The sequence below is a fragment of the Gymnodraco acuticeps genome, unplaced genomic scaffold (assembly GCF_902827175.1).
Source record: "Gymnodraco acuticeps unplaced genomic scaffold, fGymAcu1.1, whole genome shotgun sequence".
NCBI lineage: Eukaryota > Metazoa > Chordata > Actinopteri > Perciformes > Bathydraconidae > Gymnodraco > Gymnodraco acuticeps.
The window spans coordinates 295,493-403,739 of record NW_022989747.1 but is presented as its reverse complement, the minus strand read 5'-3'; the positions used below and the strand labels follow the sequence as shown (position 1 = coordinate 403,739).

The window sequence follows — 108,247 nt, the reverse complement described above, 5'->3', positions numbered from 1 at the left end:
GTGAGACATGTTCACTCTTTTGGGACTGTATTTGCAAGTTGTGTAAAGGGCCCACTTCTGAGAAACATGACAAACATTTGTAACTACTCCCTTTCTGTGCACAAAGATAACTCCAAAGCTAACCCAAAACACGACCTCAGATAAAAGATAACTGTAACAAAGTCATCTTTTATCTGAGGTTGTGTTTTGGGTCAGAGAGCATACATTTTAGGGGACAATGAATGATAGATTAAATGTATATATTTCCTTAAATGTACACATAAAGCAAATTGACTTGAGGTCATTTAGGTGCTTTTACTTAGAAAGTTAACCTGTTTAGCCCTGGGCCTGTTTTTCACGTCTCAGGCTCGAAAATGACATTCCCAGAACAAATGACCATATCTTCACTTCTAAAAGGGTTAAATTAATAATCTTTTTTCTCAAAGCAAGGTTACATCTGTGAGTTGGATGTAGAAGTGTCAGAATCAATATAGATGTTTTAAAGTAAATTCAGGTTGAACATAGTAAAAAAAATGTAAATGATAGTGTCTGTCCAAAAGAAAAATGACTTATAGTGAAAACCACCCTTGAATGATGGGATAGTAGACTAAAAGCTTTAGGAATCCAAACTATAACATATAATAAGTACCCTGTATCAAGATTGATGCAAAACAAGTGAAATTTGATATTTTTAGAGAGTTTTAGGCTTAGCCAGAATGCCCCGGAACCGGAAGCTGCAATACACTGGTGGCTACTGTCACTACCCGATCCGCATGCCTACCCGATCCGCACTGCGCATGTGCGAGATGGTCCGCCATATTGGACAACTCCATACGGCAACTCAAATAGGACATTTATATAGAGATATATATAGAGATTTCAAAGGTATTTTATTTTGAAACTGTACATCAGAATGTCCTGATTTTTTCTGAGTGACTAGATGGGGTGTCCTGCTATCACCCTGAAGTGATATTAGTATTTGATACTGGACAGTTTTGGTTTTATTATCATCTAAAAACAGAGGGATGATAGCTCATATATGAGACTTCAAAGGTATTTTATTTTGAAACTGTACATCAGATTGTCCTGATTTTCTCTGAGTGACTATATGGGGTGTCCTGCTATCACCCTGAAGTGAAATAAGTATTTGATACTGGAGGGGTTTTGTTTTATTCTTATCTAAAAACAGAGGGATGATAGCTCATATATGAGACTTCAAAGGTCTTTTATTTTAAAACTCTCTACATTTTACATTCACTCAGTTATAATGTGGTAGTTATACGTAGTTTGTCTTACATTATTATTGACCACATTAGGCCTATATAGTACATATTTTAATATGTTTGGTATAATTGTTATTGACCGAGTAAGCACTTTTATTTTGAAGGCAGTTTTTGCAGGCCGCTACCGTAATGCATAGGATATTCGCGCACCGCAAAACAACGCGGATGCTGGCTTGACTGTGTTTTCCGAAGTGGAGGCTGGCTTGACCGCAGTCTCTCTGGGGCTGTGACGTGAGGTTCCGCCGTCATTAAACATTGATTTTAATTTCTTACAACATGAAGCTAGAAGCTACCTTATAGTAGGCTACACAGTTTATCCTGAGTCCTGTCAGTTAAAGTGTTTCATAGTTAGCTTAGCTAAGCATCAACCTAGCATTAAAATATATGGATGTTATGTGACAGTATTTCTGAGAAAAAGTCAGCTGAAATGGTGGCATAGTTGCCACTGCTTTACGTGTTGACATTAGGCTTGTTTGAGACAAGCAAGACCTGCGCAGACCTGCGCAGACCTGCGCAGTTGCGATCAACGTCTTGCTAGTGCGTTGCATGATGGTTAGTCATTTTGTCCGACTTGCTCTGGAGGCCCGCCCACATGAGACGTTGAAATCTCGCGGGACAAAGACGCCCGCAGCCTTGAGAGCGAGGCGAGGCGAGTTGGCGCAGTTGCTCTCCACGGGCTGCGGAAGCGAAATGCTTGATGGGAAACGGCTCGCTGGTATCTCGAGCTGAGCGCTCATTTGTGGTTTTTACCACGTGCTGCTGATGAAACTCTCCAATTGGCTGGCAAAAGTTTGTGTCAGTTTTACGTCGCCACATCCATTCCCATTTTTCATCATTGTTCCACAATGTTTATCATCATGAAATTAATATCTATATATTTTATACTATACTTGCACTGCTTACCGTTTTCATACTTTATATATCTTAGCATATTCATACACACTGTTCATACTGCTCTCAGGCTGCTGTGTATATCTAGTGTATTCATACCCCTCACTGTTTATTCATCATTCAATTCATTCTATATTTTATTCTGTAGATTGTGTACATTACTTTTCACTTTACTGCTTGTTGCACCTGGTTAGAAGCTAAACTGCATTTCGTTGTCTCAGTACCTGTAATATGTGCAATAACAATAAAGTTGAATCTAATCTTGAGCAGGAACAAATGTATTTACTTAGTACATATCTGACATTAACGATTAAACACATGTGTGCATTCTTTATAAATGCAAACCGAGTCAAGCCGACTCCGGAGGTGGCGGTATGCACCTTAAAGTTGTTTGCAATCCGCCAAAAAACCGAGAGAAGAAGAAGAAGAAGACGAAGCCGACTCCGAGCTGTCCGACTTCAGGCGAGCTTTTTGAGACCTCCCCCGGCTGCGATCGGCTACTCTCGTCTACTTTCGAGGCGAGCCGCAACGCGTCTCAAACAAGCCTAGCATGTTTGAACATATTTGCAGCAGTAAATGTGGCTGTTTGGCCACTGACGTTGCCATAACTATGGAAGCAAACAAGAGACAGAAGTATTTGAATTGTATTAGACACCGAATTTATAGCATTGAAAATAATTACTTTGAAAATCATGTATCTGAATGTTTTTGCTCCGAATTTACCTATGTGAAATAAAAATGTAAAAATTCAAGTGAAAAAAATTCGAATGTTCAAATTCAGATCCCAAAAATTCAAGTGAAAAAAAATTCGACGTCAAAAAATTCGGTGTATAAAATTCGATGTCCAAAATTGCGATGCAGCATCATCCGGGCTACTCAGACAGGATAAGCAATCGAGCCCTAATGCAATCAAACCGACTTCTGGCCTATCAGAGCACGGCTTTGTCCGTCATGTGATCACAACAACCCGGGAGAAAAATGACGGAGAACAGCGGGGCTCGCCGCTCGGGTAAGTTTGTGCTCTTTATTTTACAAGCAGTGAGGGCTCTACAGCATTTGTATCTTACATTAGCTAGCTAAATGAGTGAAGTAGCCTTGTGCCTTGCTGTTAGCAAGCTCCGTAGTTATCATTAATTGAAGTGAATCACAACGTTACCCTGTCCTTTGTGTGTGTGTGTGTGTGGTGGTGGGGGGTGACGGTTTGCAAAGTAACGTAACGATCACTTCGGTTAGATAAGTCAAGTAGACCATGCTACACTATACGGAATACTCTCTTACAAAAGCCCTGCATTTAAACATGTTAATGTTACTTTAGTAAAAGTATGCTAGTATAATTAGGAAAGTGTTGTTAAAGTATTTAAAGTAGACACAAGTTATACTATTATATATCATTTGATTTATTGTTATTACCGATGCACGAGTTGACTTAACTGTTGTAGTTGGAGCTCATTTTGAACAATGAGCTAACTAATTATTACTTTCATAATGGTGTAATGTGCTGACTATTTTCTACATTAATAGATGAAGGTCTGGTTTGTTCAAAGTCTCAAACTAGTAGGACCAGAGCCCGAGAGACTCTAGGGCTCTGAGTAGGACATGCTGTCATAATTACCCAGAGTCCGAAGTGACACCTTTACAATGTTAAAGCTGTTGGATAAATGTAGTGACGTAAAAACTAAAGTATTCAAGATAGTGTAGTGGAAAAGAGATAATGTTTTTTTTTTTTAAAGTTACCAAAACAAAATCTCTTGTTTTGGGCTGACAGTAATGATTCAAGAAATAGTAGATAAATAAATACACACACACATCAATTTGTTGTGGATGGAACACAACAAATGGTGCTCTTACCTGTGATGCCTCCTCCAAACATTATAACCAGACTGTATCATTCAAACTATAAGTAACAGTTCTAGCTACTTGACTTTAGACAAACAATTCAAAAGACAAAATCAACACAATTTATTGAAAGACCAATCTTTATTTCTCTCCTTTTGTTTGCATTATTAAACCCTGTCAATCTAAAAAAACTGAGCAACTCAACAGTTAACTTTATATTTCTTATTGTCCAAAGCATCTATTACACTATTTGTTCCCCTCTCATATTCACAGGATGGATGATTAGAGACTTTGGGGGAGACCTCAGATTTATGAACGTCCTGTCTGTTGGTTTGGCCAGAGAGGGCTGAGGGTCTTTCCCTGTGAGGAGTCCTCCTCGCAGGGAAAGACTCTGCAGGCCTGAGGGAGGAGGACCAGACCTGATGGAGGAGGACTTGCACCAGCTGCACCTACAGAACTTAGCCCATGCTGGGCATAGCTGTTACCACCTGCACAGGCCTAGCCTGTCAATTAACAGATTAACATTGAGTGTAACTTATGTATATTATTTCGTTTTTATTTTTAAAAAAAATGGTGATGGTTCATGCTTGATAACTTTTAGTTCACATTTCAATAAATTGTATTTGCACTCCTTTTGTCCGTTATTCTTACTGAAAATGTTAAATTACACATTCACATCTGACTGAAGATTGGCACCATTTATTTGTGACGTTGCCAACTCTGCGGTACAAGACACAAGTATTGTGAAGCTCATAAAGTGAGGCAAATGCATTTGATCAGCTGACTTTTATCACATTAGCTTCTCCTTTCCCTCTTGGATGTTCTTCTGGACCCTCAGAGAAAGAGAACATGGTGAAGCAGTCCTGTCTCTCAGGCCTGTCCTTTCCTAACAGAAATATCAAGAAACATATTATTGCAGAGCAAGTGTGTTATTTAAGAAAGAGGTGTGTTTGTTTGTTCATAAATATAATGATTTTCTTATTTGAATGTGTTTTTTAAATCCAACAGTGTACTACAAAGATAATCAGGTTATGAATAAACCGTTCTAAATTCATCAACATTGAAATAAATGTATTATTCAAATAATATTTAACTGTTATCAAAACTTAGTGCAACTGTAGAAGCTTGCTCTGTTCGGTAGTCTCACTGAAAGAATCACTTTTAACATGTTGTTTTACAGTCAGTATGCAGAGACAAAGGGTCGCAGTTCTCACTATGTTCAATAATATTTGCCTTAAATACATTGAAATGTGAAAGTTGAACAAAAAAGTGATGTTGCTTGGTAAAATGTAAATGTAACCTTTTTCTAAGAAAGTGCACTCAACATCACTGATGTGTAGGAGATCTAGTATTCACTCAGTCATGTTTAATGGCATGTATATCAGTGTATTAGAGTCATTACTTTATGCATTCTTTGTAATGTATGAAAAAGGTGTACCTTGGAATCCGTGCTGAAGTTCTCTGCTGTTAGGAGTCCAGATCTGTCTCTCCTCCTCTGGTCCAGCCTGTCTGGATCACCTTAAGGACACTTTGAACAAACAGATGTAAAGTTACATGCGTGGGTTACAGACTTCTTTACATGCAAACTACTTTTTATCTTCTTTTAAAAACAGGTCATAATCTTATTGTTATACTTAAGAAATGGCTGGATATCACAGTCCTTATACTGTATCAGTTTGATTGAGTATTATTGTGTAGGTCCTTTTTATTTTACTGTTACTTTGGATGAGGTTTTCATGAGTCAGTCAAATTAATTTGTTTTCATATGCCATATTCATATGTATCACACACGTAAGGTTAAGACACAAACCTATTGAACAAATGCAATGCAATGGATAAGCTTCATTTCCACTGAAGTCACAGATAACGTCATATCTAATATTTAAACAAATCATTTCCTTGTCACTAAAGCATTGACTACGCTATTCATCGTCCTTAAATGCAGGAATTAAGTTACATGTTCTGTTCTACAGCCACGATAAGGCTGTTTCTCAAGTGTGATGATAATACAATTAAAAGAGGCATTGGTAATAATATTAAAAACAACAATGTTTGGGTCGTTCGTCGGATAGGCGGTTAGCTGCAATAAATAACTCCAGTTCAACAAACCATATTACAATATCTAAGGGAGCGTTATTTCTGGACCATCTTGAAATGTGACGTTCATATTTTAAAGTTACACACATTTCATTGTGAGGTTGATTTAATATACACTAAGCCTCTCTTCAACAATACGTTGACGTTAGCTAGTCTATTTTATGCTATAGTAGAGCATAGCGAATTTAAATGAACCTTAACAATGCATACAGTAACCTAACTAGCAAACTAACTATCTAACGTACAAGGATGACCTTATTTTACCAACCTCGCACAGAAGCCTTTTGGTATACAGTAGCATCCCACTTAATGTTATACACTCTTGGATGCTACGCATAGCATCGTTAGCACAAATGGAGCTACGATTGCTCAAATGCTAACCCAACTCTAAACATTAATTAACGTTAGCTTAATAAAAACACCAGTAACATAACATAAAGTACGCAGGGTTGACTTACCGAAGAAACTGCATTCATGGACGGTCTGTTTCAACCGCAGATAAATCCTATATTTGCAGGACGAATAGTCCACCAGGAACCAACACAACAAACACTGCCGAGTTCAAGTAGTGTTCTCCTCATGCGCTGAGCCCCTGTAGCATCACGGAGCTAACCGTGAGACAGAGGAGCTAGGAGCAGCAGTCCCGTTGTCATGAAGGGGGAATCTAACTATATACAGAATATGTTTTTGTGGATCCAGGCTAGAAACATGTTCATTTTCTGATGTTAAGTTGGACATTTTAACATAGGGTCTACGGGAATTGCTCCCATCTGCATCCATCGCCTATAGTTTGCAGCATTGGGCTTCACCGCACTGTCCCGGGGTTTGCCGCTTGGCTCTGATAGGCCAGAAGTCGGTTTGATTGCATTCGGACTCGATTGCTTATCCTGTCTGAGTAGCCCGGATGAGGCTGCATCGCAATTTTTGACGTCGAATTTTATACACCGAATTTTTTGACATCGAATTTTAAACACCGAAATATTTGACGTCGAATTTTTTTCACTTGAATTTTTGGGATCTGAATTTGAACATTCCAATTTTTTTAACTTGAATTTTTACATTTTTATTTCACATAGGTAAATTCGGAGCAAAAAAAAATTCAGATACATGATTTTCAAAGTAATTATTTTCAATGCTATAAATTCGGTGTCTGATACAAATTCAAATACTTCTGTCTCTTGTTTGCTTCCATACATAACAACACCTGAATTTAAATGTGCAACCTCTTTTTGTGACAGATATTTGCATGAAATTATAATTCTTCTGAATGATATTCCTATTGACAGCTAGTTTCTATGTGAACATTATGAGATGGACAGCCAGAGAGAATAAATGAAAAATAGTTATGAAATACTATATGATAAAACAAGAATCACACACACACAAACCCTGTCCACGGACCACTATTGCGGTAAGCATGTTGTAACTTCCGGTTGTTGTCATCTCCGGGTATCCCGTGTGCCTGTTCTGTTGCTGATAGCTTATTATCTTAACTTAATCGATCGTTTTAAAATTATTGATCACGGCAACTGCCTGACGTTGTAATCACACGTTACTATTGCTTAAGCACTCACAACTCTCCTTCTCTTAGCGACTGTAACTCCACAGTTGCCTACACTCTTTTCGGGTTTGCTAACGGTAGCTACTTTAGCTTGATAGCTAGCCATGGCTCTTTCCCCACCCTCGGGTGCTATTTCCTGCTCCAACTGTCTCATGTTTGGTTACTTCCCTGCCTCCTTTACTGGTACCGGTACATGTGTTAAATGTAGTATAGTTGTTAGGTTGGAGGCGGGAATCATAGCCATAGAAGCCCGGCTCCGCATCTTAGAAAGTAACTCAGCTACAGTAAAGCCCATGTTAGCCGGTGCGGACCGGCAAAAGGTAGCTCCTATTAGCCGTCCCCCGGCAACTCCCGAGCAGCAGGGAGACTGGGTGACTGTTCAGAAGGGGCATAACGCGAAACCCGCAGGTCCCCACCAACCCGTTCACGTATCTAACAGATATTCCCCACTCAGCGAGACACCCGCTGAGAAGCCAACTCTGGTTATTGGTAGCTCTATTATGAGACACGTGAAATTAGAGACCGAAGCCTCCACAGTCACATGCATTCCGGGGGCCAGAGCGGGCGACGTTGAGGCGCATCTTAAACTGCTGGCTAAAAATAAACGTAAATACAGTAGGATTGTTATTCACGTCGGTGGTAATGATGTTCGTATACGCCAATCAGAATGCACCAAACTTAATGTGGAGTCGGTGTGTAGTTATGCTAAAACAATGTCGGACACCGTAATCTTCTCTGGTCCCCTCCCCAATCTGATCAATGATGACATGTATAGTGTTAACTGTGATGGTTATTCTCGTGTCCAGGAAAGAGAAGCTTAAAAAGGAGACTAAATGGACTCTCTGAGATGTTTTCAAATTGGTACTTTAATTAATAAAAAGCGTGGTAAAGTCACAAACAGGATATTGTCCGACAGAAAACCAGCTGTCTCTGGCCCTCGCTAGCAGAGAAAAGAGGCCGAACCCCTCAGGTTTCGTTGTTTATATAGCCTCTCCTGGCTCCTCCCTGGGGGCCGGCTCTCCGACTATTTAATGTCCGTTGTTACACATATCACAGTATACAGACATTGTACATTCAATATATATCTAAACACTCCTTTCCTCCTCCTTAACTCTTTCATAACTTTCCATTCAACACATTCCAAACGCTGTAATCAACACTCCAAAAAATACAGGAAATCCTTCACAGCAATTCGATTTCCGGTCGCTCCGAATGTTGTGACATGCTACCCACATCTGTAAACGATAACGTACTCAAATAAACTGTACCTTCATTTAATATCCAACAATAATAATATCTCGACGTCTATAGTTGTAGTGTTGAAATCAGTAGGTTTCGGTGTGCAACATCATATCATATCGCTGCTAAATTCACCTCTATAGGAAATGGTATATTAGCCTCATGCTAAATGCTAACCGGAGGTGAAGGATTTTCAGAATAAAAGTCTAACTGGTTGTGCACAAGAACTTCTGGTTTTTCAGTATAAAACAGCATTTAAACTAAAGGTACATTTAAGGTACATTATGCCATCAAAACATTGATTTTAATTTCTAACAATAGCCGCATGTCATCATTTCAGCGCTGGTTGTCTTGGTGGTGCCCAGCAAACAATGTGGGCTTCGTAAATAATTGGACAGCCTTCTGGGGAAAACCTGGTCTGATTAAGAGAGACGGCATTCATCCTACTTTGGAAGGTGCAAATCTCATTTCGGCAAACATTTCAGGGCTTTGTGGACTTAATCCATGACAAACTGGAGTTGAGACCAGGAGGCGGAGTCACAGTCTTACACCCTTCTCTGCGCTCTCTCCTAGGCAGTCATCCATAGGAATCCCGAACCCAATAAAATACCCAATATTAGCGGTGTGTGTGTCTGCCCAAGGACAAGTTAAGGTAAAACCTAATAGAGGTGTCATACATAATAACCTAATAAAAGTAAATGTAACAACTACTACAGTGCAACAAAACAGGAATATTAAATGTGGTCTCTTAAACATAAGATCTCTAGCATCTAAAGCAATATTGGTAAATTATTTAATATCAGATTATAATATTGATATATGCTGTCTCACTGAAACTTGGTTGAGACATGAAGAATATGTCAGCATAAATGAGGCCAATCCACCCAGCCATATCAATACTCATATTGCCCGAGGCACGGGCCGAGGAGGTGGAGTTGCAGCAATCTTTGACTCAAGTTTACTTATCAATACTAAACCAAAATTAAATTATACCTCCTTTGAAAGTCTCGTTTTTAGTCTTACGCATCCGACCTGGAAAAGTTTGCAGCCAATCTTATTTGTTACAGTGTACCGTGCACCAGGTCCTTATTCAGAATTATTATCTGAATTCTCTGAGTTTTTATCAACTTTGGTACTTAAAACAGATAAAGTAATTATCGTAGGTGACTTTAATATTCATGTTGACGACGATAAAAATAGCCTTACTGTTGCATTTAACTCTATATTAGATTCTGTTGGTTTTTGTCAGAGTGTAAATAAACCAACCCACTGCTATAATCACACTCTCGACCTTGTTCTGACTTATGGTATTGAAATTGAGCAACTATTAGTCGAACCGCATAATCCTGCTTTATCCGACCATTTCTTAGTAACTTTTGAAGTACTGTTACGAGACTACAAAGCATTAGTCAAAAGCTCCTGCAGCAGAAACCTATCTGTTAGTGCTATAGCCAAATTTAAGGAAGAGATTCCACCAATACTTAACTCGATAGCATGTCTGCATGTAAGGGAGGAAACTTATACAAAATGTACACCACCCCAAATTGATCATGTTGTTGATAGTGCTACAGATGCGCTGCGAATAAAATTAGACTCTGTTGCTCCTTTGAAAAAGAAGAAAATAAAACAACATAGATTAGCTCCATGGCATAATGCCGAAACCCGCAAAATAAAGCAAAAGTCGAGACAACTTGAAAGGATATGGCGTTCCACTAAACTTGAAGAATCTCGTTTAATTTGGCATATTACTCTCAATGAATATAAGAAAGCACTGCGTAAAGCGAGAGCAGCCTACTACTCTTCATTAATAGATGAGAATAAGAATAATGCAAGATTTCTTTTCAGCACTGTAGCCAGGCTGACAGAGAGCCATAGCTCGATTGAGCCTTCTATTCCCATAGCACTCAGTAGTAATGATTTTATGTGCTTTTTTAATGATAAAATTGTTACTCTTAGAAACAAAATTAATGACCTCTTGCCTTTGACCAGTATAGTGTTATCAACAGCTCCCGGAAACGTAAGTTCTAATATTACACTAGATAGTAAACTAGAATGCTTTTCAGCCATAAACCTTGAACAATTAAATTCAATGATTCTCTCTTCTAAACCATCAACGTGTATGTTAGACCCAATTCCAACTAAGCTGTTGAAGGAAGATTTTCCATTAATTAGCACTTATTTATTAAATATTATGAATATGTCTTTATTATCAGGCTATGTTCCACAATCATTCAAAGTAGCAGTGATAAAACCGCTTCTTAAAAAGCACAACCTCGATCCAGAGGTTTTAGCCAATTATAGACCTATTTCCAATCTTCCGTTCCTCTCAAAAATTCTTGAGAAAGCGGTCGCAAAACAGCTGTGTGATTACTTAAAAAACAATGATTTATTTGAAAATTTTCAGTCTGGCTTTAGAACACATCATAGCACAGAGACAGCTCTGGTTAAAGTCACAAATGACATTCTAATAGCCTCTGACAAGGGACGTGTTCTTGTTTTGCTCGATCTCAGTGCTGCATTTGATACTATCGACCATGATATCCTATTGCAAAGACTAGAGCACTTAGTTGGCATACAGGGAACTGCTTTAGGCTGGTTTAGGTCCTATCTATCTGAACGCTCTCAGTTTGTACGTGTCAATGATGAATCTTCCACGCAAACCAAAGTTAGCCATGGAGTGCCACAGGGCTCAGTGCTCGGACCTATTTTGTTCACATTATATATGCTTCCGTTAGGCAATATTATAAGGAATCATTCTGTACATTTTCATTGTTATGCGGATGATACTCAACTATATTTATCAATCAAGCCTGATGAAATTAATCATCTAAATAAAATTCAAGACTGCCTTAAGGACTTAAAAACGTGGATGACCTTAAACTTTTTGATGTTAAACACGACCAAAACTGAAGTTATTGTACTTGGCCCGAAGAATCTACGAAACAAATTATCTAAGGATATATTAACTATGGATGGCATTAATTTGGCCTCCAGTGAGACTGTAAGGAATCTTGGTGTTATATTTGATCAGGATTTATCCTTTAACGCCCACATAAAATCAATTTCAAGGACCGCCTACTTCCATCTACGCAGACCCGGCGGCAGACATACGTCTCTGGGCGGGCATTTGATTTACCAGGGCGGGCCCACCCCGAAACTCACATTTCCCGGGAAATCTCGAGATTTGTCAAGGGGGGGGGTTTAGGTTGCCATAAGGCTGTTGACGGTCTTATTATAGGCTACATCCATTGGTTGGTTTTGTGGCACATTTGTAACGCTGTGCCAACTTGGGCAAGCATGCAGGCAAACTTGAGCACACACAGGGTGGAGAGGTGGAGTAAGGTTGAGCGATTGAGAGAAAGGGAGAGAGAGAGAGATTGAGCGAGGCAGAGAGCATGTGCAGCGGTCTGCTTGCGCACAGAGCAGGAGTTTGTGAGAGAGCCGGCTTGAGAGTCAATTTCTCTTCAAAATATAATTGATTGCCAGCCTCCCTTGTCCCTGGCTGGCTTGCTAGCTCGTTGGTAACTGATGTCTTCTAATGTGCCTGCATCTGGCGCTGAGTTGCCATATTCCTTTCAAGTGTATAAGTGTGAACCACTTCCTGATATCCATTGTTGCAGATAAATATAAATGATAATAGCCAAACTAACCTAGCAAGCGTAAACTGACAGGCTGCTGTGCCGCATCTCACTCAAAAACCCACACGACTCAACCCAGCGAAAAACCAGTCTCGCGCGCAGTCTTTCATTCAGAATTTCATTCAGAATTTCATTCAGAATTTCATAGCATAATAAAAAAAATGATATTAAACTAATCTTTCAACATAGTTTAAAACAAAAATAAATATTAGGACAAAGCCCTACAAATAACAACAATAAACATAATCAGTGGCGGCTCCAGAGTGTTTTTGTTGGGTAATCTATGGTAGGGCTAACCTATACAGTGGTGGGGCTCAAGTCAGTATTTGCAATGTAATTACATACACGCTCCCCTTGACAGTGAAACGCCAAGCGTGAGGTTTAGATTATTTCCCTGTCTCAATCCAAATTGAACTGTATGAAATAAAAAGGCACATTTGTGTTGTAGTAAATAAAAAGGACGACCAGCTGGAGTTGACATGCTGAAAACCCAACCCCTGCAAGGGAGTCTGGGGGGATTCTCCCCCAGGAAATACTAACATAAAATACACTAGTACTCTCTTGAGAAGAATAATAAATAAATCTATTACTACACGACATATTTAAAAAATGAATGCCATTTTAGTTTTCTGTTACTTTGTTCTGAAAGCTGAACCTGCTGCACCTCACAGAGAGAAGAGGCTGTGTGAATGACTTTACATTGTGGATAAGGGTGGATAGCCCCCATTGTTCTGTGTGTCAAAATGAAAGACAACCCACACACCTATCAATCATCAAACCGTGGGGTCTTATTTCATTACGTGTTGATTTCTATCAACACGTAATGTTGTTTCGATGTATATAGAGATCAGCGACGTGCAGTCAGGGGAGGCAGAGCTTCACCTGTCCTACTCCAATGTAACGGAAAAACAACTAAAGAAAAACGAAATAGTAATAATAATAAAATGTCTCCACTGATCTGTGTTGTGATTTCTGTATGATTCCAATCGCTTTTTATAGTGAAAATCAGCAAATTGGCCGAGCTCCGCTACAACTACATGGGAGCGAAGAGGAGTGAGACAGGGACGAGCTCTGCCTAACCCACAGTAAATGGCTGGAGCGCGGGCACTAATGTAGCGCGGGCACTTATTTTGTGAGCGCGCTCAAGCCAGTTACTGTGGGGTCAGGTCACCTCAGAATGCGTCACCCCACAGAAACTGGCTGGAAAGCGGGCCCTAAGTGCATGCCTGTTACCATCTCACTGTATGTCACCAATGTAATGTTTGTAGATCCCTTTATTACATTTATCCTCGCCATCCATAGTCTCTAAATAACTTATTTCACGTATATATGATATTTAGGCTCGCTGGTCTCACCATACAACGGCAATGAAAAAAGCACCTGGAGAGGCAGCCATAACCTCTGGCGCACGTGAGCCCACATGTTCTTGTTGCTACTGTTATTCTACGCAGAGACGGTAACAACAAACTAGACTTTTGTTTTGAAACTAGAGGGAGATAAGGAGGACTTTTACAAAAATGTAATGGAGATTGTTGTCCAGAAGGATAGCATGGACTTCATATTCAAGTCAAGGTAAGACCACAATTGTAAAATGAACATGGGATCTTACTAAGAAAGAACAATCCAATATTTAGATTTGGGGTATCCTTTTGTTGAACAGTCTGTTTAAAATGAATCGACGCATCAGACTAAAAAAGCTTTTGAAAATAACCGAACATTTCGATTAAGGTCAAAATATAATATTTGTAAATCTGACTCTGAAAGAATCAGTGCCTCACCAGCCATGAACGTCACCGCACGTCACTGGTAGAGATGTACTACAGCAAAAATATACTCTCCGTCGGGACTTCCTGCAACAACACCACGCAGTTATCGTGATTCTGATTGGCCAGAAGACATTATCAAAGATGTTCTATTGAGAAGACGATCACTACGTGACAAAAGTTTTCAAACCGTTTCTAGTCTTCGGTATTTACTGCTGTCTGTGCAATTTACTCCGCGCGAGTTGGTGGACTTTATGCCGCCCATGACGCCGGGTCTGCATCTACGTAACATTGCAAAAATCAGGCATATCTTGCCTCAAAACGATGCAGAGAAACTAGTCCATGCATTTGTTACTTCAAGGCTGGATTATTGTAACTCTTTATTATCAGGGTGTACCAAGAAGTCAGTCAAGTCGCTTCAGCTGATTCAAAATGCCGCAGCTCGTGTACTAACCAGAGTTAGGAAAAGGGACCACATTACTCCTGTTCTGGCTGCCTTACACTGGCTCCCTATAGAACACAGGATAGAATTTAAAATTCTTCTTCTCGCCTACAAAGCCCTTAATGGGCATGCGCCATCTTACCTTAAAGAACTCATTATACCCTACTGTCCTACTAGGGCATTGCGTTCCAAGAATGCAGGGTTGTTGGTTGTTCCTAGAGTCTCTAAAAGTACAATGGGAGCCAGAGCCTTTTCTTATCAAGCTCCACATTTGTGGAATCAGCTTCCAGTTTGTGTTCGGGCGGCAGACACCCTATCCGTTTTTAAGAGTGCGCTTAAGACCTTCCTTTTTGATAAAGCTTATAGTTAGGGCTGATTAGATTCAGCCCCTAGTTTTGCTGATATAGGCTTAGTTTGTCGGGGGACATCTTACTTCTTCCTTCTCTCTGTCTATACTTGTGTACTCTCATGTTCCGATTAACCCAGCTTCCCCAAATGTCTTTCTTTTTGGTGTCTATATACGCCAGGATCCGTAGTCATGGATGATCCTGCGCTCCTCTGTCCTGGATCGCGAGCCCTGGATCGCGAGTCGTGGCTGTGGTCCTGGATCATAGGTCCTGGATGGATATCCTCGTGGATTCATCTTCCTATTATACACACATGCATTTCCAAACATTTGGACTACCTATGTTGCAAATGTATTATCTTTTCAATTTACACACGGCATCTATTGCACGTCTGTCCGTCCTGGGAGAGGGATCCCTCCTCTGTTGCTCTCCCTGAGGTTTCTCCCATTTTTCCCTTTAAACTGTGGGTTTTCTTCGGAAGTTTTTCCTTGTACGATGTGAGGGTCTAAGGACAGAGGGTGTCGTATTGTCATACTGATATTTTGTACAAACTGTAAAGTTCACTGAGACAAATGTAACATTTGTGATATTGGGCTATACTGTATAAATAAACATTGATTGATTGATTGAAGAATACAGTTTAAAAGGGGAGTGATTTGTAAAATATCCATAAAAAAAAATCTGTTTACAGTTCTGTTTCAAATGGGTGTTGAGAGATGTATCCATAGATCTCTTAATTTTGCTCTCAAAATGCACCAGATTGATGCTTTTAACTTCAATATATGCCCCCGGGCCCCCCTAGAGGAGGTTAGGTCCACGGTGTTTACATGCTTATTTATACAATATGTGTGCTTATGCGAACATCATAAGACAAAAGTTGGTTCCGTGTTATTTGTAGTGAGAACGCGCTAGAGTGAGGGGAGCCCCCAAGCCAAAGCTCGCTTAGGACCCCCAAAAGTCTAGAGCCAGCCCTGGTCTGGTGTCTTGCCTCTGTTGAATTCACTGAACACGGGAAATTACAATCCTGCCGTCCTCTCTAGTGTCACAATGAGGTTCAGGTAAAGCATGGTTAATGTATTATATGCTAGGAAGGATTCTTGCCTCGCTTCTGAAGCAAGTGACTCGGAAGACATGTGCTACCAAGCAAGCGTCCTCGACATTGAGAAACACCCTATGGCTGCCACCGAGCTGGAAGTTCCAGAGCTAACTGAGGCTACCAAGCTAAGCTCAGCAGTGCTGTTCTGTGATGCTAGCCGGCTAACCTACATCTGTTGCTCCCGGTCTGCATATTTTACGTTTGCCTAAGGTAAGTGAACATGAAACTATTCAGCAAAACGTTCATTAATAATCTAAGGTATTGAGTTTTTGGGATAATACTTGCATACAACTTAAACTACTTAAAATGCCTTCAGGTTTCTAAAATATATATGTTATGGTAAATGCAACAGTGGATCCAGCAAAGATTCAAATATGTGCATGATTTTAGTTATTGATTTTTTTGCTGTTACTTAAAGGTCCCATTTCATGGCCATTTCTACTGATCATAATTCCATTGTTGAGGTATACTAAAATAAATGTATATTGTGCAATTTTCCAAACTCACATTGGTTTCTCATACAGCATCTCTGTAAAGCATGTGTATTCACTCTCTGTCCTAAACAGCTTGTTGGAGCTCCTGCCCCCCCCTAAAATAAACCCAAACCTAGACATACAAAACAAAAAACGTGACATAGCATAAGAATCGTGACAGAACCCGTCCCCCCCCCCCTCAAGGGACGGATTCCAGACGTCCATAATAAGTCCAACATTTCCAAAAGGGTGGGTGGAGGGGGTCTGGAGGACGGGTTTGGGCCCGGGGGCACGGCAGAGGACCAGGAAGGGGTCTCGGGCAGACGGCCCGGGGGCAAGGCAGAGTTCGAGGAGGGGCGAAGGCCACAGCGGGCGAACTCAGGGGGCCGGGCATGAGGGCGAAGGCAGCAGCTGGAAGAGTCAGGGGGCCGGGCTCGAGGGACGAATACCACAGCTGGGGAACTTAGGGGGCTGGGCTCAAGGGCAAAGGCCGCGGCTGGGGAACTCAGGGGGCCGGGCACAAGGACAGGCAAGAAGGCGGCGACGGGACAGCTCCGGAGGACGGGCAGGAAGGCAGCGCCGGGACAGTTCCGGAGGATGGGCAGGAAGACGGCGTAGGCCGCGATGGGACCCCTCCAATCTGGGATTGAGAGCAGGAGCTGGTGGAACCCCTGACGGGTCAGGTGTAGACGGGACCCTGGACGGAACATGGGCTGGTGTCAGTGGGACCTCGGACGGAGCAAGAGCTGGTGTCGACGGGACCTCCAACATGACATGATGTTGGCAGGAAATCCAGCGGAGCAGGTGTCGGCGGAACCCCCAACAGGACAGGATATGGTGTTGGCAGGAAACCTGGCGGAGCAGGTGTCGGCGGGACCCCCAACAGGACAGAATCTGGTGTTGGCAGGAAATCCGGTGGAACCCCCAACGAAACAGGACATGGAGTTGGCAGGACCCTCGGCAGAAGAGTAGTCGGAGGGACCTCCAACGGCACAGGACATAGGGTTGGCAGGACCCCCGGCAGAAGAGTAGTCGGCGGGACCCCCAACGGGACAGGACATGGAGTTGGCAGGACCTCCGAAGAAACAGGTGTCGGCTGGACCCCCAACGGTACCGGACATAGGGCTGGCAGGACCCCTGGCAGAAGAATAGTCAGCGGGACCCCCAACGGGACAGGACATGGCGTTGGCAGGACCCCCAGCGGAACCTCCTACGGCACAAGACATAGGGTTGGCAGGACCCCCGGCAGAAGAGTAGTCGGCGGGACCCCCAACGGGACAGGACATGGCGTTGGCAGGACCCCCAGCGGAACCTCCAACGGCACAAGACATAGGGTTGGCAGGACCCCCGGCAGAAGAGTAGTCGGCGGGACCCCCAACGGGACAGGACATGGAGTTGGCAGGACCCCCGGCAGAAGAGTAGTCAGCGGGGCCTCCAACGGACCAGGACATTGGGTAGGGACTTGAGAGGGGACTCCAGAGGTGACTTGAAAGGGGACTTGAGAGGGAACTTGAGAGGAGACTCGAGAGGGAACTCGAGAGGAGACTCGAGAGGTGACTTGAGAGATGACTTGAGAGGGAACTCGAGAGATGACTTGAAAGAGGACTCGAGAGGGAACTTGAGAGGGAACTTCAGAGGGAACTTGAGAGGGAACTTGAGAGGGAACTTGAGAGGAGACTCGAGAGGGGACTTGAGAGGGGACTCGAGAAGAGACTCGAGAGGGGAACTGAGAAGGAACTTGAGAGGGGACTCAAGAAGAGACTCGAGAGGGGACTTGAGAAGTGACTTGAAAGGGGACTCGAGAGGGGACTCGAGAGGTGACTTGAGAGGGAAGTCAAGAGGAGACTTGAGAGGTGACTTGAGAGGGGACTTGAGAGGGGACTTGAGAGGGGACTTGAGAGGGAACTCAAGAGGAGACTTGAGAGGTGACTTGAGAGGGGACTTGAGAAGAGACACGAGAGGGGACTTGAGAAGTGACTTGAAAGGAGACTCGAGAGGAGACTTGAGAGGTGACTTGAGAGGGGACTCGAGAGGGGACTTGAGAGGGGACTCGAGAGGGGACTTGAGTCGGTCGGTACACCGACAGGAGACGAGGTGCTGGAGTCGGCCGGTACGCCGACAGGACACGGGGAGCTGGTGTCGGCCGGAGAGCCAACAGGCGACGAGGAGCCGGAGTCGGGACCATGGCTGCTGGGCCCGGTACTTGAGCCGGAACCATGGCTGGAACTGGAGCCGGAACCATGGCTGTATGGGCCGGTTCTGGAGCAGGGACCATGGCTGCATGGGCCGGTTCTGGAGCCGGAACCATGGCTGTGGGAACCGGAACTGAAGCCTGGATCATGGCTGTGTGGGCCGGTTCTGGAGCAGGGACCATGGCTGCTGGGGACGGCACTGTAGCCGGAACCATGGCTGCTGGGCAAGGAACCGGAACACGGAACAATGGCTGTGTAGCATGGTACTGGAGCACGGTACCATGGCTGTGTGGGCCGGTTCTGGAGCACGGAACCATGGCTGTGTGGACCGGTACTGGAGCAGGGACCATGGCGGCTGGGCACGGAACAGAAGCCTGGACCCTGGCTGCGTGAGCCAGATAATGGAGCACGGAAACATGGCTGTGTGGGCCGGTATTGGTGCATGGATCCATGGCTGTGTGGGCCGGTACTGGAGTACGAGCTGGCTTCCTAACCTTGCGTTTTTTAGAGGTCCTTTGGAGGCTCCGTGGACCTCCAAACGCCAGGCCAGACCCCAAGAAAGGGTCAGAGGCTCGAGACAAGCTTTCAGGGCTGCTTGTAAAAGTTTTAAGCCACTCAGGCAAAGAGCTCCTGAGCCAGGGCTTGCGAGCAACCTCCTGGCATGCCTCCTTCAAAGCATCCTCTTTAGCCCGTCTGGATGAGGCTGCCAACCAAGTATACAAAATGTACTCTGGGGCGTACTTGAGGTGATCCGCCTGTTGAGCCAATGAAAAATAAACTGCTGAGTCCATTACTGGTCGGTTCATTCTGTCAGGGTGCGTGGAAAAGGTAGGACCCAAATGCAGTATTAACAAAAAGCGAGCTTTAATTTACAAAAGAAAGCCGATGACAAAAGAAAACAAGAGAAAAACTTAGCATTACCAAAACAGGGGAGCACGAGTAAATAATCCAGGACCAAAACTTCAAGGACAAACATGGAGCGTGACATGAAGGGAAAGACAAACAATGAACCATCAAGGGAACACAGGAAGGGACAAGACTAAATACAGGGAGGGGTGATCAAGGAACAAGAAACAGCTGGGTAAAGGAGGGAGAAACACAAGGGCAACAGGTGAACACAATCAGACACACCAGGGAAACTAACGACAGGGAGGAAAACACAGGGAGAAGGACCAGACAAGACACAAGGAGGAAAACATGAAACGGGGAGAACAGAACAGCAAAATAAACCCAAACCTAGACATACAAAAACAAAAACTAAAAACGTGACATAACATAAGAATCGTGACAGTCTCGCTGTCTCGCCGCCAGCTCACAGTGTCCCGCTCCTCGCAGCAGCGAGCCTCGCAACGTCCCGCCGAGTGTGTGTGGGGAAGTCTGCGGATTGGTCCAAACGTAGCGGCTCCGTGGACGTAACGGCTCCGCAGATTGGTCCATTTCGACCAATCTGCGGAGCTGTTACGTTATGTCACTATACCCGAAATACGTCACTATACCCAAGAAGTAAACAATGGAAAAAGAGAAATCTCCAACGAGGCGTTCTGGGGCAGCAGATAGGTATTTTCTGTGTTAGAGTTTTACTCGCTATAGCACGCATGGGCAAACTAAGGCCCGCGGGCCACATACGGCCCGTTGGACTTTTAAACCGGCCCGCCGAATATTGGTACAAAATTGTCCAAATTATAGTAATGACCCCATTCATTTTTGCCTTTTTCCTGCAACCCCGTAATTTCAGTTTATTCCACTAGATGGCGCAATTGACCACTCGGCAACCCGGCAGGATCTAAGAACCGCATACGTCACCCTTACAATGGAGGAAGTTGAGATTAACCTGAGCAATCATGGCGAGAACAGCGAATACAAGTTGTAACAAGTAGTAGCGCTGAGCAAAGCGACTAAAACGAGACCACACACTTGTAAAAAACACTTATATAAAGTCAGGCAACACTAACCAGGTTAGTGTGATTCTGTTTATTTTACCTTACTTTAATGACCTTACTTTAATGACCACCGTTATTGACAATTCTGAAGAGGCAGATGTTTTCCTGTTTTGTATTATTGCAGCTATCGGATGGAATCAATACATGGGCTACATGTGGCCATCACAAGTAAAATCATAACGAAAACTACGCCGGTAAAATGTGCCGATTTATGCCACAATATGATATCAACAAGTAGTCAATATAGGCTAGTCTGATTAGCTTCGGTTGCTATGCTAACATCACCTGTAGAATGCCAGAGAAACAGCGTTGTGATGCCAAACAGCATCAATTCAGACTGACACACATTCACTGATGGGGATGGGGAATATTTCTCAGCTGCTTGTGTGACAGTCGGACAGTGAATACTTTCCAGCGGCCGCTGCTGTGAGTTAACGGGAGAATAATCTCCGGTGGACGAGCCGCGCTCCAGCGTGCGGTAATGCCACTGAAACACATTAATAAACAATGCACCATGGCACTCTGGAGAAAGGTATAAGGCTGAAGAAGTAGTTATTTAATTTAATCTGGCTTTGTATGATTAAAAACTACCCGACGCAGTCCTCTATTGATGTTGTGAGCGGTGTTGCGGAGAAAATCAGCGACGTAAAACGCAGTTTGGGTCTTAAGAACTGTATGTCATCGAGAGGCTGAAGCTACCTTGGAGTAAACTTGCCAATGTCACCACAGATGGATCGCCAAACTTAACAAGAAAAAAAGTCGGGCTGCTAAAAAGAATCCAGGATAAAGTGAAAGAGGAAAATCCTGAGCTGGATGTCATTTTCCTGCACTGCATAATCCATCAGGAAACCCTGTGTAAATCTGTATTGCAACTTGATCATGCTGTGGAGCCAGTCATAAAACTCGTTAACTGTATACGAGCGAGGGAACTTCAGCATCGTCAATTTATTAAGTTCCTTGAGGAAACGAATGCTGATCACCAGGACTTGCTTTATCATTCTCATGTCCGCTGGTTAAGTTTGGGGAAAGTATGTTGACGAGTGTGGGAGCTTAAAGGGGAGATTAGCTCATTTTTGGAGTTAATCGGGAAAGCTGACGATTTTCCAGAGCTAAAAAAAATCGAAAAGTCACTTCAGCTGGTTTCATGTCCCCTGTCACAAGACTGTGAAACAGCGCCGCAGGAGTTGCAATTGGAACTGATTGATCTTCAATGTGACTCCGTCTTAAAGGAGAAGTTCAACTCCCTCAAACTGGAGGAGTTTTATGCTTCACTAAGCGAAGCCAAGTTTCCAAACATTAGGAGGATGGCACAGAGGATGCTGGTGTTGTTTGGTTCTACCTACGTGTGTGAGCAGACGTTCAGCGTGATGAACATCAACAAATCACGTCACAGATCCCAGTTAACTGATGAACACCTCAGATATGTCCTGAGAATTGCCACAACCAAACTGACACCAAACTTTGATGCACTGGCAAAAAAGGGTGACCAACAACACTGTTCCCACTGAAATGAAATGTAAGTTTTCTTAACTTTTTCAGGTAATGGCTTTTACTTGTAATTTGTATTTGTTCACACAAACACTCTCCATCCATCTGCTACTGGCCCGGCCCGCCTGTCAAATTTTAAAACTCATAGTGCAGGGGTGGCCAACCAGTCAGAGGTTAAGAGCCACATCAAACACACAGTCACTGATACCGCTTGTTTCCGTTTTTTAGTTTTCTGGAGACAAGATTTCAACCACGTCACTGATGCATTTTTGTGGCATTGGGATATTTTTTAAATCCTCTGGAGCAGAGAGAGGAGCTGTGGATTATTGTTATTGATGAATGCATCAGTGTTTCTTAGGGTCAAAAACACTAAACTCACAACTTGAAATGAAAGCGTTTAGTTTATTTAATAAAAGAGCACATGTTCAATGTGAAAAGTGACAGTAGTTATAGATTATTTGCAATTTGGTGCTATATATATTTTAAAAAAAAAATTATATATATTTTTTAAACACCTTGAATTTCAGGGGGGGGGCGGGGCTCCGTTGGCGGGGCGCAGCGCCCCTCCAAAACAATGGTAGGGGAAACACTGGATAGTGTTTAATCAACGACAGGTTTCCCCCCCTCAAAGGTGATTGGTTCACTGCATCGCAGGTATTATTGTGATTGGCTCTTGGGCCACATCAAAATTAGACTTGCTGTCATCCTCTCATACTGACACCTGACACCACACATACACACGTAGGGAGAGCCGGGACGAAAGTAACGGAGCGATTTTATCCGAGCCCAAACAACTTTGACCGGCCAAATTACGTTAATACTTAACAGACCTACTAGATATCAGGTTTAACTGTCAGGAGTAGCTAGTGTTGTCACGATACCAACATTTTGGTTTCGATACCAAGTCAAGAATTGCGATTCCGATTCTTTTTCGATACTTTTCTTAAAAAACAGTCTTAAATGTAATTATTGTGCTTTATTTCACACCAGAACCATAACCATAACACAAACTTTTAAACAATGAGAACAATAAATTAAATAAATGACAAGATTTCCTATTAAATAAAATTAATACATTTCTTACAGACAGGCCTTGTGGTGTCCGTAGGCTTGCCCTCACTGTCAGAGATATAGCTCAAATACTTCCAAATTTAGCTTCTGGCGTCTTTTTGTCAACAAGCCGAGGCGCAGCGGCAGTTGCACTCCCACTTTTGCAGCCATGCTTCTCGTTTTCTCACATGCTCTGGCAGCTAGCGCGTGCACGAGAGAGGGGAGGCACTTATGGCGTATTTCCACTGCAGCGGGTAGCCCCGTTTAAGCGTCCTTAACCGTCCTCAAGCGGCCAGGCCAGTTTTTGGTGGCCTTTCCATATAGCCTAGTACCGGCTAGCGGGTACTTTTTCCCTCTTTTTCCGGCCCCATAAAATCGTGGTTCCCTCAGACCAGGGCCAGGGCTGAACTAGTGACGTCAACACTCTCAACTGCTGATTGGTCAGAGAGAATCGTCACAAGATCGTGCGCGAGTTCATCCCTAGCGTCGCATATATATATCTAGAAGCAAGTTTGCAGCATTTTTATACACAGCATTTTGTAAACTGAGGAGCTACAAAAATGGCTACGTCTAATAAGAAAAGCACACCGTGGTCGACCGAGGAGGTGACGACGTTCCTACATCTCATTGGGGATGATCAAATCCAGCGGGAGCTCGACGGAACAACTCGAAATGTGAACAAAAACAAAGCCGATCGCCCCGCCTACACTGCGTTGCTACCCCAGGTCCTAAACTGTAATGGAAATGCGCCACGGCCTCGGACGGCCAGCGAGGCAGCCCGAGGCCTGAGCGAGGACGCTTAGGGATGCTTAAACGGGGCTACCCCGTTGCAGTGGAAATGCGCCATTAGAGCGTGCTTGAGAGGGGCGGGACTGCAGGCACGGCTGCAGTGCAGGGAGTGGAAGCAGAGCGCTGAACACACACGGCTCTTATTAAAACAGCGCTTTCTCACCGGAGTACTTTCCCCCGTCATTCTTAAAGTACCGATACTAATGAAACGGAGGAATCGTAACATTTTTAACGGCAGGGTATCGCGGTACCTTTCAAGTATCGGTACACCGTGCAACACTAGTCAGGAGTCAGTGTCTCTCCCCCAAACTCACACATATACAATTCGATATGAACTGAAGAGCCGCATGAAACTAGGCAAAGAGCCGCATGTGGCTCGAGAGCCGCGGGTTGGCCACCCCTGTCATAGTGGCCCCCGAGCCTAAAAGTTTGCCCACCCCTGCGCTATAGGGTGTACTTTGAGGGTTTGTGACTCTGCATACCGTTTACAGGCATAAAAAGCTACATAACACAAAAGGGGGTGGGTAATAACCAGAAAAGCATGACATGGGACCTTTAATTATACTTTTAATAAAATCAAGTCAAGCTTAGTTACATGCAGGGGCGTCGCCTGGGGTAGGCATCCGGGGCTTTAGCCCCGGATGTTTTTTCTTTAGCCCCGGACAAATTCTCCCTCAATAATATAATACATTAACCTACTTTACCTATAGGACGGACGGCAGAAATGTAATTTCCCATGTTCAGTGAATGCAACACAGAGGCAAAGACGACGCCACCGGACCAATCAGAGAGTTGCATGGAAATAAACGTGTTTTATTGGCAGACCTCTCCTCTGTGACAATGTTTAAATTTTAAACTGTCAGCCCCGGACGCGGAGATTCTGAAGATGGACATTAGACATTTCAGATATATTAAATAAACACTTTGTCATACAATCTAAATGTTGTGTTTTTTAGCGTTACCTGGTGATTTCAAAGAAAGCTGTCTGGGAAATGTTGACTTACTGTCTGTGTTCGACATGAAGCTAGAAGCTACCTTACAGAAAGAAGTACACAGTTGATCCTCATTCCTGAGTCCTATCAGTTAAAGTGTTTCATAGTTAGCTTAGCTAAGCATCAACCTAGCACTGAAATATATATATGGATGTTATGTGACAGTATTTCTGAGAAAAGGTCAGCTGAAATGGTGGCATGCCACTGCTTTACGTGTGGACAGCATGTTTGAACGTATTTGCAGCAGTAAATGTGGCTGTCTGGCCACTGACGTTGCCATAACAACACCTGCATTTAAATGTGCAACCTCTTTTTGTGACAGATTTTGCATGAAAATATAATTCTTCTGATTTATATTTCCTATTGACAGCTAGTTTCTATGTGAACATTATGAGATGGACAGCCAGCTAACAAGCTTTGTATACAAATATTTCAGATCAAAGCTAATCCAGTGGGGCTCCTGAAAGGGAGCAAGGGACACTATGCTCCCAAATATTAAGCCTTGACCCGCATCTTAAAATTGATATGATCAAAAAATGATCTGCATTGTTGGAGGCCTTTTTTCCTCATTATCATGTCAAATTGTACAGCTTTCCTTAGTGTTGAATGCAGAAATATGACTATATTAGAGTATTAAGTGAAAATGACTATATTAAAGTTTTAAGTAAATATATTAAGTGAATTACTTAAACTGCATTTGTATAGGAATGATTCTGTCCTATTGGCAGATAACTACTCTAACAGTGATATCTACAAGAGATGTAAATTTAACTATTTTCAATTGGTTAGTATTACATTGTGTGACAGTGTGGTGACACTCATTTTAATGAAGACAAATTTGTGTATCTTGAAATTCATTTATTTGACAGAGCTGGAAACTGATTGACTTACATACTTGTTTGTGTTTACCCACAGTCATCACAGATGAGCCAAACAGAGTAGAGGATGAAGAAAGGAGAACAGGAGAAAGGGACACACAAGAAGGAGATGCAACAGACAAGAACGACAATGGAGACAACAATGAACAGGAACACCAGAACAGACAAGAGTCAATGAGTAACATGACTGATTTAGGGACTGCAGATACAGGGCCAAGGCAAGTGAGACATCACTGCTTTCCATCCAGCATGTTTGGCCAGCAAAAGAGATCATTTCAACCGCAAACAGCAAGAGATGAGGGATTATTATTTCCTCCTTCCATCCCTTTTTTCTGTTTAATCTGATTACTAACAACTTCTAATAATTTGACATAGTTTATGATTTAATTGGAAAATGAAGTGTTTTTAAATAATAAACCCGTTTCTGATTCTTTGATTTCTTTTTGACATATGGGTGTTGAGAGATGTATCCATATCTCTTAATGTTGCTCTCAAAGTGCACAAGATTGATGCTTTTAACTTCAGTATTTAAAAAAAGTCTTCCTGGGGAACCCCAGAGGAGGTGAGTTCCCCCCAAAATAGCACTATCTCTGCTTAGGTAACTCCGGTGTAGTGTCCCCTCAGCAACAGATCACTCAGAGCTGATTACTTTCCTGCATTTCAATGGACAGCATATAAAAAGGACACGTGAGCTGCATTGCTTAAGAGATCCTCTCATGCCATCTCTTTTACAAAATAAGTGTCCAGTCAACAACAAAAGTATATTTTTCACAAGCAATGTGAAACATTAAACTTATACAAACTGGTGTACAAAACTCACATACCTGCGTTGATCTCCTGGAGTGTCTCGACTCTTTCTTCTCCACATCTCTTGTCCACCATCAGAGATTGCAAACATTTCAGAAACAGCTAGAGGTAGGGGACAAACAACTTGTTCGCTGGGCATGTCAAAAACCTCCCTGCTTTGATCAAGACTTTAGGGAGCCTTTCAGCCCCTCTAGTAAAGGGACTGGAAAGCAAGCTTTGGAAATGCAGTACCATCTACATGCTGTCATGTTCCAGACACTGCTCTCAACCACTCAGGGCCTGCACAAATACCTGCAGAAAGAAACAATTGACTTGGTGCAGGCAGTGGATTACAAAACAGCAGTTGAGAACACACTGAAAAGTTACCGAAGTAACGAGAAAGCACATGAGGTCTATGACAAGACCAAGGCCCTGTGCAATGATCTTGATATTCCCGAAACTGTGACGCAGAGGAAGAAGCGTAGAAACATGGAAGACTTTGTAGTCGAGGCATCATGTGGAGCAATGTGAAACATTAAACATAAATAAACTGGTGTATAAAACTCGCATACCTGCATTTCAATGGACAGCATAAAGGACTCGTGAGCTGGGTTCTGGTGCTCAGATTAACTCTTGATGATCACGTTGATAAATCATATAAAACAAATAGCCAATCACACTAAAAACATGTTGCTGTGACTGTGAGCATTAAACAATTAACATTAAACTAAACAAACACAACAGTACGTTATTGTCCTTATAAAATAAAAACATACATTTTTGTCCACCGAGATAATACAGGCACCTTACCCTCAAGAGATCCTCACGTGCTATGAGAATCTCCCACAATCCATTGCCGTAACAAAGCTTTTTGTTTTGTGACACCAGATGGCGCAATTGTGTATGTGCGTGTGGGGAGTCTTGCAGTAGAAAATGTGACTGTAGCGCCACCACTGTGGGCTAAGCCCCGAATGTTTCCAGGTCCAGGCGACGCCCCTGGTTACATGTGATGGTAGCTAGTTAGTTATGAAGGTAGATATGGTGCAAAATGCGAGAGCGTGTAAAACCTGATGTGAGCACTTGCAGAAAAAAATCTGAGCTTGTGTGCCTACATTTACACTTGTATAAAATATCCACGTAATAGTGAACCAAATGTACACTTGTATAAAATATCCACGTAACTGTGAACCAAATGTCCACTTGTATAAAATATCCACATAACTGTGAACCAAATTTGAAGTCACAGAAGAAAAAAAAAGTTTTACAACTTGACGAATCTGCTCTGTGGCAGTATAAATCGACCAATCTGCGGTCTTGATTTTTGCTACACTTCTTGCAATAAATGTGTCGCAAAAGTAATTTTCACCTGTAGATGTGGGGGAGGGAGGGGGGTTGGAGCGAAGGGGCGGAGCTATCAGAACAACGAGGCTTGCTTGGGTCAGTCACACACACAGTCAGGTCGAACCAGATGACTGCGGGGCTAACGGTTCGCGTCGCTACCGCTGACATGGCGCGTCAATCAACGGTAAGTTTTGCCCATTACTTGCCCAGTATTACTTTGAATATTATTATTGTGATTGAGGATTAAATCCGCTTTGAAGACTACCGTTTTATATCGTGCAGTTTAGCGGCAAAATAACGTCAGTTAGCCAGCTAACGCTAGCTTTGTTGAGTTTATGCTAGCTAAACAAGTAGTGGTTGTAGTCTACAGCAGTAATTAATATAGTATTGCCTACTGCTTTGGCACTAACGGTTGATAACCGTTTATGAAAAATAAAACCAATTGAACTGTACTGAAATAATGACAAGTTTTATAATTGTCTTGGGCTCCTGCTGTGTTTTTAAAGCCTTTGTAAATTATCCATGCTATTTTCTATTTAGAACGAAGACTTCAGAATCTTAAAATCCCTTCACGTTTGTATGCAATTGTGCTAAATTCAACTCTGGAATCAAGCAAATATTAATATGTTTGCATGACATTAGTTATTTATATTTTGATATCACTTAATTATACGTTTAATACATTTAAGTCAAGCTAAGGTACATGTGATGGTAGCTAGTTAGTGCTCTTACCTGTGAGGCCTCCTCCAAACAGCATAATAACCAGACTGTATCATTAAATCTAAGTACCAGTTCTAGATCCTTGACTTTAGACAAACAATTCAAAAGACAAAATGTATTTAAAGACCAATCTTTATTTGAATGTGCCTCTTAACCTGAGATATTAGTTATACAGTAATAGTATTGATAATCTAAAAAAACGGAGTAACTCAACAGTTAACTTTATATTTCTTATTGTCTAAAGCATTTATTATTTTCATTTTCCCCCTCTCATATTCAGTGTGGACGGATTGAGACAGCGTGGTGTCCAGAAGGCTGCAGAGACTTCAGGGAGAAACCTCCGTGTGATGGACGTCCTGTCTGTTGGTTTGGAGAGGACTGAGGGTCTTTCCTCAGCGAGGAGGACCAGGCCTGATGGAGGAGCCCATGCTGGGCATAGCTGATACCAACTGCACAGGCCTATTCTGTCACGTTATTTGACTAAATGTGTTTACTTATACATTTAATAGGTTTACACCTTCTGTCCATATGTGCTTTTTATTTAAAACATGTTTGATTAACTTTTGGTTCACATTTCAATAAATTGTATTTGCATTCCTTTTGTCCATTATTCTTACTGAAAATGTTAGATTACACATTCACATCTGACTGAAGATTGGCCCCATTTATTTGTGACGTTGCAAACTCTGCGGTACAAGGCACAAGTGATGTGAAGCTCATAAAGTGAGGCAAATAGAAATAATCAGCTGATGGAGTGTAGATGTGGAAATAGATGCATCCCATCAGCTAGCTGACTGTGTTTTTCGCCACACTTTATAAGCCTGACTATAACCACCCCTTCTCTGAGGTGCAGGCAGCGTCACAAATAAATGATGGTCCTGATAGACTACAAAAATATTCGGTGTGCAGATCTTTGTTTTCACAATATAAGTAGTTTCTTAGTGAATGTCCTGTACTGGTCTTAAAATCTCATAACATCAGCCTTTAATGTTCCTCTTGGATGTTCTTCTTGACCCTCAGAGAAAGAGGAGATGCTGAGTCGTATCTTTCGGGCATGTCCTTTATTGCAGAACAAGTGTGTTATTTATGAAAGAGGTGTGTTTAGGGGCTGTTCATATAATTATTTTTTAATTGTAATCAGATTATGAATGAACAGTATGAAATTCATCAACATTGAAATATATGTTATTATCAAAATAATATTTAACTGTTATCAAAACGTAGTGGAACTGTAGAAGCTTGCTCTGTTGTCTCACTGAAAGAATAACTTTTACCACGTTTTTTACAGACAATATTGAGAGATAAATAGTAGCAATTCTCACGATGTGTTAAATAGCTTTGCCTTCAATACATTACATTAGAAAGCTGACAAAGTCATATTGCTTGTTAACATCTAAATGTAACCTTTTGCATGGAAAAAACCCTCAACTTCACTGATGTGTAGGTGATCTAGTATTTAGTATTGTTTAATGGAATGTATATCAGTGTATTCAAGTCAATACTTCATTCATTTAAACCAATATCTTTCTTGATTCTTTGTACAGTATGAACAAATAGTCTTTGTACCTGTGCTGAAGTTCACTGCTGTGAGGAGTCCAGTTCTGTCTCTCACTCTCTGGTCCAGCCTGTCTGCATCACCTGGACACCTTAAACAAACAGATATATATGTAAAGTACCATGTGTACAAACAATATAACTGATTCTCTTCTGCTGAACATGTTGGATTGTTTATTGGCCGAGTCAGGGTCCTTTTTATTTTACTGTAACTTTGGAAGTTGGGTTACCAATGCTTACTGTTTATTTGATACCCATTTGGTAATACAATTAATACAAACAACAAGGTTTGGGTTTGTTCTTCAGATGACTGTGACGTTAACGTGTAAGCTCAATAATGAACTCCAGCTCAACGAACCATATTGTAATATCTAAGTAATCATCTTGAAATATGACATTAATACTTGTAATATACACACATCTTATTGTGAGGTTGATTTCACATACACTACTTCGACGTTAGCTAAATAGCATGGATCATTTACAAAGGCTTTAAAAACACAGCAGGAGCCCAAGACAATTATAAAACTTGTCATTATTTCAGTACAGTTCAATTGGTTTTATTTTCATAAACGGTTATCAACCGTTAGTGCCAAAGCAGTAGGCTATAATATATTAATTACTGCTGTAGACTACAACCACTACTTGTTTAGCTAGCATAAACTCAACAAAGCTAGCGTTAGCTGGCTAACTGACGTTATTTTTGCTGCTAAACTGCACGATTAAAACGGTAATCTTCAAAGCGGATTTAATCCTCAATCACAATAATAATATTCAAAGTAATACTGTTAGAAATTAAAATCAATGTTTTGATGGCATAATGTACCTTAAATGTACCTTTAGTTTAAATGCTGTTTTATCCTGAAAAACCAGAAGTTCTTGTGCACAACCAGTTAGACTTTTATTCTGAAAATCCTTCACCTCCGGTTAGCATTTAGCATGAGGCTAATATACCATTTCCTATAGAGGTGAATTTAGCAGCGATATGATATGATGTTGCACACCGAAACCTACTGATTTCAACACTACAACTATAGACGTCGAGATATTATTATTGTTGGATATTAAATGAAGGTACAGTTTATTTGAGTACGTTATCGTTTACAGATGTGGGTAGCATGTCACAACATTCGGAGCGACCGGAAATCGAATTGCTGTGAAGGATTTCCTGTATTTTTTGGAGTGTTGATTACAGCGTTTGGAATGTGTTGAATGGAAAGTCATGAAAGAGTTAAGGAGGAGAAAAGGAGTGTTTAGATATATATTGAATGTACAATGTCTGTATACTGTGATATGTGTAACAACGGACATTAAATAGTCGGAGAGCCGGCCCCCAGGGAGGAGCCAGGAGAGGCTATATAAACAACGAAACCTGAGGGGTTCGGCCTCTTTTCTCTGCTAGCGAGGGCCAGAGACAGCTGGTTTTCTGTCGGACAATATCCTGTTTGTGACTTTACCATGCTTTTTATTAATTAAAGTACCAATTTGAAAACATCTCAGAGAGTCCATTTAGTCTCCTTTTTAAGCTTCTCTTTCCTGGACACGAGAATAACCATCACAGTTAACAATACTTGGCAAGTAATGGGCAAAACTTACCGTTGATTGACGCGCCATGTCAGCGGTAGCGACACGAACCGTTAGCCCTGCAGTCATCCGGTTCGACCTGACTGTGACTGTGACTGACCCAAGCCTCGTTGTTCTGATAGCTCCGCCCATTCGCTCCCTCCCCCACATCTACAGGTGAAAATTACTTTTGCGACACATTTATCGCAAGAAGTGTAGCAAAAGTCAAGACCGCAGATTCGTCGATTTATACTGCCACAGAGCAGATTCGTCAAGTTTTTAAAAAGAAAATGTCTTCTGTGACTTCAAATTTGGTTCACAGTTACGTGGATATTTTATACAAGTGTACATTTGGTTCACAGTTACGTGGATATTTTATACAAGTGTAAATGTATGCACACAAGCTCAGATTTTTTTTCTGCAAGTGCTCACATCAGGTTTTACACGCTCTCGCATTTTTCACCATATCTACCTTCATAGTTAGTGCTCTTACCTGTGTGCCTCCTCCACAACCAGACTGTATTAAAACTCTTAAGTACCAGTTCTATCTACTTTACTTTAAACAATTAAAAAGACAAAATCAATTAAATGTATTGCAATAACAATCTTCATTTTAGGTGCCTCTTCTTTTAAATTAAACTTTCAGACATGAGATATTGAAATACAGTAATAGTATTGTTTATTTAAAAAAAACTGAGCCACTCCTTACAGTTCATACTTCATATTTCTTCTTAGCCGCTTTCACACCGCAGGACTTGCCGTACTTTAGTGCCGGCACTAAAGTACCACGGCACTGAATCCGCCAGGGGGCTAGTGCCAATCGCATTCACACCGCAGTACTTTCCCTGAGGCAAGATTACGCTGACGTCACTTCGTCTTCTTCTTCTCTGGGTTTACTGGCAGGCCGCAAAACCACTTCACGGAGAGTACAAAAAAAAACGAGAGAAGAAGAACTACACGGGAGAGGGGGTATAAAGCCCACCCGCTGTATGAGGCATTTGTTTACTTTCCGACCTCAGACATGATGGAGTTCATAAGGGTAATTTACAAATAAAATACCCCATTATAACAATGGACTTTATCTTTATGTATTTATTATATATTACCCCCTCAGGCTGATTTTGGAAAAGGACATTAACCCTTGTTTGGTGTTTTTCCCTTATTTATCTAAAACAAATGACATGATAAATGACTTGTGTTTATGTATGTAATACTTGTGTTTCTGCCCGTGCCATTGCTGCACAAGGTTGCAACATTGTAGATACATTCAACCACCGACACCTGTCTGCTCTCACATTCTTCTATTCTGCACATTTGTGGTGGGACACAATAAATAAAGCTTCGCCAGTTTATTTGTTTTATTGCACAGTCAAGACATAACAATAACGGCATCACGCTGTTCCAGGTGTGTCGTATGCATGTAAATTGAAGTTAGGCCTAAATAAAAGTGTGAAATGTAAAATAAAGTGTAAGTAGTTTAAAAACAATGTAACAGTGGCAATATATATAGCAGCAGACACACCTTAGTGCAAGTTAGGTGTCAGTATTAAAAAACAGTGGCAATATATATATATAATAATAGAAAATCGTTACCACTCTTATTATTGTGGTCTTTAATTTTTGTATAGTCCTGCCTGAGTTTCTTTATTTTTACCTGGCATCCGTGTGCACTGTGCACGATTCCCAGCTCAAGTAGCTTTTGCGAACATCGCTCAAAACATTTGGAGTTGGGAACTGCTTTCTGTAGAAGCTGCTGCATCCCGTCCTCAGAGTAAATTGCCAGAAGGGCCGACACTTCCTCATCATTCCACCGCTCCGGTGTTGTAGTACGTGTGGTCATAACTGCTTTAAAGTACAAAAAAACGACTCGCTCAGGTGTGGATGTGGTTTTGTAGCGAGGAAAAAAATGGCTGCCTAACAAAAAAAAGTCAGAGTCTAACGGGGCGTGGTTTGCAATTCGCCCAGCCAATAGAAATAGAATAGAAATTGGCACTCTTTATCACCAGGTTCGTACCACCTCTCTAGCAGGGACTGAAAATGGCCAAAAGAGTTCCCGGCACTGAGTAGTCCCGGCTGTGTGAACGCGACATTATTGGTACTAACGGAACTAAAGAACCAAAGTACCAGGGAAAGTCCTGCGGTGTGAATGCGGCTCTTGTCTAAAGCAGGGGTGGGGAACCTTTTTCCTCTCAAGGGCCATTTCAATTTTTTCAACATCCTCCGAGGGCCATACAAATGATTGACCTCTGCTTAAAAATACTAAAATCACAGCCCATTAATTTCGCCTTTCTTTCATGCTGTGCAAAGAAAAAGCAACCTCTTAATCCAGATATCTTGCCATGACTCACGCATGCATTAACGTGCACGGTTGTGGCATGACCACCAAAACAGAAAGATATGGACATAAGATGTGTGCAAATGTATTTAGTTTAGAAGATTTTTTTTTTTAAATGTTGAAGTTAAAAGCATCAATCTGGTGCACTTTGAGAGCAACATTAGGAGATCTATGGATACATCTCTCAACACCCATATGAAACAGAACTGTAAACAGATTTATTTTTCTTTATGGATATTTTACAAACCACTCCCCTTTTAAACTGTATTCTTGTTTATTAATAACAACTTTTTTTTACTGTCATATAGTATTTTATACCTGTTTACTTTATTCTCTTATTTTTTTATAACTATAATGATCATATAAAGATGTGCCTTTACCTCACTGGTTGGAGAAAAAGCTTCTTATATTCGTTAGCATAGCTAGCTAACCAGATGCTAATAACAACAAAGTTATTGACTGTATGATCAGTATGACAGATGAACAGATCGCCATGGGTAGGCCTACTGCAATTTTTGGAAGTGTAGGAGCGACGTTCTGGTGCTTTCCGTGAGAACTGCACCCCTGTCAGACGAGACATATACCACGTGATGACACGTTTGTGTTGCTCGTGTTGTGTTCAAGGACCCTGACCTTGGCCAGGAAAAATAAGCACTCGCTTGTTTAAGTTTTTTGCGGTCTAGATTTCTTTAATTGCAACGCACCGGGGCCCCGAGCCGGCAAGGGGCCCATGCAAACAAAAAAATATACATATATATTTTTTAATATTCTTTTTTAATATTCTTTTTTTGGGGCCCCAATGGCATTGACCAGTTCACACAGTCTTCAAAGTAACCAAGCAACCTAAATTAATTTGTCATTTTCTGTCCAATGACCTTGCTCCCTTTCATGTCATGTGATACCTTGCGTGACGAGCGAACTGTTTAATCAACCTGTACTGTTTTGTAGCTAGCAGCAGCAAGTTCGGCAGCATTGTACAAAATGTAATAGCTTGTAATTATAATGTACAGCAAACCAAAGCACAAGAGCGGTGCTCAAAAGAGAAAGGACAAGAGAGAACAAGGAGATGTAACAGCTAAACTGACAAAATGAGACCGTTTTTTGGTCATACATCGTCCTCGAAATCGAGCGCTAACGTTAGGAATGTTGATGTGCTGTGCAACCTTCTTCTCCAGCCAGCCAGGAGGAGAGGCTGGATTTGGCTGTGCCAGGCGGTGGTCCAACAGTTCCCCCAAGGGCCCCAACCGATAGGGGACTCTATGGCGCTATTGAAACCCCCGACGCCAAGATCAAAAGCTATATTATAGCAACCGGTCTATGTAGGCCTCCCGGCCCATTCCCCAGAGACAAACATCAAGGAAACAGGTGTAATCCTCTTCTTAGTTCGCTGTGTCGTTGTCAGGCTGTGGTGGTCTGAGGCCAAGGCAGGCTGTTGTTGATAGCCTATACATGTGGCACTTCTGAGTGGTTGTGTATGTCCGTGTGTGTGTGAGCGCATCAGCGTGCGCTTATGTTTGGGGCGATGGGGGGCGGGGGCAAAACAATATGTGCACCGGGGCCAATCACAACCTTGTTACGCCACTGGTCGTACCAAATGGTCTCGCGGGCCGTGTACGGCCCGGGGGCCGGAGATTCCCCACCCCTGATCTAAAGCATTTATTACACACATTTTCCCTCTCATATTCACAGTGTGGATCAATTGAGACAGCGTGGTGTCTAGGGAGCTGCAGAGACTTTGGGAGAAACCTCAACGTGACGGATGTCCTGTCTGTGGGTTTGGCTGGAGAGGACTGAGGTGGAGCGGTCTTTCTCTGGGAGGAGGACCAGGCCTGATGAAGAAACCACCAAACTGCATCTGTGAGCCCATACTGGGCACAGCTGTCACAACACTATTCAGTGTGCAGATCTGTGTGTTCACAATAAAAGTGTAGTTTCTTAGTGAATGTCTTGTATTGGTCTTTAATCTCATATCAACTTTTCATTTTCTTCTTGCCCCTCGGAGAAAACGGTGAGGCAGTTGTGTCCTTCAGGTATGTGCTTTCCGAAAATGAAAGAGAAATGACAAGAAACATAACATATATGACATTATTGCAGAGCAAGTGTGTTATTTATAAAAGAGGTGCGTTAGAGGGCTGTAGAAATAAATGTGTTTTTGAAATTCATCACTTTGCACTACAAAGATAATCAGATTATGAATGAACATTCTGAGGTTAATCAACATTAAAATATATGTTATTATTAAAATTATATTCAACCGTTATCAGAACTTAGTGCAACTGTAGTGTCATGCTGTTCTGTTGTCTCACTGCAAGAACCACTTTTACCACGTTTTTACAGACAATATGTAGAGACAAATGGTAGTAATTTTCACAAAGTAAAATAATAATTGCCAATAAACTATGAATGTTTTATATCCATGTAACGGGAAGAAACTCATCTAACTGATCATTTAAAAAAAAAAAATCAAAAAAAACCCCACAATGCTAACGCTGAGCCTCTGAATTAGCAACGAGCGAAAAATGCTAACAGATTTACTGCACCAAAACTCACTCATAAAACCTTATTATTTATCCATTCTGCACATCCAACCCATCGATCTGATCGTGAGATAACACAGAATCGATGGGTACAGACATTATCACTCAATGATACGAACTCGTGACTTTATAAACAAAAACAGAGATCAAAACATGTGGCGCTTGGTAGCTAAAAACGCTAACATGGTTTACCTGTGTCGTAGTCTAGTCAAAAGTGGTCTTCAATGGCATTACAACGATAAAAACGCTGCTGAAGTTAATCCATAGGTTAATCCAATGTGTCTGTGTCCCTTTGAAATGATTTCTGATAATCCATAAGCAATAAATCTGCTTTTCGGTTTCCAGATGTCAGAGCTAGTTTTACATCACTCTGATGTAAAACTGTGTCCACGAAGCCCCCACCTTTTTGTTTTACCATGTGTGTTTGTGGGGAAATCCCCCTTCGATTTTATTGGCTCTAACGGTCAGAAAGAGATGTCTATCAGCAAAATCGACAAAGGGGGGCCAGAGATATGGAAAATCCACCCAAATGACCCCAGAAGTGTTTTTTGTTTCTAAATCTCTCTAAAAAGGTAATATTTCACTTGTTTTGCATCAATCTTGATACAGGGTACTTATTATATGTTGTACTTTGGATTCCTAAAGCTTTTAGTCTACTAACCCATCATCCAAGGGTAGTTTTCACTTTAAGTACAAAATATCTTTAGGACGGACACTATAATTTACAGTTTTTTACCATGTTCAATCTGAATTTTCTTTAAAATAAAAAACATCTATTGATTCTGACTTTTCTCCATCCAACTCACAGGTTTATCATTACTTTGAGAAAAAAGATTATTAATTTAACCCTTTTAGAAGGGAAGATATGGTCATTTGTTCTGGGAATGTCATTTTCGAGCCTGAGACCTGAAAAACAGGCTCAGGGCTAAACATGTGAAAGCTGACAAAAAAATCATGTTGCTTGGTCAAATCTAAATGTAACTTTTTGCAAGGAAGGAACAGTCAACTTCCCTGATGTCAGTATTTATTTAGTCATGTTTAATGGAATGTATATCAGTGTATTATAGTTGTTACTTTATCTATTTAAACCAGAAGATTTCTCGATTCTTTGTACAGTATCAGCCAACACGATTTTACAATTTCTCTATTATTTTATTTGTTATTTCACACATGTGGGTCTTTATTATCTTTGTATAACCCAGGGGATGTGCATTCACGTGCACGTGTGCAAATTCATGTGCTCAACGTATACAGCTGGTGTCAAAATATTCGATTGTAGTCAATAATATAGCAAACAGCTAAATACAAAGGAACACAGATTTATTTTTAAATCATTAAAACGCTCACGAGGGAAACATTCAGGAACACGTTGTTTATTATTATGACATCAGCCGTCAACTTTGTCCGTGGTGCTGATCCAGAGACTGCATATAATGTAAAGCTGTTCTCCCGTGTCAGAGCTGCCTGTGTGGGGTGCCATTGCGTAGATCGGTTCCTGGAAAATAATGTTTCATCCTGCCGACCCGCCTCCGGCCAACAGCACTGACACAAAACCGGAAGCCCCCACCATGCCTTCACATTAAAGGAATAACATGTATCATTGTTGAGCGAAAGGATCTTTAATGGGGAGATTACAACACTACTAACCTGAAACACTTAATTGAACAACACAATGTAATAACATGTGAGTATGTAGAACCAAAATGCAAATCCAATGTAGCCTATGTTTGGTTGGTAGCTGTGTGGAAGCTTTATTTTGAAATGTGCAGCTGGATGTGTATCTATGATAGCTAGCTTCACATTGAGGGGCTGTAGGAAGCACCCTGTCGAGAGCGACCAGCTCAACTGCTTTAAAGACGTCTAAAACATGGAGGGTTGTTCTAAGTAAGGGATTACACGCTGGATACTTTCTGCCTCTCTCCACCTCTGGACCTCCGGACACTCCTTCAGTGTGTGTGCTGCATGTGGACCGAGAGGACCGGGATCCCAGCAGACATCCCCTGGTGGTTTAGTAAGTTAGGACTTGTGTTTTTCCACGCTATTGATCCGTTCTGTTAGTTCCTGTTTAAAACACTTACTGTAGGACCGTGAGTTGGATCGTTAACGTTGGCTCGGTCACAGTCGGGGGGGGGGGGGGGGCGGTTATACTATCTTAATAACCCTCTTTTACACCAGATCAACACAACAAGACCAGCAGACCAATCTGGTTACAGTTTAAAATTGAATGAAACATATTGGTTTGATAATTACATGATCGTCAGTGGACAAAAACGTTCCCGAGGGAAGACAATAGAAAGCATTTAGGAAGGGGACACTGTCTTGTCAAGGACCAGAAACACACGCACTAAAGTATGGAGGACACATCGTTTTCACATTTAAAAAAAGTTTTGGTTTCGTATACGCCGCTGGACTGTAGGTGAAAGAGAGTATCCGTCGGAACAGTCCTACCAGCACATTCTATAACCAGGAACATCTGGAGAGAAACAGAAAGACCCCAGTGAGGGCGCTGGGGCGGGGTCTCAGCACTGATGTTAATGGTGCCTGGGGGTTACTTTTGTTAACGCACTAAAACATATAAAGCTATTTTTCCTTTCATGTAAAAGTTGAATAATTCTGTCTAAAAAACTATTGACAATAATACTCACACAGAACAAAACAGTCAAAGAGTGACTGGATAGGAACAACTGTATCTGATGTATAAGTTGAAAAAAGGGAACTGTCTCTTATCATCATTGTTTGGCTCAGTGTTTAGGACATGGCAACTGCTCTCAGTGGACGAAACCCTGGGGGGAGAGGACCCAACCGAAGCAAGGGCCGGATTTTAGGAATCATTGATGCTATCCAGGATGCAGTGGGGCCACCGAAGCAAGCAGCTGCTGACCGGAGGACTGTGGAGAAGACCTGGAAACTCATGGATAAAGTTGTAAGTTGGGAGTGATGAAGCTTGTCTGCTGCATGCTGGGAGGCACTTTGTTATAGATGCACATGGAAGGTAGAGCAAATGCTAATATGTAATTACAGTATGTGTTCTTTGATCATGTTTTTATGGTGTATTCAATACATGCAAATATATGTTTCATATCCTCTAATTTTCTAAATCAAGGAGAGTCGTTAATTGTCTCTGACACTATGATAACTAATTGTTGATGTGAAAAAGAACAGCAGAACACTGATTTGTTTAACCGCATTCCACCGGATACTAAAGAGAGAAGTGTGTCTTTGCAATAAAGATAATAAATAGTCCAGCAGCAAGTCCTCAAAAAAGGCTTTTAGTTTTCGAGATACCCCTACCCGAGGTAGAACAAATGACAACAATGATTTTCTTATCTTTAGGGTTTCCTATTAATTAAATTGATTGTTGTCAAATTGTATTTTGGGGCAAAAAAATGTTTTTTTTGGTTATTCTTTAGAACTACCCCAATCCCTGAAAAAGAGCCAAATTAGACCAGGCCGAATGTGGGAAAGGTGACAAAAAAGCCCATAACTTGAGAGTGACCTCTCTTTTCCTCTTCAAATTTGCTGAGGTATGAACCAGGTGGCTGTCCTACATCACCAAATAGTCAGACAATTATTTAACTAAGACAATACTGAATTATAGTCCTGTAAACTTAGCTTTAGTTTAGACGGAAATTGTACTTTTTGGTGATAGGAACATAGGACTCAATCATTTTTCTCTCATTTATCAGAAAATCAGAAATCCCTAAAAAATATACCATTCCTGAATTGTCTAGGGTGCTATTGAACACTAACCAGTAGGTGCTATTGAACACTAACCAGTAGGTGCTATTGAACACTAACCAGTAGTTGTATGGACATATCTGGTACAGTTCTATTGCAAATGAGATTTCTTTAGACATAGGCCTACCTCTTCTCTGATACAGTCACATTCTGAATGGAGGAGAAGTGGCACAATAGCCTATAAGTTAAGAATGCTCACTCTGATGGTCATTATATTTGGAGAGGGAAATACCAGGTGGCTGAACTACATCACCAAATAGTCAGAATAGAGTAACCCAATACAATAAAGTGTATTAGTTCTAAATTGCAAGCCTCTAAAACATAGGTGTAAATAGTACAGGTTTTATTGAAACTGGAAACTTAATTCAAAGTACAGTATACAAGTCATCAAATAATTCTGTGAGAGGTCAAGTATATAGATACTAGAATATAATGTTAAACGTCAGGTTCCTCAGAAACGTTAGGGGACACATGTTGACATTGTGCACAGCAGGTGCAGAGCTCCGTACAGGGAAGGCCAACAGAGAGGCACTGGCACTTTCCACTCTCTTCACACTTTGCATCTTTGCAATACAAGTGAGTAATGTCTCTCACTTCTGTAGGTGCTGTTTTTTTTTGTAAATAGCACTGGTTGAATGGCCCCATCTCTGACAATCCACCCCTTGCCAATAGGACTCCATAACAAGGGTTTGGGTTCGGCCTGTGACACCATATTGCTGTCTGAAACATTGCTCTTTACATGTTGTTGAAATGCATCTTCTGTTGGCGGTAGATCTTCAGAGGCTGCATCTGTTCTTGATGCAATTATGAACCTCAGTTCATCCAAGTTTGTGCATCAGTCCAATTTCCTTTTTTCCATATAGCAGAAGCGCAAATTCTCTTGCGACTGGCAAAGACTCTTCCAAGCTGGCAGAGAGTCCAAAATGGGCCAGATCTTTGAGCTCGCTCAGATGGGTCTTGAGTTTGGTGAATGCTGTTGTCTTTCCTATTCTGTACAAACTACTTGTTGTGCCACAGCCAGTGAGTGCATGACATGCTGGTAGACATCATTGTAGTTGCCGCCCAGCTTCAGGACCATCTCCAACTAAACGGCCACAGCACTGAAACAGCTCTGGTCAGGGTCACAAACGACCTGCTGATGGCGGCTGACACTGGTTCCCCATCTCTCCTCATCCTCCTGGATCTGACTGCAGAATTCAACACTGTCAGCCATAACATCCTCCTTCAGCGCCTCCAATACACCATCGGACTCTCTGACTCCGCCCTGAGCTGGTTCCAGTCCTACCTGTCTGGAAGAACAGAGTACGTCTTCTTGGGAGGTGCGAGGTCCCAGACACACCCTGTCACCTGTGGTGTCCCTCAAGGATCGGTCCTCAGGCCCACTCTGTTCACCCTGTACACTCTGCCCCTTGGCCGTGTCATCAGCCAGCATGGAATATCATTCCATTGCTACGCTGATGACACGCAGCTATATATAAAGACAGATTCTATCCCACATGGTTCCTCACTGTCACCATCATCATCACCGTTCCCATCAACATCCTTTAACACCTGCATTGAGGAGATAAAGGCTTGGATGCAACAAAACTTCCTGCAGCTAAATAGCTCCAAAACAGAAGCTATTTTAGTTGGTGCACCAAACCAGGTCCAGTCATCCCCCATAACTCACATCACCTTTTATGGCCAAAACATACCCCTCTCCACAGCAGTTACCAACCTGGGTGTAAGATTTGACCGACATCTGACCTTTGACACCCACATCAAACACCTGTGCAAATCCTCCTACTACCACCTCAGGAACATTGCAAAAATCCTGTCAGATGCTGAACAACTGGTCCATGCCTTCGTTTCCTCAAGGCTTGACTATTGTAACGCTCTCCTCATCGGGACTCCTAGCGGGAGCCTTCAGAAGCTCCAATATGTACAGAACAGTGCCGCTAGGATCCTGATGAGGGTGAGAAAGTACAACCACATCACACCCGTCCTTCATTCCCTCCACTGGCTTCCTGTCTCATTCAGGATTGAATACAATATCTCACTGCTCGCCCATCAGTGCATCCACGGGAACGCTCCTTCATACCACATCACAAACCTCCACACGCAACCTCCGCTCCACAACAAACCATCTGCTTCGCCCCCCCAGGACCAAACTCTGCACAATGGGGGATCGGGCTTTCTGTGCAGCTGCTCCTCACCTGTGGAATTCCCTCCCAGACCACCTGAGGACTCCACAGACCACTGAAGCCTTTAAGAAAGGCCTAAAAACTATTTTTTAGGCAAAAGTGGAGATCTGTAATGAGGACCCAGCTCTGAAGAATAACACAAACGTGTTATAACCTAAAGCAAAACAAATGTAACAAACTACAGGAAGTACTTGAGGAGTAGTGGAAACAAGACTGCACTGTGCATGTTTGTGAGCAACTACATTGTCACTGCTGCCCCACAGAGACTACACTCAGGATTTGACGAAGGGGAGGAGGTGAAGAGCATCTGCACAGCAGGAGTCAGCAGTTTGACATCACAGTGATCAGGAGGAGGCAGTCACAAGGATGGTGCTCCATGCCATACATCTTGCAGAGTCATATTCCCGCATCATTGTGAGGTCTGATGACACAGGTGTGGAAGTACTGCTCATATATTATGCAAGCAAATACATGTTTGGTTAATCTCTAGTGTACATGCATGCAGGCCATGGAATGAGAGAGAGATATGTCCCCATCAACACCATATGTGAGAACATTGGAAAATACATGTCTAACTGTCTACCAGCATGTCGTGCACTCACTGGCTGTGGCACAACAAGTAGTACAGAATAGGAAAGACAATCAGCATCAGCAGGTCGTTTGTGACTCTGACCTGAGCTGTTTCAGTGCTGTGGGCGAAACGGAAACCGGACTGGAATTTCTCAGAGGCCGTTTAGTTGGAGATGGTCCTGAAGCTGGGCGGCAACTACATGTCTAACTGTCTACCAGCATGTCATACACTCACTGGCTGTGGCACAACAAGTAGTTTGTACAGAATAGGAAAGACAACAGCATTCACCAAACTCAAGACCCATCTGAGCGAGCTCAAAGATCTGGCCCATTTTGGACTCTCTGCCAGCTTGGAAGAGTCTTTGCCAGTCGCAAGAGAATTTGCGCTTCTGCTATATGGAAAAAATGAAATTGGACTGGAAGATCTGCCGCCAACAGAGGATGCATTTCAACAACATGTAAAGAGCAATGTTTCAGACAGCGATATGGTGTCACAGCCGAACCCAAACCCTTGTTATGGAGTCCTTTTGGCAAGGGGTGGATTGTCGGAGATGGGGACATTCAACCAGGGGACACATTGACAGAATGTCAACATGTGTCCCCTAACGTTTCTGAGGAACCTGACATTTAACATTATATTCTAGTATCTATATACTTGACCTCTCACAGAATGATTTGATGACTTGTATACTGTACTTTGAATTAAGTTTCCAGTTTCAATAAAACCTGTACTATTTACACCTATGTTTTAGAGGCTTGCAATTTAGAACTAATACACTTTCTTGTATTGGGTTACTCTATTCTGACTATTTGGTGATGTAGTTCAGCCACCTGGTATTTCCCTCTCCAAATATAATGACCATCAGAGTGAGCATTCTTAACTTATAGGCTATTGTGCCACTTCTCCTCCATTCAGAATGTGACTGTATCAGAGAAGAGGTAGGCCTATGTCTAAAGAAATCTCATTTGCAATATAACTGTACCAGATATTTCCATACAACTACTGGTTAGTGTTCAATAGCACCTAATGGTTAGTGTTCAATAGCACCTACTGGTTAGTGTTCAATAGCACCTGCTGGTTAGTGTTCAATAGCACCCTAGACAATTCAGGAATGGTATATTTTTTAGGGATTTCTGTTTTTCTGATAAATGAGAGAAAAGTGATTGAGTCCTATGTTCCTATCTCCAAAAAGTACAATTTCCGTCTAAACTAAAGCTAAGTTTACAGGACTATAATTCAGTATTTTGTTAGTTGAAATAATTGTCTGACTATTTGGTGATGTAGGACAGCCACCTGGTTCATACCTCAGCAAATCTAAAGAGGATAAGAGAGGTCACTCTCAAGTTATGGGCTTTTTGGTCACCTTTCCCATATTCGGCCTGGTCTAATTTGGCTCTTTTTCAGGGATTGGGGTAGTTCTAAAGAATAACCAAAAAAACATTTTTTTCCCCAAAATAAAATGTGACAACAATCAATTTCATTAATGGGAAACCCTAAAGATAAGAAAAATCCTTGTTGTCATTTGTTCTACCTCGGGTAGGGGTATCTCAAAATCTGAGGGCCCTTCCTGCTGGACTAAAAGTAATACGATACATTATGGTATACTTTATTGTCCTTGTAAGGCAATCTGTTCCGGACCCTCTCTTGCAGTTCTACACACATTAAAAAAATCATACATACTACATGGTACCATGGGCGTAGGAAGCATCCTGAATGTGGGGGGGGACATTTTTAACGAAAACAAAAATTGATTTCCGGTATTCTGGATACTAAACCTTGAGTTTATGTTCTAAAACATAATATTTGCATTGTGTATCATATGTTGACGCCGGGCTGTGTTTCAAAGCACTTGACTACACTCTCTGCCATTGTGTGTAAATAAATTACAATGATTTGAGGGTGCATTCAAACAATCAATCAATCAATGTTTATTTATATAGCCCAATATCACAAATGTTACATTTGTCTCAGTGGTCTTCACAGTACAGAATATCAGTATGACAATACGACACCCTCTGTCCTTAGACCCTCACATCGTACAAGGAAACACTTCCTGAGAAAACCCACAGTTTAAGGGGAAAATGGGAGAAACCTCAGGGAGAGCAACAGAGGAGGGATCCCTCTCCCAGGACGGACAGACGTGCAATAGATGCCGTGTGTAAATCGAAAAGATAATACATTTACAACATAGGTAGTCCAAATGTTTGGAAATGCATGTGTGTATAATAGGAAGATGAATCCACGAGGATGTCAGCAATCTTGTGGGAGCCATCAGTGAAGTAGTATGGTGAGAGTCTGGCAGGACCGCAGAGACAGGTTCAGCTACGACTCGAAGTCCAGGACTCAGATCCAGTGCTCAGGATAGAGGATCCAGGACACACGACCACAGCAACAGGATTAGCCTCGACTCAGGATCCCGGCGTATATATGGACACAAAAAAGAGATTTGGGGGAAACTGGGTTAATCGGAACATGAGAGTACACAGGTACAAACAGCCAGAAAGACGGAGTAAGGTGCCTCCCTCAACAGTCCAAGCCTATAGCAGCTAAACTAACGTGTCTACATACATGCACTCCCTTATGATAGGTTGAGGGAAAAGGATAGCAAGTAAGAAGTAGGAAACAGAGGTGGAGAGGCACACACAGGGAAAAAGGTCCCCATTGGAACCTGAATTTGTCAGAGGTAGGAGTGGGTCAGTGACTACGTTCCACACTCCCCGGCCGGGCTAGGCGTTCTCTGCAACCTGTTACCCTCTAATAAACCTCGAGAGGTCATAGAGGGGAAAGGTTTTGGATAAAGTTTTAAATATAAGATCTACGTTTTTAGGATTTAAGTGAAAGAGTAAGAACTAAAATGTATAGGTGAAGAGGCACAACGTATCTACGTCAATGCACTCTTATTACATTATTTTATTGTATCACTATAAGCTTTATCAAAAAGGAAGGTCTTAAGCGTACTCTTAAAAACGGATAGGCTGTCTGCTGCCCGAACACAAACTGGAAGCTGATTCCACAAATGTGGAGCTTGATAAGAAAAGGCTCTGGCTCCCATTGTACTTTTAGAGACTCTAGGAACAACCAACAACCCTGCATTCTTGGAACGCAATGCCCTAGTAGGACAATAGGGTAGGGCTGTGCAATTAATCGTATTTTAATCGCGATTACGATTATGGCTTGCAACGATTATGAAAACAGCATAATTGACAAAATACGATTATTTTGCTGGGTGCGCTTTCGCCCCTCCCTAAAAGCCCACTCGGCCACGTGGGAGTGACATGTGTTGTGAGTGTTCAGCGCGAGCGAAGATGTCAGAACAAGAGCAGCAACTCGTTAAAAAGAAGGGTAAAACTATTTCCACTATTTGCAAGTACTTTGCCATTACATTTCACATCGCTAAAGATATGTGCCCAGTTAGCACTGTTAGCAACCAGGGCTTTAAGCAACTTGTCAACACGTTCGACAAGCGTTACGTGATGCCGTCTCGGTATTATTTCAGCAGGTCTGCGCTGCCTGCGCTATATGACAAATGCCGTGGGGAAGTTGAGAGAGATGTGGCTTCAGCTGACTACTTTGTTACCACAACAGACCTATGGTCTATCCTAGAGGTGCCCAACCAGCCGATCGCGAGATGTGTCTAAAAATAGAACAACAATATTCTGTTTTATCGTTAATGTCCTGTAACATAATCTTCCTGTGCCAGAATAATGTACTTGAACGCATCAAAGCTTTGTGATTGGCCGGCGTCACCCCATGTGTCGGGGCGTGGCTGAGGGTCTTCAGTACAGGTGGCAATATTGTCACCTGCCTGCGCTCATCTCTGAAACCAGACCATGTAAACAGGCTGTTGTTTCTTGCAAAAAATCTTTAAGAGATGACACGAGCAGCCCTACCAGCATTTGCCATGGTGGCCAACACATTTTTATTTGGTCTTAAATTGTAGTTCAACATTTATTTTCTGTTACTTCTGGACCATGACGGTTGGCCAGCCTTCAACGTTTAACTGAGTGGAATATGTTGAATATGTTTTACCAACATGTTGGCTATATGTTAAGGAGTTTTCAGGTTGTGACAGTGCACTGCATCATATTTGATTTAATTTATTTTGGTCTAATTTATTTTTATTTATCATATTAATAATATATGTTTAGTATGGTTTTGGAAGTGCGCTCCAACATATTTGTTGATCTTGTTTATTGGTAAAATATTATTTGTTTTAAAGTTCAATAAATGGTCAATGAATAATTGTCAAAATAATCGTGATATCAATTATTGACCCAAATAATTGTGATTATGATTTTTGCCATAATCGCACAGCCCTACAGTAGGGTATAATGAGTTCTTTAAGGTAAGATGGCGCCTGCCCATTAAGGGCTTTGTAGGCGAGAAGAAGAATTTTAAATTATATCCTGTGTTCTATAGGGAGCCAGTGTAAGGCAGCCAGAACAGGAGTAATGTGGTCCCTTTTCCTAACTCTGGTTAGTACACGAGCTGCAGCATTTTGAATCAGCTGAAGCGACTTGACTGACTTCTTGGTACACCCTGATAATAAAGAGTTACAATAATCCAGCCTAGAAGTAACAAATGCATGGACTAGTTTCTCTGCATCGTTTTGAGGCAAGATATGCCTAATTTTGGCAATGTTGCGTAGATGGAAGTAGGCGGTCCTTGAGATTGATTTTATGTGGGCGTTAAAGGATAAATCCTGATCAAATATAACACCAAGATTCCTTACAGTCTCACTGGAGACCAAATTAATGCCATCCATAACTAGTATATCTTTAAATAGTTTGTTTCGTAGATTCTTTGGGCCGAGTACAATAACTTCAGTTTTGGTCGTGTTTAACAGCAAAAATGTTAAGGTCATCCACGTTTTTAAGTCCTTGAGGCAGTCTTGAATTTTATTTAGGTGATTGGTTTCATCAGGCTTGATGGATAAATATAGTTGAGTATCATCCGCATAACAGTGGGAATTTACAGAATGATTCCTTATAATATTGCCTAGCGGAAGCATATATAGTGTGAACAAAATAGGTCCAAGTACTGAGCCCTGTGGCACTCCATGGCTAACTTTGGTTTGCATGGAAGATTCATCGTTGACACGTACAAACTGAGAGTGTTCAGATAGATAGGACCTAAACCAGCCTAAAGCAGTTCCCTGTATGCCAACTAATGGCGCGTTTCCACTGCAGCTCGCTTTAAGCGTGCCGAGCCGTGCTTGGCCCGTTTTTGGTTGCGTTTCCACTTGGCCTAGTTTTGGCCCGGGGCGACTGTGGCTGCGAGGGAGTGCGGTCGTCTTTCAACCAGAAGGTTGTGGGTTCGATCCCAGCCCATGCAGTCAACATGTCGATGTATCCTTGGGCAAGATACTTAACCCTGAGTTGCTCCCGATGGCATGGCCAACGGTGTGTGAATGTTAGGTCCTAGAGCAAGTGGTACTGCTCTGTATGAATGGGTGTGAATGGGTGAATGACATGTAGTATGTAAAGCGCTTTGAGGGGTCGTAAAGACTGGATAAAGCACTATATAAGTACAGTCCATTTACCATTTCACCTTTTTTCTGGCCCGACTAAATCGTGGTTCTAGGGCCAGGAACAACCAGGCTGAGTATGCTAAACTAGAGAGAGAATCGCTGGCAAGGGGGCTACAACTACAACAAGATGAACATATTTGACCATGATTTAATTGTAATATACGTTTCAAAATGATGCCGAAGTAACAACATACAGATACCGGTTAGTAAAAACCATGAAATAATGCTTTGACAAGTCTGCAGACAGACGGCAGGCGAAAAACCCTTTTAAAATGCGTGTTTTCTAAATGTAGTTTGGCTAAGCTAACGTTATATTTGCTCCGACCGTCCACACTCACAACAACGGCCTATACAGACATAAATAAACCAGCGACTGTATTCTCCATGACACAGGCAGTCTGTGGTTTGTACTTGTTTAACTTTTGTCTAGTTTCTGAACAGATATGAGGAGCTGTGAGCTCTGAGTGCTAAGAGCTAACGGCTGTGTTGTTTTTCTGGGGCTCTCATTGAAGATGACGTCACGGCTCCGCCTACACTGCGTTACTATAGTAACTACCCCAGTTCCTAAACTGTAATGGAAGCGCAGCATTAAAGTGAGCCGGGCCTAATCAGGCCTAACCAAACCGAGCGAGGCCGAGCGAGGCCTGCAGTGGAAACGCGCCATAAGTGCTCTAGTCTTTGCAATAGGATATCATGGTCGATAGTATCAAATGCAGCACTGAGATCGAGCAAAACAAGAATAGAGACAAGTCCCTTGTCTGAGGCTATTAGAATGTCATTTGTGACTTTAACCAGAGCTGTCTCTGTGCTATGATGTGTTCTAAAGCCAGACTGAAAATCTTCAAATAAATCATTGTTTTTTAAGTAATCACACAACTGTTTTGCGACCGCTTTCTCAAGAATGTTTGAGAGGAACGGAAGATTAGAAATAGGTCTATAGTTGGCTAAAACCTCTGGATTGAGGTTGTGCTTTTTAAGAAGAGGTTTTATTTCTGCAACTTTAAATGATTGTGGAACATAGCCTGATAATAAAGACATATTCATAATATTTAATAAAGAAGAAGAATTAATGGAAAAACTTCTTTTAACAGCTTAGTTGGAATCGGGTCTAAGATACACGTTGATGGTTTAGAAGAAAAATCATTGAATTTAATTGTTCAAGGTTTATGGCTGAAAAGCATTCTAGTTTACTATCTAGTGTATTAGAACTTAGGTTTGGGAGCTGTTGATAACACTATACTGGTCAAAGGCAAGAGGTCATTAATTTTGTTTCTAAGAGTAACAATTTTATCGTTAAAAAAGCACATCAAATCATTGCTACTGAGTGCTATGGGAATAGAAGGCTCAATCGAGCTGTGGCTTTCTGTCAGCCTGGCTACAGTGCTGAAAAGAAATCTTGCATTATTCTTATTCTCATCTATTAATGAAGAGTAGTAGGCTGCTCTCGCTTTACGCAATGCTTTCTTATATTCATTGAGAGTAATATGCCAAATTAAACGAGATTCTTCAAGTTTAGTGGAACGCCATATCCTTTCAAGTTGTCTCGACTTTTGCTTTATTTTGCGGGTTTCGGCATTATGCCATGGAGCTAATCTATGTTGTTTTATTTTCTTGTTTTTCAAAGGAGCAACAGAGTCTAATTTTATTCGCAGCGCATCTGTAGCACTATCAACAACATGATCAATTTGGGGTGGTGTACATTTTGTATAAGTTTCCTTCCTTACATGCAGACATGCTATCGAGTTAAGTATTGGTGGAATCTCTTCCTTAAATTTGGTTATAGCACTAACAGATAGGTTTCTGCTGCAGGAGCTTTTGACTAGCATTGTGGATTTACAGTTTGAAAGTGAGCATAGCCTAGGATGTATGGAGTCAGATCAGTCTCAATATTAATAAATGCACACAAGGATTCACAAATGTATTTCGGGATTTATATATAAATGACTCTCTCCACAAAAATATTTTTCAATGCACACAAAAATATTTATTGTTGCATATAAATGTAAAAAAATCCACAGATAAAAAAAGTTTCACAAATATAGGCATATTTCTGACATATAAATGTTTCTTGTTTTAAGTAATGTAAAAGAAAACCACAATTAGTTATAATTTCCATAGTTTCCTGTTAAAAAAATATGCATTTGTCATTTCCGTCAGGGAAGTCTCAAAAAAACAAAACACAAATGCAGAGGTTCACAAGAAAAGCAGTTTAAATGCCCATTTTTTGTACATTTATATTCAACAATAAATATGTGTGAGTGCGTTGAGAGATATTGTTGTGGAGAGTCATTTATATATAAATCGCAAAATACTTTTGTGAATCCTTCTGTGAGCATTTATTAATATTGAGACTGATCTGACTCCATACAGATGTTAAGTTCACCTAGGAATGGTATCATTGACTTAAATGTTGCTCTTCTGTCTATATTGGTCATATGATGCCCCTTGACTGAAATGCTTCCTGTTCAATATCCCCACTGATTTCCTTAACATTCTGGGATGAGAGTCCACATCACAATTGACTCTAAACTGTAATTTCCCTTTCATCACTCACTTCAGCAATAGACCTCTCTCCACTGTCCCTGTGTTCTGCCTCTGACTCACTCTCAAGCGCCTAGATGTCAAGAGAGGTGGTGAAGTGATCATTATTTATTGAGCAGTATACTCTTTCACATTGAATCATAACAAGTCATACTGAATGTAAATACAACTGACTCTAAAGTAAGTCCCAGTCTGTGACATTGGACATTTTGAAGACTCAAAGTCCCAAGCAGTAGGTAGAATATTAGCTATCTATGTAATGTGCACAGAAAATAAACAGTTAACTGAATACTGGGATGGAAATGGCCTATAAGTACTCAGTAAAACATAAACACACACAAAAAGCTTCTGAATGATAAGAAGTATAATTAAAACATAATGCACATTACCATTTTGAGAGAGAGTACATTACATTACATTACATTTAAATGACACTTTTATCCAAAGCGACTTACAATAAGTGCGTTCGACCAACAAAATACAAACTTGAAGAAAACAGAATCATATAAGTACATCAGGTTTCACAGAGCAAAAACATTTCAAGTGCTACTCAACTGGCTTTAGATAAGCCAGTCCTTTATTAGTATATAAGTGCTTTGTTAATAGTTATATCGCTCGAAGTGGAGTCGAAAGAGATGAGTTTTCAGTTTGCGCCGGAAGGTGTGTAAGCTATCTGCTGTCCTGATGTCAATGGGGAGCTCATTCCACCATCCTGGAGCCAGGACAGCAAACCCACGTGTTTTTGCTGATGGGAACTTGGGTCCCCTTCGCAGCGAGGGTGCAGCGAGCCGTTTGGTTGATGCAGAGCGGAGTGCACGTGCTGGGGTGTACGGTTTAACCATGTCCTGGATGAAGGAAGGGCCAGATCCATTCGCAGCATGGTACGCAAGTACCATTGTCTTGAAGTGGATTCTAGCAGTTACCGGAAGCCAGTGAAGGGAGCGGAGGAGCGGAGTGGTGTGGGAACATTTAGGAAGGTTGAAGACCAGACGAGCCGCTGCATTCTGGATGAGCTGCAGAGGTCGAGTACCTTAAAGAACTCAGAAAATAATCTCTTATCGAACTGAGGCTCCAGTAAAACACACTGACTGCGTCTACATGGACATCGTGGTGTTTACATGAGCACAGAGAGATGGGGTTATTCATGTTCCCTGTGTACATGATAAATACTAGTAACCTGGCATTTCAATGCCTTTTCTCATCTAAACTATTCAGTATTTGTATCTCTCTATCATGACATAAAGACGAAACTCCTCTCCAGAAGTGAGACGCCGCCGCCATCACTGTTAACTGATCAACTTACTTTCCTCTTCTTTGAATTTTTTTTTCTTATGTCCATGGTGTCTGGGGGAGAAAACATATCAAACCAAGAGATCGTCAGCTTTGATTTTTGCTGTATTAACCATTTCCTGAACACTTGGTGTGTGTGCCTTACCTCCGCTACCGGCATCGCTTCATACAACAGATCTGAGCTGTCCAACTATGACAACACTCCTTGAACATGTGCGCTATGTGAGAATCTGCCTTGGTACAAAGTAGCAGTGAAAACATGGTACGGAGTTTCATTGATTTGGGCATTCTCTCAATAAGCAAGTGGAATGGATTTGATAGTGAAGCACTGACACAGCGCTCTACAAAGTGCGGCGAGTGGATAGACCGATTCACGGACTTTCCGCATAGTAAAAGTGGGGGGGTCTAAACTAATCATTTGAAAAAGTGGGGGGCACTTGTCCCACCCTCATATAATGGCTGCGACGCCCATGCATGGTACATAATAATATAATTTGACATCATAACACATGTCGTACAAATTAGTAAATCATTTCCATAATAGCTAGGGATGCTCCGATCGCCAATTTTGGGGCTGATCGCCGGAATCAGTATCGGCCGATACCGATCGCCGATCCGATCGAGTGGGCGGGGCCTAAATGGAAGATTTAAACATCACTTTAAATCTTGCATTTAAAGTGATGTTTAAAACTCAGTTAATGGGGCTCATTCACTAGAGCTTCCACAAACAACAATCAACTTAATTATTACATTCAAATGATGTACATTATTCAAGTTTACATTCACGGATAATAACACGGGAGAAATGAGTGGAAGCGCTCTCTTTTCCTCTCTCTCTCTCTCTCTCTCTCTCTCTCTCTCTCTCTCTCTCTCTCTCTCTCTCTCTCTCTCTCTCTCTCTCTCTCCTGACAGCCTGTCAGCATCTCATGCAGCTCACTGATCCAGTAATGAGTGACCCGACAGTGAAGAATAAATATATTTATAACTAGTTTAGCTTGTTCCAGAGGTAGATAAAATAGCTAAGTGTGTTAGGTCTAACTCTTGTGTGTTTCGCTCCGCTCACCGGTCCGGCGGGCGGAGCTGCAGGATTTCTGCTTCACACACGTTGCATACCGCTATTTTACTGTCTTTTTCGGACACCTTAAAATAATGCCAGACCGGTGAAGCCATTTTGGCGAGCTTGTTTTGCCGCACACAGAGAAAAGTGTCATGTATTTTACGTCATGCGATCGTCTCTCGCAATCGGCATGTTTAGAGAGCACCGATCGATCGGTAGAGAGTGAGTATCGGCCGATCTCGATCGGTGACCGATCGATCGAAGCATCCCTAATAATAGCTTACTCTTTACATATTTTACCATAGTTACATTTTAGAGTTTCCCTTTGAGCAGAGTAAGAGTTTGTTCAGTTAATAAGATTCAATCAATAAACATGTGATGCACCTTGATGGCAGTGCCCTCTCAAATGTGTCATGTGTTAAACAAAACATGTAAGAACATAAAACAAGCAGTAATTCATGTTTATTTTTTACCACAGGTCCGCCTCTGCCAAAATCCCAGACTCCAGCTGAAAAACAGTCCACCGTACATCCTGGATATCTTACCTGATGCCTACCAGCACCTGCGGCTCACTCTGGGAAAATATGAAGAGAACCAGAGACTCACACAGCTCAGTGAAAATGAGTTCTTCAAAGTCTACATTGATAGCCTTATGAGGAAATCTAAACGGGCCATCCGGCTTTTTAAAGAGGGAAAGGAGAGGATGTATGAGGATCAATCACAGGACAGGTAAGAGATTTTTTTTTATCTCTGTTAGTTTTTATTCTTCCCTTTTTCACTTTCTGACAATATTCATGCTATGTGGGTCACTGACTTGACCTAATTTGACCTCACAATGGAAAACCACTTTCAAATATTACAGATGAATTTACTACACAAGTTCTTAATTCAATTCAACGGACCAAGGTGCAGTCTGAACAGACCTGATTGAGCCGAAAGCAAACAGACTTGACTTTATAGAGCGGAAGCCCCTCGTAGTAAAGGGCACAAGAGTTAAAAGGGAGTTAAATAGACGGTCTGAAAGTAGTTTGAAATATTAGGCTATAGATCTGTTTATTCTGATACTGATGGTGATGATGATAGAATCTGAGGGATGAAACCCTCTTTAATGGTCACACATGCCGAGCACACAGCACACGCAGTGACTAGGGGTGTAACGGTATACGTACCCGTACCGAAATTATTCGGTACGGGCCCTTCGGTTCGGTACACGTGTGTACCGAAGATTTAACATTTTGGTTTCGCAGTTACGTACAAGGATGACGGACAAAGACAGGTGGACCGAACCAAAGCTGTTTGTCGGCATTGTTCAACTAACATTGGTTACGCGGCTGGCAATACATCAAACTTGCACACTCATTTGAAAAGGCATCACCCGAACGTGAATATCACCGGTACCAAAAGAAAAAAGACTGAAGTGCAAACCCAACTCCCACTAGCATGTAAGCCTCCACCACTCGCAGAGAGTTCAGATCGAGCCAACGCTATTACAAACGCCATATATCCTTATGTTGCCATGTTAGCAAAGCGCTACCTGGCTGTATCTGCTACCTCTGTCCCTAGAGAGGGTGTTCTCCACAGCAGGAGACATTGTTAGTGCCAGCAGATCTGCCCTTTCAGCAAGCAATGTGGACAAGTTCATCTTTCTTTAAAAAAAACATGAAAATACAATGACAAGCAAGTCCTAATGTCAAGCCGGCTGCTTAGGAACTAGTACAGTTCAAATACAGATTATTTCAGTTCATCGAAATGCTGCACCTTAATGTTTATTTTATTATATTTTGTATTTATTTGAGTGAATACATTATTCACAGTTTAATAATAATAAAACAATATATATATATATATTTTATGTTTTGTGATAATTGTTTCTGCTGTACCGAAAACGTACCGAACCGAACCGTGACCTAAAAACCGAGGTACGTACCGAACCGAAATGTTTGTGAACCGTTACACCCCTAGCAGTGACATGTGGCCTCTACATTTGACCCATCCTTGTAGTAGGAGCAGTGGGCAGCTATTGTACAGCGGCCGGGGAGCATTGAGAGTGCGGGGGGGAAGGGGGATGTTGATGATGATCCTAGGTGAGTGGTTTCACCAGGGTTACAGGAAGGAAACCACAGTAATTTGCACGCTACAACATAATACACAGATTTGGGTTTGTGGCATGTCTTCTTTTGTTCCATCCTCCCACTATGATGGAGATGTGTTAGACATGACCCTGAGTGACTCAGATTAAATAGAGAGTGGGAGGTGGAGATGGAAAAGAAGAAGAGAGGAGAGTCAGAGGGAGATTAGAGAGCAGGGGCATATTTAGCAGACAGTAAATGTTACATTCAATTTTGGTTATCTGTGTAAAGCAGCCTCAGCTGCAGCACTTGCTTTTATTGTATGCTTTATCATAGCATTTAAAAAATGGCATGTTACTGTATCACTGGGATAGTCAATTATCTATGGGCTCAGAACAGTCTCATAATACACACATGCACACAGAAGGATTCACACTTGTATTTCATGATCCTCAAAAGGATTCACACTTGTATTTCCGGATCCACACTTGTGTTTTTCAATGCACACAAATGTCCAAAATCCAAATACAGAAAAAAGTTGTACATATGTGTTTTTGATCCTCACATATTTGTTTTCCGTTTAAAACCTCTGCACCTGCAAACACAAACCGCTTTCTGTGCTTGGATCGCTGTGCATTCGTGTGTGGGTTTTTTGAGACTCTCCTGACGGTCAGCCGATTCGTACTTGTAATTTGTTCTATCTATAGCCAATCAGATGTCTCCTTCATTCTAAGCCAATCACATGAGCGCGCCCCCACGAGGGTACATTTCTTGCGTTCATGACGTAGCACTTCATATACAAATTTTGCGCTGTCCGGAGCTGACATGTCCATGTAGCCTGCCTGCAGGCGCTAATCTCAGGACCGTAGTATATTCGTCTTTATTTTTACGGTATTATTATTCAAAGATAAATAAGGAAGTGTGTGTTATATTAGATGGCAGAGAGGTTTCAGCTCCGATTATTAAATCAAAGAGGCTTAAAGGTGGGGTAGGTAATTTTGGAGAAACCAGCTCGAGTGCGCTAGAATTTGAAAATACACAACCGGAACAAATCTGCCACTTCCTTACAGAGCCCCTCCTCCAACACACACGAACGTGCACATGACCAATGAGGGCACGAGATAAGTTTGTGCACAGATGGAAGGCTGACAGGCAGGTAGGCCATCCAGTTACTTTAGCCGGGCCGGCTAAAATGATTGGTCGTGCTTTTTACAGTACTATGGCTTCCACAGATACATTTTTTTAATGGATTTTTGGTCAAAGTACTTAAGATATTCACTGGGATGTTAAGAGCAATCCATGGAATATAACAAAAAATGTATCTCGAGCCGGTTTCTCAAACTTACCTACCCAACCTTTAATGTTTTCGATTATATTATTTCACTATAGCTATGTGGATGTATCAAGGTCCAATGTTGTCAAAATTAATCAATAGCGGGTGTAACTAAAATATGTTTTTATTTATATATATATGTTATTATTAATAATAATATAAAATATTGTATTTGCGTGCATTACCTGTTCGGAAAGTGGCGCTGTACTGAGAGTGGCGATTTTATTTTGTAATTATATAATACTTGTAATAATGGTGCATTCACACCGGACGCGATGCGAATAATCGCTCGAGTTTCACGCCGGCTGTCAGCTGTGTTTACTCGCCTCATGCATCTGAGTCAGCTACTCGAGCCGTATCTGGCCGTGCAACACTTATACTGTATGCCAAAGCAGTGGCGGACTGGCCATCGGGACGTACCGAAGTGGGCTGGTCGGGCCACTCCGATCGGCCCGCTTCGGTACCGGCAGGGGCGGACTGGCCATCTGAAGTTGCTTTGACAGGCGACAGAGGTCCACCGTTTCCCCACAGCGAGGCTCCCCCCGTTGACAGTGCACTGTCTAGCACCCACGGAAAGTGGCGCTGTACCCATAGACTGTATATATAAATGAACGTAGTGTCCGTGACGTCACCCATAGGATTCTGCAGAGTTGCAGAGAAGCCATTAGTAGGCAGAGTCGGCCACTAACGGCTCGACAGTGACGTCAGAGTCTAACTCCCGCCTGCTCCAAATAAGGGCAAAGAGGTGGAGCCGAGGCGGGACCTGCTGCCTCCGAGCTGGAAGTAAACAGAGCTAGCTCAGGCTAAGAAGCTAAGCTAACATGAAATACATGCATACCAAGTTACTGCGTGGCACTTTGGTTTTGATAAAACAGTGTAGTTCCACTATATAAACTTTACATTCATAATCAAACGAGACAATCTGCAAGATAATTAGCTATTTGTTGTTATTCTTAATGCTTGTCATTCACACGTTAATAAAATAAAAATAAGTACCGATACATAGCAGAACAATTGTGGCGATGTTCAGTTTAATAAGCCTTGTTCAACATCATTCCTTTAGCTAATACTACAGCGGGCTGCAGGCGAACCAAGTCCGTGTTTCACTGCATTCCTTGATCTCCAGTTATAACGCCGGACTCCTCCGCCGGCCGAAGCTAACGGAGCCGCAGGGGGCTAGCTACGGCCGCCGGGACGCACTAGCGAGCTAGCCCCCTGCGGCTCCGTTGTGGACTCCGGCGGCCACCACTGGGATAATTGGGTACCCTTTTAACATTTGCTCCCGTTTAGCATTATGGGTGTCATAGCCATAGACTATAAAAGTCTTGAATCATAAACTAAACTGTATATGTATATATATATATATAAATCTACCCTCGTGGGGGCGCGCTCATGTGATTGGCTTAGAATTGAGGAGACATCTGATTGGCTATAAATAGAAAAAATTACAAGTACGAATCGGGTGACCATCAGGGGAGTCTCAAAAAACCCACACACGAATGCACAGCGATCCGTGCACAGGAAGCGGTTTGTGTTTGCAGGTTCAGAGGATTTAAACGGAAAATTAATATGTGAGGATCAAAAATACTCATGTAAAACTTGTTTCTGTATTTGGATTTTATTTACATGTATATGAAACGGAACACATTTGTGTGTGCATTGAAAAACACAAGTGTGCATCCTTTTGAGGATCATGAAATAGTGTGACTCCTTCTGTGTGCATGTGTGTATTATGAGACTGTTCTGAGCCCATAATTATCTGACAACTTTAAGTCAAAATATAACTTCCCTTTCCCCAATCACTTTTTTACGATTATCACAACATTTTCTTTGTGCCACTGCTTGCATAATTTTTTCTTTAACAATGTTCTGAATGCATAATGAACTTTTTTGTGAACACATGGAGCAGTGAGTTGTATGAGAGATGTTGAAGTGCTGTATAGTAATGAGAAAGTATATGTGAATCCTGTTCTTTAAAGCTTTCATCCATTAAAGTTGGTTCTCAAACTTTTTCTGTCAGGCAGGGAAAAAAAAGTCGGGCCCCCCAACACAAATAATCACATAATGGGCCAAGTTAACATTTATTAAAATACATCAATATGAACATGAGCAAAAAAATAAAATAAATTACTTTGCTAGAACAGTGATAATAAAACAATGCTCTGTGTGCTCATAAATAATACAATTGTGCAATCCCTTTGCTAGAACAATAACTTATAATACTTTGCCACTTTGCAATCTCTGCAAAAAAATGAAAAGAAAGAAAATGCTGATATTTGGCAAAAAAGTGTGTCTTATCATTAGTGGCTGCAATGACCCTGTTTTGCACTGCACATTTCTTCAAAACGGGTTTGCAGGCTTGACCTTCCATCCTCATCATGTACATTACACACCTGTGTCCTACAGCGCCCTCATAGGTATATAAGTGTAACTACACGACACAACAGTTAAGTGTTCCGCCGGTCATGCCGACATCATCATTTTTTTCTTTATTTATTTTTTCATAAAAATGTTTCCTCCTGGTCTCTCGCGCCCCCCCTGATATGCCTCTGTGCCCCCCAGGTGGGGCGCGCCCCCCACTTTGAGAAACACTGGGGTAAAGTAAGATAAGTAAATGTTGTGCAGAGCTCAATCCCCATGCACATTACGTCCTGTCCATATATTTGTTCTCTGGTTGAAATAGTGGCCCAGTTGATTGTTTGATCTGTCTTTGTGTTCATGGTGTTCACAGTAAACACTACATATTGGTGCTGTACTTACAGTGAAGAGGGTAAAACATAAATGTTGCGAATTTAAGGTTTTCTAAACTTAATGTCAAAGTTGAATCACTTCAGTTACGTTGCAATTTAGCACTTTTAGGTAGTTGCACGATATTTCGAGATTCAAAATCTACTCAAAACAACCCTTCTGTCTCTTACAGTTTTTTTCAATTGCTAAAAAACACATTTTTTAACAACAGGGCTCATTTTCTCAAAACACTTAACACAATTCTCCAAACCACACACCCAAAGTGCAAAACACCTAATTTTTCTTGCAAAATGAAGTGCTGCACCCAAAACGACATAAACACTTACCAAAACCTAACTTTTGCACCAAATGGCACACACTTCATTTATAGTACAATACACTTTGTCCACCCAACTAAACACTGTGGTGCTCTATCTAAAGGGTTTGTATGTGTTTTGGGGTTTGTATGTGTTTTTGTATTTGCAGCGTTTTTCTGTTGCGTTTGTTTTCAGGATTTGTTTGTTTTTCATTTCATTATTTGCAGCTGTTCCCTGCTTATGTATGCCTTTTTGGCCGTTGTTCCGCGTTTGCACCTACCGGCCACCGTACCTTCAGCAGGTTCAACTCACCAGCCATTGTTTTAACTTATTAAATATCATAACATTACAAACACAACACTCTTTATTGTTGCTAATACTTGAATGTAAAAACATAACCTTAACTAGAGAATAAAGTATCAACTGTGTGGCGCCAGGAGATGCTTAATATTATATAAAATCTCCCCTGGAATATAAGAACTCCACACATTGCAGCAGATATAAACCAAGAGACATAAAGAACATGTAGAGTAGTAATAATGTTATGAGATCATGTGTCATTTACTACACATTTTAGGGTTATAACAGTCACCACAAGACAGTTTTCTATGTGGTCATGTTGCATGTGACTGATGTGATATCAGTGTTTCCCACAGATCTGAAATATACTTGGGGGGGGTGGTGGTAGCGGGTTGAGGTGACGTGCAACAACATTACATGAATAATGTAATGTAAGGTTAATGAATTAACATTAACCTTTCTGTTGGTCGCTTGTTAGCAGACCATGGCCGTGAACATGACCATGACCACGCCATGGCAGAGCGAACAGGTACAGGCAGGGCCCATAGTGATAGCCCTATAGTTTAAATCTACTACCCACAAATAAACATATGGACATGGGTTACTATTTAAAAAAAATGGTAAATTTATTTAGGAACCTATCAATGTGATTCTAAGTGGGGGTGGACCTTAAATCCTCTAGGGGGGTCTAGGGGCATGCTCCCCTGGTCAGAATTTTTTTTTACATTTTGGAGTTAAATGCATCAATCTGGTGCACTTTGAGGGGGCAATAAAGAGACTAGATCTATGGAAACACCCATATGAAACAGAACTGTTACATTTAAATAATCATACAAATTACAAGAACATTGCCATAACCAATATGAAAAAACACTAAAACTTGTTTATTTATTTATTTTTGGTTCATTTAGACTTGTGAGTGTGTCTGTGGTCCTGAATCAGCCTCACCTGTCTCCCTCCTCTCCCTCCTCTCCCTCCCTCCTCTCCCCTCCTCTTTCCCCCTCCTCCCCCTGCCTCCCCTCCTCTCCCCTCCTCGTCCCCCTAACTTTCTTCCCTTCCCCTCTCCCCTTCTCCTCTCCATCCCTCTCCCCTCTCCTCTCCCTCCTCTCTCCCCTTCTCCTCTCCATGCCTCCTCCCCCTGTCCCCCTTCTCCTCTCCCTCCTCTCCCCCTGCTCCTCTCCTCCTCCTCTCCCCCTTCTCCTACCCTCCTCTCGGTCCCACTTTCTCCTCTCCATCCTCATTCCCCCTTCTCCTCATCCGCTCCTCTCCCCCTGCTCTCTCCCATTCCTTCGTCTCCCTGCTCCTCATCCATCCTCGAGGCCGCCACTCTCCTCGTCCATCCTCATCGGCACCCTTGCTCCTCTCCCCTCCTCTCCCTCCTCTCCCCTCCTCCTCTCCATCCTCTCGCCCCTCTCCCTCCTCCTCTCCACTCCACTCCTCTCCCCTGCTCCTCTTCCCTTCCTCTTCCACCCCTGCTCCCCCCTTCTCTGCCATCCTCTCCCTCTACCTCCTGCTCCTCTCTCCCCCTGCTGCTCTCCCTCCATCGCTCTCCCCTGCCCTCTTCCCTCCACCTTACCCCCCTTCTCTCTCCATCCTCTCCCCCCTGCTCCTCTCCCTCTCCTCTCCCTCCCTCTCTTCCCCTGCTCCCCTCCCTCCTTTCCCCCTCCCCCCCTGCTCCTCTCCCTCCTCTCCCCCCTGCTCCTCTTTGAGGGAGCAGCAAAGACTAGTTTTAGCTCTCAACAAGTTTTAAAAGTGTATCTTACCTTTTTTCACCTAGTTAACTTTTTATTTTTTATTCATGCATATTTTACGAATCACTTCCCCCTCAAATGGAAATATGTGTTTACATAAATGGTGACCAAACCGTTTGAGACTCACTGAGAACTTAGACTAAATTAACTATCTAAACACTCAGAGTCCTTTACCTCACCTGAGCTGAGGTTATCCCGAGCTTGAATGACACACAGAGACCAATCAAGGGCTTTGATGTATGATCTGTATGACAGTGGCCATGTCGGCAGGCCACATCATGTAGACAGCCAGTCACCCTGTGTGAGGCAGACCACATCATGTAGACAGCCAGTCACCCTGTGTGAGGCAGACCACATCATGTAGACAGCCAGTCACCCTGTGTGAGGCAGACCACATCATGTAGACAGCCAGTCACCCTGTGTGAGGCAGACCACATCATGTAGACAGCCAGTCACCCTGTGTGAGGCAGACCACATCATGTAGACAGCCAGTCACCCTGTGTGAGGCAGACCACATCATGTAGACAGCCAGTCACCCTGTGAGGCAGACCACATCATGTAGACAGCCAGTCCCTGTGAGGCAGGCCACATCATGTAGACAGCCAGTCACCCTGTGAGGCAGACCACATCATGTAGACAGCCAGTCCCCTGTGAGGCAGACCACATCATGTAGACAGCCAGTCCTCCCTGTGAGGCAGGCACATCATGTAGACAGCCAGTCACCCTGTGAGGCAGACCACATCATGTAGACAGCCAGTCACCCTGTGAGGCAGACCACATCATGTAGACAGCCAGTCACCCTGTGCAGACCACATCATGTAGACAGCCAGTCACCCTGTGAGGCAGACCACATCATGTAGACAGCCAGTCACCCTGTGAGGCAGACCACATCATGTAGACAGCCAGTCACCCTGTGAGGCAGACCACATCATGTAGACAGCCAGTCACCCTGTGTGAGGCAGACCACATCATGTAGACAGCCAGTCACCCTGTGTGAGGCAGACCCATCATGTAGACAGCCATCACCCTGTTGAGGCAGCCACCATCATAGACACAGCTCACACCCTGTGTGAGGCAGACCACATCATGTAGACAGCCAGTCCCCCTGTGTGAGGCAGACCACATCATGTAGACAGCCAGTCACCCTGTGTGAGGCAGACCACATCATGTAGACAGCCAGTCACCCTGTGTGAGGCAGACCACATCATGTAACAGCCCAGTCACCCTGTGGTGAGGCAGACCACATCATGTAGACAGCCAGTCACCCTGTGTGAGGCAGACCACATCATGTTAGACAGCCAGTCCCCCTGTGAGGCAGACCACATCAGTAGACAGCCAGTCACCCTGTGTAGGCAGACCACATCATGTATAGACAGCCAGTCACCCTGTGTGAGGCAGACCACATCATGTAGACAGCCAGTCACCCTGTGGTGAGGCAGACCACATCATGTAGACAGCAGTCACCCGGTGTGAGGACAGACCCATCATGTAGACAGCCAGTCTCCCTGTGAGGCAGACCACATCATGTAGACAGGCCAGTCACCCTGTGTAAGGTCAGACCACATCATGTAGAACAAGCCAGTCACCCTGTGAGGCAGACCCAATCATGTAGACAGCCCGTCACCCGTGTGAGGCAGACCACATCATGTAGACAGGGCCAGGTCACCCCGTGTGTGAGGCAGACCACATCATGTAGACAGCCAGGTCACCCGGTGTGAGGCAGAGCCACATCATGTAGACAGCCAGTCACCCTGTGTGAGGCAGAACCACATCATGTTAGACAGCCAAGTCACCCTGTGAGGCCAGGAACCACATACAGTGTAGACAAGCCAGTCACACCTGTGTGAAGGCAGACCGACATCATGTAGACAGCCAGTCACCCTGGTGAGGGCAGAACCACATCATGTAGACAGCCAGTCCACCCTGGTGAGGCAGACCACATCATGTAGACAGCCAGTCACCCTTGTGTGAGGCAGACCACATCATTGTAGGACAGCCAAGTCAACCCTGTGTGAGGGCAGGGACCACATAATTGTAGACAGCCAGTCACCCTGTGGAGGCCACATCATGTAGACAGCCAGTCACCCTGTGTGAGGCAGGCCACTTAACAGGCCAGGCCATCGGGAAACCCCCCTGTCCTCCCGATGGCCAGTCCGGGACTGGGTACAGGAGGCGTAGAGCGAGGGATCATTGTCCACAAGTTAATCGATCGCAGATGGCTTCGTGGTCACAGACGAATACAAAAAAACAAACATAAAAGGGTCGCGAAATATACTTGGGCGGCCATTAATATACCTGGGCAGCCCGCCCACGTAGTCTATGTGTGGGAAAGCCTGGATATACAACACCTTACAAAGGCCTTTTTTGTTACTTATTTTCCAGGCTTTGAGACATGTTGTAATATTGATACAGTTTATTTATATTTGCTTATGTAAATCATTCCTCTAAGTTGATGTATTGTATATTGGGATAGTGTCAGAGAATGTACCATTTTCGGTAAATCTGCACTTCACAAAATGTGCAATGTGTTAGATATAACTATTTCTCTCTTGTGGCCTGCTCTTCTGCAGGAGGAACCTGACCAAGCTGTCTCTGATCTTCAGCCACATGCTGGCTGAAATAAAAGCCATCTTCCCTGGAGGACAGTTCCAGGGGGACACGTTCCGGATCACCAAAGCTGATGCTGCGGACTTCTGGAGGAATTTCTTTGGAGAAAGGTAAGCTTCAACTCATCCAGGCGTCTCCTTTGCAGCCTTTATTGGTAAATCAATATTTCATTTAGAAAGACAAGGAGAAGCTGTGAGTGGAGATGTTTCTCTTTTTTTATTTCCAGGATATTACCACTTCCATACCACTAGGACTTCAAACACAAGCTGTTTCTTAAGATAATGACACACGCACACACAAACATAAGTACATAAGTGTGCATTGAAATGCCTTATTGTGCTTACAATAACCGAGTTATCTTTATTAGCTGCTATATAGTGCCCCTGACTGTTATCTGGGGTGTAGGGGTGTACTGTAGGTGAATGCACTATCCTATGTGATATAGAGCTTTCTTTATGGCCCTAGAGTTTCAGTTCTAGTCCTAACCGACAGACCGTGGAGGCTTTTAAAAAAGGCCTCAAAAACCATCTGTTCAATAGAGCCTTTCCCTAGACCTTTTATCTTATTTATTACTACCCTTTTATTTATTTATTTTGTATTGTTTGTTTTTTACTAGCTTTAACATTCTTTCCTCACAGCCGTGTTTTGGTATGACCATGATAGTTGATTTGGTTTGCCCATAACATCAAAACAATATCTCCTTCAGATAATAACAGGACCAAGTAGACACACAGTGTCAGACAGCAGTAAGGACATCCAGAGTCCATCTCATCAGGTGGAGGCCCTGCAAATCCCTTCCTGCTAGGAGCAGAGCTGCTTTGACTGGTTATAGAGTGTTGATTATTCTCTTAGGAATAGTTAAATATTGAGGAGTGAGCAAGAGAAACTCAGAGTAGGTTGGGCAGGAGCTTTATCACTTTGTTGCTGCAGCAAATGTCTTGGTCAATTATCTGGCTGTAACTTCCACTAATCTTCAGTGTGTGCCTGCCATCAGTTGGAGCTCTCCAGAGTTCTACTTGTGTTCCGAGTTCTTGCTCCAAAAGTTTCATTACACTATGTACTGTTGATTTCCATCAGCGACATGCAGTCAGGGGAGGCAGGGGAGGCAGAGCCTCACCTGTCATACTCCAATGTAACAGAAAAACAACTAAAGAAAAACTAAATAATAATAATAATAATAATAACATGTCTCCACTGATCTGTGTTGTAAGTGTGATTTATGTATGATTCCAATCGCTTTTTATAGTCAAAATCAGCATATTGGCCGAGCTCCGCTACAACTACATGGGAGCGATGAGATTGAGAAGTGAGGCAGGGACGAGCTCTGCCTCTCGTGAGCCCACAGTAACTGGCTGGAGCGCGGGCACTAATGTAGCGCGGGCACTTATTTTGTGAGCGCGCTCAAGCCAGTTACTGTGGGGTAAGGTGAGGCACAGATGAGCTCTGCCTCACCTCAGAATGCGTCACCCCACAGAAACTGTCTGGAAAGCGGGCCCTAAGCGCATGCCTGCACCATCTCACTGTATGTCACCAATGTAATGTTTGTAGATCCCTTTATTACATTTATCCTCGCCATCCATAGTCTCTAAATAACTTATTTCACGTATATATGATATTTAGGCCCGCTGGTCTCATCGTACAACGGCAATGAAAAAAGCACCAGGGGAGGCAGCCATAACCTCTGCCGCACTGAAGGGGGCGCACGTGAGCCCACAGGTTCTTGTTGCTACTGTTATTCTACGCAGAGACGGTAGACGCAAACAACAAACTAGACTTTTGAAACTAGAGGAAGATAAGGAGGACTTTTACAAAAAAGTAATAGAGATTGTTGTCCAGAAGGATAGCATGGACTTCATCTTCAAGTCAAGGTAAGACCACCATTGTAATGAACATGGGATCTTACTAAGAAAGAACAATCCAATATTTAGATTGTGGGTATCCTTTTGTTGAACAGTCTGTTTAAAATGAATCGAAGCATCAGACTAAAAAAGCTTTTGAAAATAACCGAACATTTCGATTAAGGTCAAAATATAATATTTGTAAATCTGACTCTGAAAGAGTCAGTGCCTCACCAGCCATGAACCTCACCGCACGTCACTGATTTCCATGAATTGCAAATGGTCAGTACCGAATGCCTCAATAGCTTCAGTTGTTAGGTGAAGACCAACTCCACTGTCATGATGTCGTAGATATGACAAGTGTCCACACTGGAGTGTTCTTGAATGATAGCTATATTAAAAAGCTTTGCACTCAAACACAGATTGTGACTAGCGAGACGTCCCTTGTTGGCTTCTGTAGAGGTTTCCCCTTTAATGCAAACACACTTTTCTGTATTTGCTGCAAAGCCACATTTATGGCTACAGATAAATTCATCTCTCTGCCAATGTATTTTCCTAGTTATTTTTCTCTGTGTTCCCACCAAGCGGCAAACTGTGGGGTAGAGCCGGGAAGCCAATACGGAAGTGCCACACACTGCAGTTCATATATTGGCCGATAGGCGATGGCTGCAGAAAGGAGCAATTTCCATAGACCCCCATGTTAAAATGCCCAATGTTACAGCAGAAAAAAACAAGTTTCTACCCCTGGCTCCATACATTTTATTAGCGATATAGTTAGATTCCACCTTCATGATTATGGATCTGTGAGTGAATTGTTTTCTAACGCGACCCTTTTATTTATATTAGGTCTTAAAGTTTGTGCATAAATTAGGGCGTGGTCACATTGAGTGACAGCTCTGTGAAGTGACTGCCACTGTTAGCTTCTTGTCTCTCTGCTACCTGCTCCGTGAAGCTAGCTACAGGGACTCTGCCTGCTCAGCTCATCCAGGAAACACAACTTGTAGCCGGCCGTGGTTGTTTGTTCTTCCTGCTTATATATCGGACTATTGTGACTCGCTCTGCGGTTAAAACAGACGGCGCATGAATGCGGTAAGTGAAATTTGAGTGCTTTATTTATGTGTTAATGATTTTAATCAGCTACGTAATGAATGGTAAGGCTTGGGTTAGCATGTAAGCTAGTGGTAGCTACATCGGTGCTAACGATGCTAATCGTAGCCTCCAAGTTAAAATCATAGACTGTATATATAAAGGTTAAAACTAAATAGACAAGTGTTAAGCGTTAAGTGGGATAATACTGTTGAACAAACGGCTTCTGTTTGAGGTTGATAAAATAAGGTTACATCCTTGTAACTTAGAGATATTTTATTATGTAGGTAGGAACTGTATGCATCTAAGGTTAATTTAAATTGGCTATGCTCAAGTATGTAGACAAGCTAATGTCGAAGTAGTGTATGTGAAATCAACCTCACAATAAGATGTGTGTATATTACAATTATTAATGTCATATTTCAAGATGATTACTTAGATATTACAATATGGTTGGTTGAGCTGGAGTTCATTATTGAGCTTACACGTTAACGTCACAGTCATCTGAAGAACGAACCCAAACCTTGTTGTTTTTATTAATTGCATTACCAAATGGGTATCAAATAAACAGTAAGCATTGGTAACACAACTTCCAAAGTTACAGTAAAATAAAAAGGCCCCTGACTCGGACAATACACAATCCAACATGTTCAACAGAAGATAGTCAGTTATATTGTTTGTACACATGGTACTTTACATATATATATATATATATCTCTGTTTGTTTAAGGTGTCCAGGTGATGCAGACAGGCTGGACCAGAGAGTGAGAGACAGAACTGGACTCCTCACAGCAGTGAACTTCAGCTCAGGTACAAAGACTCTTTTTTCATACTGTACAAATAATCAAGAAAGATATTGGTTTAAATGAATGAAGTATTGACTTGAATACACTGATATACATTCCATTACACAATACTAAATACTAGATCACCTACACATCAGTTAAGTTGAGGGTTTTTTCCATGCAAAAAGTTACATTTAGATGATAACAAGCAATATGACTTTGTCAGCTTTCTAATGTAATGTATTGAAGGCAAAGATATTTAACACATAGTGAGAACTGCTACTATTTATCTCTCAATATTGTCTGTAAAAAACGTGGTAAAAGTTATTATTTCAGTGAGACAACAGAGCAAGCTTCTACAGTTCCACTACGTTTTGATAACAGTTAAATATTATTTTGATAATAACATATATTTCAATGTTGATGAACTTCATACTGTTCATTCATAATCTGATTGTCTTTGTAGCTCACTGTTAAAATAAAAAAAAAACATTACAATTACAAAATAATTATATCTACAGCCCCATAACACACAAACACACCGCTTTCATAAATAACACACTTGTTCTGCAATAATATGTTTTATGTTTCCTGTCATTTTTGTTAGGAAAGGACATGCCTGAAAGACAGGACATGTTCTCCTTCTCTGAGGGTCAAGAAGAACATCCAAGAGGAACATTAAAAGCTGATGCTATGAGATTTTAAGACCAGTACAGGACATTCACTAAGAAACTACTTTTATTGTAAAAACAGTCAGCTGATCGAATGCAGCCATTTCCACATCTACACTCCATCAGCTGATTATTTCTATTTGCCTCACTTTATGAGCTTCACATCACTTGTGCCTTGTACCGCAGAGTTTGCAAAGTCACAAATAAATGGGGCCAATCTTCAGTCAGATGTGAATGTGTAATCTAACATTTTCAGTAAGAATAATGGACAAAAGGAGTGCAAATACAAATACAATTTATTGAAATGTGAACCAAAAGTTAATCAAATGTTTTAAATAAAAAGCACATATGGACAGAAGGTGTAAACCTATTAAATGTATAAGTAAACACATTTAGTCAAATAAAGTGACTAAATCAGGCCTGGTCCTCCTCGCAGAGGAAAGACCCTCAGTCCTCTCCAAACCAACAGACAGGACGTCCATCACACGGAGGTTTCTCCCTGAAGTCTCTGCTGCTATCTGGACACCATGCTGTCTCAATCCGTCCACACTGAATATGAGAGGGGGAAAATGAAAATAATAAATGCTTTAGACAATAATAAATATAAAGTTGACTGTTGAGTTGCTCAGTTTTTTTAGATTGTCAATACTATTACTGTATAACTAATATCTCAGGTTAAGAGGCACATTCAAATAAAGATTGGTCTTTAAATACATTTTGTCTTTTGAATTGTTTGTCTAAAGTCAAGGATCTAGAACTGGTACTTAGTTTTAATGATACAGTCTGGTTATTATGCTGTTTGGAGGAGGCCTCACAGGTAAGAGCACTAACTAGCTACCATCACATGTACCTTAGCTTGACTTAAATGTATTAAACGTATAGTTAAGTGATATCAAAATATAAATAACTAATGTCATGCAAACATATTAATATTTGCTTGATTCCAGTGTTGAATTTAGCACAATTGCATACAAACGTTAAGTGGTTTTAAGATTCTGAAGTATTATGTTAAAACTCAATAACTTAGATTATTATTTATAGTTTTGCTGAATAGTTTCATGTCCGCTTACCTTAGAAACGTAAAATGCGACGGCAGCGTGCAGATGGGGAGCATGTTAGCTTAGCTTGGTAGCTTCAGCTAGCTCTGGAACTTCCAGCTCGGTGGCAGGAGGTCCCGCCTCGGCTCCGCCTCTTTGCCCTTATTTGGAGCAGGCTGGAGAAGGCGGGAGTTGAACTCTGACGTCACTGTTGAGCCGTTAGTGGCCGACTCCGCCTACTAAGGGCTTCACGGCAACTCTGCAGAATCCTATGGGTGACGTCACGGACCCTACGTCCATTTATATATACAGTCTATGGTTCCCACACAGAATCAGGCATTTGAGTGTTAAATTGTTGCTGCAATAACTTTTAACTACGGATAAGGGGGAGAGGATGGATGGATGGATGGATGGATGGATAACTTTTAACTATGTCACAAAGTAGCATGTTTGATCATTGAGGCTGCTTTTCAGTCACCATATTCTCCATTTGGTAATTGAACATTTGGCAAAAGGGCCATTCCTCCAGTACCTGCAGTCAACATGTGGATGTGTCCTTGGGCAAGATACTGAACCCGGAGTTACCCCCGATGGCCAACCATAGAGCATTTGGCACTGCTCTGCATGAATGAGGTGTGAAAGGGTGAATGACTCGTAGTATGTAGTGCGTTGATGGTTCGTAAAGACCTGATAAAGCGCTATATAAGTAGAGTCCATTTAAGTCCACCCTGTTATGCTTATTCTTAATGGAAACTGATAGTTTTTGGTAAACTATTGTTCATCTTTAACATTATTAATATTTAATGTATCAAATATATATATATATATATATAAGTAGCAATACCAAAAGTTTAGCATAACACGTCCAGCCCAGAGGTCGCGTTAACCGAATATTTTCCATCTATGACGGATTTTTCTTAACAATGACGGACAAATCTGAAAGCAGTCCATAATTTTTGACAGATTAGAACAAACTCGGAACAGCGCCAAAGTTTCCCCGCAGTGAGGCTCCGGTGTTATGCCGTGTTATGCATGCCCTCCCAGACTATCAATTTTGTTAAATTATTTCATTTATTAACGCTACAACATAGCGTTTTGTGAGGCGGTTGTCGTTGTTGGGTGAAAAGCAAACAGCTGTTTTTGCTGCGTAGCGCAGCGCGAGCAGGCTCCTGTGAGCGGCAGCGCGCTCCTTCACTACAGACTATCGCGCCACCTAACCATTCGCCAAAAATGTTTTTGATACCAGCGGTAATCGGCCAAGCGCCGGGCAAAAAACTATCTTCAAATAAAAGACAGTCACCGGAGGAGTTAAAGGAGAGTGACGTGGATTATGAGAAGAAGAGGGAGAGAAAGTTTCAGCCACACTGGCTTGATCGATGGAGTTGGCTTCAATATGATGATATAAACAGGGTCTTTAGTCGGCTCTGTACATCAATGCCGACCTGTGCTGACAAGTAAGTGAAGAGTAGAACATATATATAAGCTATATTCGCTATCGGGAAATGTCCCAGCAGTTTAGGATAATGAAGGTTCTAATCTAATCTATTACATAGCCATTACATTTCTAACTCCTGATGACAGGAAGGCAGAAAGCGCATTATACAAATAATAATACTCATAGCAGAAATGTCACCCTCCTTTTTTTCTTTTAACAATGGCCACAATATAATTATTTTAATAAACCAAATATGAACAATTGAGGAAAATGAGGAAGAACTGATGATTCAAATGTTGTAGTACAAGTAGTAATGTAGTTTGTGGATAAATGACTATTGCAACAAATGTGTTTATTTCCTTCATTATTAGTAGATTTTTTTAACGAATGCTCCGGGCCAGTGGAATTTTACCCTTAATGTCTACCCCTGCCTCCAAAAAGGAAATCATACCGTTTCCAAACCTAGCTGTGCCGTACAAATCATTGAAATGTCTGTGAGTTTTGGCTTTACGCTGTGCACGCTCCCGCGAGGTGCAGCAGCCATGCATAACACGGCGCATGTGAACTGTCCCCCCCCCCCCCCCCCCTCGTTGAGACAGTTCACGAGCATGCTTCCCCCCCCCCCCCCGTCAGAGTTGTGTAAAGGCCGACGGGTAATTCTGGATTTTGACAGAAGTTTTACGATCCTGTCCGTCAAAATGACGGGCAGCGAAAAAGTCTAGCGCAACCTCTGGTCCAGCCTGTTACTATTTTCCCCATTAACAGTAATACTACATTTTGACCATAATGTCATAAGCTGGACCAAAATATTGACTTTAACAAGGTATAGATTTACTTTAACAAGGTATGATTTATGATGATGATTTGATAATTTTTTTTGTAGGACAATAGTGCCTTGGAAGGTCTTCCGTCAGTGCCTCCATGAAGTACATCCCATCAGCTCGGGTCTGGAGGCCATGGCCCTCAAATCCACCATCGACCTCACCTGCAACGACTACATCTCTGTCTTTGAGTTTGACATTTTCACACGCCTCTTCCAGGTTGGTCATACTAAACTAAGGATCCTACATTGATATGTTATTGTTTCACACACATAACATATCTCTGTACTAGTGATTTATACTGTTTTCAGATCATAAAAGGTTTGGGCATTTGCATGCGGTTCCTCTAGTTTGTTGTTTTGTTTTGCACACTTCTAACAAGCCAGACATATGCTGTCAAATTACCGATAGAAATGTGGCTCTTAATGTTTGACTTTGCAATTTGTTTTTAATGTTTTATGATAATAGGAGGAACAGAAAACCTGGAAACACAATGCTTAAAAATGTTGGTGTCTTCATTACATGTGTTCCAATCCACTTGCAGTTTTAACATAAGAAAAAGATGCAAAGCCTATCAGATCGTATCATATTATAATGATGTGCCTTTATGTGTGTGTATCTAAGTTTCAATTATTTTGCCAACCCGAGAAAGTGCAGTGTGAAGTGTTTTTGTACCACTGGTTCTGTAGAAAACTGTAAAATCTCAGTCCCCCCAGCCAGACTCTGATTAGCATCTGGTCAAAGCTAGGGCAAACATATTTAATGTGGCTTTGACTTCTTTAAGACCGTAACATTTTCTCGGGAACATTTGCACTCATGGTGCATGGACTGCAGCGCGGCGACCGTGCTACTGCAAATCTGCTTGGACTAGATATATTGTGAAAATATCTGACTGTCCACTTAAGCGCAAACTTTGTAGGATCTACTCCAAATACTGCTTGAGTTTGAAGACAGCAGAAGTATCTGACAGTGGATAGTTTTGGTTAGTTTAGTCAGATGTAGTCTTTTATCCAATTGGAATCCATATGGATGTCAGCCTTATCATTAGCTGCTGAGGAGTCCTGATGGGAGGCAGGTCTGGGATCAGAGGGCCAGCATGAAAGTGAGAATGACTGGGTGAAGAAAGTAGGAAACTTTCTGACAATTCATCATGATTATGTACTGCAATCCTCTCAGGAGACATCTTCGCCGTTGGGAAAGGTCTTGTATTGTAAAACTACAGCTGTTTCTGTGCTTTTTCAGTGGTGTGTGCATAATGTGTTCACTAGCTGTAGGTTATTAAATTGCTGCTGCTTTCATTCACATGTGATCTCCTTCCTCTTTGGGCCATTATCCAGTTTACAGCTCAAATCAACAACAGAGTGGTCAGGCCCGGAGACAGTTCCAGTACCCATTAGGTTTTATTTCCTCTGCCAAACCAGCTACTAAGTGCAGGATAGCCGATCCTTGTCCCTGGGGAGTTTCAGCTAACAGGCAGGATGGTGGAGAAAGTGTTGGCTACCTTTGGGTCAACTGGCCCACTTTCCCTGAAGTCCTCCCAACACAATGACCCACAGCTTTATGCTCTTAAGTAAGGCATGTGATGTGAACAGCTTATCTGTCAATGGCAATATTCTTTTTTTAATATCTACATATTAATGCAGAATCTTTGGATTCAGACAACTTAGTTATTGTCATTCAGAAAAAAAACATTCGAGCTGGCAGGTGAGGAAATGCAGAGGCTTGGTTGTTTTTGCTTGGCTGTGCAGATTGTAGTCAGATGTCGAGTTCTCTTACGCAGCGTCCACACAGCGGCGTGCGTTGACGCTTGCCGGCGGGCGTGTCTGAAACTCGACCAACAACCAATCACATTAATCTCCCGCCCCGGACACACAAGCAGCGGTTTGATTGGCTAGAGCTTGTACTGGCATATGATTTGATTGGCTGACGCTTCCGCCGAAGCTTCAAAAGTTGAACATTGCTCAACTTTTGCAGCGAGCAACGCGAGCAAAGTGAAGCAACGCTCCCACAATGCAGTTCGGCAAAGTGTGACGTCACCCCATTCAAAGTGAATGGGCAGAAGCGTTGAAGCTTCAACGCACGCCGCCGTGTGGACGGGCTGTTAGAGTTCTATTTAGTCTTTCCTGCTAAGCAGTCAAGTAAACATACTTTAATGTTATCTAGTTCTCTTTTTGACCTCTGTTTAATTTGTTCTGCAGGAAACCTAAACTAGTTAAATTGATCCAAACACTACTGGCTATACAGTAGTGTCCAAGCTGCTCCCTAAATGCTTATCTTGTTAGATATAATGAACCTCAGACTCTGAATCCTCTCTTATTCAGTTAATATTTGTAATCATTTGACGGCAGCCAAATAATTCAGTTTCAGTGTCAACATACTATAAAATTAATATGTATCTCTTATACAGGCCCATTTCCACGACTGGTAATGACTTGTGCTTTAAGCATGGATAATAAATGTACAGTTGATATTATTATTTTAGGTAAATCAACATTTGGATTGTGTTTTTCAGCCATGGGGATCAATTCTGAGAAACTGGAACTTCCTGGCAGTGACGCACCCCGGCTACATGGCTTTCCTTACCTATGATGAAGTTAAAGCCAGACTGCACAAGTACACCAACAAGCCTGGCAGGTATGGTGACTGTGTGTGTACAGTATTTTAAATGTTTTGTTTTTTTTCTGGCAGAAAAGCGCAAGCATTTCGCTTCATCAAAAAATCCATCTCTGTAAAGTTCAGAGGTATTCAGCTTGAAGCCTTCCGAGTGGCTGCATGCTGAGCAGTCTAATTATGGCGCATTTCCACTACAGCGCGGTTTAAGCGTGCCCGGCCCGTTTTTGGTTGCGTTTCCACTCGGCGTAGTTCCGGCTAGCGGGTACTTTTTCACAGTTTTCTGGCTCTCCAAAATCGAGGTTCTTTCCGGGCCAAAACCGGGCTGAGTATGCTAAACTAGCGAGAGAATCGCTGGCAACTACAACAAAATGAACATATTTGACCATGATGTAATTGTAATACACGTTTCAAAATGATGCCGAAGTAACAACATACTGATACCGGTTAGTAAAACCATGAATTAATTCTTTGACAAGTCTGCAGACAGACGGCAGGCGAAACACCTTTTTAAAATGCGTGTTTTCTGAATGGAGATTGGCTAAGCTAACGTTGTATATGCTCCGACCGTCCACACTCACAACAACGGCCTACAGACATAAATAAAGCAGCGACTGTATTCGCCATGACACAGGCAGTCTGTAGTTTGTACTTGTTTAACTTTTGTCTAGTTTCTGAACAGATATGAGGAGCTGTGAGCTCTGAGTGCTAACAGCTAACGGCTGATGTTGGTTTTGTGTTTCGCATTGAAGATGACGTCACGGCTCCGCCTACACTGCGTTACTATAGTTACTGCCCCAGCTACTAAACTGTAATGGAAACACAGCATAAAGTGAGCCTGGCCTAACAAGGCCTAGCGAGGCCTAGCCATACTAAGCCGAGCGAGGCCCTGCAGTGGAAAAGCGCCATAAGCGCTCTGAGAAATGACGCTTCTCTCTAGGCTGCATGCTCTGTCCTCATTGGGAATTTAAAAGAAATTAAAAGAAAACGCTGGCACTCTGAAAAGACGATATGCAAACTCAGCCAAAGTCATTATTTGAATGATGGTATAACAACTTAATTTAGAATAGAGTTTTTTCATAACTATATGTCGGTATGCAGGTGATATAAAACAATGGACACTCTATGCTTTACCCCGATTGAGTATTAATTAGGGCTGTTAAGTTAACGCGTTAATACATTTTTTTAACGCCACTAATTATTTTAACGCGATTAACGCATGTGTATTTTTTGTCCTCGGCCGCCCCGTAGTTTCAGAGCGCATCGAGTTTAAAATACCATCTACAAGCTGATGCTGACAGCCCCGCTCTTGCCGCCCGCTTGTGGCAGACCACACTTCCACGCTCACCGGCAGGCACCGACTGGCCATCTGGAGGACCGGGAGGGTGTGTGTATGTGTGGCCCGAGCGAGCGAGAGAGAGACCTTATGTGTATTGTTGTTGTTAGCATCTGGTGCTAGCTAGCTGCGCTAACGGATATAAGGAGCTGTTTAAATGAAAACAGAGGAGCGACATTTCGCCACAATTGTGCCGAGCACTTGACTTTATGCAGGAAGCCAGACAGTGGGACATTGTACGAAAAGTCAGCACACTCAGCACGGATAGTGTGCGCAACATGATTGCAGCGTCACACACACACACACACACACACACACACACACACACACACACACACACACACACACACACACACACACACACACACACACACACTGTATTATTGTATGAGAGAGGTTCCAGGTTGAATTGAGGCGAATATTTGTAATGTTCAGAGGTTGTTGTGTTTAATATTCATGAGAATATTTGTCATTGTTCAAATGATAATAAACATTAGCATAAAGCATATTTGTCCACTCATATGTTGATAAGAGTATTAAAAACTTGAAAAATATTCCTCTAAGGTACATTTAGAACAGATAAAAAATGTGCGATTAATTTGCGATTAATCGCGATTAACTATGGACAATCATGCGATTAATCGCGATTTAAATATTTTAATCGACTGGTATTAATATACCTGATATGTTAGGCCGTCTTAGTCCTGAAGTCACTGGAACTTTGGTTTGCTGACACATTAGCCATTGAGTTTTTTTTTTTTTCACTGGCGAATGAATATAAGATTGACCTAATGGACAGACATTTTTACACATGCAATGTAACCCTTAATTACCTTGACATGATCCAAAGGGGATTTATGTGAGAACGCAAATGTCCATCACACTGAACTTCAAATATACCCCTTTTCAACTAAAATGAGCTCTGTTTAAGGTCATTGCTGAGGCTCGTGTTGGATCAGAGTTGGTTTAACTTGTTCGGCCCTCTAAGAACCTGTTTGCTTTTCCACTGACTAGAGCAGTGCTTCTCAAACCTTTTTCAGTAATGTACCCCCTTTACCCCTGTACCCCTTTGAAACATCTTCTCAGCCAAGTACCCCCTGACCGACCCCCAACATTTTTGATAGAAAAAGCCTATATAAATCATTACAATATAGTGATGTTCCATCAGTGTGTGATCTATTAACTCCTTAATGCATGAATTACAACAAACTAAGGATATTTTCTCCTTTATGCATTTTTTTAAAACAGATTTTTCCAAGGAGTTTTTCAATTGAAGTGAATCGAAATTATATATTATGAAAAACTATAAAATACAATACACACATTGTAATGTTTATATGAGGACCCTCTTGGTGGTTCTAGGAATATTTTTATATACAATTGTGTTTTCTATATAACTTGTTGTACTAAGATAATTTTTGTAATCATGCATGCTATTTTTTTAATTAACTTTTTTTATTTTGTATCTCACGTACCCCCTGCAGTACCCCAACGTACCCCTAGGGGTCCACGTACCCCCATTTGAGAATCACTGCTCTAGAGCAGTGCTTCTCAAACTTTTTTCAGTAATGTACCCCCTTTGAAACATTTTCTCAGCTAAGTACCCCCTGACCGATCCCGAACATATTTGATCGAAAAAGCCTATATAAATAATTACATTATAGTGATGTTCCCTCAGTGTGTGATGTATTAACTCCTTCGTGGTATGCATTACAACAAACTAAGGATATTTTCATTTTATGCATGAAAAAAAATAACATAACACTTTTATAAAACAGATTTTTCCAAGGAGTTTTTCAATTTAAGTAATATGTTATTGTGAAAAACTATAAAATACAATACACACATTTGACATGTTTATATGAGGACCCCCTTGGTGGGTCTAGGAATGTTTTATATAAAATTGTGTTTTCTATTTAAAAATGTTTACTAAGATTATTTTTTTAATTAACCTTTTTTTGTTGTTGTTAAATCTCACGTACCCCCTGCAGTACCACCAAAGTACCCCTAGGGGTCCACGTACCCCCTGCAGTACCCCAACGTACCCCCAGGGGTCCGCGTACCCCCATTTGAGAATCACTGGACTAGAGCCCAGGAGGAGCCCGGCATGATGTCACTGTGTACAATGCTGTTTTTCTCAGGCCTCACAGATATCCCTCATAACAACTATGGCTAGAGTTGTGCTCATGTCGTTCTAATTACTTAGACAGCCAGATCAAATTGCGAGCAAATTACTCTTCCAGAACCTTTCTCTAGTTATCATTGTACTTATCATTAACTGCAGTTCTTTGTCTAAATCCCGCCCCAGCCTCTGATGTAAGCCACCAACATATCCACCAGCAATTGAACCAATTTTCAGGTCTGAGGGTCCATGCCTCTGCAATATATCTGCAAATATGTTACAGGGGACATCATTAATTTGAAACCTCCCTTCCTTTTCTTACCCACTATCACTTAAAAAAGATAACATACATACTGTAAACAAATATTGAGGAAACAATAGACACAAATAATATCTAAATAGACTGTATTTGCTTTAAAATGATTTATCTTTTTAAGTGTCTTAGCTCGACACAGTAATATTTGTAAAAAAAACAAACAAACACATTTTTTTCATAAGTTTGTTTTTTGTTGTGGTTTGATCAGATTTGATTTGCTTTTGAATTAAATTCTGAAAATGTGACATAAACTGTTTCCTATAATATCATTATAGAAATATTGAATTTACACAAAAATAACTCTTGGGCAAATAATAAAATGCTGTGTCCATTAAAAAAAGTTGGCTGATTTAGAAAATGTTTTTTCAAAGCCTTTGACTAAAATCACCTTCTGCTGCCTCTTCGAGGATCTAAGAAGTCTGGCTTTGTTTCTCTTGATTTACCTAAGCCCCTGCAGCTTTCCTGTGGTACTGAGCACAGTTCTGCTGCTCAACCAGGTCAGGACCTTCAGGATCACATTTTCATTGATATACTTATATTGATATTCTCTGTTTGCACATGTGCTCATGACACTTTTATAGCATTGGTTGATGATGCAAATAGCCATAAAGCTCAGACTCAAAGGCATCAGAAATCAGCCAGAAATAAATACTGTTTATGAATTTGCCCAAGTTGCACATGGGATTATACTAGTCATAAACGGGTCCTGCTTGGCTGTCACACCTCTGAGCCTTCATCTCACAAACGTTCCCAAAGCTACTTATTACTACTTTATCATTTCAAAAACACTTCACCACCTTGTGTTTGGTGTTGTCAATAGCTTGAGAATAGCTTGAGAATACTGTAGCTTGAGAGATATATATTTTTATAAAACAGTTCTTAATAATACTTTGCCTTGTCTTTGTCTGATTCTATAGCCTGGAGCTGAGCTCTGCATGCCTTGTGTTTAGTGTGGCGACATGTAGAGCTGAGCAAGTAATGTGTGGAGGAGGGCTGACACACACACACACACACACACACACACACACACACACACACACACACACACACACACACACACACACTAACAATTAGTTAACTTAGGCCTAGTCGATGTTTGATAAGGATGTTATAGTGTTTACATTTCTTTAAAAACATAGATTGTTTTTATTATAAGCTGATTTCACTGGGAACTCGGTATTCTGAGATCTGTTGGGTTTTGTTGTTTTAGTTTCCAGCTTGTGTCTGACCAACCTTGGGTCCTCTCTAACAGTTACATCTTCAGACTGAGCTGCACTCGGCTGGGTCAGTGGGCCATCGGCTACGTGACCAATGATGGCAACATACTGCAGACCATCCCCCACAACAAGCCGCTGTTCCAGGCTCTTATCGATGGCTACAGGGAGTGCTTGTATGCCACCTATCACACACACTCTCTCCCTCTTTAGCTCTCCGCTGTGTATGAGCAACGATCACCTGCGTCTCCATCAGTCTCATCTGATTTCCTAAATGTTTCACTCTCATAGTGCCTCTTGAAGGTTCTTAAGTGAAATCAAGTTCCTCTATGAAATGGCTGTTCCTGTCACACCTGGTAATCTGACAGGCTTCCCTCCCTTTAGTGTGATCATTTGGATCACCGTAGTAGCAGCTGGTTGAGGCTGTTTAAGCAGTCCTCTGTAACCGGGGAGTGGGGGGAGGATGGAGAAAGAGTGAAGGGGGGGCTATTTTAATGACATCTGTTTTTGATCAACCATGGAGACCCAGTGAGACTCTGGGGGAAGTTCACTTCCCGTCAGTACCTCTGTTACATTTCAATCATTGTGGTTTGAATTAGAAAAGAGTTACTGCTCAGCTCTGTAATGATTGCTTTTGGCTATATTGTATTTTAATGTATGTATACATATATATATTCTGTAACACATTTCAAGTAAAACAATGAAAACAAGTGCTCCTATTTCTGCTTGTAGTTCTACTATCACTCATTTGAAGTATTCTTTCTTCATCATTTACAAGAATGGAATTTGCACAGGGTTGCATTAGAAATGCTGGTGTAGTTAGTCCATTCATGCTAGACATGAAAGCACTAGAGAAAACAAAACAAACACTGTGTTGCATTCCTGTTCTTTGCACAAGAAGAAATGTAAAGAAACTAAACATTGGTGAAATGTCAGGGCAGATCATCTGGCCAACATCACATGTGACATAAATGTGACATCAGTGAAACACTTTCCAACAGGTTTGATATGAGGATAGAGCCTTTTCTATTTCAAAATGTGGGCACATTTATCCCAGACGTTGTCACACTTTGGGCTACAGTTGAATTAAACCTAGTGATATTGTCTTTTAGCTTCCTCTGTTGTGCTCTGGATTTATCTACCTTACTTTCTGTAATTTCCCAAAACATGTCTTTGATCCAAATGTTTAGAGACAATATCTGTTTGTTTGTAACCTTAGCTTGTTTGAACGTTTCTTCTCATTCGCAGCTACTTGTTCCCTGATGGTCGCAGTTACAATCCTGACCTTACTGGTTTATGTGAGCCAACGCCTCATGATCACATCAAAGTGACACAAGTGGGTTTAATGTGCTTGTTTGTTTGTGTGCGTGCGTGTGAAAACATGTTTCCTCTGGATAAACGGAGTAATGTTCATGGTTCCTACTAGTCATGGAATTTCTTATCCATAGAAAGCTAGCATACATCATGAAGATGCAGACTACCTGATGACATCTAAGTGTGGAAAATGTTCAATGATAACTGACTGAACTTGACCAAATATTTCATAATGTAAAACAAATCAGGGTTCTGTTCCGGAAAGCATCTATAATGCAATATGAACATACGGTTTATGGACGCATGTAGTGGCTGTATACTACATTTGTGTCTGTACTCTTCTTTGTTTTGATAAATGAATAATTGAATGAATAACCGGAGTTTGCTCTGTCCAAACAGGAGCAGTATGAGCTGTACTGTGAAATGGGCTCCACCTTCCAGTTGTGTAAGATCTGCGCTGAGAACGACAAAGACATCAAGATCGAACCCTGCGGTCACCTCATGTGTACTTCCTGTCTTACAGCTTGGCAGGTATCGTGATCAACCTTATTGCATAAACTCTTTTCAAAATCAAATCTTTGAACATGGGGCACAAGTTTCGTTGGTCGAGTGCTGCTGCCATCTCACATACAAGGGCCATTGTGGGTTAATGCCAGAATCTGCACATCATCAGCTCTGTCTCTGTGTCATGTCTACACTGAGCACACTGCTGTGGATGGTTGTTGTGCATCAGAAGTGTGCCTGTTTGTAATGACCTAATAAGACATTACTGCTATGTCCGTAGACGTTTTTTGGGCTAGTTCCCCTGGATAATTTTTTGTCCACAGTTATCACAACAAATAATGAATACATTTTTACGGAGATAAAAGTGTTTGTTACATTGGGATCTATGGTCCACTCAATTTAAGTTCAATTGTCCCTGACATAAACAACTGGACCCTGATGTAAGTGTTTGAGCAGCTTTTGGAGCGTAGCCAGTGGTGATCTGACCACGTCTCTGAAATATTCCTGCTGCAGTGTTGGACAGCTTTGGGTGACTTTACTTTGCACACAGCTGTAAGTTTAAAGCGCTGTGTTTCCAGAGCCCGTCCTGGGCTATGTGGAGCGTGGGCCTGGCAGCACCCAAAATAACAGTGTGTGTTTGTCATACTTCCTGTTATGACAACTCAACATGACCCTGCCTTCCTCCACAATCTCAGCTAGTGACTGAGTGACGTATGTGTGAATATATGTGTGCTTCAGCAGTGAAGTATTTTCCTCCACATTAGTGAAACTGTGAGTCAGAGAGAGAGGGAACCCGGTAAGGTCTTGTCTCGGTTTCGGTTCCATATCTTTCCTCTCTCTGTATGAGTCAGCTGGGCTCAGACGCTGACTCCTCAGTCCCGCAATCCAGAGCTAAAAAATAACGCTTTATTATTAATTCAATTTTATTTAATGTGGCTCACACTCTGTCTACTGGATGTGTTAATGTAGTGAACACTTCAAAATATCAATGTATTGTATTGTTTCTTATCTCACCCTTTTCCTCATCATGGTTCCCCTCCTTTTCACTCTCCTCCTACTAGGGGTGTAACGGTTCACAAACATTTCGGTTCGGTACGTACCTCGGTTTTTTGGTCACGGTTCGGTTCGGTACGTTTTCGGTACAGCAGAATTTTTTTTCACAAAACAAAACATATATACATATATATATTTTTATTATTATTAAACTGTGAATAATGTATTCACTCAAATAAATACAAAATATAATAAAATAAACATTAAGGTGCAGCATTTCAATGAACTGAAATAATCTGTATTTGAACTTTACTGTAGGCTACTAGTACTCACAAAACATAAACTATTAGTTTTGGGTTTTTAATTATTATTAAACTGTGAATATTCACTCAAATAAATACAAAATATAATAAAATAAACATTAAGGTGCAGCTTTTCGATGAACTGAAATAATCTGTATTTGAACTGTACTGTACTAGTTCCTAAGCAGCCAGCTTGACATTATGACTTGCTTGTCATTGTATTTTCATGTTTTTTTAAAGAAAGATTAACTTGTCCACATTGCTTGCCGAAAGGGCAGATCTGCTGGCACTAACAATGTCTCCTGCTGTGGAGAACACCCTCTCGCTAGGGACAGAGGTAGCAGACACAGCCAGGTAGCGCTTTGCTAACATGGCAACATAAGGCTATTTGGTGTTTGTAATAGCTTTGGCTCGGTCTGAACTCTCTGCGAGTGGTGGAGGCTTACATGCTAGTGGGAGTTGGGTTTGCACTTCAGTCTTTTGGTACCGGTGATATTCACGTTCGGGTGATGCCTTTTCAAGAGTGTGCAAGTTTGATGTATTGCCAGCCGCGTAACCAATTTTAGTTGAACAATGCCGACAAACAGCTTTGGTTCGGTCCACCTGTCTTTGTCCTTCATCCTTGTACGTAACTGCGAAACCAAAATGTTCCCAAACCGGAGACTTCAATGATGCTGGAGGATTTAGGAGCTCAACTTTATCTGCGTTCGCCATTAATTTTCGACAGTTCCTCAAATTACTGACTACATTTGAACGCATCCCTCTGACCAGCTCTCATAGTATGCCTCTCATCCAATGAAATGACTTGCTCGCTCTATGACGCGTTGAACCCAATGTGACCAAATTACTCTGAATGCTGCGACGCAGCACCTGAGATTACTTCCAAAAAGTTGTTCACGTTCTCAATTGTTTACGTTTAACGTTATATTCGTTCGGTACACTTCGGTACACACCTGTACCGAACCGAAGGGCCCGTACCGAATAATTTCGGTACGGGTACGTGTACCGTTACACCCCTACCTCCTACCCATTATGATTCAGTTTCAAACATGCTTTTGGTGCTGCCCCCACCAAGTCCCAACCATATGGCCACCACAAACTCAGCTTTGTTCTCTAATAAACTGTCTGCCTTTGACTGTAGACCCTTTTAACCTCTTATTTATGAACCCTTTATGACAGAGGCTGCCATGTGGAATATGTACATGTAGCCAATGAAAGTCACAGAACAGTTTTCCCTGACGAATATATGCACAAACATGTGTGCTGTCAACCAACCCGAGTCCTTTCATGAGTCGGGGACATGAGAGTAAGACATAGGGCAATAGTGCAGCACATAGCCTTCCCATGTGTGTCCCAGCTGTGTATTGGAACAGCCTTCCTGTTGACGGCCTAAGTGATTCTTCATGTTCTCAAACCCAACAGAAAGATGAGCCACGCTCATCAGATCATTAGAGGAAAACTAGAAAATGTATTTCCTGCAGAAAATGTGTGCGAATGCTGTAAACTGTAAACTAACTTGATGGTGAATTATCTATCACCCTTTCTCTCCTCTTGATCGCCCTCTCTCTCTCCTCTTCATCGCCCTCTCTCTCTTCTCTTGATCGCCCTCTCTCTCTAACCCAGAATGCATTGGGGATTATATCTGACAATTTTGCCATCTGTTCAAAAACTATGGCTCCTATCAAAAAATGACCAGACCGTGAGCATCAGGGAACCCCAATGAACTGAAATATGTTTTTTTTGGGTTTTGTGTGTAAAATGTGGAGATGGGAGCAGTTTGTCTAAAGTGTACTTCTCTCTGCTCTGAAGAAAGATCCGGATGTTTTTAACATGGGAATTAATTGGGAGCGAGGTGGACTTTTTGTCTCTTCATGCCCTCAAGAGGCATTTTGTTTAATATTTTTTTCTTAATTTGTTTTTATTTTCCAACCTAGGAGAGGTTTTCCTAGGTCATTTGAAAGTTGGAATGAAGTCTCAAGCTGAAAGTATGTGGAAGGAGTAGCATTTGGCGCAAGGTGTAGGAAAAGTGGATTTGAAGGCATCTCCCATTGACTTCCATGTTAAAAAAAGAGTTTAAAAAGCTGAATATTTCAAAAAGTATGAAATATTTTGAAAAAGTTCAAAGTTTCCCATCGATTGCTGAAAAGACTGAATAGTTTAATATTTGAATGGTTTCTGTAGCTGAAAGTATTCTGAAGTTATGGAGAGCCAAAATATTGGCTAAAATAATCAGAGGAAGAATAAAGATTTGAAGTACTATAGTGGAAAGCATTCCACTAATACAGATTCGAAGAACTATAGTGGAATAGGGTAGCACAGCATTCGCAGTAATTAAATCGCATAAAATATTCGGTTCAATACTAACTCTTTCCCTTATCTGTTCCAGGAATCAGATGGTCAGGGCTGTCCGTTCTGTCGTTGTGAGATCAAAGGCACTGAGCCCATCATTGTTGATCCCTTTGACCCCCGAAATGAGGGCACCAAGTGCTTCTTCCTGGACCAGCTCAGCTGCCCCCTGCTGGAGCTGGATGAGGATGAGGACCGAGAGGACTGCCTGGTCATGAATGGACTGGCCAACATCCGAAAGGTAAAGACTAGTGATCTCAGCAGCTAGTGGCTCTGTTGATGGTCCGGCTGAACAATATTTATCAAACTCTGAGAAGGAATGCTCTCCTGAGCTGTGTCAGGGTAACCTTTAAAAGGGAACCCTCAAGCAATCACGTGATTAACAACACATTCTAAAAGAGCCCAATATAGGCGGAATAACCATGCTTTTTTATTTTATTCTAACCTTTTACACTTTCTTATGTTATTCTGGATACATGTGATTGTAATTAATAGCAATGAAATGTGAGCTAAACACTCATCCCACTTGCTTTCACACATCCGAAGATCTCTTGAATTTAGGGGCCTTTTAAAGTATTTGATCCATAGTGCATTATGGTCAGTCTCTGTCTCTCTGTCCCTGATCAAAGTGTATAAAGGGAAAGCTCTTTGATGGCCTGAAGCATTTGAAGAGGTTATTTTCTCTCCTGTCAGCACTGTGCAGAGCGGCAGAACTCCCCCATGGTGTCTCCCAGCTCTTCCCCTCTCAGCCAACACAGAAAGGTCCACGGGGGAGACCCCCACTGCGTGCAGCACCTCGGCCTCCCCCCCGTCCCGCCACGACTCGACCTCATCCAGAAGGACGCCATCCGCTCTCCATCGGCCAGCCCCACCGGCTCCCCCAAGGTCACTGATTGATGATAGTAATTTTATATAAAAGCAAAGGTTATTTTAAGGTATGGTTTAAGAAAGCACTAAATAAGGTGTAAACACAGGAATCAGTTAGTTAGAGAAAGTACAAGGATACAGTAGATACATGAGACCTTTTTAAAGGCAGGGTTAACAGCAGGGTGAGGCCAAAGATCACTTTTGATTTGACAGCTCTAAAATGCCATGAAGATTTGAGACCACACTGAATGGGAACACTGGGCTATCTTTGCATAGATGTGTTTTATATAGATCTGCTTTACGTGTAGCTTCCACAGTGTGCTCACTAGCCTTCCTGCAATACACACAGTACAAACAATGGAACACAAAGAGAGGTGTGTGATGTACAAATGAGGCTCTGTCTTGGATTGTCTTCTGTCATTAAATTAAAACACAGCACATCTCCTCAACTCTCCAGTCTTCACCAGGCATGTCCAGGAAGCAGGACAAGCCCCTCCCAGCACCACCTCCTCCCCAGAGGGAACCACCTCCACCCCCTCCCCCTGAGCGTCCACCTCCCAATCCCCCAGAGTCGCGCCATTCCTGGGTTCCAAGTTCTTCTCCCTCGTCATCTTCCACCGGCATGTTGTCAGACTCACAGCCCCCCCCTGAGACACGGGGTCCTATAGGATCAAAGCCCCTGCCCCAGCTCCGGCACAATGGCCCCTCTCACCCGAACGGAAGACCACTCAGTTGTCCCTCTGCTGGATTTGGGAGGTTCCATCAGCGAATGGAGGGGGCTGGCCCCTCAGAGGGCTCCAAGGTAGGGCGTAAAGACCACTTATGGCGCGTTTCCACTGCAGTGGGTAGCTCGCTTTAAGCGTGCCGAGCCGTGCGGGGCCCGTTTTTGGTTGCGTTTCCACTTGGCCTAGTACCGGCTAGCGGGTCCTAATTCACAGTTTTTCTGGCCCCATAAAATCGTGGTTCTAGGGCCAGGAACAACCAGGCTGAGTCGGGCTGAGTATGCTAAACTAGAGAGAGAATTGCTGGCAAGGGCGCTACAACTACAACAAGATGAACATATTTGACCGTGATTTAATTGTAATACACGTTTCAAAATGATGCCGAAGTAACAACATACTGATACCGGTTAGTAAAAACCATGAATTAGGCGAAAAACCCTTTTTAAAATGCGTGTTTTCTAAATGGAGCTTGGCTAAGCTAATGTTATATATGCTCCGACCGTCCACACTCACAACAACGGCCTATACAGACATAAATAAACCAGTGACTGTATTCGCCATGACACAGGCAGTCTGTGGTTTGTACTTGTTTAACTTGTGTCTAGTTTCTGAACAGATATGAGGAGCTGTGAGCTCTGAGGGCTAAGAGCTAACGGCTGTGTTGTTTTTCTGGGGCGCTCATTGAAGATGACGTCATGGCTCCGCCTACACTGCGTTACTATAGTAACTACCCCAGTTCCTAAACTGTAATGGAAGTGCAGCATTAAAGTGAGCCGGGCCTAATAAGGCCTAACCAAACCGAGCGAGGCCTGCAGTGGAAACGCGCCATAAGATCCTTAAAGGGTAGTTTGGGTGTTTTGAAGTGGGGATGTACTTATCCATAGTTGGTGTATTACCTGCGACCAAAGGTGTGGACTCGAGTCACATGACTTGGACTTGAGTCAGACTCGAGTCACAAATTTGATGACTTTGGACTCGACTTGACAAAATCACAAACCACTTGCAACTCGACTTGAACTTCAACACCAATGACTCGGGACTTGATTTGGACTTGAAGAGCATTCTGACTTGAGGTGACTTGATACTTTAATGTATTCAAAATAAGTTTGCTGCAATGTTTGTCCCGAATCAAAAAACCTAAACTTTATTAACCTTGGCAAGTTGACATGTAGCATCTAATACCCAAGATCAGCCATGATTTAGCTATAAACGGTTGCAGGACAGGGTCGTGACGCTTCGTAACCCAGCACCCCAGCACTAGCTAAAAAAATTACCCCTAAGGTAATCACAGGGATGTGTAACTCTTCTTTTCAGCAGCATTGCTTTTACGTGACATAGTATATAAACTAGTTATTTATTGAGTATATTTAATAATTTTGTTGTCTTTTATGTGGATGATAACAGAAAAATATAGACTGCTGATTGTAAAAACAAAAACAACAACCAGTGTTTTGCACGTAAATACATATTTTGCATCCCTAAACCCACACTTCCTCATGAGTGGGCAGCTTGAATGGTTCAGGAAGTGTTAAGAGTTTTACTGCAGAGCTGCGGAATCCTATTCGCTACCTTCCTCCTACTCCAGAATCACAGAGGAACATAAGATGTTTGTAGCAAAATATATATATTTTTAATTCACAAGACATTCAGTGGACATTCAGTTTTGTAAATGTTCCCCTCCTCTGTGTGCAGCCCTTCTCTAATGGTGTGCAGCTCAACGATGAGTATGACATCCTGCCCTCACGACAATCACCAACTCAGACCAAGCTAGCCAGTAGCCACAAGTGAGTATCACACACACACACACACACACACACACACACTGATCCTACACTATGCAAGCATTTAGCATGCGCTACATTATGAGGGAGACAAAATCCCTCCCCCTTTTTAAACTGGCCTCTGCTGTTTAGGGGCGGCAGTGGTTCAGTCTGGAGGGACTTGGACTTTGTCTTGTCTTAAACAAGGCTTTTATACAAAGGTGTGTAGAAAACGAGAGGGCTATCACCATTAGCTGTGTCAGCTGTCAATCAACAGAGACATTTATTAACTTATGGGCAGGGCCGCCCCTCCCTACACGCAGAACAGAGCAGAGCCTCTAATAGCCTTTAAACTGCAGCCAGAATTAGATTAGCTATTTCTCTGTATCGGGCTAAAATGGAGGCAACGGATGGAGCTGTCTCCTCTGATGAAGCTTCAGCTGAAAGGGGAAGCTCTGGTTCTGCTGAAAACTATGTAGTGTTGTTAAATATTGTGAGGTTGGTGTATGACACACGTCCCATATACAAATTACATACAATAGTATGCATTTTACAAGCACAAGTTATATTGATAGGATCACTCTAACACTTTGTATTACTATATATACATGTATGTACAGTACCAGTCAAAAGTTTGGACACACCTTCTCATTCAATGGTTTTTCTACTTTGTAGATTAATACTGAAGACATCAAATCTATGAAAGAACACATGGAATTCAGAATATGATTTATATGTTGCTGGCTACTGCAGAATGTTGTGGTAGCCATGCTGGTTAAGTGTACCTTGATTTCTGAATAAATCACCAACAGTCTCACCATTCCAGGTGACGACCTCATGAAGCTGACTGAGAGACGTGTGGAAAGCTGTCCTCAAGGCAAAAGGGGGCTACTAAGAAAAATCTAAAATAAAAATAATGTTCTGGATTGTTTAACACTTTTTTGTTAACTAGATAATTCCATATGTGTTCTTTCATAGTTTTGATGTCTTCAGTATTAATCTACAAAGTAGAACACAATTAAAATAAACCAAAAACATTGAATGAGAAGGTGTGTCCAAATATTTGACGGTACGGTATGTATATATATATATATATATATATATATATATATATATATATATATATATATATATATATATGAACCCAATTTGCATTGTAAACTGGTTTAATCTATTTATTTATTTTACTCTCATTGTAAAATAGTGTACAAATGGAAAACAGAAACCCAAAAAGGGTTTTAACAATACAATTTACAATGCAACTAATGTAAATTTTACTTATGATCATTTACTTTTTTTTTAACCTTTATTTAACCACATAAGGCAGTGGTTCTCAAACTTTTTCTGTCAGGCCCCCCCCTTTGGAGAAAAAAAAAAAGTCGGGCCCCCCCCAACACAAGTCAGGCTCAGTGGCGGCGACAGAGATTTCTTTTGGGGGTGCTGTGGGGTAGCTTGACGTTTCATAGAGGGTGCTCAAACATTCAGGGTTTCCCATTAATGTCCCGGTCGTGGAATTTTCTACTGCAACACTCCCCACGCAAATACACAGTGTGCCCGCGACTGTTACAATGAAGGCTCGATATCAGCTCACGGCATGTAAGCAGGGGTAAAGTGCTATTTGTATAGGTGGTGTGTGGGGGGTCCGGGGGCAAGCTCCCCCGGGAAGATTTTTAAATATTGAAGTTGAAAGCATCAATCTGGTGCACTTTGAGAGCAAAATGAAGAGATCTATGGATACATCTCTCAACACCCATTTGAAACAGAACTGTAAACAGATTTACTTTTTCTTTATGGATATTTTACAAATCACTCCCTTTTAAACTTTATTCATTTTTTACTGTCATATAGTATTTCATACCTGTTTTTAATTTATTCTCTATTTTTTGTATAACTATAATGATCATATAAACGTGTGCCTCGGAAATAATTGTTTACATTAATGGTGACCAAACCGTTTGAGACCCACTGAGATAACTTAGACTAAAGTTAACTCTCTAACACTGAGAGAGTCCTTTAGCTCACTGAGTCTCTCAGTCTGACAGGAGAGGACTCTCCGCCAGCTTGTTGTTGAAAAAACTCCTTATATCCGTTAGCGTAGCTCGCTAGCACCGGAAGCTAACAACAACGATCTCCGGTACCGGTGCGCTCTCTTATGGAGGACGGAACATGACTTAAGTATAAATAAATAAATGTATGAAGAAATACAGGAATAAATAAATTACGTACATAAATACAGGAATAAATAAATAAATACGTAAATAAATAAATAAATACAGGAATAAATAAATGACGAAATAAATACAGAAATAAATAAATGTTGAAATGATACACAAATAAATAAATAAAAGAATAAATGCATAAATAAATATGGAAATAAATACATCAATGTATAAATAAATAAATGTCGAAAATAAAACAGAACACACGTTATTATTATATATCTTTCATTTATTTCTACATTTACGCGACATACATTTATTTATTTATGTTTTTATGTGTCCGTATGCTAATGAGGTGGGCGGTCCTAACCTCAGTCTGAAGCAGGATTCGCCAATTGTTGGAGCCAGGCAGAAGCAATAGATTTGTGGCAAGTCACATCATGTCGAGCTGAGCCAAGTCCTCTATACATCGTTCCACACGAAACTGGACATAATCTTTTGGTTCTCCGTTCTCTAAATGGTCCGCTAATGATCGTAAATGATCTCCAATGGCTCTTAAATCAATATCCATAAATAAACCTTACAACTGTGGATAAACCATGGATGTATAAAGATAAGGGCTAAACAGTAAAGCTCCTGCATTCGAATCAGCGCGGTTATCCAGGCGTTAGTAGTAGAGCCCTCTGCCAGAAATGATCACACACTCCTGTAACCAATCTTGCTTCAGACTGAGGTTAGGACCGCCCACCTCATTAGCATACGGACACATAAATACATAAATAAATAAATGTATGTTGCGTAAATGTAGAAATAAATGAAAGATATATAATAACGTGTGTTCTGTTTTATTTTCGACTTTTATTTATTTATTTATACATTGATGTATTTATTTCCATATTTATTTATGCATTTATTTATGCATTTATTCTTTTATTTATTTATTTGTGTATTCATTTCAACATTTATTTATTTCTGTATTTATTTCGTCATTTATTTATTCCTGTATTTATTTATTCCTGTATTTATTTATTTATTTACGTATTTATTTATTTATTCCTGTATTTCTTCATACATTTATTTATTTATACTTAAGTCATGTTCCGTCCTCCATACTCTCTCGCTCGCGCGCGCACGCACACAAAATGGCTCGTTCCACACACACAGAGCCAAGCTCATTTACCATGACAACTTGGCCAAGAGGCAGCAAGAGAAGGCATAAGACATTAGGGATGCACGATATTGGTTTTTTGAAACCGATACCGATAACTTCCTGCTTCTCAAGACCGATACCGATACCGATAACCGATAATAAAAAATGTTTTACGCCACTAATTATTTTAACGCGATTAACGCATGTGTATTTTTTTTCCTCGGCCGCCCCGTAGTTTCAGAGCGCATCGAGTTTAAAATACCATCTACAAGCTGATGCTGACAGCCCCGTTCCTGCCGCCCGCTTGTGGCAGACCACACTTCCACGCTCACCGGCAGGCACCGACTGGCTGTTGGGAGGACCGGGAGGGTGTGTGTATGTGTGGCCCGAGCGAGCGAGAGAGAGCCCTTACGTGCATTGTTGTTGTTAGCATCTGGTGCTAGCTAGCTGCGCTAACGGATATACGGAGCTGTTTAAATGAAAACATTTCGCCACAACTGCGCCGAGCACTTGACTTTATGCAGGAAGCCAGACAGTGGGACATTGTACGAAAAGTCAGCACACTCAGCACGGATAGTGCGCAACATGATTGCAGCGTCCAGGCAGCTCCGGTTCGAGCATATGCCTTGAGTTGCGTCACAGCCAGGCATGAGTTAGGGAGCGCTGGATTTGTGAAAAACTCCCCTCTTCCTAAACCACTAATACCACAGTACTGGCAAAACGGGAGGAGCCGAGTGAAAAACAAGCGCCCCTCATCCCAATCCACCCACACCGCAGTATTTTTTTCTTTTTTTTTACCCAAAAAATATATTGTATATTATCGGGGCTATTAATACTGGTATCAGGTTTATCGGGATGACGTCATAATTCCTAATAATTATCGTGCATCCCTAATTAAAACAAAGGTACAACTATTGCAATAAAACAACACTACACAGAATTGAGACATCACAATATATACAGTTGATATAATAATAAAGATACAGAGAACACATTAAAGGGCAGCTGCAGTAATCAGAAATGGTTTCCTGCTGGTCACTAGCACACTTGCACACTGGCAGGAGTGACGGCTGAAGGACTTTTAAGATTGAACAATTAAACAAAACTGATTAATTAAATTGCAGTCACCACATCTGATGCCAGTGGATCTGTCTGGATGGCTACAGAATACATGTTACACTAATGTGTTGGACAGGGCACTGGTCACCTTGTGTCTATGTAAAATCCCCCATCCTACTACTCCTGTGGGATGACATCAGTGATTGCCATTTGAATGTAATAACTAAAAGAGGGACACTATTGAAAAGGCTGTGTGATAAATCTGGGTCATCTCTACAGACCCTCCAATGCGTTCAGTAGCCCTGTGGTGGAGAAAATGGAAGACAACTATCAGATCCCTTCATCCAACCTCTGTCTGAGCCAGGCCCCCATCTGCATCTCTGTACCCAGCAGGTACCCCCCCTATTTTTCTGTATCAACGTTTCTATGGTGATGGTAATAATGGTTGTATTGAGGTGAACTAGGATGCTGTCCCCTCTCTTCAGGCCCTTTGAGAGCAGCTCTTCAGAGCCCAGTATCGAGGAGAAAAAGCTCCAGCCCCCTGATCCTGGTGAGTCCTGCATACACTGTTTAACAACTAATACATCTATTATCTGATGCCCCAAAGAGCGGTGTAGGATGAGTCCTGAAACCTGGAAGTGCGCATTTTAGCAATTCCGGTCCTCTTATCTGGAAGTCAACCATTTTTTTAACTTGTTTGTGGTTAGATGCCTGAAATATAATATGTGGTTAACACACGCTGAAGAGATTTCTACCCACTGGGGAATGTCTGAATCTTCGATGTGTTTTAGCAACAGTGGTTGCGATGACTAAGAGAGACTTGTTTATATCATAGCAGTGGAGGCGTGCTGTCATGAGACCGTGATTTCGTTTGTTTATAGCCTTGTTAGCTCTTTACATCTGGCGATTGCATTTATACGCCGACAACCTTAAAGCGGTGTTAATATGTGGAGGTTATTTTGCTAAACAGAATTTATGAGTATCATAAACGTGTGTTTGACACAGAGATTCTTTTCACTTGCAATATTCCAAAATCACTTTGAAAAGTACCATTGCTTATAGTCGAGGGTGCCCTTGTGGTGCTAACTTCTGAGTCGGCCTCCAAAAATACATCATCACTGCACCACTCTGTTACTCTGGGATCATTGGCATCTTCAAGAGGCTTTGCACTAGGATGAAAACAATGCTTAGAGTTCATCTGTACAAAGTGTATGTATGTGCCAGTGCATAACCACCATGTGAAACTTAAAGCATGTTCTCTGCTTCTCTTCCTCAGGTGGACCCTCTGAGTTGGTCAGGCAGGGGGTCTCACGGGTTGCCCATAGTGCCCTCTGTCCCTTAAACACCAACAAGACACTCTCCGACTATGACATCCTGCTGCCCCCACAAGGTAGCCAACCCCAACTGCCCTCCCCCAGCCAAAGTGCCCTTTCTCAGTCCTGTCTGAGCAGTCGACCGTGTTTTGTTACACCTGTCCAACTGTAAAATGTCCCTCTTGTTACGTAACAATCCCCAGAGTCACACATGACCTATTGAGCTCCTCCAATGATTCTGCGTGGTGAACGTCATATCTCAGGAATGCCTTGAAGGAATTATTTCCAACATGGCAGTAAAAGATGAACTGATTAGATTTTGGGGTCAAAAGTAACTGTGACCTCAAAGAGCATGTAAATACACAAAGATGTACTTGCTTATCATGCGATTTTACATAAATGTCTAATAAGATACAATGATGAAGTGATGGCATTTTTGACTGATATTGAGGTAGTCAACTCCTAGGCCGTGCACATTTAATTACATTTTCCATGGAATGATGGAATCTACTTTTCCATCTGTTCCGCTGCCAGATCATCCCTTCAGCTGAAACCTCGCCATATTGGAGTTGGAATGGATATACAGCACATTCTTACTGTAATGCTGTAACCAAACCGAAAAATTAAGTTTATAAAACAGTTACCTGTTTACTCATTATTGCCATATGTTTGATGTCAGCATCACCTCTGGGTGTTGTTCACCCACAGCACTCTCTTGTCTCTGTGAACCTGAAACACATCCTCTCTGAGAGACTTTATTTCTCTCTGTGTTTGCTGTTGTGTTTCAGCATTAGAAGACCCCTTCAACAGCCGCCCTCCATCCCAGCCCCCCCCCTCCTCCACCAGCCCGACATAGCTTCACCGACCTCCCATCCTCTACATCCTCATTCTACAACTTCTCCACCTCCGCTCCCTCTGCTGTAGCACAACCGGGGGGGCCCTCCTCTGGACATGATCACCTGCTATTAACCCCCGGTGAGATGGAAAACTCGTGACGGATCATTCGGATTTAAGATGTGTAAAATAACAATCTGGCGCATGTCCGTGTGTTATGCTAATCCTACATTTTTCACACAGCAAAACTTCCAGTTATAAACAGGCGTGTTTACCTGAGTGTCTCTGTGTGGTGTGTGTTGTAGACACAGTGTTGGACATGCTGAGCAGTGCTGCTCCTCTGCCCCCCCTCAGACGACACACAGATTATGTGACAGGCTCCAGAGGCTTCCTGGAGTACGACCATCTGCCCGGCACTCAGGGTAGTTACCTCAGCACATGACCACATGAGGAAATGCACACACACAGCTTCAAAAGCACATGCCCACGTCTTGATAAGTTCACTTTCGCAAAATCGAACTTATTCTTTTCCATATTCCAAAATCAATTCAAACCTTGGATGTCAAGGATTAAAGTTCTGGAAGTATGACTCTTTGAAAGTGAAATTGTGCAATTCAAGGTAGAAAGTAAGCTCTCTTAAAGTCTCATCGATACATGAAGGAAGTCTGATTTGTTGAGACATGCAAAGTTTGTCCAAACTTTTACTTCAAAATTCGTTCATTGTGTTTCAGTACTTTTATTTTCCAAAATGTCCCCTGTTTTTCCCATGTCCCGGCACTGTGAGGAACAGGACATCAAACTCATGTGTGAAGTGAAAAGCTCAATATCTGCTTTCTAGCCATGCAGCACAATACTTAATATTAAAGGTCTGTACTCAGAAGGTTTTGGAGATGTCCTCTCCTCTACTACCTAACTATAAACTTGTCCTTTACCACTTACAACACTCTCAGGTTTCTGCCTGTGTTTCCAATGACATGATTTCTCTCTCTCTCTCTCTCTCTCTCTCCAAGTACTGCTGGACTGTTTGCAGGCCCCTGCCAGGCCCCCCAAGCCCCTGCCCAGGAAGATCCCTCCATGCATTCCGCCAGGCAAACCCCCCAGCTTGGAGTCAGAGAACGTCGACGCCAAAATTGCCAAGCTGATGGGAGAGGGTTACTCCTTTGAGGATGTGAAGCGGGCGCTGACGATCGCTCAGTACAAAGTGGACGTGGCCCGAAACATCCTGCGAGAGTTCGCCTTGGTGCCCCCAAGACTGAACCTCTAGCCCCAAACAGCTGTGCCTGGGGACGGACTGACAGAAATGGGCTTTTTTATTCTGCTTGGCCTGACACTGTTGGAACTACAACACTCCGCAGAAACAGACTGAGGAGAGACATGCCTTTTGTTGCCAAACAGAGAGATCCCTCGAAACAAAGTGGCCTAAACCAAATCACAGTAGAACACAGATAATGAAAAAGGGAGATTAGACCGAAGCAGGCTGATGAGCCAGCGAGAAGTGGATGCTCCTGTTAGTCTCCAGGCTGGACTCTGGTTCAGAGGCTCCTGTTAGTCTCCAGGCTGGACTCTGGTTCAGAGGCTCCTGTTATGGCGCATTTCCACTGCAGCGGGATAGCCCCGTTTAAGCGTCCCTAAGCGTCCTCGCTCAGGCCTCGGGCTGCCTCGCTGGCCGTCCGAGGCCGTGGCGCATTCCCATTACAGTTTAGGACCTGGGGTAGCAACGCAGTGTAGGCGGGGCGATCGGCTTTTTGGGCGGAGCGACGCTGGGTAAAACTGCAGTGGCATCATTTTCAATGCGACACAACTCACAAAACTATCCCTTGCAAAGCTGGCTCTTAAAACCCTTCCCAGACACTGGACGGCTGACAGCAGAACATGTGGTATACAACAAGAAAATTAGCAGCGCACGGGTAGTGGTTGAAAACGCATTTGGTAGACTGAAGGGAAGGTGGCGTTGCCTCATGAAAAGAAATGACTGTGATGTGAAACTTGTGAAATCCATGGTGCTGACATGCTGTGCTCTGCATAACCTCTGCGAGAGTCATGGAGAGGACTATGATGATGGGTGGAATGCACCAGCAGCAGCAGCACCTGGGGTAGCAGTGGCTCAAGGTGCAGAGGAGGAGGGCACTGACATCAGAGAGGGTTTGATGCGCTACCTGAATACCTAAATATGCATTGTATTGTATTCATTGTATTGAACATAAATACATCTTTTTTTTTTTCATATACATGTGTTTGTCAAATGTTTTAAACAAATGTTATCTGAATTGAATATTTAGTAAATATTTGAATTTCAAGCACCAGTAAGTACTGCCCCATAATAAGAACATTTGAGGAAATATCAGATCATGAAAAGAAAATATTTCTAATCAATTAAGCGAATATCAAAGCTAACTATAAACATAAATACTAAAGTGTAAAACACAGCAAAACTATATTCATAAATGCAAGTGTAAAATAGTGTGGACAATTGTAAACATGGATGGAGGCTAAAGTATCCACAACATAAAATAATATAACCTCAATCTTTCTTCTAGACATGTTAAAAGCTTGCTTGAATGGTTATAGGTTTTTTCTTTTGTTCTCTTGTCTTTGAAATATATAAGGAATGTGTTGTTTGAGTCTAGTAGAACGAGGGTATTACAATTGAGCAATTTCTACTACATGTATTATGTATTTATCATGTATTCTTAATACTATTACAAAATAAACATGTAATAATGTTTTAGAGGAGGACCTCAAGCTAGCAAACTCAATTTCTTGCTTTAAATCTCTTAAAACTAACTTATCTTATGGGCTTTTTCCTAACTGATGGTGTTTGTTATTGCTTTATAAATTCATGTATGTTTATATCTTCTCTAAATCAAGATTATGTGAATCTGATTTTTTTCTGTTGGGTGCAATTCATTATCAACAAGAGATAAGATAAGTCAAAGAAGTACTTTATTGATGGCAGTATAAAAATACAAAAATAAATTGTATCAAAAAGGCATGCCATTAAACAATACAAATAAAAAATGTAAAACTATTGCAGCCAGCATAAATATACATGGCATTGTAAAAATAAATATAAAATGCACATTTTAAAGAAAATAAATTAACAAGAAAGTACAAATGTTGCATTTAAAAATTAACTAGATAAAAAATATATAATATGTACAATAACTATTAAGGTTATTTGAAGTATCACGGAGGAGACGGGCCACGTCGGCTGATAGAACCACGATTTTTGGCGCATTTCCACTGCAGCGGGTAGCCCCGTTTAAGCGTCCTTAACCGTCCTCAAGCGGCCAGGCCAGTTTTTGGTGGCCTTTCCATAGCCTAGCACCGGCTAGCGGATACTTTTCCGGCCCCATAAAACCGTGGTTCGATCAGGCCAGCCCAGGGCTGAACTAGTGACGTCAACACTCTCGACTGCTGATTGGTCAGAGAGAATCGTCACAAGATCGCGCGCGAGATCATCCCTAGCGTCGCATATATATCTAGAAGCAAGCTTGCAGCATTTTTTTAAACAGCATTTTGTAAACGGAGGAGCTACAAAAATGGCAACGTCGAAGAAAAGCACACCGTGGTCGACCGAGGAGGTGACGACGTTCCTTAATCTCATTGGGGATGATAAAATCCAACGGGAGCTCGACGGAACAACGCGAAATGTGAAAGTGTTCCAGGATGTATCTGCACAGATGTCCGAACGCGGATTGTCGAGGACTTTCCTGCAGTGTAGGGAAAAACTCAAAAAGATGAAGTGTGAATATCGCCAAGTAAAGGACAACAATAACACGAGTGGTGCGGGTAGGAAACAATGGAAGTGGTTCGACTTGTTGGACCAGATTTACGCCATAGACCGGCCAACGTTGGGAGGGAGGGAGGCCTGGACCCTGCAACGGCTTTACTGGAGTCCCTGCAAGGTACGCTCACTTCTAACAAAGAAGTCTATTTTATCCTTACATTAATGTTCGACAACCCATGCTTTTATGGAGCCCCGAAGAGCTACATAGCTAGCTAAGGCAGATAGCCTTAGCTAGAGCTATTGTTTGCTAACACCATATGTGCCATTGTTTACGTTCAGTTTTTCTTTTCTATAGTTGTTGTTGCTATTTAGTATTGTGCTGCAGTAGTTTGTGGAATTAACAAGTCATTTTGCTGTTCTAGATGATTACATTGGGACTAGTGAGGAGGAACATTCCCGATCAACGGGTGATGGCAGTGTTCCGTCCACAACATCGTCATGGAATCCAGAACGGACCCCAGCTCGACCACAGACACCAGCCGAAGAACCGACACCAACTCAACCACCAACGCCGAGTGCCATCACGACACCGCAGCGTGTGGTTCTAGGTAAAAAATAGAAATGGCAAAACGACTGGAATTGTGTTTTGTTTTTTTAAACCTTGGATCATCCATCGTCAGTAATTAAAATAAGCTATACCACTGTGTGGAAATGCTCTGTTACAAGTAAAGTCTTAGCTAGTAAGCAGCTAGTACAGTTGTGTGTGACATCCTATCATATACATATATTTATATTCATTATCAACAGGCTGGACATAATGTAATTCACAATCATTGTAAACATCTAGGGCCAGAACTTTCTTTAGTTCACCTTACTGTTGTTCTGTTTATACATGTTATTATTATATCCTTGTGTGACCTGTAGCTGTCCTGTGTTTTTTCCTTATTGCTAATTATTATCTTATTGTCACCCAGGCAAGAGGAAACGAGGAGGAGAGGATCGGGCCCAGCAGGAACGGCACCATGAACAGCACATGGCCCAGCAGGAACGGCACTTGGACTGGGCCAAAGCGTCTGCTGAGCGGAGATGGGAGTTGGATGCGGCCTTGAGAAGGGAGGAGGCCGTCTTGAGAAGGGAGGAGGCCGCTCAAGCATAGACCTTCAACCTAGCCTTCCTGCGCACTCTTGGCGAGGTGCTAGGGGGACTGGGCAGCCGACGTGGCCCGTCTCCTCCATTACATTACATTACATTACATTGCATTTAGCTGACGCTTTTATCCAAAGCGACTTACAATAAGTGCGTTCGTCCAACAAAATACAACTTGAACAAAACAGAATCATATAAGTACATCAGGTTTCATAGAGCCAAACATTTCAAGTGCTACTCAACTGGCTTTAGGTAAGCCAGTCCTTTATTAGTATAAAAGTGCTTTGTTAATAGTTCTAACGCTCGAAGTGGAGTCGAAAGAGATGAGTTTTCAGTTTGCGCCGGAAGATGTGCAAGCTATCTGCCGTCCTGATGTCAATGGGGAGCTCATTCCACCATCCTGGAGCCAGGACAGCAAACCCACGTGTTTTCGCCGTTGGGAACTTGGGTCCCCTTCGCAGCGAGGGCGCAGCGAGTCGTTTGGCTGATGCAGAGCGTAGTGCACGCGCTGGGGTGTACGGTTTAACCATGTCCTGAATGTACGAAGGGCCAGATCCATTCGCAGCATGGTAAGCAAGTACCAGTGTCTTGAAGTGGATTCTAGCAGTTACCGGAAGCCAGTGAAGCGAGCGGAGGAGCGGAGTGGTGTGGGAACATTTAGGAAGGTTGAAGACCAGACGAGCCGCTGCATTCTGGATGAGCTGCAGAGGTCGGATGGCACATGCAGGTAGACCAGCCAGGAGGGAGTTACAGTAGTCTAGGCGTGAGATGACGAGAGCCTGGACCAGAACCTGAGTCGCTTTCTGTGTCAGCTGGGGACGTATCTTCCTGATGTTGTAAAGCGTGTATCTGCAGCAACGGGTTGTAGCAGCGATGTTTGCAGTGAAGGACAGGTTGTTATCTAGGGTCACACCCAGATTCCTTGCAGTCTGAGTCGGGGAAACAACTGAGGTGCCGATGTTGATTGTTAGGTCAAGAGTGGGACAATCTTTTCCCGGAAGGAAGAGCAGCTCAGTCTTGTCAAGGTTGAGTTTGAGGTGATGAGCAGATATCCACTGAGTGATGTCAGCTAGACAAGCAGAGATGCGTGCGACGACCTGGGTCTCTGAGCGGGGAAAGGACAGAATTAATTGGGTGTCGTCAGCGTAGCAGTGGTAAGAAAAACCATGCGGGCTAATGACTGATCCGAGCGAGTTTGTGTACAGGGAGAAGAGGAGGGGACCAAGAACAGAGCCCTGAGGGACCCCTGTAGTTAATTGACAAGGGTCGGACTCAGACCCTCTCCAAGTCACCCTGTAGGTACGGTCTTTCAGGTATGAGGTGAGGAGGGAAAGTGCAGAGCCTGAAACTCCAAGTTTTTGGAGAGTGCGAAGGAGGATCAGATGATTCACCGTGTCGAATGCAGCAGACAGGTCCAACAGGATGATGACAGAGGAGAGGGATGCAGTTTTGGCAGTGTGCAGTTCCTCCGTGACAGCAATGAGAGCAGTTTCTGTGGAGTGACCTGCCTTGAAACCAGACTGGTGTGGATCCAGAAGGTTGTTCTGATTGAGATAACAGGAGAGTTGTTTAAAGACAGCGCGTTCAAGTGATTTAGACAGGAACGGGAGGAGAGAGACAGGCCTGTAGTTTATAACATCAGACGGGTTGAGAGTGGGTTTCTTTAGGAGAGGGTTTACTCTTGCCTCCTTGAGAGTGTTTGGAAAGTGACCAGAAGATACTTCAAATAACCTTAATAGTTATTGTACATATTATATATTTTTTATCTAGTTAATTTTTAAATGCAACATTTGTACTTTCTTGTTTATTTATTTTCTTTAAAATGTGCATTTTATATTTATTTTTACAATGCCATGTATATTTATGGTGGCTGCAATACAGTTTTACATTTTTTATTTGTATTGTTTAATGGCATGCCTTTTTGATACAATTTATTTTTGTATTTTTATACTGCCATCAATAAAGTACTTCTTTGACTTATCTTATCTCTTGTTGATAATGAATTGCACCCAACAGAAAAAAATCAGATTCACATAATCTTGATTTAGAGAAGATATAAACATACATGAATTTATAAAGCAATAACAAACACCATCAGTTAGGAAAAAGCCCATAAGATAAGTTAGTTTTAAGAGATTTAAAGCAAGAAATTGAGTTTGCTAGCTTGAGGTCCTCCTCTAAAACATTATTACATGTTTATTTTGTAATAGTATTAAGAATACATGATAAATACATAATACATGTAGTAGAAATTGCTCAATTGTAATACCCTCGTTCTACTAGACTCAAACAACACATTCCTTATATATTTCAAAGACGAGAGAACAAAAGAAACCTATAACCATTCAAGCAAGCTTTTAACATGTCTAGAAGAAAGATTGAGGTTATATTTTAATATATTATTTTATGTTGTGGATACTTTAGCCTCCATCCATGTTTACAATTGTCCACACTATTTTACACTTGCATTTATGAATATAGTTTTGCTGTGTTTTACACTTTAGTATTTATGTTTATAGTTAGCTTTGATATTCGCTTAATTGATTAGAAAGATTTTCTTTTCATGATCTGATATTTCCTCAAATGTTCTTATTATGGGGCAGTACTTACTGGTGCTTGAAATTCAAATATTTACTAAATATTCAATTCAGATAACATTTGTTTAAAACATTTGACAAACACATGTATATGAAAAAAAAAAGATGTATTTATGTTCAATACAATGAATACAATACAATGCATATTTAGGTATTCAGGTAGCGCATCAAACCCTCTCTGATGTCAGTGCCCTCCTCCTCTGCACCTTGAGCCACTGCTACCCCAGGTGCTGCTGCTGCTGGTGCATTCCACCCATCATCATAGTCCTCTCCATGACTCTCGCAGAGGTTATGCAGAGCACAGCATGTTAACAAGCCACACACCAAGAAACAAGTAAACGATCGCTTCCACATCCTCCATTGTTGTGTGTGTTTTGTGAGTTGTGTCGCATTGAAGATGACGCCACTGCAGTTTTACCCAGCGTCGCTCCGCTGCGAGGCAGCCCGAGGCCTGAGCGAGGACGCTTAGGGGTGCATAAACGGGGCTACCCCGCTGCAGTGGAAATGCGCCATTTATGGGGCCAGAAAAAGAGGGGAAAATTACCCGCTAGTCGGTGCTAGGCTATATGGAAAGGCCACCAAAAACTGGCCTGGCCGCTTGAGGACGGTTAAGGACGCTTAAACGGGGCTACCCGCTGCAGTGAAAATGCGCCATTAGTCTCCAGGCTGGACTCTGGTTCAGAGGCTGCTGTTAGTCTCCAGGCTGGACTCTGTGCCTGGTTTAAGCCCTGGTCCTGCTGCTGCTCTTCCTATGACACCTTCCACCCTCTACATTTAGTTTGTGGGGCCTTTCAAAAGAACACCCCCGCTCTGTTAAGCTTACAGCACGTGCAGTACATGCAGACAATTTCATTTATAACCAGTAGGGGGAGCCAGAGTTCAACCGTTTCTCTCTCTCTCTTGTTCTCTCCTCTCTTCATGTCTGGGTCTGGCTGACTTGTAGTCCTTAAACTAGCTGGTGAGTCAGGAGCAGTTCTGTGGAGCTAGAGGTGGCCTTACTGATTCCCTGGATCCACCTAGATCTGCATCAAACTGTACAACAACTAATAGAGCACTCATGTTAGTTATTTGGACCAGAAGCCGGGGAAGAAGAAGGTTGGAAGGCTCAGTTGTGCTTTTATTCTGTTCCTAGACCAGGGGATTTCACTACTTCAGTGAGCCTATGAATGAATTGTTCTGTCAGTGAGCTCCTCTCAGGACCATTGCCAAGTGATTAGAGGGTGGAAAATGTATAATGCTTGCTTTTCTTTAAATTGCTCTGGGACAAAAGCTAAGACTACTTTGCCTAGATTGTAGCTGAAGCATTTACATGAGAGGAGCGGACCGGATCAGCTCAAAGAGTCAGTCACACATCAGCCTGAACAGAGCAAACATTCCCTGCATTGCTCAGGCATCTGACGTAGTTAAAGTCACTTGATATCTTCTGATGTGGTGTTGAAGTGTGAACACAGTATAGAGGAAGAGAATACTGCAGCGCACTCAAACGATATGCACCTTCACCGTGTAGTCAGTAAAATGCCCTCTTGTCTCCCTAATGACTACAATATGCCTCACTAATGCATATATTGTATTTCTTCAAATGCAAAAAACATATTATTTTTCCTTCCTGTTGAGATGTGAGATGTTGTCCATAAAGCTGCTCTGTTTACCCAGCTGTTCATTTCAGACCAAGAAAAGATAACTCCCGTTTATAATTTGGTATTTTATGTTATTGTTTTGACCTTTGGTTGTGCTAACATTGTATTCACCAAATGAAATGTTGAGTTCTGGAATGCGGAACACATTGATATCGTTACATACATACAATGCAGTGTTTTCTCTCATGTCATACAATGGTCCTGTTTCTCTTTAGTTTGATATTTTTTAAGCAGGGTTAATGGGTTTCCAGATCTCAGCACTTTGCAGGGTATGATGTTAAAATTGCTACATGCAGATTTTGAAATATGTTGACTGATGATGTCTTGACTCTTGGTAGTATTTGCTTACACAGTATAACAGTGCTGACTCCCTCACTGAACAGCTAGATTACAGCAAAGCTACTTTAACCACCTGATGTCCTGTCAGGGAAACATGGGGCCAACAGAAATACACACCAGAGGGTGGATACATTCTGTGTCAGTAGGACACGGTTCTAACAGAGATATCCTCAGCAATGTGGATCAGAATGTAGTAACTCTACCACTGACAGGCATGATGCATCAGGCTGGGCTGTGTGTTTCTGAACAAACAAGAGCCCCCCCCTTACTGCGAGTTACCCAGGGAGGAGGCCCATTAAACACAGCGATGATTATTATTTATTCATTTCCACCCCTCATTTTTCTTCAGCTGTGTTGGCTGTCAAATTAACTTGAGATGATGTTTTGTAGTTTCTCTAAAATGATAACTGAACTCAGTCTCCTGGGAGAGGCGCAGTGTTTCTGCTCAAAGATTTCAAATATGGCTGCCGACATTGAAATGAAAGGCCCAGGTCCAGTGGTACTGCTCACTGACTGCTTTACATCACATCTGTCCTGATGTGAGAATGTGAAACCAAACCTGAGTCCACAATCTTCACAGGTGTCTCATGATCTTAAAAATGATCTTAACCCGGATTTTAAACGTTATGTGAGTTGATAAGTGTGTTACCTTCAGTGGCGTTTTTATAAGTACAAAAGTGGTGGGGCACAAAAAACTTAGATGTCTATATGTAAGCTTCTGCAGAGAGGTTCATGGCTGGTGAGGCACTGGCACTGACTCTTCAGGTTTACAAATATTATATTTTGACCTAAATCAAAATATAATATTATTTTCAAAAGCTTTTTTTGTCTGATGCTTCAATTAATTTTAAACAGACAGTTCAACAAAAGGATACCCACTTTTTTGTAAAAGTCCTCCTTATCTTCTTGTAGTTTCAAAAGTCTATCATAAATCTAATCTAATCAATGGATTTATGATTAAAAAATTATTAAAGTAGGGTAGACATGTGGATATTATCCGGTTGAACAAAACGTGCATTTATCTAACAGCTACGTTTCCCACAGACCTTATTTGGAGCTATTTTCTAAAATCCTATGGAGAAATCTCATTGCTTTTTTGTGGAGGGAAGCCATGCGCAGCTTACTTCCTGGTTTTAGGACGCACCTCTCTCGTCTCCTCTTCACACACCACACTTTTCGCGGCACACGTACTTACAGCCAATCAGCTCTGAATTATGTGAGATGACGTATGGTGGGGATGGCAGCTCAGTGCATGGGAGCCTGCCATGGATGTATAATAAGAACTGGATACAGCGTGGAAGGCGGGGCCTCATTCATTCCTATGAGAGCTGCTCATTGGCACATGATGACAAAATGGCCCAACTTTTGAGAGAGTCAAACGTCACAGATTACCCAGCATGCCTGAGAAGTACCTGTATGTGCACTCATAGAGCATGCGCAACTTTAACCACGCCCCCCAAAAGGCTCGTTCACATTAAGCACATCAATTTACGTACACGTAACAGCACCGTGCGTTTTGGATTGTTATGATGGATTTGATATTAACGAATAACGAGGCGGCCGCGGCAGTTAGCAGCTAGAAGCTAGCGGCTGGGTTCCTCGGGCGATATCATATAAGTCCATTGGCCCATACCTGGATTTCCACTTATCGGTACCACCCAAGGTGGCAAATTTTAGTGAAGTGTTTTCAAGTGGCATATATCTATAGATGATATTTTGGTATGATAGACATTCCAGAGTGGTAGCTTAGTCATAGAAATCAGCTATTGAATACAATGACCCGAAGCGCCAAATTCGAAGGCGTAAAATGTGGCTTGAATGTACATATAACTCAAATACCAACATGAAGTCAACCATTTAATGGCTAATGCATTGTTCTTATGGTGTTGTTTAGTTGGACAGGTAATTCTAAAGTAACTTGGATAATATTTTAGCCAAATAAAATTATTATTACTTGAAAAAAAAAAAACATAAAACATGGAACTGCATAACATAGTTACATGTACATGTCTGTAGTGTCTAGCTTTGACCAGCCAACTAGACAAAGTCAACTATACTACCAGTTTTACATGTAGAACTCCATCACAAGTTCAATAAATATTCATGGGGGCAAGTCTAGTTTGATTTACTTACATATTTACTAGGGCTGTCAAGTTAACGCGTTAATAAAAAAAATTAACGCCACTAATTATTTTAACGCGATTAACGCATGTGTATTTTTTTTCCTCGGCCGCCCCGTAGTTTCAGAGCGCATCAAGTTTAAAATACCGTCTACAAGCTGATGCTGACAGCCCCGCTCCTGCCGCCCGCTTGTGGCAGACCACACTTCCACGCTCACCGGCAGGCACCGACTGGCTGTTGGGAGGACCGGGAAGGTGTGTGTATGTGTGGCCCGAGCGAGAGAGAGACCTTACGTGCATTGTTGTTGTTAGCATCTGGTGCTAGCTAGCTGCGCTAAACGGATATGGAGCTGTTTTAAATGAAAACAGAGGAGCGACATTTCGCCACAACTGCGCCGAGCACTTGACTTTATGCAGGAAGCCAGACAGTGGGACATTGTACGAAAAGTCAGCACACTCAGCACGGATAGTGCGCAACATGATTGCAGCGTCCAGGCAGCTCCTGTTCGAGCATATGCCTTGAGTTGCACATAGCTCCAACGATCCATCACACACACACACACACACACACACACACACACACACACACACACACACACACACAGTATTATTGTATGAGAGAGGTTCCAGGTTGAATTGAGGTGAATATTTGTAATGTTCAGAGGTTGTTGTGTTTAATATTCATGAGAATATTTGTCATTGTTCAAATGATAATAAACATTTGCATAAAGCATATTTGTCCACTCATATGTTGATAAGAGTATTAAAAACTTGAAAAATATTCCTCTAAGGTACATTTAGAAAAGATAAAAAATGTGCGATTAATCGCGATTAAATATTTTAATCGACTGACATCCCTAATATTTACCCAGTACTTGAGTATACATCAGTTTATACTCATCGACAGTGACTTGCCATGCACTTCATGGGTACTATACATTCATCTGAAGTTGTACCGGTATGACTATAAAGTCCAGACCATTGCCTAAACAAAACATTGTCAGTGATCTTCATCATCAGTGTCAGACTCGTCCAGTTCCACTGCGACTTCGTCCTCATCTTCACTTCTCTGGTTGGTGCATGTCTGCAGTTTGCACATGTCCGTGCACTTCAGTTGGTTCTCCAGGCACACACAGGCTGGAAGTTTGCAGATACGTGCACACTTGCAGGACATCAGCTGCAATACTGCATCAGGTGCCGGTGATCCCTGCATCCATTCTATTTCCAGACTGCCATCGTCACCTGTAGTCCAGCCACAGC

At 42.0% G+C, this 108,247-nt stretch overlaps 1 protein-coding gene across 1 annotated transcript; it reads left to right on the top strand.

Annotated features, from left to right (window-relative positions):
• Positions 1-38,609: 38,609 nt before the first annotated feature.
• On the top strand, positions 38,610-97,750 carry cblb (Cbl proto-oncogene B, E3 ubiquitin protein ligase). Its single transcript, XM_034213293.1, is given in 20 exon segments — positions 38,610-38,821; positions 39,556-39,733; positions 54,199-54,449; positions 64,788-64,934; positions 72,560-72,716; positions 75,010-75,131; positions 80,134-80,271; positions 81,344-81,431; positions 81,809-81,940; positions 85,595-85,795; positions 86,248-86,439; positions 86,879-87,223; positions 88,836-88,927; positions 93,551-93,664; positions 93,757-93,821; positions 94,548-94,661; positions 95,373-95,413; positions 95,415-95,559; positions 95,724-95,840; positions 96,429-97,750. Coding segments are annotated over 19 exon segments (2,883 nt in total). The 5' UTR covers positions 38,610-38,821; positions 39,556-39,565; the 3' UTR covers positions 96,683-97,750.
• Positions 97,751-108,247: the final 10,497 nt, after the last annotated feature.